Source organism: Pistacia vera, unplaced genomic scaffold (assembly GCF_008641045.1).
Source record: "Pistacia vera cultivar Batoury unplaced genomic scaffold, PisVer_v2 Contig1223, whole genome shotgun sequence".
NCBI classification, from domain to species: domain Eukaryota; kingdom Viridiplantae; phylum Streptophyta; class Magnoliopsida; order Sapindales; family Anacardiaceae; genus Pistacia; species Pistacia vera.
In genome coordinates, this window is record NW_022195275.1 from 11,599 (window position 1) to 155,777 (window position 144,179).

At 33.7% G+C, this 144,179-nt stretch overlaps 7 protein-coding genes and 1 pseudogene across 8 annotated transcripts; 2 read left to right on the top strand and 6 right to left on the bottom strand.

Moving 5' to 3' along the window:
• Positions 1–6,400: 6,400 nt before the first annotated feature.
• On the bottom strand, positions 6,401–9,012 carry LOC116115755 (cytokinin hydroxylase-like). The gene is made up of 5 exons (XM_031401889.1): positions 8,653–9,012; positions 8,345–8,571; positions 8,001–8,242; positions 7,388–7,769; positions 6,401–6,850 (listed from the first exon to the last, which is right to left on the bottom strand). The coding sequence occupies exons 1-5, from the start codon at positions 8,930–8,932 to the stop codon at positions 6,434–6,436; spliced, it is 1,548 nt and encodes a 515-aa protein (XP_031257749.1). The 5' UTR covers positions 8,933–9,012; the 3' UTR covers positions 6,401–6,433.
• A 22,535-nt stretch (positions 9,013–31,547) lies between these two features.
• Positions 31,548–35,847, bottom strand: LOC116115653 (annotated as a pseudogene).
• A 20,111-nt stretch (positions 35,848–55,958) lies between these two features.
• LOC116115671 (protein FAR-RED IMPAIRED RESPONSE 1-like) lies at positions 55,959–58,271 on the bottom strand. The gene is given in 4 exon segments (XM_031401803.1): positions 55,959–56,030; positions 56,211–57,392; positions 57,394–57,800; positions 57,803–58,271. Coding segments are annotated over 4 exon segments (2,130 nt in total).
• Positions 58,272–70,964: 12,693 nt separating this feature from the next.
• On the top strand, positions 70,965–72,945 carry LOC116115764. The gene is made up of 4 exons (XM_031401900.1): positions 70,965–71,321; positions 71,824–71,968; positions 72,509–72,579; positions 72,688–72,945. Exons 1-4 carry the CDS (start codon positions 71,115–71,117, stop codon positions 72,907–72,909), a joined length of 645 nt encoding a protein of 214 aa, XP_031257760.1. The 5' UTR covers positions 70,965–71,114; the 3' UTR covers positions 72,910–72,945.
• Positions 72,946–76,831: 3,886 nt separating this feature from the next.
• Positions 76,832–82,863, bottom strand: LOC116115738 (adenylyl-sulfate kinase 3-like). Of its 2 annotated transcripts, XM_031401876.1 has the most exons (8): positions 82,850–82,863; positions 82,311–82,569; positions 80,623–80,736; positions 78,832–78,981; positions 78,619–78,737; positions 78,396–78,480; positions 78,233–78,279; positions 76,832–77,406 (listed from the first exon to the last, which is right to left on the bottom strand). In XM_031401876.1, exons 2-8 carry the CDS (start codon positions 82,531–82,533, stop codon positions 77,308–77,310), a joined length of 837 nt encoding a protein of 278 aa, XP_031257736.1. In that variant the 5' UTR covers positions 82,534–82,569; positions 82,850–82,863; the 3' UTR covers positions 76,832–77,307. The 2 variants fall into 2 exon arrangements, with proteins under 2 accessions (XP_031257736.1, XP_031257739.1); XM_031401879.1 differs by lacking the exons at positions 80,623–80,736; positions 82,850–82,863 and having other exon boundaries at positions 82,311–82,713.
• A 10,565-nt stretch (positions 82,864–93,428) lies between these two features.
• Positions 93,429–97,188, top strand: LOC116115678. Its single transcript, XM_031401808.1, has 4 exons — positions 93,429–93,487; positions 94,782–95,157; positions 95,248–95,430; positions 96,472–97,188. Exons 1-4 carry the CDS (start codon positions 93,429–93,431, stop codon positions 96,490–96,492), a joined length of 639 nt encoding a protein of 212 aa, XP_031257668.1. The 3' UTR covers positions 96,493–97,188.
• A 928-nt stretch (positions 97,189–98,116) lies between these two features.
• On the bottom strand, positions 98,117–98,662 carry LOC116115687 (pectinesterase inhibitor-like). The gene has a single exon (XM_031401815.1). It carries the CDS (start codon positions 98,660–98,662, stop codon positions 98,117–98,119), a length of 546 nt encoding a protein of 181 aa, XP_031257675.1.
• A 16,531-nt stretch (positions 98,663–115,193) lies between these two features.
• On the bottom strand, positions 115,194–117,138 carry LOC116115697. The gene is made up of 8 exons (XM_031401822.1): positions 117,081–117,138; positions 116,969–116,981; positions 116,763–116,844; positions 116,399–116,672; positions 116,041–116,163; positions 115,893–115,974; positions 115,520–115,810; positions 115,194–115,419 (listed from the first exon to the last, which is right to left on the bottom strand). The coding sequence occupies exons 1-8, from the start codon at positions 117,136–117,138 to the stop codon at positions 115,194–115,196; spliced, it is 1,149 nt and encodes a 382-aa protein (XP_031257682.1).
• Positions 117,139–144,179: the final 27,041 nt, after the last annotated feature.

Genomic DNA, 144,179 nt, shown 5'->3' on the forward strand with positions numbered 1-144,179 from the left:
TGGGTACAAATTTATGTATTTAAGTACATATAAAAATACAAGGACTGTACGTGTCCGTATTTCGGCAAAACTTTTGAAGAAATTTTAGTCAATAGTAATGTCAAATACTAACTATACTAATTGCTCTAAGAGGTCATAAACCACTCAGGCACTCAGCCGTCTATTATGGCAATATCTTATCGTCTTTTGGTAATAGTTTGTCCAACCAAAACACAATATACTAACAAGATTTAGTGAAAATTTTAATATAATTTAATTTGGTTTTATTCATATAAAGATGATCATGTGTTGGATACGTCATATATACATTTGTTTGACGATATCTTACAACATTTATGATATTTTAATGAGTAAAATATATCATCGTTGTCGATAAGCATGTTTGATCAAATGCACCATTTTTATCAAACCATTACAAGTATTGATGATTTTAACTGAATGTATATAAGGCGAAATTTAATTTGGTGACTCCTTCCTACCAATTTTTTTCCCACAAAAAGTACTCAAAATGATAGAGTTTATGTGTTTTATGATACAGGAAACTTACAGTTGCTTCCAATATGAGAGTGGTTCCTCCTGTGTTCATCGAAATAGAAAAGCTACATCTCACTAATGTTGCAAATTAAATTTGTTATAATTATAACAAGTTTAATATTTAATTTTCATTTGATAGGTTTCATATTATTATTCATTAATTAGGCGTCACGCTTGTGTTTTGGTTTTCTAGTATCTTCCACTAATTTGAATTATAATTAAATGGTTTTTGTTTTTATAGTAAAACCTTTTTGTTAGGCATTTTTAATGAGCACCTGTTAGTTTTGGAAATGCACTTTAACTCCATTGTGTTTGACCATTTTTTGAAGGTGTTTGGCCTTTTTTTGAAGTAAGCGTCCACTAGTTTAAAACATGCAACTCTAACCCCTGCGTGTTTGGCCTTTTTTGGTGATGAACACATGCTAGTTTAAAAACTGTGACTCTAACCTCTGTGTATTTGACCTTTTTGGTAGTTAGTACCCACTAGTTTAAAAAATAAGACTCTAACCTCTGTGTTTGACCCTTTTTATAGTGAGTACCCGCTGGTTTCGAAAATATCATCAATTCACCCTTCAAATTTATTAACAATTTCATCAATTTAACTTTTAAAATATATATTAACCTCTCAACATTATTGATAGATTAAATTGATTGAATTTGGATAAACAGTAAAAATGTCATTTCTTTTAAATTTAAACAAAATAATCTAATGGCCCTAAAAAAATGAGGGTTAAAATCGCATTTCCAAAACTGAGTGTTCACTATGGGAAAGGTCAAACATATAGGTTAGAGTCGCATTCTGATATTTACTACAAAAAGGCCAAACACACTTGTTTATTATAGAAAAAACCCTAATTAATAATCTTCATCCCAAGGATCTTCCATAGTCCAAAAATATAATCTGAGACCATTTCAAGTAAAATCCTCCGAATCTAGGAGATTGGTTTATCTGATACTGCTAGGATCTTCTCTTACACAATGAGTCAAAACATAATAATTATTAGATTTTGTTAAATAATGATTGAACACAATCTTTTCATCATTATCTAAAACTTTATCAAGATTCAGTACAAGATCTTCCCATGATTCACATGCTCATAAATCACTCAATTTTAACTATAAGTTCCATTTTGTCCATTAACCAAAATTAGTGGTGTGGTGGCTTCCAATTAATTTCGATCATGGCACTTCGATCTGTCCTGTTCATAAAAAACGAATTGATATTGGGTTTCTTCTTTTGCACATTTGACTACTACATCATAAGCATTAATGACTTAGGTATGGTTTCAGAATTTTATAATTTGCTAATTAACTTTTGAATAAAATATGGTGGGAAACTCTATTCATTATTTGTTATCTATAATTTGATGCCTTTGAATTTCAATATTGGGTATAAAAATTAAAAAAGTACAAAACAAACAAACATAAATTGATTAGTTAATGAGAAAATGTTACGACTAATCCCCGGGGCTCTGAACTGTCAGTCAGGTAAGAGCTTCAGTGGTTACCTTTATGGTTGTCAAATTGCGTATCGTATAATGTATTGAAAGCCTAATTTTTTGAATTGTGTATCGCGTATCGTAAGATACGCCTTTTTCAAAAAAATTAATAAAATAATCAAAATTTTCTAAAAATTAATATCATCCTCAAGATTAATTAAAGAATTTTATGGTATTATTGGCTTTAAATTATGATATTACATAATCAAAATTAATCACAAAATTAAGAATCTATATTATTTTCTCTCAACCATTCATATCATTTCCAAGATTAATGTCAATATCTATATCTCCACTTGTATTATAATTATCATGAAAAATGGTCAACACATGTTCCTCTTTATTTTCTCCATGCAAAATGAGTAAATTTAAGCAGGTTTTAGTGAACTGGGTTGGGTGACCCGGTTCCAATCCGAAGTTTTTTTTGGGTCTTTGGCCAAAATTAATAAAGTCATATCAATTTGTATCGATATTTTTAAAGATACGAATGGATACGTATCATATCGTAGGATACATATCAACATATTGAAAGGTTTATGATACACTTTCTGATACGTATCGTTGGCGACCTGTATCGAATCGTATCGTATGATACGTATCGAGTATCATATGATACTAATAACCATGGTTGCCTCTATTACTATTTAGGGCAACTTAAACTTAAGAATTCATGGAACTTCCTTTTGCTCTTTTACCATCAGACCACACGATGATGATTAGTTTTCATAATGTTATTTATCAAAAGTAGAGTAAACGACATTTTCCCACCCAAGGTTTGGCTAATCTGCAAGTTCCCACCCCTGCTTTCATAAATTGCAGATTATCACCCTTAAATTAACACAGTTACTTTTCTCTCAAAATAACCCCCACATCTCAAATTTCTCTCAAATAACCCCAAGAGGAGATCCCAACCAAGCCAAAAATCTGACCTGATTTCGACACCATTGGACCTCCCCAACATCCTCTTATCCTCCTCATCAAAACCCCTAACTTTTCCACCCGATTGCACCTCGGTGATGTGCCTTAATTTGGTTGGAAAGCGGTGACAAAACGCGAAAACCTAAGAGAGAGGCGACGACGATCGGCGGGCGATTGCCGTTGGCGATGTTGGGGGTTTTGGTGGGGGGAAGCCGTTGATGCTATTGATGGTTTTCGGTGTCAGGACTTGCCGGAATTTGAATGAAACATCGATTGACACTAAAAGCGACGACCGATGATTGGGGGGTTCAATCAGATAGGGAGGTTAGAGGTTTTGATGTGGGGGTTAAGGGGATTGTAATGGTAATGTCGGGAGGGGTCAATTATGCCGGAAACAGGCCTGAAATTGCCGGTGTGGTGAATTTGAGAAATGAAGGGTTATTTTGAAATGATCATTTTACTTTTTTTACTATTAGATTAAGCAGTTTTCTGTTAATTTAAGGGTGAAAATCTATAATTTATGAAACCAAAGATGCAAACTTATAGATTCGCCAAACCTTGGGTGGGAAAATGTCGTTTACTCTTAAAAGCATTTTGAAACATTATTAATCATGAAAGTTTATTGTATAACATTTCGAGTTTTAAAGTACCCGATATAAACAATTGAGTTTGATATGATTGATATCATAATCAAACTAACATTGAGTGAAATGTCAACCAACTCGATCACATCAGGTTGAGTGTCGTGTTATTTAGATTAACATTAGAAGAAAACTTATAAGTTGAATTGAATGAGTGATTCAAGTAGGTCAACCTATGTCCAACTTAGTGTTGATTAATTCCCAGTAGTTTCTTGGTAAAATGATGAAAAACTTTAGCCCATGAAGGGATAATTACTTGAAAGAAATCTAAAGAGTTTTAAATAATAAAAAAAGGGGGTAAGGTTAGGAGGTTCTTGATTTTTATTATTTTAATAGAAAGGGATGTCTTATCAAGCATCACTTAAAAGGAAGTAATAATAGTCAGCCACTTGAGCTGTAATGTAATCTAACAATTAATTAAAGGGAGAATTAATTAATAGATTAAATATTTGATAACCTTAATTAGTCACAGCTTTTAAGAAGAAAAAGCAGCTTCTCTAGGCATGTACCAAATTTTAAATTGTGATAAGAACAAAAATAAAAATAATAATTAATTAGGGGTTTTGCCTGTTAAAGAGAGTGGAGAAAAGAAGAGAAGTTGATGGTGGTGGACCTGGTGGTGAGAGTGAGAGTCATGGTGGCGCATAAATTCTATATCTAATTAACACAAAATAAATAATATTTAATTACCTTATTTTATTGTTGATTGAGTTTTCATTATCATCTTGCTTTGACTCAGTTTTAGTCTTAAGCGACAATTAGAGACATTGAAAGAGAAAGAGAAAGAGATTTGTGTTGTTAATTAATTATATTATTATTTATAATATGACCCACAAATCTCTTTTCAGCCACTGATTATATTTATAAATACCCACCCGTGCAAGTGAGAAAATTTGGATTTTAATTTAATTACGTCTAATCATAATCATAGGATAATCTCTTTTATAAGTGTGTGTGTGTTGCCCACCAAAAAGTGTTTGATTACATGACGTAATTTTCAATTAAAGATTTTATACACAAGGCTCCCGACTTCTTACATTATAGATTGTGTTTCTCAATCCCAATTCTCAACCATTAATTTTATATGTTAACAAGGGATTCTTATTTAAAGATGATATAAAGCTCAATTACATGGATTTCTTTTTTTTTTTTTTTTTTTTTTATGACCAAAGATGTTCGACTATTCGGACCGGTTTACACGTACTTCAACTAATCATTCAAGATCCTGAAACTACGGACAAAATAAGAGCTCTAATAACCATCCTTATTAGTAACTAAGAAAAGACTCAAACTTAAGATTTCTTATGTAATACATCCAAGAGTACCTATCAAACTATTCTACCATTCAGAACTAGTTATATGGAATTTTTGGTTAATTAATTATTGAACATGCGAATTACCAGTAATATAAAAATATTATATTACATTAACTAACTGTAAGCATGCCTCTGCCAGTTTCTTCCTAACTCTGCCTACCTCCATCTCCACGGTGCTGTCAAAATATTTTAACGTTTTTGTTGTAGGTATGTTCAATTTTGCACCCTTAGAATAAATCAATCTTCGAAATAAACAGTTCGAAGCAGATGGAATTTATGAAAAAATCTAATTAGAATTCAACAATATTAGGAATTATCATTTATAATAATAATATCCAGAAATTGCGAATGGATAAGCGAATGCCGTAGAAAGAAGAGGTTTTTTGTCAACGATAAAGTGAAGATCTAAACAAGTAAAAAATGACGCAATGTGGTAGAGATAAATCCACTTCCTCGTAATTTCAACTTCTGGATTTTCTCTTTCATCCATTTTGTTATCTATTTTTCTACAGAAAACTGTACATATATTTTCAAAAAAATCGCTGCCATTGTGGAATAAATAATAATCACAGAAATTTCATCTTTCTCTTCTCGATGGCACAGTTTCTCCACAGGTATATCACATCAATTCCCCCCTCTAGCTTTTGTTTGTGCCGACAATTTGGCAACTCAAATGAGCAAATGAATAAATAAATAAACGAATGATTTATATAATTTTTTATTTTCTCTCTTGATTTCATCTCTCTAAATGAAATGAAACCAATTAAAGGGCATGCAAATGCTATTGCAGGCAGGTCCCATATATAAAAGAGAGAGAGTGACAGGGAGAAGGGAAATAAATTAACGGTGGTTGAATGAAAAAAGAATGAGAGAAAATTAAGTAGTGGGAGGAGCAGAAGAATAACAGAGACTGGTGTAAACATATGATGGGGTGGCTTAGGATTTTCATTTTTAATATTGATCCTGATGACCCTACAACTTGGCTTTATTTTTTCTTTTTTAATCTTAAAGCTATAGCACTTAGATAAAAATCAATTGATTTGGTGGAAAAGGAGAGAATAAAAATATCATTAAAAAATAAGCGTTATAAAGCATCAAGCTAAAGAAGAAACACTTTTTTTTAGGAGCATCTAAAGCTTATCTAAACAGACCTAAAAATTAACCTCATTAATTTCATCCCTATCCATCACTGAAATTCAGAATTTTCTCCTAATTTGAATTTCGTTAGTAGCAGAAAATAAAAGGAAAAATTGTTATTAATAATCGTAAAGTTAATATTAGGGCGTGACAATTACTGTAAATTCTTTAAAAGAGGTATTCTATTTTCGATTTAGGAAAGGATCTTCAAATTTTGTAATAGAGAATCCTTATCAATCACTTATTATAAAAGATTAAAAAAAAAAAAAAAAAAAAAAAGCAATCCATAAAAAAAATATAAGATAAATATTAAAGGTTTCCCCACCACTAAAAAAATTATTATTATTATTTTTTTCTGAACTACAAAATTAAATTTAATCTTCAGGACTCATGCATCTATGCGCTTCAAGTATACTTGAACTCCATACTTAGGTTTTATTGTTAACACAATGACTGGAGCATGGCGGTAATTATCAGAAATGTTGAAGCTGAACTTGGAAATCAACATGGCTAATATCAGTTTTGCCTCCATTATCGCAAACGACTGCCCAACACAGTTTCGCGGGCCTGCTGCAAAAGGAATGAAATGGCGGCCTGGTGTTCTTGTAGCAAACCTCTCTGGTTTGAACTCATTTGCGTCTTTTCCCCATAACTCTTCACTGTGATGAATTGCTAGCACCGGAATCCATATCGATAAACCCTTCGGGATCAAGAGATCTCCAAGTTTTATATCTTCAAAAGCCATTCTTGGTAAAACTGTTGCTGGTGGATAAAGCCTCAGTGACTCGTTAATTACCATGTTCAACTGAAAAAAAAAAAAAAAAAAAACAAAGATATTATAAGTTATTTGCAGCCAAATAAAAAAATATATATATATCCAGGCTGCCAAAAGATTTAATCATTTGGGGATGTTTAGTTTATTTTGATCTTTTGACTTGTAATTAGATTATTACAAGAACTTTATCAGGAAGTGGGGATCCATGAACTAAATGTGCAGTAAATTTAATTGCATAGTTATCTTAAAGGAGCTGGAATGTGCTTTAGAAATGAGTCATTATAGTGATTATCATAATCAAAAAGGAAAAAAAAAACTGCGCACGAGCACCAAGGGAAAGAAAAAAAAAAATTAAGATTACGAATTGCAACTTGCTTATAAGAAAAGTGTGTTAAATATTGTTTTAGTGTTCAATTCAAGACTGAATATGCTTTGAGAATTGAACTAAAGGACACAGTTATTGCCTAACAGTGTTGGGCCAAATAAAATCACCTAAAAAACCAAAAACAGAGCAAAAAGAAAAAGAAAAAGAAAAGAAAAGAATTTTTTGAATTTTGATTAGCTTACCAAAGTGAGTTTGGGGAGGTGATCGACACAGGGAGTTTCTCCATTACAGACTTGTTTAACTTCTGCACGAATTTTTTCTTGCCAGGAAGGGTTACTGGCGAGTAACATAACAGTCCATGTGAGTAAAAGAGCAGTTGTTTCATGTCCCGCAAAGAAGAAAGTTTTGCATTCATCCATAATCAATTGCAGGTTCAAAGAAAATCCATTTCCCGATCTCTTGTTTTGCATCTCATTAAGCAACATACCCAACAGATCATTTCCATAAGAACTACTCCTACCGATTTCTACACAATCTTTTCGGCTCTGAATTATCTCCATTAGAAGCCTCTCCACCTCCATCTTCTTAGACTTTATTTCCCTGTTGTACTCACTCGGAAAAAACCTGTAAAAAAAATAGAAAATGAATCTCTGTTAAGAGAAAACTATACCTGGAAAAGGAATCGGCACTACAAATAATGAAGCTTACAGTAAAAGATGGAATCTTATAAAGGAAACACAGAAATGAAAGCCTCTTTTTCATCATACAAGTAGAACAAAAAACTTTACAAAAAAAGGGAAAGAAAAAATCTCATCAAAGCTCAATATGAAAATTAATATAGCGTGAAAAAATCACCTGCTTCCTGGAAAGCATAGGTGACGGCTAGCTTGAGAACACAGGTGTTGAAGACCTGTTAGAAGATGGAATATTTGTTTTCCTTTCTCATAACTGCTGTCGAATTCGGTTCTTGAAATTATGTCAGCTGTGAGTTTCGTCATGTACTCTCCAATTTCGAACTCGGTTTGGCCTGATTCGACTGCATTTTGCAGTGATTGGAGCATCTGGTCAGTGCATTCCACCATGTGCCCGGCATAGCTCTACACATTAAATTAAAAATTCTAAATCCAAACCAATCAAGGAAACTGAAATAAAAGGTTGATCAAAAGTGAATGCAGAGGCAACAATATATTTTTATATACCTTGAGTCTATCTCCCATGAATGCAGGCGCAACAATATGGCGTTGATGGTGCCAATCATCGCCGTTCGCCATTAACAAACCTCGCCCAATAAAATGTTTTGATCCTTGTTGTTGCAGCCATGATTTTCCGGCTTTCATGCTGTACTTCGACAGAAGTTCTTTGATCAACTCGGTTTCTGATAGACACATCCTTGGCTCGATTCCATTCCAAAATATGAATCTTTTCCCTGCAAACAACAACAGAAATTAATTATAAGTTTGAATATTTATATGATTTTGAGATTAAGATTGTGAAGAGATGTGCTTACCGTATTGTTGAGACCAAGTAACGTAATGCGGCAAGAGACGGCCGACGATGTCATGGTCGATATGATTCATGTCTTTGGCGGTGGATTTGGAGACCAAGGATGTCATTTCCATTATATTTCCGGTTAAAGGGCGGGGTTTCGGGCCACGCACGCCTTGCTTTTCCATGACTTTCTTGATGCGTCTCGGCGTTAACCAGTAACATGAGATTGTATCGTATGCAACTCTAAACAATAAAGAAATAAATACAACCAACAGAGTTGCCAACACCACCATCGCCATGGTGGTGATCAAATATCAAAACGAAACTTAGAAGAAAAATTCTGCAAACACTTATTGAAATATACAGAGCAAAAGAGTGTTGAGTTTTATAAAATTGGTGATTACTGAACCTGAGGTTGTCAGTTATTTATAAGTGACAAAAAATGTTTTTATTTTTTATTTTTTATTTTTTATTTTATTTTATTTTATTTTTTTATATTATGGTTCAATAACAGGGTAAATACACTCAACTCACCAGACGGTAATTAATAAATGGAAGATTTTATTTTAGAGATTCCTTATTCAAATATATGAAAAATAAAATTAGTGGGAATTGAATTTAACGGCTCCGAGTAGAGAACGTGTATAAGCTTTAGTGGGTTCTGCATTTATAGGAAAATTAACCTGAGTTTACCATTTATTATATAATATCTATATGTGGCAATTCAATTTAAGAGAATCCTAACAAGGAAAATACCAGATATTTTGGGTGGAGTTTACTTTTAAATTATAATAATTTCGGAATTAATTCGATTGATGTTAATCCCATACTATTTAAAGTTTTAATTACTTTTTAATATTATGGAAATTACATTTTGAAAAACCTTCAATCCTGGAATGGTTTTGGAGTTGAATATTCATTTCCGTTTTGTCTAAACTTGGTAAATATAAATGGGGCATTTAATGTTTTGATATAAATGCACTAATTAAAATATTATTTCTGGTTTTGATCCCGAGAAGAAGAAAAATTTAGAAGGCTCTTTTTGTTTTATAAAACAAGAACGTAAACAACTCTCTCTGGAGAATAGAATCCTGCCGTCTTTGCGGCCAATGAATGTTATCTCTCTCCATCGATCCTCCCATATCTGCCTGGCTTCTGTTCTTCTCTAGCTGGACTGCCAGACCTTTGTTGCTTCCATTCATCATTCAAATAATAATAGAGAATTCTAAGTGTATAAACTTTTCTTACAATTTATGTATTGAACATTTTTAGGAGCGGATGTATTTAAATTTTTTAATGTACGGACTAATAATAAGTTCTCAGTTCTCAGTTACTAGTTTTTGTTTTTAGGGTTGAAGTTAGCAATACAAAGCTCATCTTTGATTTGTACATTAAAAATCGATTCCGTAAAAGATAAGATCAATAAATGAAAATTCACTTAATTTCAATCTTTGTGAGATCGTCAATATAGTATCAAAGATATTTTTAGAATACAACGAATCAATATAGTTATCATTTTTCTGACATAGCAACCAAACCTCAATCAGTATCAAAATGCGGGGCTAGATATTTGTTTTCTTTATTTCTTCTTGCTGGTCAATGTATAATTGTGTACCATTTAATAGAAAATTTTATCCCCACTAAAGATTGAGTAAGATCGTTTAATTATCAATTTAATTCAATATGTATACGTTTATCTGTTCAGTATTTTTCGTTCCTTCAATCATACATGTTACATCATATTTTGTATAATAATATTTGTATCTATAATATTATTGATCGATGATTTGTTTCTTCATTTTTCAGTTTCTTATGTATAATATTATTCATCAATGATTTGTTCATTCGCTTGTCAGGTTGTATTCATAATATTATTTATCGATGATTTGTTCATTTCAGTTGTCAGTTTGATGAGTTTGTGTTTTGAACAATAAAAAGTTGGAAGAGACTGGCCTGATCAGTTACCACCACTGAAAGAATACAATTCGAACATGATTTAGTCATAGATTTTCATATTGACCCAGAAATAATCACTGTCAAATAAAAAAACAAAAACTTTCCATATGAATTTAATTTTGACTACCCTGAAAGGATATGAAATCATAAAAAATACATTGAATTATCCTGAATTTTTCTAAAAATGGAATGGCTATCATTACCAAATGATTTTGAAGGCATTTTTGTTGGTTTCCTAATTATTTAGGTGACTGCAGAAGTTTTCTGCTCCATGCAATAATCTAAACTCTGCATAAATGGTTCCAAGTGTTGATCAATATATCAGAGTTGTTGCCTTCACTCGCATGCTTCCAATTTACTTATGAATTTTGGTCCCACTGAACATTCTTGATTGAATTTTGTTTTTTGTTTCAATCAATTTGTGGAAGGAATTTTCTGAAGTTTGAAGATCAGATTTTTTAAAAATTTCAGTAAGCTTTGTTTAAGCATATAACATATTGTAAATCATCCCTTATAAATAATTAAATATGAAATATATCATTGGATGTGGTTTGGATAATTTCTAAAAATGAATCATTCTTAGAATCATAAGATGGTCATTTTTCAGAGGGTAATACATTTGCTTCAGAAACCCAAATTAAGAAATTATATTATACATATCATTTATGTAGAATCTAAGATCTTAATCGATAATGATATGGTTATTCTATTAGACATTGTTTATCATTTACTTTATCGTCACTTTATTTTACATATACAATAAATCTCTCTATAGTGATACTTTATATAGGAATAATCTTCATGTAGTCATAAAAAAATCAAGTCCCAAGTTGGACCAGTTATAAATAAGAATAACTCCACATTATAATAAGTTATAATTTTTTTAGGTCATATCTTAAGGAATTTACCTTTACATAGTAATAATTATCTGTATATTGCAAAAAATATATTATATGTTATATTAAAAGTTTAAAATGAGATAAAATATTTATTTAAAGTTGTTTAAGACAATGATTTATGCTTTAGAGTTATTATCATATCTTTAAACTTGCGGATACATAATAACTCGCTAGACCTTCTTGTTGAAGCCAAAATATTTTTAAGTTCTTAAACATGTTTAGATTTTCTTGGCACGAAACTATGTCTGTCACTTTTATCAATGTCTATGGCTTTGTTTGATTCACTATTTTGGGAGTTTTTACAACAGTCTTTTCCAAAAAGTTGAGTTTAGTATTCTGTGAATTTTTGTGTACATTTTATAATAGTATTTTCTGAAAATATTTAGATTATTTTTAATCCCCTAGGTTTGTTAATTTAACTAAACACCCCTAACGAAAAAAGTTTAGAAATTGACAAAAACACCCCCACCCACCCACATTTGTCAGATTCCGGCCACCACCCTCGGAAAGTGGTAGAAATCTAGCTTAATGGGACACTATCGGCTGGATCTGACCGATAGTGCGTCGATCTAACCTTTTTCGGCTAGATCCACAGTGGATCTGGCCGAAAAAGGCCAGATCTGTCGTCAACGACGGCCAAACAATAACCAAGATATGGCTGTTGTCAACGGCCAGATCTGGTGGCCTTAGATCTAGGGCAGATCGGCGCACTATTGACCATATCCAACCGGTAGTATGCCATTACAATAGATTTTGGTAACCTTCTAACGGTGGTGGCTATAATTTGGCAAATGTGGGTGAGTGGGGGTGTTTTTGTCAATTTATAAACTTTTATTGTTAGGGGTGTTTAGTTAAATTAACAAATCTAGGGGGTTAAAAAAATATAAATATTAGAATAGTATTGCATTTTAAAGATAATTTTGAATATTGAAACAAATATGTATTTGGATAGGATAGGGAAAAAAGTGAACCAAAGGGGTCCTATACCTTGGATTTGACATAAGCCATTAATTAATTATTAATGTAGAGTATATTTTACTTCACTATATACATTAAGGATAACTAAGTCAAAACAATAATTTTTGTAACTATATTTCTATTAGGTTATAACCTCCTCATAATAATAAAATTAGTTTAGTCATATCATTATGACTATAGAGAGGATCTACTGTATATGTATATATAAACTCTTGTATATAAACTGATTGTAGTATAATGAATAAATGGGTGTAATCCAAAAACTTTTAACTTAATAAATATTGATGAATGATATACGATATGTGTATCCAATAGTTTGTATATTTAATTTATATTGTAACGTTTTTGTATCAAACTATTTATATTGTAACGTTTTTGTATCAAACTATCAACCCATCCCATTAAATTGTAGAGAAATTATCTTTTTTTAATGACCGAGATGTCTAAGTCAGTTTGCGCGTATCTTGACTAATCTTCTAAGACCCTGAAGTCAACGATCGGATAAATCATTCAATGACTATCCTTATTAGCAACTGAGAAGAATCAAACTTAAGACACCCAAGAGCGCCCATAGTTTCACCCGTGTAGAGAAATTCTTTGTTTGGCCTTAGTGGCAATTGCATTCTTCGAACTTCAAAGGGTCAATTACTTGAAAAGGCAATATGCCTTTGACTTTCTTAAGATAATCGCTGCTAATGACTATACTTTGTATAGTCAAAACCTCCATAGTTATTACCACTAATTGAATAGAGAGAATCTAAATCAATTAATGCTTGCTTATAAATAATAAATAATTATATTGGAAATGCAACTTGCATATTAATGGGAGACAATATCTGATGTTTCAATGTATTTTTGTCTGTGTATTTATATTTATATTTGTATTTCTGTATTTGTATAAATAAAGATACATGAACTTCATTCAAAATTCATGCCATTACATTAGTTTATCATATCACCACCTTTCCCATTCTTTCTTGTCTCCTTCTTTCTTTATTTGCCCATGCATGCTACCACCACCTCTGTACGGAAACATCACCTATTTTCTTTATTTTTTTTCAAAAATCTTTTGACTACTATATCTCATTTATTGATAGAAGTTAAGTCAGCACTAAGGAATTGAAAGATATGATACCAAACCCATTATAAACTATTAATGCGATCCAATATCATACAAGAAAAGATTTATTATAATCTGCATAATTTATATACCTTGAAAATAATACAATTTATATGCAATACTAATTATTCAAATACATTAATATAACAAGGGGTTTAAAAATTGTGTAAAAAAAAAGGGATTCTTATATAATATATATATATATATTATATATATATATATATATATATATATATATATTAATATATATATATATATATATAATATATATATAATTTAATATTGTAATAGAGTTCAAAAACTCATAAAACCTCATTTTCCTCTTTTACATCATAGATCATCTACTAGTGGTTTATCATCGGAATATTGATATTGCTATTATTTTATTAATTCTTCTTTTTCATAAAAGTTTCTCCATTTTTTTTTTTTTTTTAAATTTACCTATAGCTATTACAATTCTAAAAGTCAAGTCTCTCTTGTGAACCTCGATTTTAATTGTCAAATTGCTCAAGCTTAGAGAATATGTTTTACTTTTACCGAAAGAAAGTGAGAAGCTTCTACGAAAATTCCGGGGATTTAGCGGCATTCCACGGCTTAATGTAAGACTCTAGAGACAGAATTCTTCCGAATTAAGCAACAACGGTTATGCTTTCAGACAAAGTTTGAATAAAAAAAATTTCACTTTCAATTGCTTTTTATTAACTTGACAATCAAAAGTTCAGATAAAGGTCAGATTTACCGAATAATTGAGATGCCAAAAACGAAGGTACATGCATTCAAAATCAAAGTTCAACGAATTCCCCATAAATATTAGCATTAACTCTAGTGCATGAATTGAATTTTGGAGATGAATTATTGAGACCATGAATTACAATTTTAAGTAATAAATCCGATAATTTCACTATCTTAATTAATATTTATTTTCCTTTTTCTCTTCGTTTTTGCCTAACTATATATATTTATATATATAGGCATGACAATTACTAATTTATAATAATAGGCAGAAAATCCTGGATATATACTTCCATAAGATTCATAAGTTTCGAATAATAAAGAAAGTAATCTTGACCCCCGACTTAATTTGCAAGTATCACATGTTATAGACTTATAATTAAGTATGTTAATAATTTAATTTCCCAAATGTTATATTTTACTGTAATAATTCAAACATATACATTTTTAGAGCAACATATTGTTAGGGCCAAAAATATCCTTAGCCCAAATAGACCCAAAGACAAAGACTCCTTCAACAAAGCTCAGAGCCACGACCCAATTCCGATTGGGTTCACAACAGAGTTCACACATTAGGCCCGCCCATTACACCTGCCATGTTGCTTACTGCTCGAGCCCAATCAATAAAAGGTCCCGATTCATTTGGACCTCATCATCAGCTTGCCTGGTTTCGGGCCCATTGATCCTAGACCACCTACTGGACTTAGAGTCTACTTCGAGCCCAGGGTTGTCTACTCATTCCGACGCTATCCGAACTCTATCAAAGAGATCCATTGTTATCCTAATTCGTCTAAGATCCGTATCTTAGACCCATTGGGACTTCCTTTCCCACTAAGGTAAGGGAGTCAAATGCTCTCATTTTTTACAAAACCTCAATTCCTAAGGATTCACAATCCTACTAGGACTCGAAGATCCTACAGTTGCTATTTAAACAAGAGGCCAGCCCTCCCATTGGAAAAAAAAAAAAAAAAAAATTACACCTTCTGACCCCGTAGCTCTCACTCTTGAGAACTTGGCATCACAGCCGTAGTTATAGTCTTCGATTAGACTTTGGTAACTTTCTCTTTCTCTAACCCTCACTACATTAGCCTCATTCAGCCTTGCTAACCCGAGCGTTAGAGTGCCTATGACAAATACCACCTCGGTGTTTTTTGTGGATTATTGGTGGCCTCAACCTCACGGGATCAGACCCTATTTCTGTAGTGGTAGATTTTTTGCATCTACAGTTTGGCGCCCATTGTGGGGCCTCTGGCAATCATTCGTATTTCAAACCCTGCTTCACAAGGAAACTCCCTATGGCTGAAAATTCAGATAACACCAATCCTGGTCTCAAGTACAAACTCGAAGCCCTGGCTACCCTTATGCAATAGCACTCAGACAAGGTGGCAACACTGGAAGCTAAGAACGCCGTCATCTAGACTGAAAACGCTTCCATTCAGGCTGAAAACTAGTCCTTGAAAAGAAAATGTGAGTCAATTTTATGACCTTGAGCTTCAGCCTTGTCAGGTACAACCCAATCGTTTCTGTGCATCGGTTCCGTCCATACAGCCTCTCCAAATCCCATATCACAGACTGATCACCACAGATACTAGATCGCGTCGACTCTATTCAACACTAGTGGACGATTCAACCTAGAATCCAATTGAGCGAGGACTGCCAATAGAGCCACTTTTGGTCGACCCACTCCAAGCGCGAGATTAAGACATCTAAATAACAGAAAGCCCACCGCGACAAGAGCCACCCATCCTTGCCATCACGCCTCATCTCTAATCAACCATTCCTACCCAAACCCCACTCGACTTTACTCACCCTAGCGAGTTGAGTGGGCTCCCTCACCTTCAATCCACCCCGCTCGAGTCCATCCATCCCTATAGACCGAATGACTCCCAAATAACCCCTCTCACCATCCATGCAGGCCAAAACAGCTGATCAGTCACTGTGGGAACCACCCAACCTGAGGGAATGAATGGAGATCTAAATTACCAATTGGCACACAATGGGACGATTTGCCAAACTACCCCACGTGACTTGACCTAATGAAACATGCCGAGTGCGAGTCATATGACGAACTGAGCCAACCAAACCAAACTAGTGGCCTCTGCCTCGCCCATGGAGCAAATATTGGCCAAAAGATTAACCGACATAGAGGCAATGATGAGGCGTATACCTGGAGTGTCAATCCCAACCAAAAAGAGTCAACCTCACAGCTATGCCGATTCACCCTTTGTGGACGCAATTACGCTAGCTGAGATACCACACAAATTCACCATCCCAAACATGAAGCCTTATGATGGCACAACCAACTTGGATGACCACATAACCTCATACAAGCAGCGGATGTTCGCCGCCTCAATACCCTAAACGTTGAAGGAAGCTTGCATTTGTAAAAGCTCCGGCTCCAACCTCTCTGGACCAGCCCTTCAATGGTACACTAACCTTCCAAACAACTCAATCAACTCATTTGCCTAACTCACTGACACCTTCGTTGAACAATTCACTAGTAGCAAGAAACTCGAGAAGCTGTCAGCTGACCTATACAAAGTCTACTAGAAGAGGGGGGAGCCGCTGAGAGAGTACGTTAGCAAATTCAATAAAGAAAAAGTCTCCATCATATCCTGTAATCCAGAGACAGTGATAGATGCTTTCAGAAAGGGTCTCCTCCCAGATGGAGAACTATACAAAGACCTGACAAAACTTGGTTGCACTATAATGGAAGACGCCTTAGCCAAAGCAGTGATCCAGATCAGATGGGAGGAAGACGAGGCAAACCGAATGAGGCATGCTAGATATGATGACCGCCACCAAAGGCGGAGTGAAAGAAGGCCAGAGTCCAGATCGTTTGAGCCCCGTTATCAACCCCTTCCTCGCAATCCAAGCAGAATAAAAAAACCGTATGATCGTCAGCCGACCAAAGCCACAGATAGGCCATCCGGATCAAACCAACTCAAGATTCCAAAGTACAACCTCAACATTGAACCAGCTTAGGTCGTGGTAATCATGAAAGCGATGAGACCTACCGTAAAGTGGCTAGCCAAGCTTAATCCTAATGTAAAGAAGGACACGACCAAATGGTGCAAATTTCACGGCGATCATGGTCATAACACCGTCAATTGCATCGCCCTAAGATTGGAACTTGCAGCATTATTGAAGAGGGGACATCTCCCGGACCTATTGACGGATAAAAGGAAGAATACAGTTGGCCAGAGAAGCTCGAAAGAAACATCTCCCTATCCACGGGAATCGACACCGAAGGGGTTCTACTCTATTATCTATAGAGGGTTAGGAATCAGTGAGGTGAGTTATTCCGCTGCCAAGCACTAAGTTTGAGCTAGCCATCACCTAGAAGTCTGGTTCATCCATCCATCCTCTCGGGTGCATACCAACCAGATCATTCAGCTTGAAGATGATGAGCTAATCCCTTACCCACCCCTCATCACGAAGCTCTGGTCATCTCCCTCCAGATCGCCAACATTTTGGTCAAGAAAGTATTCGTAAATAGGGGATCCTCGGCAAACATCTTCTTCCTTGAAGCAGTGAAAGCCATCGGACTGGATGAATCAAACATCAGCAGATGCCCAACCATCCTAGTCGGGTTCAGTTCTGAGCAGAAATACACCATCAGTGAAATCGCCTTGCCTGTCTATGCCAGCGGAATCAAAAAGCAAACCATCTTCCTAGTACTTGATTGCCCCTCACCATACAAGGTCATCTTGGGTCGACCTTGGATCCACGACATGCGAGCTGTCCCATCCACCTTTCATCAAACTATCAAGTTTCCAACAAAGTGGGGAGTAAGACAAATCAAGGGCGATCCTAAGGCCTCCAGAGACTGCTACAAGAACGCATTCAAAGGCAAAGGTCATGCTTCATAGCAACTACAATCCCATCCAACCCTTCTGACCGAGCCAGATCAACCATCCATGGAAGAGTTGGATGAAGTGTAGATACATTCGGACCACCCCGATCGAAAGACCCTGATAGGTTCTCGCCTCAAACCCTAAGATAAGAGAACGACTTATAGACTTCCTCAAACAAAATCAGGATTGCTTCGCCTGGTCCTACGCGGACATGACGGGCGTCGGCCTCGAGGCAATTGTCCACCACTTTCACGTAGATCCGGATCACCCTCCAGTGAAGCAGAGGCAAAGGAAGTTTGCTCCAAAACGTAACCAGGTCATCAATGAAGAAATTGATAAGCTGCTGAGTAACAGACTAATTAGAGAAGTCCATTATCCTGACTGGCTAACAAACGTGGTGGTCGTGAAGAAAAAGAACAGAAAATAGAGGGTCTGCATAGACTTCATAGATCTGAACAAGACATGTCCCAAGGACTCCTTCCCACTCCCGCATATCGACATGATGGTCGATGCGATAGCAGGTCATGAACTCTTAAGTTTCATGGATGCCTTCTCAAGGTACAACCAGATTTCGATGCACCCGGACGACTAGGAAAAGACAGCTTTCATCATAGAGAGGGGAACCTATTCCTACAAAGTAATGTCTTTTGGTCTTAAGAACGCCGAGGCCACCTACCAGCAGCTGGTCAACAGAATGTTTGCCGAACACCTTGGAGACACCATGGAAGTATACATTGACGACATGCTCGTCAAGTCTCTTATGACCGAGCAACACCTTGACCACCTCAGCCAAGCATTCGCCGTCCTAAGGAAATACAATATGAAGCTAAACCCAGCCAAGTGTTTGTTCGGGGTCTCGTCAGGGAAATTCTTAGGGTCCATGGTGACTCGGCATGGGATAGAAGCCAACTTTGACCAAATCCAAGAGATCCTCAATATTCCATCACCAACTTGCATTAAAGACGTCCAGCGCCTTGCGGGGTGAGTAGCTGCCTTGAGCCATTTCATCTCCAGATCCGTTGACAAGTGCCACCTCTTCTTCACCACACTCAAGAAATCCAAGAAGTTTGAGTGGACCCCTACCTACGAGGAGGCCCTGCAACAGCTAAAGAGGTACCTAACCTCTCCCTCACTTCTTTCCAAGCCTGTGGTTGGGGAAAAGCTCTATACATATCTGGCGATCTTGGAGACAGTCATCTCAGCAGTGTTAGTCCGAGAAGACAACGCAAAGCAGCTACCAGTTTACTATGTAAGTAAATCACTCCTTGATGTTGAGACACGATACAACCAACTGGTGAAATTGGCGCTCGCCCTCGTCCATGCATCCAGGAAGCTCAAACCATATTTTCAATGCCACTCCATAGTCATCCTCACCTCCTTCCCACTCAAGAAGATACTTTATAAGCCAGAGTTATCAAACCGACTCACCTAATAGACAGTAGAGCTTAGTGAGTTTGATATATCCTTCCAACCACGCACCGCCGTCAAATCCCAAGCGTTGGTAAACTTCATTGTTGATTTCACTCCTAACACTACCATCCAGGCAAAAAAAAAAAAAAAAAAAAACTATTGTGCATGAATAACGGGTCATCTTCAAAGTAGACTCTCTCAGTGGATGACTCAAGCAATGCGAATGGAAGCGACCTTGGCAATGTACTTATTACACTAGAAGGGGATATCATCCAATAGGTCATAAGGTGTGGGTTCAAGTGCACAAACAACGAAGCCAAATATGAAGCCCTTATCGTCGGACTCTCTCTGGCCAAAGAGATTGGAGTAAGAAAGCTGGAGGTAAAGTCTGATTCTCAACTCGTAGTCAACCAGCTACAAGACATTTACTAAGCCCGAGACTCAAAGATGACAACTTACTTGAACTTGGTCGAAGAAATCCAGTCTGCCTTCGAAGAATTCTCTATCACCCTAGTCCCAAGAGTAGAGAACACCTATGATGATGCCCTTGCCAACCTTGGCTTAGCCCTCCAAGGCTCCTCCTAGTCATCAATCCTACTACTATTCCTCCAATGGCTAGCCGACTGGAAGGAACATCCAACAAGCAAGTTGCCTAACCCGAATGAACCTAAAAAAGTAATAGATGTCGAACCAGCCGACTCCTGGATGACCCCCATATTCAGATACTTGGAACATGATAAACTTCCAGCCAACAAGAACGAAGCACGCCACCTGAGAACAAAAGCTACAAGATTCACCATATACGAAGGTCAACTCCTCATGAGGTCGTTCTCTGGCCCCTACCTCAAATGCATAAGCCCAGAGGAAGCCAAGTATATTCTCGCCGAACTCTATGAAGGCGAATGCGGGAACCATGCAGGAGGACGCAGCCTTGCCTGCCGGGTGATCAACGCTAGTTACTATTGGCTAACTCTATATACATTGACTCAATATCCTATGTGAAGAAATGCAATAGCTATCAAAGGTTCGCCCACGTCTCACACCTCCTACTTGAACGACTCAAATCCACCTTCACACCTTGGCCATTCATGAAGTGGGGGATGAACATAGTTGGAAAACTCCTGACCGCAACCGAGTAATTGTTAGTGTATGCCCTAGGAACCAATCGTGTCATCGGTTCCGAGGCATTATGTTTTGTATATATATGTGAATGTGTATAGTTTGTATATACATTTTATCTTATCAATAGAAGAAAGTGTTCTTATTTCACATGTGGTTTATTGCTTCATTTATATATATGTATTACATGTGAAATGTCCGGATGATACAAATCTTTAGAAGATCAAAATCATCAAAGTATTCCCTACATAGGTAATATTAATTGGGCAATAATATTACATAGTAGGCATGTTGAATGCCTCCGTAGAATATCATGTGATGGTATTGGTGTGGGTGATTATAAAAGTTATATCACTAGGGCATTAGCATGGATACGCGGTTAGTGAACTGTTTATCGAATATGGCCATTTATGATGAATCACATGGACATTTAAAATGTAGTCAATGATTTATCATAAGATCATACTAGGGTATTATTAATCCTTAGACCTGAGATATCACGGTTGGATTCTGCATAAACGCATATGGTTCATATGGTGTATAAACATGAGGCTAATCATGCCATGTGTTAATAAGCCGATTTGGCCATGTGTTGTTTATGTGTGAGGACAAGTGATAGTCAAGATGGGATCCGTTGACTTGGTATAGATTGATATCAAGTTCCTAGACAAATGTCAAGATACATTAGAAAAGGGAAATCTCCGGCCGAGGTATATAAAATGTTACATGAAAGGTTGTTTCATGGTGACACGTTCCATATGTATTGAATTAAAATTAAGATAAGGATTTTGACATACCATGAATCCATTCTTAATTGGGATTAGACAACGGAAGGATTTGATTATACAACATGTATGATTGTAAAAGGTTCGTTGGAGTATATCTTCATTGTGACTTAGGGGTTATGGAGCATTGCTAGATGCCTACCATAATCAGTGGGAGTTTTGTTCATAAAGAGTTATGACAAAACATATCGAAATAGTCTGTGATATTGGGCCCACGGCTAGGCCACAGTGAACCTAAGAGGTCACACATAAAAACTAAGGAGAATGAAGAAATAGCCAAAGAGAGTTGATTATCCAAGGTTGGCTAGCACCTACCAAAGGTAATAAAGTTATTTATATTAATCATTTTCTTTATATTAAATTGGATTTTACAAGGGGTTGTAATTGTAAACAATTTAAGGGTTAAATTGTTATGTAAACAATTTAAGAGTTAAATTGTTAATTGTGATTAAATGTTAATCCAATGTTATAATTTAAAGAAGTTTAACAACTTCATAACAATTATGGAATTGTTTAAGGAAGTCCAAAACAATTATTGAATTGTTTACAAGGATTCCTATATAAAGAAAATGATATATCAATTTTTGTGTAGAGAAAAAAAAAAAAAAAAATCTCTAAGAACCCTAAATCTCCCTCTTGGTCAAATCTCTTCTTCCCTTGGTGTGGATACTCGTTTGCTTAATTTCTCTTGAAATTAAGATTCTCCAAGTTTGCTAAGGACTTAAGGTAACATGTTCTACCTTACTTATTTCAATTTGATTGAATTTTTTTTTTAAACTATGACTATACTTGTTATAGCATGATATGCTTGATTCTCCAAGCATCCATCTTTCAGTAATGAGTTTTCATGTTGGTAGTCACCAACTATTTTACTAAGTGGATCGAAGCCAAAGCACTCGCCCAAGTCAGAGACCTAGAGGTAAAAGCTTTCATTTGGAAACAGGTCATTTGCAGATTCGGAATACCGAAGGAAATAGTCACCGATAATGGATCCCAATTCTTCAGTTTAGGCTTCAGAGACTTCTGTGACATGTGGGGGATCAAGCTTAGCTTCTCTACCCCTTGCAACCCCCAATCAAATGGCCAGGTTGAATAATCAAATAAAACAATCATGCAGACCTTAAAGAAGCGCCTCCACAAAACTAAGGGCGCATGGGCAGACGAACTACTAGGGGTCCTCTGGTCCTATCGAATAACAACTCGTTCGTCCACTGTCGAAACCTATTTCTCCCTCACATATGGATCTAAGGCAGTCATCTCAACCGAAGTATTGGTCCCCTCGACCAGACTCCAATGGTCAAACGAAAAAGCCAATAGTCAGAACCTTTGTCACAACTTGGACATAGTTGATGAACTACGTGAGCTAGCAAACATCTGCAATGCCATCTACCAGTAGTAGGCTACTTGACACTACAATCGTAATGTCAGAGTAAGAACTTTCAAAGAAGGCGACTGGGTCCTTCGCAAAGTCTTTCAAAACACTAAGGAAATCAACTCTGGCAAGCTCGGCCCTACTTGGGAGGGACCTTACAAGATCACCAAGGAAGTAGGAAAAGGCACTTACAGACTTCAAACCCCTGAGGGCAAGGACATTAGCAATAGTTAAATGCAATCCACCTTAAACGCTACTATTTTTAGTTAGATTCGTCTCAGCGTCAATTCTTTATTCTTATTTATGTTTTAAAAAGGATAAATGGATATGTCCACCTCCCTCACCTTCAGTTGGCCTCGTGGCTTGAATTCAATAAAAGAACTATTCAGTGATATACTGGCATTCACCTTCAGTTTACAGCGACTCGGTCGCATCACTGACTAATTCACATTCATTCGGCCTCACAGCCTGAACCAATAAATTATGAACAGCAAAATTACATTGTCAATTGGCTCAGATTGACACAACAATTCATTGACTTACACCTTCAGTCGGCCCAGACTAACTTAACAATTCACGCAAACTCACACCTTCAATTGGCTCAGACCGATTCCTCGACTTACACCTTCAGTCGACTAAGACTGACTTAACAATTCACGTAAACTCACACCTTAAGTCGGCTCAAACCAATTCATCGACTTATACATCCAGTCGGCCAAGACTGACTTAACAATTCACGCAAATTTACACCTTCCGTCGACCTAGCCCACCAAAAATAACTTAATGGCTTACAACTCTAGTTAGCCGTATCGACATGGTCCTATAAAATCACCTTTAAGTGACACTAGTGACTTAGCCACTTGGCTTTGTCCACATCACAAACACAATCAATCCGCTCAAACTGGCTGCATTGGTTCGCACACTCGAACCGGACCATGCTGACTTGATTACAACATTTTGCCTAGACAAGATATATCTACGAGGCGATTACCTAGGAAAAATGGCTGAACCCCCATGCATCTACAAATAATCAATCAATCCATCCACAAAGAAAGCAGTAAAATGAAAACACAAGCTGAAACATAAAAGCCCCAAACGACTAAGTATTAATACAAAAAGGCACATATGCCATGAAAAGGCAATGCAGGCCTCAAAAACACATGAGGAAAAAATAAACATAAGCCTAAAAGGCATCATGCCCCCACATCATCAGTACGAGTCGTCTCACCCATCTCCAACTCAGTCACCCTGTCACTGGCCCCAGCAGTCGTCACTGCAGCATGGTCACCGGCATCCTCTGTAACTAATCTTCCCGATTGACTAGCAAGGTCGAATACCTAGTCATCGACCTGCTCCTCCATATAATCCGCACGACCAGCAGCCTCCTCCTCCTCTATCTCTCGCAAGAACTAGATGTCCTTATCCGGGTTCCAGTGGGCAGTGTTCCCGACCTTGTATTCCAGCATCAGCTCTCCCCTAGCCCTGATGATGGTGTCGTTAGCAATGCTGAAGCATTGCTCCCTCAACTACTCAACCTCTGCGTTCTTATCAGCTAGCTCCTCTTTCAATCGTTCCAGTTTGGTCTCAACCTCCCTCACTCGCTGCTGGCTTTCTTGCTCAGCCTTTTGGGTCGTCGCCTATCTGTGCCGCAGATTGGCGTTGGACTTAGAAACGTCCTGTATTTTCTTCTCCTGCGACACGATGGATTTCCTAAGGTGTAGGCTACTTGTGAAAGCCTGTATAATACAACCACTCGATCAGTGTTCAGTTACTACAAGTACAGTAAAATCAAAACTCGGCTCATACTTGGAAAGCACGAGTAACCCCCTAGTCAACAACCACAACCGTGCCCATCTGATTCGGTCGACTCTCATCCGTTGGGAACAGGAACGAATCGGCCAACTTGCTCATGGAAGCGGCATCCAAATAAGTCGACCTAGAGGCTAGGATACTAAAAGTAAGCATCTCAGTCTCTTCATCCAAGACCACCAACTTGGATGAACTAGCCCCGGGCACAGGCGGCTATTTGGGTGGAATCGCAACCATATCCTCCACCTTCCTTTACTCTCTAGTCAAAGAGTCCCTCTTTTGCTTCTCGCGACGTCTCACGATGGACTCACTCATGCTCAAGACGGTTAACTTCTTCATAAGCCTCTCTATAATCGTAAATTCCTCAACAGTTAATGGGTTCAATCTCGACTTACTAGACAAAATATGATTGTAGTAGCGGATGAGCAGCACACTCCAAGTCTGTTTCAGTGAAGGGAAGGGGATACCTTGCTGAATCGCACCAACTCCAGCCCATAAGTGACTCGTCCTCAAATTCGCCTCCTTCAACACTACTCACCAATCCCTCTGCGCCCTAGGAATGGTAAGAACCTTTCTAGTTTGCACGTCCAAGCCGTCCCTACTCTTCCCAGCATGATTGAAATCAAGATCTGCAAAGGAAAAACAAAATAAGACTTTAGTAATCAAAGCACGAATAAAGACTAAGTTCCTTACCAGTTGCTCGCTAGGTATACAGGATCTCGCCCTAGCCTCTCTCTCCAAAGACTGCTTCACTCATCATGAAGAAGTAGCGTTCCTTACAGTTTTTGTCACTCGACCGGAGGCCGGTCACGAGATGAGCCCAATCGTGCCTGAGAGTGATCGTGTACCAACCCTTGTCCTTATCATTCTCTTTCAGGAAATATGAGTATAGCAACTTGTGCAACCCAAACATCACCTGATTTTGCACACAGAGGTCCTCTAGAGCCATCAACAATCTCCATCCATTCGGCATAACCTGAGTTGGCACAATCATAAAATGGTTCAAGACCTCCCAAACAAGACGGGGAATAGGAAGCCTTAGCCCGTCATGGAACCACTTCTTGTAGCCACTCACCCAACCTTTTGCCTCCTAATCGACCCTCTCGTACGACTTAGGCACCCTAATCTCGACAAACACCAGAATGTGGTACATTGTCCTGATCCGCCACATATCACTCTCTTTGAGCATGGGCGGATAGTCTTTACTCAATATCCCGCTACCGGGCCGACTCAGCTAATCCTCAGAGCCGCTACTGATAGAGGACAAACTTTCAGAACTGTCAGCTTCATCGGAGTCTTCCCACTCGTCCCTTGCCCGTCTAAATCATAGTCATCTGGAGTAACACCGCTCAGCCTAGGAGCAGGCACATTCACCCCCTTCAGTATGCCGACCGGAACATCTCCACCCTTGAGCATCATTACCATAGTTGGGGTGTCCTTGTATTCATTCCCAACTTCCATCTCCGCCCCACTCTAATCGCCCGACTCTGACTGCAACATTCAACTCCTTATCTACTCGACCCAAGCGACCGATTGGTTTTTCAATACTGAATCTTATCTTCAGTTGCAAAAGCTCCACTTGCCTAGAGTGGCTGACTGACAGGCTCTAAAACCAATCTAACTTTTTGCCTCTAAGAAACTTTCGGCTCGGTCAGGATGATCAAGTACCTACTACCTCAAAACCTCCCGTTCAGACCCCTCTCCACTCGACCTGGGAGATCAAGCGACCTACATGACTTAGCCTTTACCAAAAAACCAAACTTCTTCACTCAAACCACCTCCATCGACCTGGTCAAGCAGAACGAGACAAGTCAAATAAGAAGCCTATATAAATTGATTCCATCTTCTGACCTCCCTAAACCCAGAACCGTCAAACGCAGACCACACCAAATCGATCCTAAACACACGAAATCTCCTAAACTCCAAACCAAAGAATCAAAATCACCAGCAAGCCTACCCCATTTAGGAAAAACAAATGTAGCACCTCATCTTTTTCAAACTACCCAAAAAAATCTACCAAACCTCACCCAAATCCCTTCAAAAATACCGCAAACACAAAAAAAAGGACGAAAGGAAACGAAAAACAACACAAGGAAGCAAGTATTTATCGTGAAAATGGCCAAAGTCCCCGAAATCTTTTCGCTGCTGCAGAGAAAAACTGAAACAAGGAGAAAACACAAAGAAAGAAGAGAGAAATGGAGAATGAAATGAAACGAACAGTCACTTCAACACTTTTATTGACAAAAGCTGTCAAAATTTACACGTGGCAACCTCCGATTGGTCATCGAACAGTGTGACTCCATTTTCCCACCCAAACTCAGAAGAGAGATCTCGGTCGTACATGTGTCGAAAGATGAATTATTCAGCTTCACGTTACCTATCCAGGGTTCGCAACCGCCATGCCGTACATATACCCATGGAGATGCTAACCACTCACTCGGTTTGCCCAACCGAGTAGGGTTATTATAAGACGTAATGACTATTCAACCTCGGCTATCCAGCCTTGTGACAAACGCAGCCAAAGCAAAACACAACCTCCACCATCTCGGTCAGCCCAACCGAGTGAACTAGCTACTTGCTTGTGAGTACGCATACATTGACTCGCTCGGATTCAACCGATTAGCCGAAAAGCACCTTCACCAGAGTGATCCTAATGCATCTCCACTCGGTTCGATATACCGATTGGGAAACCTTCAGGAGATCACATCATTTCACTCGGTCCGATGTGCTGAGTGAGCACACCTTCAAAGGATATGCTTCACATCGTTCTACTCGGTTCGATGCACCGAGTAGGGACACCTTCATGAATATTCGCCACTCCCAATCACTCGGTTCGATGCATCGAGTAAAGTCTCTATGATTAGTCCTATTTTCTCACTCAGTTAGGTATGCCGAGTGAGGGCAAGTTTGTGTTTCACCTCCATTTATCCATTCGGTCTGGTATACCGAGTGCGTCACCTACAATGAAATTTATACTATTCAGCTCCGTGAACCGATGAGCGGCACCTTCACATGTTCAACCATTCGGCCATGAAGGACGACTGAGCACACCTTCACGCAACATCTACTCTCTAAGCTAAACACTCCTTAACTTAGAGAGTGGGGGCCAAACTGTTAAGACCAAAAATATCCTCGGCCCAAATAGGCCCAATGATGAAGACTCCTTCAACAAAGCTCAGAGCCACGACCCAATTCCAATTGGGCTAGCAACAGAGTTTGCACATTAGGCCCGCCCATTACACCGATCATGTTGCTCATCGCTTGAGCCCAATCAATAAAAGGTTCCGATTCGTTTGGACCTCATCAGCAGCTTACCTAGGTCCGGGCCCATTGATCCTAAACCACCTACTGGACTTAAGGTCTACTTGGAGCCTAGGGTTGCCTACTCATTTCGGCGCTATTCGAACTCTATTGAAGAGATCCATTATTATCCTAATTCTTCTAAGATCCATATCTTAGACCCGCTGGGACTCCCTTTCCCACTAAGGTAAGGGAGTCAAAGGCTCTCATTTTTTACAAAACCTCAATTCCTAAGGATTCATGGTCATACTAAGACTCGAAGATCCTACAGTTGCTATTTAAACAAGAGGCCAGCCCTCCCTCTAAAAAAAACATTACACCTTCTAATCCCGTAGCTCTCACTCTTGAGAACTTGGCATCACAACCATAGTTATAGTCTCCCACTAGACTTTTGGTAACCTTCTCTTTCCCTAACTCTCACTAAATTAGCCTCATTTAGTCTTGCTGACTTGAGCGTCGGAGTGCCTACGGCAAACACCACCCCGGTATTTTTCGTTCGCTTCACGTTTGTTTTCTTATGTGTTACAGCGGATTGCTGGTGGCCTCAACCTCACGGGATCAAACCCTATTTCCGTAGCGGTAGATTTTTTGCATCTACACATATGAAGAGAATAATCGATATCAGAGCCAATAAAATGCTTAAAATTTGTCCAAAATTTATAAGAGTCAACCTGTTTATACATATTGCATTTCATGATTGGGAGAAAAAGATATGAATTTCCCAAGGATATTTCCTTATTAATAGTATGCATGGCACATGCACATACGATAATGAATAAAGGGGTCCAAGATTCTTTGTTTAAATAAACTAAACAAAAATACTTCAACAACTAATTAAAGTGGTCATGTATTTTCTAAAGAGCGTTGGCCCTCAAGTTTATCAAGAATCGTGCATGGAACCTGACCGAAAGTTCAAAAAAAGACAGTTAATTTAGCTAATCTTTCTAAACCTTCACATTTAGAAAGATTACTAAGTATAATAAAGATTAATTAAAGAGGCAGTTAATTAGAATCTGAACTATATAAAGAGGATATCATCTTTGGATATGTTCTATACATATCAAAATGGCTGGGATTGGTGAGTCGGTGCGTGAAACATTTCTCACATTATAGTAAATCGGTTGGTCCTAAAAGTTCCTTAAATTAAATTAATTTAATTTCTTCTCCAAGATAATATATATGTATCAGTTTATGATTAAATTAAAGACTATATAACAATGTCATCAATGGCGGAAAGGTTATAAAGAATCATAATCTTGTGTTAATGATTAAAGCACCAATTGAGATTGCTTTGGGTATCCGGAAAATGAAAAAAAATGACTTCAATATATTTATTAACTTACAAATTTAAACCAATTAACCACCCAAACTGAAGTGTGAGCGGAATTCAACCTCGAATTTCTTAAACAATCTTATCAATCAAGCTAGAAGGTATCGGTTTACAGTCAACACTTTTAATTTAAGTTTACAAGAAGGGAAAGGGGAAGGGAATTGTTGACCCCTCAGTCAAAAAGGATGGGAAGGGGACATATGCAATGTTAACACTAATTCTAACATGATCTTTCAAGAGGAAGATCTAATATGGTCTCTCAAGTTTAAATCCCCTTAAGGATAAAAAAGCAGAAAAAAGATCTAACATGGTCTCTCGAGTTCGAGTTTTCACGATTTCTAATAGGAGTGGCCACTGGAGCTCTTGCCCCATCGGTAATTTCAATGTCTCGGGAAATTAGTTGAGGTGTGGACAAACTAGTTCGGATATCCGTGGCCATAAAAAAAAATGTTAACTCTAATTTATAGGGAAACATGCGTTTCATGAAATTAGAGGAATATATTCTTATGGGGTTGACTGCCCTTACGAAGGGCAGTGTGGCAAATACAGATAGGCCTATCAATTGGAGAACAAATTTAGAAAATAGTTCGGTCCTTAGTATAGATGCCTGTAGGCCCTGTACGGTTTAATTAGTTTATACCAATGGCAGAAACCAAACGCGAATTCGAATTTGGGGAAGAATTTTATGTTTCCGTTTACATTGTTGCGAAAAAACAATTCGGTGTTTGTTTATAGACAAAGCTTCTTCTTTTGTTGTAATGGAAGGGGCAATTCTAGTCGTACACGATTTTCTTGGAAGCCAAACATTTGCGAATGAAAGGAAAGCATCTTTGAATACTTGAGAGGATTTGAAGAGGTTGATATATGAGATGGAATTCATTAAGCAAACTTATGAAGCAAGGCATCTTTGAATGCTACAGATGATTTGAGGAAAGTTGATAATATATTTTGTAACATAAAAAAAAAAAAAAATTTAAAAAAGATAAAAATTTTGAAATAAAAAAAGAAAATGAAAAGGGAAGGGACAAGGAACCCTTTCCCCGGTCCCATCCCCATTACGAGGACGGCAAAAAATGCTAAATAATGATTTATACATCAATCCAAAGTCACGTTCATACCACTAACTCATTCTAAAATTAAACAAATCTATAAACTCTCCTCGCTTGACCCACTCATTTGAAATAGGCTAAATATAACCATACTTCTATATGGATTTGATTATTTGTTATTATAATTAATAGTATTGCGCTGTGAAATTTATATATATACAAGAAATTTGTCATAGTTAAACAAATTCAAAATAACACTTTTTAACATTTTTTTTTAAATCATATAAAAATTCATTCTCTATAATTTGTATCTGGATAAAAGAATTATTAAATAAAATTCTTAACAATCACAAAACTAATGACACGTCATAACCAACCACTTTATATCAAAATTTATCTTTGGGCCTCAAGATCTGCCACAACAAAACGCTTGGCCCAAATAAAACAATATAATTTTAAATATAAAAATGGGTAAGCGGCGGGGGGGCGGGCTGTCCAAGGGGCCCGGGATTAAAAAAGTCGCCAGGCCCGTCTCCATCCCCCCCAAAAAAGTGGAAGCCCCAGCCCATACGGGACGGGTCCCCAGAGAACCGCGGACCTTGCAATCTCTATTGGACCTGAAAGGCTAAATGGTTTTCTTTCTTTATTTGGGATATGAGCAATTCATCAGTACGTAAACTTTTTTTTTTTTTCCCTTCGTGGAGGGCATTGCCAAATTGGAATGGATTCTCTGTCAATAAGCCCAGATAACTGTGTTTTAAACTTTAATTATTCATCTATGAAGAAATATCAAATTTCGGGAGCACTACGTATTGTCATGTGTTTTGCTGGCCTGACTCAACTATCCCTCAAGCTAGTTCAAAAGAGTCAAGAAACCCAGAAAAGCAACCATGGGTACATAAGTTCGTATGCAAGCTTAAATCCTACTTCAAATAAAAGAGTGTAAATTATAATAGAACGTTTGAATTGAAAAAGAAAAATACAAAAGGAACAGCAAATTAGGCGTATTCTCCAAAAAGCATGTAAATATGAAATTGGCTCAAACGGCCAAGAAACTTCTCACAGTGAGATGAGTCAATCCAAAACTAGTCACCCGCACATGCCTATGGGCATTTGCTGCTATGGATTTGAGATTCTGAGAGGAACAAAAGTTAGATAAAATGCTATGAAGTGTGAGCTAATTTCAGAAACATGACAATCAAAAAAGTTTCTTTTCCTTATCTACTGTAGAATGTTTTGATAACAACCATTGTTGCATTGGAGTAAAATGCGCACAACGCGAATTGGGGGAAGCACATAAGCATAATCATTGCTTCAAAGAGGTAAGGAAACTCTCAGGAGGACGGATGGTTAGTAAACAATATGAAGGATAGATGAGCACAGATAAAGAAAGCGATCATAATTGATGCAATAGAAGAGGATGATCGGTTTTCTTCAAACGGGATCTTCCACAGGTGTAAGATATAGAAGAGTAAGAGAGCATACATCGCCATGTACGGAAGAATCAGTTTGTCACGAAAGGAGAGGAAACATAGAAAATAAGGCATGATGTGTCAACCATCGAAAAGGACGAGGCTCTTCTAGGGCTAATAGGCTTGCAGGCAGAAGCGGCAGCCGAATAGACTTCTCATGTACTGCAGAGATGTAAGTGATGATTTAAAAAAATTTTCACATGGGACAAAATGAACAAGTAAAGAAATTGTACTTACCTTGGAATGAAAATAGTAGAATGGAAACGAAATATTCATAAGCCCATAAAGGAAACCTTGCCACTGGGAGCCAGACTTGCTGAACCATTGAAGGTAGACAAATCAAAACAGTTGCAGTAAAGCTAACTAACTTCAATGATTGTACTGTAAACAATCGCTTCCACTTTATAAGAATGATGTGGTGCACCAAAAATTTGCAACATAGTCCTCGTATAACCCTCTCTCAAAAGGGGCAAGACGGGAAAAAACCTGCAAAGGGCACCAATTACCAATATTAAAGTAGAGAAAAAACTAATGAACAGCAGTTTAGCAGTAGTTTGATATTCTAACACACTCAATATTTTACTTAGTTTTTCCTAGTTTATAAATCAATCTAATTCATTGCCAAAAAGCCTTTACATGTCCAGAGAAAAACAGGTGACATGATTACTTCAAGATTCAATGTACATGATATACTGGTCAATTGTAATGTACAGATATGACAAATTTAGCATAAAGCACATCCGACTAAATCATCAGATGGTCAACCTGTTTCATAAGTCTATTCGTAGTGCAGAATCCTCACTGGATAATAGTCTTTTTAGAGCACTATATTCTAAATAAAACCAAATCTTATCATTTTTTTTTTCCGTAAGAGTCTCATTAAGAATGCTAGATCTTGAAACATGAGAAGTTATATATCTAAGCCAGAAAGACAAAAACCTATGTTAGTAGCCACAAATATTACTATCAGACCAACAAATTCATTTGTAAACAGAAGAGAAATTCTTAATGTTGTTTACCCCAAAAAGTCATTGCTGAATGAAGATATGGCCACCAAACAACAGCAAATGTTCCATGAACACAGGCCCATTTTATCACCTTCAAGAAGAGGACTTTTACACCTTAAGCATTTACCCAAGAGATGGCTGGAAAAAGCAGGAGCAAAATATGCACTCATCTGCGCAACAATGAAAATAATAAAACAATCAAAATACAAATTTGACAGAAACATAACACAAAACACCCACTTCAAAATAATCCTAAATAAATAAATGTAAAACAGCTTAAAATGGATTAGCTAGAGAAATGAATTAATCAGAGATGATCTGTGACACATATAAGATAACTAGTAGATTGCCTTTTTCTCCTAATCCTCACATTAGCCTCTACCTGCTCAAAATGGCTGGGACATAAGTACCCCTAAAGAAGTTCAAAAGTGTAACTAGTCAAAGCCCTACAATCAAATAACTATGAAAAACTAGAGCTATCCATAGCATCTGAAAAGGATCATCAACTTCTCCATTATAATAGATTAAATTATGCCAAAATTCATTTGTTATGCTCAAAAGCCACAAGTTTCTCCAGAAATCTAAGATACTGAGAAAAGCTAGGTTTCCAGGACACAATTTCTTTTCCCATTTGCTAATCTCGTTATTTCCTGAGTATTTCAAACACTCAAAATAGTAGTCACATTGCTGGTTTGTTCATGTATGGATTCTTTTTCATTCATTGATGATACATCATCATTCTTCACCTTTGTTTCAAAACTAATAGATTTGTTCCACAGGAACCACATGTGACTACCTTTTCAGGATATGTTAATGAACATAGACATCTATTGCAAAATTTTATAAATTCTGAACTTGCGATGAGAGGGCAACTATTAAGCTCAAAAATTGGTGAGCTAAAATGTCCAATTGGCAGGTAAAAAGATAAAATAAGAAAATTAATTTGACGGACATAGATAATGAAAGACTGAACATGCAATGACATAAAGTGAGTTTAAGTTTGATTGTAGTTGTGCTTGCATGTGTCATGAGATGGCACTCTCAAGTATGGCCTGTTGTACAAAGCTCCTATTTGGAGATCCAATCATGAACAACAAAAAGTTATAAGGAAGCATATATTTTGCCAGTTCAACAGTGGCAAACAATGCCTCAACCAATTTTAAGCTGAAACTGAGTATCACCCAGTTAGAGGGACGTCAATGTTCAAATTCAATCAGTTGTCAGAGCATTATTTATTTAAATATAAATTTTAAGTATTGATAAGTTTTTTCTTTTAATACCCAGAAATTCCTCAAACTTTCCTATGTGTTCACTAAGTTTAGACTGAGAGCAACTTCTAGACCCTACCATCTCAGCTGCCAGGAAACTTGTAGATTAAAATATTCCAAGTATGTTTTCACAAGGGGATTTGGATCCTTGACCTTTGGTTGAATCAAGAGCTTTTACCACTTAATCCAACCCTTAAGGTTAAGTATGAATAATATTTGAACATAAGACTTAACTGAAGGTAACCCCAGAAATTCACCACTAGCACTAGAGCTATTTCATCAAGGTTCTCTTGGGATCAATCATCAAATCTGTAATAACAGGGATACAACTGGATTTGATCCACCTTACCGCATCACTAGAATCTCCCAACTCTTTATATATCCCTATTTTTATATCTCTTTACTGCTATAGCTGCACTGTAATCAATAATCTTCTTGCAAATATTGAAACACATACATTGGAATTTACTCATTGGAAGAGTAGAAAGACCATGGGCTCTTAACTTCTGGTGGTTACATATATATGTACCAACTTGTCACTCCAAGCTTCTGAGTGAACAAATAATATAATTTACCCTTGCTAAGATTAAAACACACACTATTGAAAGCTTCAAGAAGCTTCTTTTTGTTTAGTAGAATCTGATCGTTGGATGCTACCTCAAGTAAATTTCAGCAGATTCAACACAAGCCCATAATAAAACTCCAGTTCCCTTTTGTTCAGCCTAGTTAATAATTAAGCATACCAAGGTCTTAACTCATAGGTTTTTAACACATTGAACTACATATGGTAAACTAGGTACAGCTACAACTATGTGAGATAACTGCAAAAGATAATTTAAAATTAATGCAAACCAGCTGTAGAAAAGAGGAAGCACCTGTTTATGGTTCAGAGCAAGAGTGAATAAGAAACTAGCTACAAGGTCCTTCTGAGAAAGGACGGCAGCAATAGCACCCACAGTAAGGCCCAAGCTGATGCAATTGTACTGATGGACAATCATATATGATGAGAATTAGTATAAAAGGTACAGAACAGGAGCTGGCAGCCAAGAAAGCAAAAGATCTTTGATACCTGAAAATGACCATGGTCAATTAATATCAGACATGGATTAAGTAGAAGCATTGAAATGTGCCACACTATATCATTTCTACGGCTGCTGTTGTGAGAAGTATAGTAAACACAAACAAAATACAAAACTGCAGGAAAGAATATGAGAGCATCGGAGGATAAAACTGTCCACCTCATCAGTAGCTTTCTGCAATGAAAAGCAGATATAATAACTGGTATTATATATAAAAAGAGTGCTATAAAAGTGTCATTATATTAAAAAGTGTAATGATACCCACCCAAGATAGCTTTCATAACCACGAGATGTAAAAAGAGAAACCGACTCTAGGTCAAAAAATCTAAGAAAAAGGCCGTGAACATAACTCTGATAGGCAGTGAGGGGAGGATAGTCAAGACCCCAGTAGCTAAGATCATTGGTGGTGCTATTACGGTACCACTCTGTAACTGGAAGATTGAGAGTGATCTCCATCCAGTGCCTCTGCGCCTCATAGTCACCAAACTTTGGAGGATTACCAGCTCCTGAGTAAGGATGGAGTGACACTGCAACTCGTACTAGTAATGCAAACAAAGCAATACAAATAAATGAAGCTCCAATGCCTTTTTGAACCAACCACCAAGATGCACCATCATCTCTATCAACGTCTACTTTGTCATCCCTCACCTTCTCTTCTTTCTTCTTTCCCATTTCTCAATTCTCTCAAAAATACATCACGATTCCATCTTTGCTACCATTTTAAATTATGATAACCAAAAAATAGCACCAAAATCTAGCAAAAAAAAATAATAATAATAAAATAAAATAAATAAATAATAACAAAAGTAAGACTCTACTCAAACCCACCAATGTCTGGACCACTTAAGTTATAGACGATTAAGCAGTAACGCATACCCAATATTAAAAATCAAAGAATTGTATCGAAATGAAACAACCCGCAAAGTTCCAACATTGGATTCAAATAAATTTTTTTATCAAAGATTAGTGATTTAACGATCAATTGACTTGTAAGCAAAAGACAGATCTTCAGTTTGGTAACTGGAAGAATAACGAAATTTCGAATCCAAAACTCTACTTAAGTTTGACCCCCAGTCTTTCTCAGCAAGGAATCACAGAGCATAGAAGAATCGGAAAATCTATATAACAGAGAAAGTGAATGCCTACCTGAATAATTAATTCAAACCATTCAAAATCCGATTAATTGGAATAAACTTTTAAGCTCATTTTACAAATTTATTTATTGTAGATAATTTAAATTATACAGAGTATCCATTGTAGATAAAGATCAAATGAACTTCCAGAACTTTAAAACATAAAGATCAGGCTTCACATGTACCAAATTTCAGATTGGAAAATCATGGGGCTTGGTTGCATCAGCGGCTGAGGCTCCGCTGTCTGAGGTTGGTGGCAGCGGATTCCAGAGGATTCTAGAATTTGAGGTGTTTCGTCGCCGGTCACCGGTGTCGAGAAGACTGACGATTGACGAGTACTAAGGTTCGCTCGGAAGCAGCCGGTGCTGTCGTGATCTGCGTGTTGCGAAATTAATTTTGTTATTTCATATTCTTTGAATGTTAATTTTCGGGTTAATTTTATTGAACCCTTGAGTTTTGAAAATATTTATAAAACCCACAGGTTTAAAAGGTTATCGTAAAACCCCATTTGTTTAGTCTTTTTATTATGAGTACCCGCTGATTTTAGAAATGTAACTCTAATCCCCATGTGTTTGGCTTTTTCATAGTGACATCCATTAGTTTCGGAAATGTGATCCTAACCTCTATTTTTGAAGAAAATGACATTTTTCCTAAATTCAACCAATCTAACATCCAAAATTTGTCAATAATGTTGAGAGGGTAATAATTTTTCGAGATTAAATTGACGAAATTGGTGATAAATTTGAAGATTGAATGGATGACATTTATGAAATTAGCGAATACTCAATATAAAAAAGGCCAAAATAGTTGCATTTTTTAAATTAGTAAATACTTGTTATAAAAAAGACCAAACACACAGGGTTAAGGAAACATTTTACGAAACTAGCAAGGTGTTTATTAAAAAATCCATACACATTAGATTTAATTATAAAAACTCTGGTTTCACAACAATACACTCTCGTACTCCAAACATTTAGGGTGCGTTTAGTTCAAGGGTATTCAACATTACTCCAATAATGTCATCTTATATTACTCACATTACCATGTTTGATTGTCAAGTTTTAAAAGATTTAAATAATCTTCCAAAACTAATAGTAATTATTATTGATTATATAGATGTTAATCTGAATATCACCTTTTTCTTGGTGCCTTTGTTCTTAACACAATTTACAAGAATATTCATGGACTACTTTATCCTAATACACAAGATTTTTAGGACATTATTACCCTTGAACTTGAACCAAATTACCCAAGACAGATGGCCGGATCTGACCACCACCGCCTGTGTCACAGGGCCTAAACTCCCTTCTAGGCACTACTTGGAACAAGCATGCTAAGAGCTTGTCAACCTTCCCCAAATGTGGGTATCCCTGCCACAGATTACATCAACAATATACAAGAGAGGCTACTGAAACGTAATGCACATAATATACAGGAAAACCCAACCTTATATTATGTATAACGAATATAAGGATAACTAGAATGCACCCACAGTGTTTCCCACTGTTACAACCTGATCTGCACTCACAAATACAACACTCGAGTTACAATAAAGGAATACACACCCATATCCCCTCTCTCTCTCAAACAATATAGCATGCTCGCCTTATATACATATTGGCAAAGCAGTTACATGATGGATACAACAACAGTTACAACCTACACAACAGTTACTAAGCAGTTGGCCACATACAGGTCTTATCTAAACACACATAACCATCCCACAGCCTTGTCTAAGCAACCATGCATGCAGCTTTGTCTGAGCATCCCATCAGTCTAGCGCATGCCCACATGCACCCCACGCACACTATTGTCTGCCTTGTGCATGTACTCAACAACTTGTTGCTTACATCACCTATTTGCGCATGTCCCACCCTGTGCACTGCTTGACCTGCTCATGGGCGCCCAATGCCCATGCTAACACATGCATGCGCGCGCATGTTTAAGCTTGCAAGTGCCCACTCCTGCCAGCCTATGTGATTGTCGCATCAGTGTGTGCTTGGCGTCCCAATGCTCAGACACCCCATGATTGATATCATTCATCCTTGTTTAGCATCACCTGTGTACTGTCTTGGCAAGGCTATGGCCAAGGATGAAAGCCACATGCTTGCCCATGCCCATGACACTTCTTAAGGGTCTAACAAACCACCCCCACCGGAATAACCCGACGACCTCGTCGGAACGATGGAAATGTACTCCTGCACAATCTCCTCAAACTGCCACAAATCGATATCTCTATCCACGAAACCTCGCTGTCTTTACGCCTCTTCCATTTCACCAAATACTCAATTTGGTGATTCTTCTTATGTTATCCCATCCTTTGGTGATCTAAAATCTTCTCAATTTTATCATCGAACTGTTTTCTAATCATATAAGGAGCTCTCTTAGCTTAGGTCTTTGAAGAATCCTTTTTGCCTTCATGGAATGGTTTCAAGAAACTCACATGGAATGTGGGATGCACCTTGATCCGTTCAAGTAGCTTCAACCTATAAGCAATATCACCCACTTTGCTTACAACCTCAAATGGCTTATCATATTTTGGGGCCAACGCCCTGTGCACCCGTTTACTATTGATTTTCTTCCAAATATGAGGAGTGAGTTTGAGTAGCACTTGGTCACCTATATCAAATTCTAAAGGTCTCCTTAGCATCAGCATACTTCTTCATCCATTTACTCGTCTTGCACAAACTATCTAAAGTTTGATCTATAAGCTCTAGCCTGTATCAGTAGCAAGAAATTTTCCCCCTGTAGGCTGTTTTGCAATCTCTATAGATGTCAAGGGTTGTTGCCCCAAAACCAACCCAAAAGGACTTAACTCTGTCGAAGATGATTTATGAAGATTATAGCAAAACTACGCAGAGTTTAACAACTCTAGCCAATTATGTTGGCTAGCAGTCACATAATGCGAAGATATTCCTCCAGCAATGCATTCACCTGTTCAGTCTGACCATCCATTTGTGGATGATTACTTATAGAAAACTTCAATTTGGTTCCCATCGTATTGAAAAGAGTAGTCCAAAATCGTCCAGTAAACCTTTCATCTCGGTCACTAACCAAATCTACTAGCATTCCAAAATACTTCACCACATTTTTTTAAAACAAGTTAGTAACTATTTCTGTTGTACAAGCATCTAGGGCTGTGATGAAAACTGCATATTTTGAAAACGTGTCCACCATAACAAAGACAGAAGACATGTCTTCCACCTTTGGGAACCCACTAATAAAGTCAAAAGAGGCTAACACCCAAGGCTTCTCAAGAATGGGCAGGGGTTGTAACACTCCTGCTATCTTCCTCTTTTTCGTCTTGTCTAATTGACATACAAGACAAGTCTTCACATACAATTCAATATCAGCTTCCATCTTAGGCCAATAATAATCCCTTGTCAACAAAGTCGAAGTTCTTTCTCTATCGGGATGACCTGTCCATGGTGAATCATGAACTTCTTTAAGCAATAGTTGCCTCAATCCACTCTTGTTTGGAACATACAATCTATCCCCTTTGGCATACAACAACTCATCCTCTAACCAATATCGTCGTACAGTTCCATCATAGACCTATGCCAACAAGTCCTTGTACTCGACATCATGTTAAACAGCCACTCGTAACCTATCCAACATGTCAAATTCCACATGGGTTATTGCATATATAACAATGATAATCCTAGGATTATATTGTTTTATCTATGCTTTTTGGTTGGATTTTGGATACTTCTTCTTAAGTTTGTGCCTGAATTGCAACTTAATTTCATATATTTTACATTTCAGGCCAAAACATGCAGTTAGAGCAAAAACTGAGCGGAATTGAGTTTCTGGACCCAGAATCAAGCGAATTTCAGGAATCGAGAAAGTTCTGATACGGATTCAAAGCACTATAAACCTTGTTCCTATTGGGGATCACTAAGATTGAAGATTCAAGCAAAGAAGCAAGCAGAGGGTAACTTCATAATTTCAAAAAAGTTCAAAAAATTTCGCTGCAGCGAGAAAGTCTTGCGTCAGATAGTGAAATAAAATCCAACTCAATGCCGCGGCACAGTTTATTCTTCGTCGCTGCGAAAACTGCAATTTTTAGTTTATTAAAACTATGCGTTTTAATTGTATGGGATTAGTCTTAGGGTTTTGGGGTCAACTATTTAAAAGGGACTTGGTTATTTTAGAAGGGGTTCGACACCTTTTGGAAGGAGAGGAGAAAATTAGAGATTGGAAGCCTTTGAGTTCATCAAATATGGAAGAATTTATTCTATTTTCGTTATTCCAGCATGTTGAGCTCTATTTTTACAGCTTTTCTTTTGATTTGCTTTATTTTTAGGATGAACTAACTCACTTTTGGGTTAGGGTTTTGATGTAATTGGGATTTTAATGTCTAATCAATAAATTGATGTTGCTTTCACATTCTATTGCTTGGATTATGTATTTATTCTTGTTCTAATTGAAATTAATTGTTGAGCATGATAAGGCTGAGAAGTGAATCATGTATTAGCCTCTTAGAGTAAATACCATTGATTGATTAAATGCTAGAGATAGGTTCGAAGATCCATGAAATCAATTTAGGATTCCACTTAGCTTAACGAACTTAGAACTACTAACCTTTATTTTGTTGGGTGCGGAAGCTAAATAGGAATAAGTAGGAAAACATAGCCTGAGAAGGTATGTTTTACAGGTTAGGGTGTCTGATTTATAATCTTTGCATGTGAACTTAGAAGCAACAGAAATCGTAGATTAAATCATAAAATCCTAGTGAAGTCAAAACCCAAACCGCTTTGTCTTAATTGATATTTTTCTTGAATTGATATTGCTTTTATTAGTTAGCTTTTAAATTACGTTGTGGATTTTGTTTTAACTTCAGCTTGATTTTTCTCCCACAAATCCAAACATTTTTCGTTTACTCCAACTTGATACAAAACTAGGAGAATCAGTGCTTAACACGCAATCCTCGTGGGAACGATACTCTATTCATCATTTTATTACTTTTTGCGACTAGTGCACTTGCTACACTTTGCATGTTGTGAAAACAAAGCATCAAACAACAATCACTTCTTTCCTGCTCAAAGCATCGACAACCTGATTGTGCTTCCCAGGCTTATGTTGGTATGTAAAATCATATTCAACCAAAAGTCCCTGCCACTAGGCCTGTTTTGGGGACAGCTTCTTCTGTGTTTTAAAGAAAGTATTGGCCACATTATCCGTTATCAACACAAACTTTGTGCCCAGCAAATACACTCGCCATACCTGCAAACTATGCACAACAGTCACCATTTCTTTCTCATGCACAGAATACCGCTGCTCTACCCCATTCAACTTTCAACTCTCAAAAGCTATAGGATGTCCCTCTTGTACTAACACCCCACTTATAGCTTTTTCCGAAGCATCTATATGCAATTCGAATGATAACTCAAAATTAGGTAACCTCAACACTGGTTTTGAGGCAATGGCTTCCTTCAACTTATTGAAAGCCATGGCACATGATTTTGTCTACTCCCACCATTGCCTTTTCTTCAACAAATCTATTAACGGTGCTGCATTCTTTGAGTAACCTGCAATGAACTTACGGTAATAATTTGCCAAACCCAAGAAAGATCTCAACTCGGGTACCTTTGTAGGAGCCGACCATTCTATAATCACCTGCACCTTCTTCGGATTCATTCTCACTTGGCCTTTACTCACCGAGTGCCCTAAGAACATGATCTCTTATCTAGCAAATTCACATGTATCCATCTTTACATACAATTTATGCTCTCTCAATCGCATCAATACCCTTCTCAAATGAACCAAATGTTCATCCAAATTTCAACTATAGATAACAATATCATCCAGATATACAACCACAAAATCATCTAAGAACTCATATAGCACATCATTCATCAAATTACATAATGTAGTTGGTGTATTTGTCAAGCCAAATGGCATGACTAGAAATTCATATGAACCATACCTGGTCACACAAGTGGTCATAGGCTCATCTCCTGCAGTAATTTTGACTTGCCAATACCTTGACCGCAAGTCCAATTTAGTGAAAACCGAAGCTCTACTCAACCTGTCTATGAGATCTTGAACAAAGGGAACAGGATACTTATTTCAAATTGTAATCTTGTTCAAAGCCTTATAGTCAACACATATCCAAAAGGGATCCATCTTGCTTCTTTTGAAACAACACAAGAGCACCAAAATGAGCCTTTGAAGGTCTCACAGTACCTGCGTCAAGTAGCTGTTTTCGGAGTTCTTTCAACTTCATAGGAGACATCCTATATAGTGGACGAGCAAGTGGAAACGTCTCTGGTTCCAACTTGATTTTGTGATCAATAGCCCACCTTAGAGGAAGTTCTTTGGGCAACTCTCGTGGCATCACATCAACAAACTCATGTAATAACTCTGCCATTACATCCAATACCTCAACCTTTTTATCAAGCTTCAACTTTATCATTGTTGCCAGATAAGTTTCCTACCCCTTTTTCAACCCATGCTTCACTGTCGTGGCTGAAAGAGTAGTAAGCTTTGACTGTCCCAGTTTGTTACTATCTTCTGATGAATAACATGACACTAAACAAGGGCCTGATTCATGATTAATCATCATGCCGTTCAGGCAGGGCATCATTGACACCTTTGTTGCCTTAAAAAACTCTACCCTCAAAATGATATCAAAGTCATCCAATGGAACAACAGTCAAGTTGCTCTTACTCATCCAACAACCCACACATACAGGCACATTGTAGGCTATTCTAGTCATCTCGCGTGTACTAGAATAAACAGCCTTCACTGTTATGGGACTCTTGGAGAGTGTTAGCCCCAACTTTGAAACAACCATGTCTGCCACGAAATTATGAGTTGCTCTCGTATCTAACAAGGCTTTAACCTGACTGTCCCTAACTTTCATATCAACAAATTTGAGCAATACCCTTGCTCACAACTCCGAGGTAAGTAACACCCTTTCCCATCTCTGAACCCGTCTCTACCCTCATAGCATTCATCAATTGCATCGAATTCATTGCAATCTGCTCACCACTAGACTCTCCCTCCTCACTAATCAAAGCATTAAGCTTCTTTCTATTTGAGCAATCCCTTGCCTGATGTGGTCCTCCACAAATAAAACAGCCAGACATTACTTTGCCCTCTTTGTTATCCTTAGAATAATTGCTTCCACCAATTGCCCTTCCTTTATCAATGGTAAATTTTTTCTTCTGAAATTGGAAGTCTTTCTTCTTGCTTCTTTTAAACTCTCGGTGAATCTTTTTCTTTGCTTTTGCTCCAGCAGTAGGCTCTCTCTCCTTATTATTTTTGAAGTCTACTAACCCATCAACAACAACAATCGCACTAGGCAAATCCTGCACATTTTTGCCTTCTCAATTCAACTTGCACCCAACCTTGTAAGCCTGCCATGAAGTTAAACAATTTGTCCTCCTCAGACATTGATAAGAGCTTAAAAATACACATTTACTTAGTGTTTATGGAGATTATTTGTGAGAAATTAGGCATAATTTGGTAAAGTTGCTTTATATTTTCATAATTGTCTTTTATGGGATCACGGGTGTGTTTGAGTGTTTTTCAAGTTTTTAGTGCTAAATGTTATGCTCGAATGAAGAATCATGTTAGCAACAGAATGATTGATGAGTAGAAACAAACGGATCGAGAATCGGAGTTGAATTAAAGAAGTTATGGAGCTTTGAAGTAAAGAGGAGATCCTAGATTACACTCTACTTTGAGCATGCATCGGTGTTTTAACAATATCTTGAGCTGTAGACCTTGGATTAAGATGATTATTTGACTGTTGAAAATCTGATTCAAAGGGATACATTTCATATGTTTACCACTTCTCCAAATTCCATCATTATCATGCTAAAAAATCACCATATCTGGAGTGTTAAGGAATGATGCGAGATTTGAACTAAAGAAGAAAAAGTTATCACTATGCCGAAGCACACTTTGTCTAGAATCAACCGTGCCATAGCACAATGCCGGGGCACAATCATGACAGTTAGGAATTTTTCTTTCGTTTTTTATTAGGAAAACAGGGTTAAGAGTCCTAAACTAAATAGAATTAAAGAAAATAAAACCCTAACCCTTGGGGGATATAAATAGAAGTCTTTTAGCATTATTTTAGGGGATTCTTTGGAGAGAATAAAAGAAGAAAAAATTGTAGAGAAGAAGAGTGATAGAATTCCTAGACCTTTGATTCGTAATATAGAGAAATTTTCTTGTTCGATTCTTATAGACTCATGATGATTGTTTTAATAAAGATGATTATTTATTTCATGTTTATTATGAACTAACTTTATTTTCCTAGGGCTAAGATGTAGCCCAATCTCTTGATTATGTGTTGATTTTATGTATGTTGATTTTCATTAAGATTTCTTCCTAAGTTTTATTATTATGCCTAATGCTTTTGATTCTTAAGGGCTCAAGAATTGAATGAATTAATAGACTAAGTTAAAATCGAGAGATGATACTTAGTTGGTCTACGGTAGTAAAACCATAGATTGAACGAACGATAGAGATCAGTTATCGTGATTTGTGAGGTTTTGGTAAACTTCATAGAGCGTAATGATCTTCAATTGCTTAAATTTGATTAGAAATAATTCGGGTTAGTAATTAGGAGTTAATTTGATAATTGTTCGAGAAAAAATTACTGGAAATTTAGGGAGTTTGACCTTTAGGAAGAACTTAATGAAATTAGCATAAGTTATCAATACATAGGAATAAGAGTTGGTATGAAATCTTTGTCCTAGGTCTAGTCATCTTGCATTAAAACCAAAGATTTGTTTAGTTGTTTTTTTTTCAGTTTTTTTTTTTTTTTTAATTTCAATTGTTTACTTTAATTTAGATTTTTCTTGATAAAAATTGTGATTTATCAGATAGTAATGAGATAGTAAATTTTGGGAATTGACAGTAGTAATTCCCTTGGGTTCGACATCCATATTTGTATACTTTATTACTTGCACAATTTCGTACACTTGCAAAAATCCACAACAGACATATTCTGAATGTCTAACAACAAGGAACTAAATTCCTTTACATACTCCCTCATAGTACCCTTTTGCTAAGCTTTTTCATCTGATCCCTAGCATTCCATGATGCATTTCCCGGCAAGAACTGATCCTTCAATTTCTTTTTGAGTATGTCCCAAGTATCAACCTTGGGTCTACCTGCACTCATATTATCAGCCAACTTGGTGCGCCACCACAACTTCGTATCACCAGCCAAATACATACTGGTTATCATCACCTTCTCGACATCAGGGACTTTTACGACCAAAAAATACTACTCCACATCCCATAAGAAATTTTATAACTCTTTAGCGTTTCTAGCACCCTGAAAAGCCTTAGGTTCGAGTACCCTAATATTGGTTGTACTTCTCCCATCAAAACTATGGGGAACAACATGCTTCAACAAGACATTACCATCTTCTAGGGCATCAAGTCTCTTATTAGCCAAATCCAACAATTCCATAAATTGCTTATAGAGAATTTTGAAACTCTGATAAGTTTGATCAAGTCTCTCATTGATGGTCATAGTCTGGCCATCTTGATTTTCACCCATCAGTTCTTCCAACCGAGTCACTCTCTCCCTTAATGCTTCCATCTCAAACCTTCTTGACATGAAACAACAAGAAGGAAAATTAAGAAACAAACCTGGTTAAACCTGGCTCTGATACCAATGTCGCAAGGCCTAAATTCCCTTCTAGGCACCGCTCGGCACAAGCACGCCAAGCGCTTGTCAACCTTCCCTAAATGTGCATATCCTTGCCATAGATTACAACAACAATATACAAGAGAGGCTACTGAAACGTAATGCACATAGTATACAGGAAAACCCAACCTTATATTATGTATAACGAATACAAGGATAACTAAAATGCACCCACAATGTTTTTCCTTGTTGCAATCTGATCCCCATTCATAGATGCAACACTCAAGTTATAATAAATAATATACACCCATATCCCCTCTCTCTCTCTCTCTCTCTCTCTCTCTCTCTCTCTCTCTCTCTCTCCTAAACAATACTGCCTGCTCACCTTATATACACATTGGCAAAGCAATTACATGATGGTTACAACAACAGTTACAACCTACACAATAGTTACCAAGCAGTTGGCCACATACAGGTATTATTTAAACACACATAACCGTCCCACAGCCTTGTCTAAGCAACCATGCAGCTTTGCCTGAGCATCCCATCAGTCCAGCGCATGCCCACATGCACCCTACGCACACTGTTGGTTGCCTTGTACATGTACTCAGCAGCTTGCTGCTTGCATCACCTCTTTGACACGTCCTAGCTCGTGCATTGCTTGACCTGCTCATGGGCGCCCAACGCCCATGCTAACACATGCTTGCAAGTGCCCACACTCGCTAGCCTATGTAATTGTCACATTAGTGTGTGCCTAGCATCCCAATGCTCAAACACCGCATAACTGATATCACCTATCCTTGTTTAGCCTACACCCATGCACTGTCTTGGCAAGGCTGTGGCCAAGGATGAAAGCCACACGCTTACCCATGCCTGTGACACTTCTTAAGGGTCTAATCGTTGGTCGACGTTCCTGAAACGGTGCATGATTAACCAGATTTGGCTCGTCATACGCCGATCTGGCCGTTAAACAACCATAGATCTGGTTGTTTTCGACCAGATCCACGACCATCTAGCCGAAAATGGCCAAATCGGCGCACGGAAGACCGCGGCCAGCCGGTTGTGCGTTGTTTAGGCCACAGTCAGCCGCAACTGGTGATGGTGATCGACGGCTGGTAATGGCTTGGGTGGATAAGGGTGTTTTTGTTAAAATTTAAACTTTTATTGTGGCTAGAATGTTTTTGCAAAATCTCAAATATAGCGGGTTAAAAAAAATCCAAATAATAATGATATTTATATATTATTATTATTAAAAAATAAGGGCAATTCAGTAATCTATAAAACATTCCCAATAACTTTCAAAGTAATATATCTTTCTATTAATTTAACATTTCCTGTAGTCTTCAAGGCAATCTATCTTCCCATTAATATAACATTTTCAATAATAAAATATTCTCTGAACCAAACGTACCCTTCAAATAATATCCTTTCACATTTCCCTTATTAGGCAATTTGGGTTAATTTCATTCCCAACCAAGGGATAGCTAAATAAATCTAGGGATGGCAATGAGGCGGTTCAAGGCAAGAAGGCCTCTCCTGTTCCCTTCTCCACTTTGGATTTTAGTCCTCATTCATCACCTGATTCCTCAAATTATTTAAGTGGCAATACAAAATCCCTACATCATAAGTGCTTTCCCTAACTCCATGATTTTCATATGATTCTATTTTACATATATGATATCAAAATGAGGATTTTCACCAATGTTACAATCAAATAACATGATGCGGGCTTTTTCTATACTTAAATAAGTTAATTTACTCATAACATTGACATTTAATTTAACAAATGTAAAAAAAGAACGAAAAACTAAAACAAAGACGAAAAGAAAAGAAGGGAAAGTAAACTACCTTTATGTGTATTACTCAAGAGGTTTAAAGTTCAAATCCCTCATCAGTTGCTGATAGAGGTAGTCACTAGAGCTCTTACCTGACCGATAATTCTAGGGTCTTAAGAGATTAGCTGAGGTGCGCGTAAGCTCGTCCAAACACCCTTGATCATAAAAAAATAAAAAAATAAATAACAGAAAGAAGAGAAAGTCAGAATTATTCAAACCTAACAACATTTTTATCCTTCCAATAATATGGTTAACTTGATTCATGCTTGGGTGGGATGTATTTACACACATAATTCATTAATTTTATATATACAATTCCAGGGTCCTAGAAAATTAGTTGAATTGAGCATAAGTTAGCCCAGACACGTCTGATCATAAAAAATTAAATTAAAAAAAAAAAAAGGAAAAAGGGAAAGTTCGAATGATTCAAACCGAACGGCATTTTTATCCTTCCAATTATATGGTTAACTTGATTCATGTTTGGGTGGGATGTTTTTACACTCATGATTCATTAATATTATATGTACAAAGTTAGGTTTTTAACTTTAGATCCTAGCTTATGTGTCAAACACTATATTAATTGTAAGATTTGTAATGTAATATTGTGTTTCTGATAATTGATGAAATATTGAAACATAAGCAAACACATCAAATAGGATCTAAAGTTGGAATCCGAATTTTATATACTCATATGTTCCCATCATTTTATGTCAATAATATGAATAATACTATATACACAACATTTCTCATACGATATGACGTGAAAAAAGATGATTGGTTGATTTTAAATTAAAAATAAACTTTCACCTAATCATCTTTTGTCACATCATGTTATATGAAAAATGTTGTATGTGTAGTATTACTCCAATGATATATGTGCTTAACAAATTAACTGTGTAAAATCATCAATAATACTACACATCTCAAAAGTTATTCTAAAATTTAGATAATATATCATCTTATTTGACATTATTCTATCAGAATCATCATTTTAATACAGTCATGTTCCAAACTTAAATATATAAAGAGACACCACTTGTTCTTAATGCAAGATTTGGAAAGATACTTTTGAACATATAATAATATTAAAAAACAAAAGGCCCAATGAGATTTTAATAAGTCTGGATTATGTTTCCTTTTTACCGTCACTTAGATAAGATCCAATTCCATCCAACAACTTATCTTTCATTATAATCATTCATTTATTTTGGTCAAAACTTATTAACTTACTATGATAAGAAAATAAAATAACATAATTAAAAAAATTAGTATTTATATATATATAAATGTAAGATTTCAACTCTCTATTTTAAGCGACACTATATTAATTATAAGAATGTGTGAAATAATGTTTCTTTAGTTATCAATATCCGGTATGTTTGATATGTATTTCTTTTAGTTATTTAATTTAAAATTATTAAATCATCTTAAAACACATCAATTTATATTGGAGAGTACATATAAAAAGCCACTATTGTTACCCCCTTGATTCGACAACAAGAGTCAGTTATGGAATAGTCTTTTGGTCGGCTTTCCCGTTCTTGAGGACTTTTTGGCCTGTAGGCATTATAGCCGAACTGCCTTGCTAACATGGAGGATATGAAATAGATAATTCTAGTTTTTGTTTTTTCTTGCCTTCACTTGGAAACTCTATGCCCCCTATTATAGTTATATAACGGTATGCTCTTTTAATTATTTAATTTGAAATCTTTAAATCATCTTAAATCACACCAGTTTATACAAGAGAGTAGATATAAAAAGTTATTGTTGTTATGAAATAGGCTTGCTCTTTTAATTATTTAATTTAAAATCATTAAATTATCTTAAAACACATTAGTGTATATGGGAGAGCACATATAAAAAGTTATTATTATTATGAAATAGATTATTGACATATGGTAGGTGAATTCTTAGAGGTATTGTTCACTTTGGGTCTTAGGGCTCGCACGATTTTGTCCTAAGAATGTCTTTGGGTGGTGAGGGTGTCTTTGTGATATATAAAAGACCAAGGTTTTGTTCTAAAAAAGCATATCTGGGTGGTGAGGGTGTCCTTGTGCTATCACTACAAAAAAAATGATCTACGATAACATTGGATAGTAGCACTTTTCCTTAAAGTGTTACTGTAGACTATCTATGATAACACTTAGGTTGTGTTTGGTTGGGAGTTATATGAGATTACAGAGGTAATATAATCTTATATTACATGATTACTACGTTTGGTTGTCAAGTAATATAAGATTCCGGTAATCTTTTGATATTAATTGTAGTTACTGTTGGTAATATTGGAGGTATTCTGATTACCTCCATTTTCTTAGATTTTGTAAGATTACTTGGTAATCTTATTTTTGTTAAAATTTTACCCCTTATTAATAAAATTTTAGGACAATAATGCCCTTATTTCAAAAACAGTTTAAAAAAATACCAATTGACTATTTTATCCTTATATACAAAGTTTTTATGACATAAATACCCTTGAAATTTAAAAAAATTACCCAAGGGTGGTGGATGGATTTGGCCACCAACGCCAACCGTCGGAAACCACTACCGGTGACGATGAAATAGCGCACGACAAGCCATATTTGGCTGGTCATGTGCCGCTAAGGCTGTTTTCGGCTGTGGATCACAGATCCATGGCCAAAAACAGCCAAATTTGGCCATGAAACGACGGCCGTTTCATGGCCAGATCTCCATTTTTGCCGCGACCGGCGGTGGTTGCAAGCTGCTAGCAATGGCTTGGGGTGGGTAGGGGTGTTTTGTTAAGTTTTAAACTTTTTTTGTGGTTTGGGTGTTTTAGCTAAATCTAAAATGTAGGGGGTTACATTAAATTATTCAAAAAATAATAATATATTAATATTTAAAAAGGAGGACAATTTAGTAAATAATATAACATACCTACCAATTTATTCCTCTCAACCAAACATATTAATATAACATACCCACCAATTTATTCCAATCAACCAAACACATTTTTATAAACATTCCCAATAATCTTCAAGGTAATCTATCTTTCCATTAATATAACATTCTCAGTAATACAACATTCCATGAACCAAACGCACCCTTGAAGATTACTGAGAATGTTTAGAAAATGTATTTAGTTGGTTCGAATAAATTGGTGAATAATATGTTTGGTTAGGAGGATAAATGAGTGGGTATGTTATATTGATGACTAAATTGCCCTCCTTTTTAAATATTAATATAACAGTATTTGTAATTATTATTTTTTGAATAATTCTTTTAACCCCCTACTTTTTAGATTTAGCAAAAACACCATAGCAACCAAAAAACATTTTAAACTTAACAAAAACACCCCTACCGACGCCAAGCCACTACCGACAGCTAGCCATCACTGTTGGCGGCCGCTAGCAGTGCCACAAATTTGGTTGTGAAACAGCCATAGATCTGCCCGTGAAATAGCCAAATCTGACTTTTTTCGACCTTGGATCTGTGATCCATGGTCGGAAAAAGCCTCATTGACGCACAACCAGACATATACGGCTAATCGTACGCCATTATGATGACTTTTGACAGCCTCCGGCGACGGTTGACGATGGCTGGAGGTGGTGGCTAGTTTTGGGTATAATGACATTTCTGTAAATAATGACAATAACAAGGGTAATGTCGTCTTAAAAATTTAAAAAGTAAGGACAAAAGTGTCTACATGAGTGAATTGGGTGTATTGTAAATGTTAACAAATATAAGGTTAATTTGGACCAAATGCTCAACTGTTTAAGGGCAACATGAGAAACAAAATTGTATTACCAAGGTTAAGTTTTAATAACACCACCCCTCCAGGTATTAAGATTCCTGGCAATATGCCCCCCAAATGCTACTGTTTGTCATAAAATATTCTGGGAATAATTTTTTACAAATAAACCAAACATTGTCATCTGCTCAATTTAAAAAATATTACCCCAGTTATCTAATATTAACCACATCCAAACAGCCCCTTAATGTTAAAATGTTATGATAACAGTTTTCTTTAACTTTTTATAACATATTTTATATCAATGATAACTTTTTTTTTGAAAATGTTATTAATATATATCTACAGTAACATTTTTAAAGTGTTACAATAGACCTAAAATATCTGTAGTAGTTTTTTTTATGATGTTTTCATATAATCAAAATACAATAACATTTTAAAAGTGTTACCATAAACCCAATTATTGATCGGGAAAAAAATTATGATGTTATCATATAATCAAAATACAATAACATTTTTAAAATGTTACCATAAACCCAATTATTAGCCGAGAAATAAAATATTATTCCCACCAACATGAAATGAGGTTGATTTTGTCTCATTTTTTATTGTTTAAAGGTCAAATTATCATATCATTTGGGGTTTACTTTGTCACTTTTCATTCATGTTGGGATGAAACATATTTTTTTTTACAAATAGTAATAACATGCAAATAGTGTTACCAATGTCTATCTTTTAGTAAAATGCTACCGTTTACCTACGGTAACACTTTTTGTATGTTACCGTAGGCCATTTTTATTATAGTATATATAAGCGACCAAAACCATCATTTTTTAACTGATATAAGATTGTGGCACCAATAGTTATAAGAACAAAAAACCTATCAATATGTAACAAATCCTAGCTTAACTAGTAAACTTTTAACAAAACACAAATTCTAACTCTAATGAAAATTTTAAAAAATAAAATAAAGCAAATTATAATTGAAATATATAACAAATAATTAATCCTATTCAACTCATTAAACTAATCTCTTAAAAATCAATAATGCTACATTTACCGACTATTGTCCCCACTGGTACATCCTGACTGACGTGGCAGATGACATGGTATATGCCATCTCATCTGCCACATCATCTTATCACCACGTCATAACACCTAAAAAAAAAAAAAAAAATCAATTGAAATTGATTTGCATTTTGCATGATTGGAAGACACCCAAATTCAAAATTGCCTCCCAAAATTCATTTTTCACAAATTTTCTCCTAAATCAAATTTCACTCATTCCCCTAAATCAAATCTCTCCCATAATTGAAATTGCTCTCCCACCACCACCACCCTACCACCAGCACCGCGGGCTATCGTCTTCCACCACCACTTGTAGTAGTCATTCGCGCGATGCCCAGGTATCAGCAACTAATTTTTAAAGACAATCGCATGGCACCACCCAATTTCGTCTAAGCAATTCCAAAATTACTCCAATCAAAATCCCAATCGCAATTATCGCGCAAAAACCCTAGGTGATGCCGCAGTGATCGAAGAACAATCTCGGTCGAGGGTATTGGGGGTTTTGTAGAGGGGAGGCCGGTGAAGCTTGGAGTGGCGGCAGGTTGGATTCTGAAGGTCGGGATATGCCGAAATCCGGCTTGAGAGGGGCGATCGCATGAAGAGCAGATGCCCATGTAATATTTTGTACTGTTATTAAATTTTAGTACATCTTGATATGTTTCAGTATGTTTAGGCACATAAAGTTACATTATGCAATGCTTTAGGTTGTAGGTTGGTAAAAGGATCAAGGGGTGATGTAACCATCACAATATTGAGGTCTGTATGTGATTTTATGTTTTGTAGATAAAAATGTGAAGTTTTTCCCTTTACTGAAGTATGTGCTGCTTCTTGCAGTAAAGTAGGAGAAAGGTGTTGTCCTGAGGGCCATTTGTGCTGGTTTTGAGGAACCTACTGAGCCAGCTTTTTGTTTGAGTGGTGGAAAGCTTTAATTTAGTCTGATACTAATTAGGGAAAATGTGTGCAGATTATTTCTATATTCTAACTTGAGATCTGAGTAATCAATTAGCATTCCTATATATATACCCAAGAATAATATTGGACAGAACAATATAAATGTTCTTATATATGTTCACCAAGAGTTATTGTACAAATTGCATTTTTTCTTCTCTAAACCATTTTAATTAAGGATGGTCCTATTAATTATTCCAACCTTTTTTTTTTTTTTGAATGTGATATTTGGTTATCTAAACTAATAACAATTAGACAACTCTTAATCATTAATTTCAGGGATTTTTATATGGAAAGATATCTGTTTAGACACATTAAAATAAGTACCAATAAATCCTACCAGGGTGTTTGATGAAAGCGCAAATGAAACAATGGTGATTTTGTTTTCATTGAATAGAATTGAATACAATAATAATAATAGTCCTGCACAGCTTGATTGGATGTATATATATTGTATAATAGAGATGAGAGAAAGAAGGTAAGAAGTTTCACTAACATTGCAGGACTTGGCTGTCTAATGGGCAGAGTTCCTGGCAAAGACAATTGCTACAACTCATCTCTAAGATCTCATCGTCATCATCATCGTCATCATCATCGTCATCGTCATCATCACCATCAAGATGCTCTGAATTAAGAGTTTGCTTCTACAGCAATACAATGTCTCTTCCTGCTTCCTTCTCACTTCCTACACATGCAAGTTTTTGTTTACATTTTGTCATTATTAATTCAAACACAGTCCAAGAAGTTGTGCTAAACAGTCAACAAAAGTCATGCCCCATCACAAACTATTATCATATTCACCATTAAACTACTGAAGCAGCACAGCAGCAACAACTGATAACACATATGCATGCAGTGTGGCTGTACGTATTTGATCACGTGTGCTTCTGAATGTGTCAATTTTAATGATTTAAAGTTTTAAACCAATACTTTAGTGTACTTCTGGTATTACATATAGACTACTACGTTGCTACAGTTATCTTACAGTACCAGTCAGACTCAGATCTTCTTGCAGATTGAGAAAACTTGAAAGGCCATAGTGGAAATTGAGAAAATTTGTTTTGGCACTGTGCAGATTGAGTAGGTGTGCAGATTGCAGTTTGTTTTTGCAGTTTCCAGGAGTCTTGGGCAGTATGTGCAGGGTGGTGTGTGCTAGAATTGAAGTAGTGATCTGGCAGTTTGTTTGTACAGTTTCCAGGAGTCTTGGGCAGTATGTGTAGGGTGGTGTGTGCTGGAATTGAAGAAGTGATCTGGCAGTTTGTTTCTGCAGTTTCTAGGAGTCTTGGGCAGTATGTGCATAGTGGTGTGTGCTGGAATTTAAGTAGTGATCTACATGGTGGTGTGTATAGAGCTACAACATGATTGCTGCATTTTCTGCAGTTTCTGGGTGAAGTCTTTAGTTTGGTTGTCTTGTGTTTGTGTTTGTGTTACTTTTATGTTGCTCATATTTCTTTTTGTGTAGTTCAGTCCCTTGGGCATGTCCAAGGTTCACGGTTCTAAAAGGCAGTCCCCTTTTTAGGTTGTAATTCGTTTATTTTCTAATAAAATTATCGAGTTTACCCAATAAAAAAACTGCATCTTTAATGTTTATAATTAACTAAAAGCAGATTACACATGATTTCTACCATATTGATTCACATAAAAGAAAATAAATAAAAATTCATGAAAGATATCATCATAGCTGGTTTTTTTCCCCAGTTTCATCCTAAACAGTAAGTTCGATCCTAAACATCTTTGAGTTCCATCCTAAACATCTTCGAGTTCCATCCTAACATCCTCAATATATCTTTAAAGCTGATTTTTTCAAATTCTATAGCTTCTTAAATTCTGCACAAACTGGAGAAAGACTGCATCTCAAATTTTGCAGCTTCTCAACTTCTGCAGCTGCAGTAGAAACTTGTCCAAGCTTCCCATCCAACAAACTAGAGAAAGACTGCAAGGTTGATGGTTCCAACAAGATTTTTTTTTTTTTTTNTTTTTTTTTTTTTTTTTGGTAATCTGGAAATTTTATAAAAGAATAAAAAATTATGACAACCTAACAAGGGGACTCCCCTTTAAAACTAAATCCTTTGGATAGGCCCAAAGGACTAAGCAAAAAACAAAATAAGAGCAAACAAAAGGATATACACCCTTTTACAATAAAAGCAAACAAAAAGATATACACCCTTGTACAAAAAGGACCAACCAAAAGCTATACATTTATCTCTAGTATAAGCATCACTAAGTGGCAATTTGTACAATCTGGCAAGTCAAAATCAGTCCGAGAGAGCTCCAAAATATCAGCTTCCTGCTGCTGATTGCTTCTACACAAGGTACATGTACAATTGGACTCTGTCCACCAGTCCTGCAAAATGTCTCCAAATCAATGAACTATGCATAAAAAAATGGCAACATAAAAAAAACTATTAAGCAATCTAATTACTCCAGTTTTAATTTTGAACACATAAGTCAAACAGTATCCAGACGGTATCCAAATCAATGGAGTTGATGCCCTTCAGCTGATGAAAATGAACATCCAACTTCCTGATCTTTATGTTCTTTTGATCCCTGTGCAATATACAACAAGAACTCAACAACATTAGTAGACTGGGAAATTTACACACACACACACACATATATATAGTACATGTGATTCTAAAATAACAATCTTCAGCTCCATACATTTCTACGATTCACATACATGTTGAAACATCAACTTAAACAAAGAAACATAAATAAATTACATACCTGAGATGCTTCATTAAATCCAAGTATGAGATTAGGATTAGAACTCATAGCAATTTCCAACTTTCGCAATTTCTTATTTTTGGCTTTACGAACAATTTGTTCAACCTTCGACTGTTTTCTTTTGAATGGCGGACGCCCTTTGCTACGAACAACCCGTGGAGTAAGAATATTACTGCTACCCTCTTTGGAAGTACCGCCAACAGCTTCACAATTTGTTGTACTATTAGATGACTTGTTTAGTCCTTTATCAATCTCACCAACACTTTGATGCGACATCAATTTGTTCTCCATATCATTGATCATTTGCATCACCATATTACAATCATCCTCATTACTTGATGCCAAATCTGCTACCTTAGTGAACGAATTACACAAATGATCAAATCGTTTTCCTTCAACATTAGTGCTCCAACTATTATAACTTATCTTAACCTTGGTATGCCATCTGATTATATTTTTCCTCCACTGCCTTAAAATGTATTTTTTTGGTACTTGGGAAATTTGCTTACGCGTCAACACTACAATTGCATGTCGACACAAAATTCCTCTAAACTCAAACAATCGACAGTTGCAACGAATATCGCAAGATGCTTCATCAAAGCAAACAACAAAAGGATCACGACGGCGAGTCTCTCCAACCACAACATCTTCTTCTACTATAAATTCCGTATAAGAATCAATCTCTTTGGAAGAACATAAATCACAATAGAGCTTACCAGCAACCTCTTGTTGAAACTCTTTAAATTTCCCAATGGTATATGCATCTTGAAATTGTTTCTCAATAGCATAAGTGCTTATGCAAGGGATCCATGATGTGAAAGATTTAAAATCAGCCTCCCTTTCTTTTTCCACTTTATCACGCAATGCATTTTCATATTGTTTCACAAACTGTTTTAAAGTGGTTTTTGAATTAACATATCCATCAAAGAATGCATGCATGCTTTCACTACGTTGAGTAGTAGACATACCTGCCCAGAAAGTATCTTTTACAAAAGCCGGCACCCAAAGTCGTCTTTCATTATACAATCCAAGTAACCAACCATTATCGTGAAGGTTGTATTTATCAATGAATCTATTCCAGCATTCATCAAACACCTCACGTGTCAATGAATCATACACGACATTCTGCAAAGAAAACTTAATATGTTCATATTGGCCATAACCTCTTAACTTTTCAAGCAAATTTCTTCATTATATGCCACAAACACCATCTATGTCGTATATTAGGGAACACAATCTCGATTGCATTTTGCATTGCCTTATCTTGATCAGTGATTATTGCCTTAGGGGCACAATTCAACATACATGCGAGCCAAGATTGAAAAAGTCATACAAATGTTTGTGTGTCCTCGTTGAAGACTAACCCACAACCTAACAATATTGAGTGGCCATGATGATCAACACCAACAAAACAAGCAAACGGCATATCATACTTATTGGTCAAATATGTCGTGTCGAATGTTACAACATCACCAAATTCTTTAAATGCGGCCCTACTTCTTGCATCCACCCATAAAACATTTTTTAATCGACCTTCTTCATCTAAATCCATGGTGTAGAAGAAATTTGAATTCTCATTTTGCATTTTCAAAAATATGTTTGGATTGCAGAAGCATCTCCAACACCAAGTCGGAGCCTCCTAACTTTTTCAATGTAGTTTCTACAATCTTTCTGTAGGAAAGGCAAATTCTCAGCACCGCCTGCTTCAACTAATAAGGAATGAAAGTTTTTATTTGGCCTAATCCCAGCCCTATCATTCACCTCCAGCTTCCTTTTCACATGCGGTTGTATTACGCGATTGCTCTTGAAAAATCTAGTTTTGGCAGGACTACTGAGTTCATGGTTATGATCAAAGACTACTGAACATATCTGCCATTTTCCGTCAGAACGTACCGATGCACCAATCCGAGCCTTACAATCAGTTTTTGTCACGAGATGCATTTTAAAGGCATTTCTAGAGTTATTGCTCGACTTCCCACTACGAGAACAAGTCACTGTCGCAAATCTTACCTCTCCATCATCTCCTTTCTTTGAAGTTCTTACAATTACTTCAAAGCCCATTTTATTCCCATAGTTTGAAGTGTTGGAAAAGCTTATCAAATGAATCAAAAGCCATTCCAGGCTTAGGCTTCCATTCCTCTTCTGCACTTCTTGTATCTACTGTTTCTTGTTTATTATCATCCTAATTTGTTGATATAATAATAGCCAAAATTAGAATATAATGATACTTAAAAAAGGTAGAAATAATACCATAGAATAATTAAAATCATATTACTGAATAAAAAGAAATTACAAAGAGATTACCTCAACAACGTTCAATTGAGAAAAAGAGCTCTCTGATTTCTTTTGACTACTCTCTTCCATCTTTGGTACTATGATGTAAATAGATTACCCTAAATAAAATACAAAAAATATTTTCATGTTATATAATATGATTCAATAATTTAAATGAAAAATAATATTTTTAATTAAACAATTGTTGCACCAGAAAAACTATATATGACCCAATAAGTGTAACACATTTTGCCTAATTAGTATCAGACTAAAATTAAAACTTACCACCACTCAAACAAACAGCTAGCTCACTTGGTTCCTCAAAAGCAGCACAAATGGCCCTCATAACAAAACCTTTCTCCAATTTTCCTGCAAGAAGCAGTACACCATCATTCGAAATCCTGCTTCTACAGCCGAACAAATTGGACAACACATACAAAATAACAAGTCATGAGCAAAATCACAAAACAACCATATATCAATGGCACAATTGGCAATCCTACTCTATTGTCAAAAGCTGTTTTTTCATAAGTAATAAATAATAGAGCCCAAGTTATAAAAAAAACCAAGTGATAACATCACATGCAATACAACATGTGCCCTCCTTAATATAACAAATAACACTAACAATCCAAATATCATATACAACAATTTCACTCATTGATTTTAATTGCATACCATTCAAGAGACATACATATAAAATAACCAAATAGAATCCATTGCTTCAGAACAATAACTTAATCACAATTCTACAGCAAAATTTCTTAATTTTTTTTGGATGAAAGATCAAATCTTTAAGGCCATGGCTACTAATCCAAGGTACTTGGTAAAGGGGAAGAGATGGGTGACACAAGTCTGATCCAAAAACTTGGAATTGATTTGAAGAGTGTGCATGGAGTACGACAATAGTTGTTTTCCTTACTTTCTTGCTTACACTTAATCCAATCAATAGTCAAAGAAAAGAGAAGGGCTTGCAGCAATTATCCCACATTCAACTTCATGAAAAGAAAGTGACATAAGTTACTGGACAAGGAACTGATTGCCCATAAACCCGTATCGAAATAGAAGGAGCTACTCTCAAATCCCATTTTTTCTGTTACAGTTAATCCTTGAAGGGGACATGCATAATACGCCAACAAGAGGACAAAAGTTGCTATCGAATAGGCTTTTATCTTAGGACGAAGGTGCGTAGCATTTAGGTCAAAAATCCCAAGGAAAGAATCAAAGAGGATTAGGAGACACAAAATTTCTTTTTAAAAATGTCTAGCGGATATCCCAGTTTGAGCCCAGGAGGATTTCTGAAAATGGAATTGATTTGAAGAGTGTGTTAAATCGTTCCCAGGTAGATCATTCAAGTAAAACTGAAACTCCGGAGTTTGCAAATTTCCAATTTTTCACATTTGCTTTTAACACTTTCTATAACATTTTCCATTACCGTATATGTGTTTGGACCTGCAAAACAACCCAAATCATTCCCAAACCCAAATCGTTCCCATCTCCTTTGCTCATGTGAAGTACATCCTTCGTAATAGGTGCTTCAGGAACTCAACCGCGAAATGGCGCAGAGAGGCAATAGCGAGTAAGGTCGGCGAAGTTGGAGTGCGGTGGTGGTGCGTTTGTGGAGTGAGATTGAAACATGGAGTGCGTTCAGTTGTGAGTTTTCTGTGCGGGAAAATTTGTGAAAAATGAATTTTGGGAGGCAATTTTGAATTTGGGCGTCTTCCAATCGTGCAAATCACTTTCAATTGATTTTTTTTTTTTTTAGGTGTTGTGATGTGGTGATAAGCTGACGTGGCAGATGAGATGGCATATACCATGTCATCTGCCACGTCAGTCAGGATGTATCAGTCGGGACAATAATCAGTAAATGTAGCATTATTGTTACCAAAAAAGATCATCATTTGAGATGAGTAAATGCACTTCCTATCTTTAACAAAATTTTGAAAACCAATTGTTACATTTTGATTTAATACAATTGAATAATTAGAATTTATACAATTAATACTTTTTATTTATTTTTTAAGTACATAATATATTGATTACTAGTTATGGTAGCTTAATCCTTTACATATACACCAAACTATCCTTAACATTTTCAATAATATTACATCCACAACCTTTTTATACAAACTTTCTTTCATAATCTCATGTGGCAAAAGATGATCAGGTGATTTTAAATTTAAAATAAATTTTCACCCAATCATCTTTTATCACATCAGTTTGTGAGAGAAAGTTTATATAAAAAGGTTATAAGTATAATATTACTCTTGCACTTACAAACTTTTTATACAAACTTTTTCATACAAACTAGTATGACAAAAGATGATTAGTTGATTTATAAATTTTCACTCGATCATCTTTTGCCACATCAATTTGTAGGAGAAAGTTTGTATAAAAAGTTGAATAAAGATAGGTTGGCAAACACTTCTCACAAACGCTGACGTGGTAAATCACATTTGGATAGGTGAGACCTATTGTTGGACAGACATAACCCATTGCAAGCTGACCAATTACTAGCTGATACATCGCGTTTGTAAAAATAGTTATTGAGTGTAATATTATTGAAAAAAGTTTGTAAATGTAGTATTACTGTACTTTTTTTTTTTTAATTATTAATAAAGTTCAACCTATCAAATAAAATAAGGGAGAATAACAACTTTTCACCCAAGGTTTGGCGTAAGTAATTTTTTCCACCAAAAGGTTTGAAAAAAACAATTTCCCACTCATCATTAAAATTCGTCAGTTAACTTAACTGAAAAAGGACAAGATGGTCAATTTTCATGAAGCCGAAAAATCAACATTTAAAATTTGAAATCTTGGTGCATTTGCCTGAATGGTTGTTGTGTGTCCCACTAAAGTTGACTTAGAGAAAAAAAAAAAAATAAAGGAACAAAAAGTCATTTCCCTTTTCTCCATTGTTCTATGTAACGGAAGGTTAAGCAGTTAAGCGAGAAGCAATGACTAACGATGGCTTACAACGATGACTGGCAACTGCTGGCGACGATTGGCAACTGCTTACAACGACGACTGAGCAAAAAAAATACCTGGGAAATGACAACAGTAGATGACGACTGAAAGAATACTGACAAGAATTGGGTTGCAATCGAGTCGAGGTATTGAAAAGCTCGAGCTCGACTCAGTTGGAATAGTTAAAGCTTGAGCTCAACTGAGCTTTAATTGTCAGAATACGATCAGCTCAGCTCGTCTTGATTACAACCAAGTCAAAATCGAGCTCGAGCTTGAATCACTTGGCTCAATGTCGAATCACCTGTAATGCATGAGATTGGTTTACTTTTAATGACTATGAACTAAAGTAATTATGCTCATGGTAAAAAAAAAACCACACAAACAAACAAAACAAAGCCAAAGAGAAATCAAAATTGTAAAGCCAAATATTGGGCATATTATTCAATCAAACTTTAACCAAATACTGGGCATATTTGGCTTATTGTTAACAACAACCAACTACATATTGAGAGAAGACCAGAAAATTGCAGAGATCACATCAAACTAAACCATAGGCTCGAAAATACAAAGAAAATCAAGCTTATGAGAATGACGAGAAGTCCTTGGCTCTCGACTTGCCTAACTAATTCATCAATAAGTACCATAAAGCCTTTGTTGCGTGAGAACAATGAAGAGTTGGGAGTAAATGACATGTTCCCACCCGAGGATTAGCGAAATTCAAGGATAGTATCCTTGGTTTCATTTATTCCAGACTCCCACCCTTAAAATAACACTCTTTTGTTTATTTAACAGTTAAAAAGCTAAAACAGATTTTACAATAATTTGTAATAAAAAAGTCAAATAATCCCACATCTCAAACCCCTCAATCGTGTGTGAACAACTCTCACTCTCGATCTTGCCATTTTTTACCAGAATTGGACTTCACCGGCACCACCATCGCTTTAGCACCCTCAGATTACCAAGACCCCTCTGTTTTCTAACTCATTAACCTCTTGGATCGCCGGCGCCATTAGGGTTAGGATTCGGTTGTTCTTCATCAGATTTTGGCCATTTCTGGCAACCAAAATGGAATTGTTCACAACCACTACAATCAGCGACTACACCTCTTCAAAACCCCCATATCCCTTTCAACCGTTCAGTCGTCATTCACTAGCAACATTATGGTTAGGATTTAGTCATTCTTCATCAGATTCTGGTCGTTTTCAACGAACAAAATCAAATTGGTCACCACCACTGCAACTAGCTCCAACTCTTCAAAACCCCCATATCCCTTTCAACCGTTCAGTCCTTGTTCGCTGGTGGTGAGGTTTGTCTTATGCTTCATGATTTTCGGTGAATTAGGTATTTTTTATGATTGATTCAAAGAATTGATTGGTTTTTTATAGTTATGGTGGAGTGTTTGTTCGATTTGGTCTGGTTTTCGACATTTCTTATGTTGGGTTGATTTGTTTCATGGTGGGTGAGGGCTTGTGGGTAGGGGTGATCGGTTCCGGGTACCTTGCATTTTTTGAAGGAACCAAAATCAACGAGTCCTAAAATTTGGAACCAAAATCGAAAATTGACTATTTCGGTTCCTAGGTATTCAGAACCAAAACCTGTAGGAATGATTCCGGGTACCCTAAAAAATTACATTTACCCCCCAAAAGTTTATAAAATGAGCAAAAATCCCTTAAAAACTCAACAAATACCCCCAAAAAAGCACTTGTTAACAAAGAATAAAATTACAAATACATTATAAAAACTTTAGGCATTCCAACCATTGTTTTAAAAACCGGACTGTTCCTTGACCCGGTCAAAAGGTCTATTTTCGGGTTGATTGGTATACAACAGACAGATCTTTGAATAACTTTTCAGTCCTTATAAGTTTTAAAACCCGCAAATACACTCCTAAAATTTACACATGAGTCCATATATATTTGAAATAACTTACAACTTTTATTATTAACAATTTTTTTCTCTCTCCCTATCACTTTCATCTTTCTCATTTTTTCTCTTTCTCCTCGTCACTTTCTTCTTTCTTCTATCCCTTTCCCCTTTTTCAATAACTTTTTTCTCTTTTCTCTTTCGTCTTCGTCTCCTTCCTCTATTCTTCTTCGTCTCCTCCTCTTTCTTCTAATCTTCTTCTCTTCTTTTTCTTCTTCCTTACCCTCCCCTTATTTCTTCTTCTTTACACAGTAGCTTTTAGAGTAAGTGAAGAAGAATAGAAGATGAAAATGGAAGATGCAATTTAGTCTTTGGAGATGAAAATGGTGTTGAAATGAAATGAAGGATGCTTGCTGGCTCAATAAAATGGAGAATAAAACATGCTGCAAATCTGGAATTAGGGATCAGATTAACCCAAAACAATGAACCATTTTAATCTCCAAACCAGTCAGACCAGCGGTTTTCACTGTTCAGCCAGCCTATTACCGGTCCAAAGCGAATTTATGTTATTTCCGGTTTTTATGTTAACTCGGATCAGAGTTAAGGCCGAGTCCCGGTCTAACCGGTCGGACCGACCGATCCAGTCTGGGTTTTAAAACAGAGATTCCAACTCCAATTCAACTTTATGGAAACTAAGAATTTCACATTACAAATTACAAAAATCTGTTGAAAAATCACAAAATCAACTTGAAAAGAATTTAAAGTACATATAATGTTTATATACGTAATGTTTATGTGATATTATGCTATCAATAAATAAAACTATTATTTACATGCTTCTTTTTCCTGGCTTAATGATCAAAACAAAGAGATTGTTGCTACTAACAACACGTACAGAAGAATTAAGTATTCAACGGCGTAATCTATACAAATTAACAAAGATGGTTATGGTTCCCGGTTCCAGTTCGTGACTACAAGAACCAAAATCGCATAGTATCTGTTCTAAATTTTGGGAACCGAAACCTACCCGTTGATGGTCGATATCAAGTAGGAATCGAAACCAAACCCCGGGTACCTGTTGGTTCCAGTTCTGATCGATTCTTTTGAACACCCCTACTTGTGGGTGTTGCTTTGTAAGCTAGGCTAGCTGTGGTGGTAGTTTGGAATAGGGTGGTTTGGTTAGCTGTGGTAGTGGTTTGGAATGACTAATGAGCGATGGTGGTTGTTTGGTCGGCTGTTGGTGCTGCTTTGTAAGGTGGGCCAACTATGGTGGTGGTTTGGAATGGGGTGGTTTGGCCGGTTGTGGTGGCGGTTTGGGATGGGGTGGTTTAGCTGATTGTGGTGGCAGTTTAGGATGGGGTGTGGACCTATAATGGTGGTTTGGAATGGGTGAATGGTAGTTTGGTAATATCACATCTTAGAACCCAACCATGACTGACGACATTCATCTAAGGGTGGAAATCTAGAATTTATGAAACCAGGGATACTAACCTTGGATTTCACTAAACCTTGGGTGAGAACATGCTGTTTACTCAAGAGTTGGTGATTAAATTTTGTTATGTGCTTCTGCTTTCTTTGTATCTTTTGAATGTTAACACTTTATGCTATATTGAATTCTCTATTTTTATTGGGTTTCAATTGTCAAAATTTCTTAAATAAGATACATTGTAATTTTACAATCTAAATTACGATTTATAGATGTTAGTAAATGCTAATCCTTAGTTTAGGGTTGAGATACTTCACTTAGTTTAGGGTTGAAGAAACTAGAGGGACAAAATGGTAATTTTAAATGTTTCAAATTTAAAAATCTCAACGATAACTTCGTTGTTTTAAAACATTATTTTAATAAAAAGAAACTAGAGGGACAAACTGGTAATTCACATTCCCATATATAGTTGAAGGCATATTGATAATTTCATATTTAAAGAGTGTGTATATAATTAATTGACTCTGTTGACATTGTACACAGAGGTGAAGAAATTTGCAAAGAGAGAAAATGGAAAGAACAGAATCAGAACAAGAATTATATTATTTTTTATGATATTACATAGATGCAGCAAACCATTATATAGAACTGAAGTTTAACAACACCCCTTATTTTAAGCAACTACTTCCTACATAAATGCTACTACTAACAACCAAGAACAACCATGCTAAACTATCTGAGATGCTCAAATATACTCTCTAACTGACAGAGCATTTAGGGCCTTATTGAATGGAACTATTAACCAATCTAAGCAATATCAGTAACATCTCCATTTATTGCTTAGTTGGTGCCAGCATTCTTTATTCCTAAGCTTGCTTTAAACTTGATAAACTTCTCCAGACTTAAGGATTTAGTGAAGATAACAACGATTTCATCATCTGTTGAAACATATACCATCTCTATCTCCTTGTTAAGAACTTTTCCCGTATGAAATGATAATGAATCTCTATATGCTTTGTACGAGCTGGAATATGTCGGATTGGCTACCAATATTATAGAGCTGATATTATCACTCTTGATTTGAACACTGTAGTCAACCTTTTCGCCCAAGTCTTTAAGTAGTTGAGTTAGCCAAATACTATCACAAGTGGCTAGCATTGCAGCTCTGTATTAAGCTTTAGTAAAAGACAATGCTACTATACGTTGTTTCTTACTTGCCCAAGATACAACTCCTGTACCCAAACTGAAGCAGAACCCAGATGTTGAGTGACATGTGGATGAATCTTTGACCCAATTTGCATCACAATAACCTAAAAGTTTGATTGAAATTCTGCATCTATAGAAAACTCTCTCATTGATTGTTGCCTTTACATATCTCAAGATACATTTGATAGCCTTCATATGAGGTTTCCTTGGACTTTGCATGAATTGACTCACAACTCCTACCACATATGCTAAATTTGGATGGGAAATCGTTAGGTAAATGAGACTACCAACAATCTCTCAGTAAATATGCAGTTCATGTATAAGTTCACCTTAATGTTTGGACAATTTGTGATTCACTTCTAGTGGTATTGGCATTGGATTGGAGTCCAATATCCCAAACGTCACTAGCAGATCTAGTGCAAATTTCTTCTGCATGATAAAATTTCCATGATCATCTCGTACTACTTCAATTCCAATGAAGAATTGAAGTTCTCCGAAGTCTTTTATCTCAAACCTTTGGAACAAATCAATCATTCTTTGTCCTTCTAACATCTTCATAATTACTCCCCAAAATAATGAGATCATCAACATATACAACATATATTGTTAATGATTCATGACAATTTCTTATAAACAAGCAAGAATCAACATGTGAAGCAGCGAACCCTAAGAGTAAAAAAATTCTCTAACTTTAGCAAACCAAGCTCTCGGAGCTTGTTTGAGCTCATACAATGCCTTTTTGAGTTTGCAAACATAATCTAGTTTTCCTTTATCTTCGAATCCTTCCACTTGATCCGTATAGATTTCTTTGTCAATTTCTCCATTCAAAAATGTGTTCTTTACGTCCATTTGATATAGTTTTCATCATTTTGTAGTTGCAATTGATATGATAACTCGAATGCTTGTGACCTTGGCTACGGGGCTGAAAGTCTCATCGTGGTCATTACCATAGGTTTGAGATAACCCTCTTGCCACCAATCAAGCTTTGTAGTGCTTAATTTCACCATTGGATTTACGCTTAATCTTGTAAATCCACTTGCAATTGATGGTCTTCTTTCCCTCATGCAATGGGACAAGATCCCACGTATCATTCTTAGTTAATGCTTCCATTTCCTCTTCCATAGCATGTCGCAATCTTGGATCATTTAATGCCTCTGCATAACTATTTGGCTCATATATGTGAGTTTATCACTTGCATCATATAAACATAATGAAGATTGGTGACATAATGATCAGTTAGCCTTTTTGAAGGATATTTTTCACGTGCTAAGTAGCGACATATTTCAGCAAGGACATTGATTGGAGTGGAAGAACTGGGGTTTTTTGGAGGATTTTGCGGGTCTGAATCAGATTTTTCTTCCTTATGATGTGGAATGAAGGGAAGTAAATTTTCTTGATTTCCTTGAGATTGGTAGTACCATTGTGATTCTTCATCAAGTTAAACATCCCTACTTTCATATATATGCTTGTTGAGAGAATCAAAGCATATATATGCTTTCCTTTCCAATGAGTAGCCAACGAAAACACATTTTATAGCTTTCTTGTCAAGTTTGTCTCTTCCTTCATCAATGCTCTTCACATACGCAATACAACTAAATATACGTAGATGTGTTAGATCTAGTGTCCTTTAGAATAGAAGCTAATAAGGAACTTCCATTTTAGCTCGAAGTGACATTCGATTGACCAAATACACAACAGTATTCATGGCTTCAGCCTAGTAGACCTTCGGCTAGTGTTTCTCATTAAGCATTGCTCTAGCAACTTCAACGATATGGCAATTCTTCCTTTCAGCTATATCGTTCTATTGAGGAGCTCTAACACGTGTTAGTTTCCTTTTTATGGCATTCTCTTTGAGAAAATCGCAAAACTTGTGATACAAACTCTCCACCATTGTCTGTCCGGAGATTCTTTTGTCTTCCTGTTAAGTTGATTCTCAACAAGAATCTTAAAGCTTTTAAAATGTTCGACTACCTCAGGTTTATGATGAAGAAAATATAGCCATGTATACCGCGAATATTCATCAATAAACGAAACAAAGTACTTCTTTCGACTATGCGACTCAACTAGGCTTGGTCCCCAAACATCACTATGGACAACTTGAAGAGGATAGTCTACTAAAACATTAGAGAGGACGAAGGGATGCCTTGTTGCCTTAGCGAATGCACATGCTTCACAAGTATATCTTTTGTAGTGTTGAATTAAGGGAATTCCAGTCCTAGTTAGTAAATTTGCGTATAAAACGCAAATTCCTGTATTCTATAAGTACAACCGAATTATACGCGAATTATATGCCTTAGCCGTATAATTCGCGTATAATTCGACCGTATTTTTAAAAATAAAATTTTGTTATTTACTAAGCCAAAACGACATCATTTTAGGTGAAATTTGATCAAAACGACGTCATTTTATGCTCAGTCTCTTTTTACCCAGAGCGATGTCAGTCTCTTTTTGGCGCCTCTCCTTCTGTTTTCTACGCATGCTTCCTCTCTCCTTCTGTTTTTGGCGCCCTCTTCTTTCTTTTTCTCTTTTTTTGTGCCCTCTTTCTCTCTTCTTCTCTTTTTTGGTGTCTCTACCTCTCTTCCTCTTCAGCTATTCGTCAACAAACACCACTCTTCGTCTTATCTTCTTCTTCTTCAACTTAAAGACAAATAAAATTGTTTGTTTTATTTAATAATTGATCGCTTATATAATATTTGTAATAATAAACTAAAATATTATAATTAAAAAAGATATAAATCATACACCTATAAGGAAAAATAAAGAATAATTAATTTAATGATCATAAAAAGTACTAAAATCAGGATTAATATTGTCGTATTTTTCAAAACGTATTATTGACAATATACCATATTAAACCCGTATATACCCGTACCATATTTTTCCCGTATCCGAATTTTAAGGTCGAATTTTTATAAACGTATTTTTTACTGTTTGCCATATTATTCCCGTAAAATTCCCGTACCATTTTTTTACCGTACCCGTATTTACTAACTATGATTCCAGTAACTGACTGCTTCTTTGACATAACTATGACATGTGCAAGATTGCAATGTCCTAACCTCTTGTGTCAAAGATGAGCAAGAGCAAAATTATTCTTGGATGTAGATGACTCTTCCGTTGTTAGAGCAAATAGTCTTCCCACTTTCTTGCCTTGAGCTACCAAATCACCAGTTTCTTGATTGAAAATTTCACAACTCATGTCACTGAAATGTACATCATAGCCTCGGTCTATGAGTTGTCCTACAGACATGAGATTCTTGCACAGTTTAGGAACATGAAGGAAATTAAACAACTTTTTCATATCTTCATTTGGCTCTGGTATTTCAACACGACCTCGTGCTTTGATTGCAAGAGTTGTGTGTCTCCGGTTGTGACCCCTGGGCTATTTGTCCATGGTTCTTTGGTAACAAAAAGATCATCCCTTGGAGTCATGTGATTTGAACATGCTGAATCAATATACCATAGATCTTCTGCACGATCTAATTTTTCCATAACACATAGAGCTTCTTCATTCCTATTGTCATCAGAGTTCTCCTCTAACTGTTCTGCATTATCTTATATTGCACTATAATTCCCTTCCTTATGCCAGCAATCCCTAGTACAGTGACATTTCTTGCCGTAGTTGTAACAGTTGAAGTTCCTTGAATAATTGCCTAATGATCGAGGTTGTCACATCCTTGAGCTTCCTTGATCATTGTTGTTAGATGGCAACCGATTGTTTCTAGAATCATCATCATGGGAATTTGTTCATAGTTGTCGCTGGTTCTGTTGCAACCTTGTTGATCCTTGAAATAATCCCTTTCCTCGAAATTTTCCATGAGCATCAGTAAATAAAGCTTCATTTGAAGTTTCATATCTTGTGGTTTTGCTCTCTAACTTGCTTCATTCAAGTAGCGTTTCTTCTTGTGGGAAGAGACTAATTGCCTCATTCATTGGAGGTTAATCTTTCTGAACCAACACTCTCATTGCATCAAATTCAATTCTGAATTTTTTTTATATGATGGCAACTCGAGTGTTGTTCTCCATCTTAACACCTATTCCTTCCAACTAAGCACAAAGATCTTTAACCTTGCGAGAAAATGCAGCAACAAAATCATTACCTTGTTTGCAAGCTCGCAATTTAGCCTCCAAAAATGCCTTTCGAGCTCCGCTTGCCTACTCTTGCACTGTGGCCAAACTATCCCAGGCTTCATTTGCAAAATCTAGCTCTCTCATTAGGAGAGCATGTTAGACCCACAAGAAATTTGAATTATGTGCAGCGCCTTGCTGTTATTCTTTTTTCATGCATTCGAGCCGACCTAATTTCCTGTGGACTAAGCTTCAGATCCATCAACAATGTCCTCGCAAGTAGCTCTTCATCCGTACTTTCCAATCAGCATAGTTCTTTTCTGTAAGAACTTCAAGTACAATTGCACTAGATGTTGCATTGTGAGACTCCAACTTTGCAACGTGAGAACACCTCTGAAAATTTTTATTTTCTCTCTCTCTTTTCAACAAACCGAGCTCTGATACCATATAAATAGAGGTGAAGAAATTTGCAGAGAGAGAAAATAGAAAGAACATAAACATAACAAGAATTATATTATTTATGATGATATTACATAGATGCAGCAAACCATCATATAAAACTGAAGTTTAACAACACCCCTTATTTTAAGCAACTACTTCCTACATAACTGCCACTACTAACAACTAAGAACAACCATGTTAAACTATCTGAGATGCTCCAATATACTCTCTAACCGACAAAGTATCTGGGGCCTTATTGAATGGAACTACTAACCAATCTAAGTAATATCAGTAACAGACATGACATAAAATAATAAAAAAACTATTAAGTCAAATAGTAAGAGGTATTTTCATCTTTACCATGGCTATATCATGTCAGCTAATGGATTTCACTAATAGATCTCGATGGTGGGAAAACAAACTTACCCCAAACCTTGGGTGGGAAATTGTCATTCTCCCATAAAATAATTCATGAATAAGGACTTGACCACCAAACACTATTCCTTGATTTTTATTTCGGCAACCTTTCGCGGGCTTAATGGGCCAAGCCCTTATCGTTCCTCTTAACAAATATTTGCATTTTGAATCGGGCACGGACGCTGTCGTATTTCACAGATTGAGAAGAAATTTGTCGAACAGGTGGTGGAAGCTAGCTATTGATGGGAAGTCCGAGCAGCAGTAGCAGTGGAGAAGAAGATGGGACGGCCGAGTGGAGGAAAGCCATTGAATCGGTTGTATCCACCACTACTTTTGGTTTCACCAATGGCTCAACCAAATCCATCACCCATTCGAATTCAAACACAGACTGTAGTTATGAAGAGGACCACCAACATAAACCCCAAAAACTCAAGCACTACCAAGTCAAGGTCATTTTGCATCATCTTCAATCTTATTTTTCATCATCTTCAATCTTATTTTTTCTCTCTTTAGAATTTTTTTGTTCTTTTAAAAGAATATATACATTAAAGCTGAAGGGCTCTCTTATATATTTGTACAAATAGTTCTCTTTTCTTCATAGTTTATATGTTGGTATTTTTAATAGTTCATGTGTTATCTTTCTTTTGCATTTGTGATATTGGCCTTTTTTATTTGTGCATGAATGGTAGTGGTTTATCTTTCTGATGAAGAGTTAACTTGAGTTGATAACTCATGGATACTGTTTTTTTAAAGAAAGAAATGGCTTGTTAGTGTTTCAACTAGGTGAGTATTCCAACATCTCAAATATATATATTAATAAGGTAGAAGTTGCATCAAATTGGAAGTCATCTTTATCTTTTTTTTTTTCTTACTTTTTTTCTTTCTTTCGCTCTTCCTTTTTTTTTTTTGTTATGTTACAGAGTCTGCATTAACTAATAAACTTCATGACAGGCACAAAAAGCTTTGGATGATATCTTAGAGAAGAATTTAGAGATAGTGAGAGATCCTGTTCATTTCCTGGAAAAAGATCAAGTGATCGATGGAGGAGTTCGATTATTTAAAAATTCTGCCCCTGGGATAGTATTTGATCATAAGGGTAAATCAATATTCTTCACATATTCTGATTGTGACTTAATGCAATTAAGATTACTTGGATTCTGCAACATGAAGAGCATCTATGTTGGCATGTTGATTTGGCAAAAAAAATTTAAAAAAAAAATGGTGATGCTGGGCTCCTTAGACTGGTTTACTTATTGATTGTTTTGCGCTACTCAAACTGCATTCTTAATTTTAAGCCACAGCTGTTAATCATTTGACTTACTCTTGAGTTCTTAAGTTCTGTGGCAAGTAGTTACTATTATATGGAACCAATTCAAGATGTAGATTTACGCGTTAAGCAAAGAGCAACATACTAAAGTGCAAAATCACTTTTGGAGTTTTGAGTGCTGATGCATTTGGGATACAACTTCAGTGGAGCTGAATTTGTGGCATTGCCTAAATTTATCGGACCTTGACCTTTTCGCTATGGGATTTTGATAGTTTGAAGTTTTCCCATTCTCTAATCTTGACCTTTTGATGCATTTCTTCATTTCTACAATTCACATATGTGAAGACTGAATGTTTTGTATGTCTCCAGATCAATTTAAGGGACCCTGTAAAAAACCTAACATCCTTCCAGGAAAAGAGATTGATATGAAATCAAAGAAGGTTTGCTCTCTTTCTCCATATATACAATATATTGTTTACTGTTGTCACTTCATGACACTTTGTTCTATTCATTTGTAGTCATATATGAATTGTCTAATCTGCTTGCAGTTCAAACGACAACTCCAAGCTGTTGTTGTGGATGGTGTGGATATATTGGCTGCAGCAAGAGATGCCAGCCAGAAATCATTAGCAAGACTAGAAGCTAAAGATGCAGCTGCAAAAGCAAAAGCAAAAAGAGAAGAGGAAAGAGTTGCTGAATTGAAACGTGTTAGAGGGGAGCGATGGCTTCCTTCTATTGCCAGAGAAATGCATGTAAAGTTTCGATGTTAAAAATAGTTGCTTTTAGTTCTGAACTTATATCCTATCTCATGTGTATCCAACCGAAAGCCCCTTTATGTTTGTGGACAGTTTACCCCATTCAACTTATTGTTTATTGCTCTTTCCTCTTTCTGTTTAGTTAAAAAGAAAAGGAGGGCAACGGCTATAGACAAGACAATGATTGAGAACGGTTCTAGGATTTATTCATGTATGATCTGACGATTGGAAGTCGGCCAATACTTCATTCTGACTTGCCGTTGCTCCTGCAAACATGCAAGTATTAGATAAAAAATTCTATGTATGGAAGCAACTTCTGAAAATGCAATATCAGATATCAAATTCTGTATGGAAGCAATTTCTGAAAAGGCTTTGGAAGGGGTTATTGCTAAGTTTTATGATCAAAGATCCAATCCTCAAGCTATTTTTTCTTTCTTGTGTGTGTTTATAGTCTTCATCAAACAGTATCCCAACAAACAAAAAATAAGGGCAGTATGATACTTGACTTTGCTTGTAAGTGTAATAATGGCACAAGCATTGGGCTATTCTTGAAAAAGGAGATTCCAGATTCATCAAATCCTAATGATGTATCAATGAAGTGAAATAATAAATTTGTAATAAAAGGAAAAGAAAAACAGTTTAGAAGGCAGCATAAATTGACACTTTATGAAAAATAATGACGCTCGCAGAGATATTATAATCTAAGATTTAAAAGGATTGCAATTGATCATAAATCATAACACTTACCAATGCTCTTTTCATCAATTGTTCATGACACTGCCACATGACATCGTGATCCCTCGGATATCCTTAACCAATTTCTAATTATTAATTGCTTTGGCAAAAATCTAATGGAATCTCCATCACATATCACATCTTTTATATTTTAAGTGGTAATATGCCTAACTGAATTATTATGGAAGCTTTTTGTTTCTGTATAAAATTAGTATATTTTTAATATTGAAAAATTCTCAACCATCCCAATAAGATTGTATTCGATAGTTGTCAAAAACATTATATCAATAAAAATACTTCATTACATAAATCATATGGTATACCAGTTTCAGGGGAAATTTGTTTTGTCTTCTATTTGTTGTGCAAGATTTCAAAGATGGCTACCATATCGCCAACTAAAATATTCTTCTAGATATATTTGATTTATGAATTGAATAGAGTTATTCTAAATACTGTTTTTGGATGACAAAATCAGTTAGTTGAACTATCTCTAGATAGTTTGACGATTCGTTTGGAATTCTTAGGTGTATTACTTTAAAGGTTCTGAATTCGAATCCTAACGAATAATAATAAGAGAAAACCATTAGAAGTTAATCTGACCGTTAACTTCAAAGTCTCGAAAGAATAGTTGAGACGCCAGCAAGTTGGCATTGGCACCCCCTGGATAACCCAAAAAAATAAAAAATTCCAGTAGTTGGTTTTTATCCCTTTCTGTGAAAAGTAGTAGTAAGTAAAACTCAACCCACCCATAAATTCTATACTCTTACAAGAAATTAGTATGTCACTTTTGAAAGCAACCGTAAACCTTTATGTGTCGTTTATCTTGTGCGAATAGTGATAGTTAAGTAGTTAACCAGTCCTTTCGAATTCTTGAAAACATATATGTGTATATGTATAGATGCGCTCGTGAGTGACATGACAATCAAATGTTAACATCTTTCAATCTTTTCACACCCCTTGAAAAAAATGGGAACCAACGCACAAGCAACCTTCTTCTCTTTTTATCTACAAATATCTATCTATCTGATAGGTGAATTACGAGCCCAGCTTTTGTTATGAAAAAGTAAAACATACAACACCTCAATTACCCTTTTGTTTTCTACTGCTGCCGGTCATTTAAAAGAGTGAAGAGAGAGATTTTCTGAGTTCATTTAATTAACAGTTTTCTCCTTGAAGGGAAGGTAAGTATGGCGCTGCTGCTGGGGAGTGTGGTGAACGGTCTGGGTTTGTTCTTTAGGACATTATGGGGTCTGCAAGAGCGGCGATTCTCTTCTACTTTCCGAGTTGTGAGCTCTGTGGCTGTCTCCATGACTATGGCGCTCGTGGTCTGCTTCATGTCCGTACATCAACACGGACGAAGTAGCCGAGGAGGAGAAATGGTTATTGCCTTCATTTGATCCGAATGTATGCCTTTCTTAATTACATTAAGCAGTTTCTTTTTCTTCTTCTTTTTAGATTTTCTTGTATGTAGATTCAGGACAGGATTATGTTATTTGGATAAACAATTCAGCGATCCCTTCTGCGCTGTCCTTGCCTGAGAAATATTACTTCTTTGTAAGGAAAGGAATGATCAGGATGGTGATTAAATGTCAACTGGGAAGGTTTCTTGATATTATAATGAATGGTATATTTGAAGTTGGTTTTGAGAAATCTGCTTACACTTTTTGGTATGTATATCGGCTGTGTGAACATTGTTTTTTTTCTGGAAGTTGGAAGACCTTTCCCTTCAAGATATTGTTCTTTTCCCTTGAAAATATTTTCTTAATCTTTAATGTAAATAAAATGTATTGTTTATAATAATTTTTTTTAGTGATTTTAACATCATTGATCTTTATATTATTAATGATGAATTGCATGAGAGTCTTGCCTAACGAGATGGAGCCATCAATTAATGGTTTTAATAATAATGGGTATATAATAAGTGGGAAGTAGGATAAGAATGATTCAATATTGTGGGTTCATCTATTTGGTTATACTGAACTTAGTTTGTTGAATACTCAAATCAAATGTCGATTAAAAGAAAATGATGTCATGAATTCAATATATGAGTCCACTTTTAATAGTTTCCATCTTTATTTGCTCTTTGTATCTGGTTGACAGCTAGAGTTAAACACAAATAGAAAAGGTAAGACTAATAAAGTAATGATCATTTTCATTTACACCCACATAAAATAATTTAGTGGGTGCACTGTACACATTTACCACTCATTTGTGATTGCACATTCAACTTACCCACTAATAATAATCTGACCTTCATTTTCTCCATGGAATTCTCAAATCAATGCTCTTTTATCATCCTTCAAATTACCTCTTTACATCACAAATATGATTGTCTTCCCTCTCTTGACCGAAAAAAATGTATAATATTGATTTAATATAGTTTTCAATAACCGATAAAGCAATGACTTCTTATGTTCAACTATGAAAACTACAACCGACCTAATAGTAAAAGAGTAAAAAAAATATTTCATGACCTTCTGAATTCGAGTTTCCCCAGACACTAATAAGGGTGACCATTGGGGTTCTTACCTGGTCGATAATTTCAAATCTCTAGGTGATTAGTTGAAGTACGCATAAACTAGTTCAAACATCCCTAGTGATCAAAAAAGAAAAAACTACAAAAACTTGAATGATCGAATCTTCAAGGCATTGAAGCTCACCTTAGATGCACAGAAAGAAGCTTTATTTTTCGGTAAATAAGGGATGTTGGGACTTCATCTATAAATGATGAATGCGAGTAAACAAAATCTTTCACCAATGTGGTATGGCAATAAACTTGGATGCAAATGGGGAGCTCTTTACTCTTTTTTTGGGAATTAGTGAGAGACATGTGGGCCCGAGCACATGCCATTTGTTTATGGGCAATTCAAGGACAATTTCTTTTCCCTCCCTGGTTGGCATACAGCATAGATCCTAAATTTCAGAAACTATGATCAGCACTTCACTCGATGTCAAATTTCAAATGTTAAAATTAACAGTCAAAGGGCATTTATGTCTTCTCTCCATCCTATATAATTTCAAAGAAAACTAAAAAACTCTAACCTTCCTTAAAAAATTGTATACAAAAACTTTAAAAAAAAAAATACCATGGGCAGCCATGGCTGCCACTTGACCCACAAACGCTAAATACAATGGAAAAAAAAAAAAAAAAATAGAAAAGATCATCAAAAGCACAAGCACCATATCCCCATTTAAACAAATATGAAATGAAAGCTCTTGATTATTGAATTAATCGGGCTTTACATAATATTGATAGCAACAATTTTCTATTCCTGAACAAGAAACACCAAAATGGAAGGATTTGACCGTTTGGGCCAATTCCTGCTGAGTCCACGTAGTGTCAATGTACAAGCACTAGTATTCTGATAAAGCTATACAAATCCAAAGGCTGCTTTATGTACAAGCATTGAGTGCAAACCTGTGACGTGAGACAAATCTTATACTGGAATGGATATCACACGGCTAAGTGACACAAATTTATTACCTATCCCGTGGATCATCCTTATTAATTGGAGGCTGAATTACAAAATACACTTTTGCAGCTTTAAGGAGACATAAATGGTTGAGCTACAAATGCAGGTACGATTTCGTTACTGTAGGAAAGAATCAATTTCTATCATCTCAGGCTTCCATCGAATCATGTTACAAACTTACAGTTACTGATACCTTTTCAGCAAATTAGGCTTGAAGGTAACCTTTCTCATCCAAGTAAGCTATCACAGTTTCAGCCATTTCACATGGAGAAGCACAGTTGTCTTCCTTCTGTCGTAGTACTATCTGCAAATTGATAACGCTTTAATGTCAATTACTTGACTATGAGAAAAGGAAGGCATGACTGGTAGAAGTAGGAGTAATTTATTATAATAACACTAGGCTGAAAAGGTGCTTCAGATTTTGCCTAGATGAATGAAAGGTAGCCAACATCAGACACTTCTAACATGATCAAACTATTCCAAACAAGATAAACAAAATCGTTCATCGACTTTTACGCAAAAGATTCTTGCAGCTTCTTCAATACTTAATTGTTGTAAATGACTAAATGAATTGTGACTGTTAGATCATAGCAGATTCATTCTGTTCATAGGTACATGCCAGCATGGTGCAATATTAAGTCACTATAAATATGGATGATTCCCTCTAAAGTTATTCATATTATTGTTTTGTTACTGGGTTCATACCTAATGCTTATAAAATTAGTTTAAACTCTTCAAGGGAGGCTTCACTGTAATTTGCGAGGATGCTTTTTGTAAAATATGTAAAATTGTACCGTCTAAGTTCTTCTAAACAATATTTGTGAGAACTTTGAGCAGATTTAGTTATTGACAAGAAAATTAAGAATAATACTTCTCAGGGATTTTAGTGTTTATATTTAGAGAGGTGTGCAAAAGTATTGAAACCTAGTGTTGTTTTTAAACTTAAATGATGAATCTTAGACTAGAGTTCTTGATTAGTCTATTTTAATAATCACGTCTCACGGATGTAAATAAATGAGCAAACCACATCAATTCTAGTATTATTGTGCGTGATTGTTTTTATTAAATTTTTCTTGTTAATTGATTGCAGCTAACCAATTAATTTAGCATAGATTTTTCTTAACACAAACCTCACAGTTCAATGGCGGTTCATATGGATCATCAATCCCAGTAAAACCTATAAATTGCAAAACAATTACATCATCACTGATTTTACAGTTGAGAACCAATACAACTCAAAAGAAGATGAGCAATGTAAATAATTCCTCAATTCATATACAAATTAGAAGGTACCTTTGATCTTCCCAGCTCGTGCAAGCTTGTAAAGGCCCTTGGGGTCTCTCGACTCACACAGTTGGAGTGGGACGTCCAAGAACACCTATCAAATGAAGAGATTGTGAATCGTTCAATAAGAAAAGGTGCATCTTTTCTTTATCTCAATATCCATTTACTACCTGCCAGTGCAAAGCATAAATTAACCCAATGCCATAAAATTTAAGATTACAGTATCACATACCTCAACAAATTCTCCTTCTGGTAATAGTGCACGACAGGTATCTCGATCTTTTCTGTAAGGAGAGATCAAACTGGCAATGCAAATAACACCAGCATCTGCAAAGAGTTTTGCTACCTCCCCTGAAATATTACAATACAAAATAACATACTGTAAGAAAAGAATAAAGAAAACAAATATAAGGACAATAATGTAAGAAATGAACAGTAACATTACCAATCCTTCGTATATTTTCAATACGATCTTCTGCTTTAAAACTAAGGTCACGGTTCAGTCCATGCCGACAGTTGTCACCATCAAGAATGTAGGTTAGCTTTCCTCTAGAGTGCAAGCCACGACTCAGAGCACATGCCAAAGTGCTTTTTCCTGAAATCCGCATTCAAGATATTTGAGAGAGAGCAATATATGAAATTAAGATGAATAAACATCAAAGGAAGTTGCAACAATAAAGTTGAAGCAAAGGGATGGGAAGAAGAAGATTTTATCTTGGTAACTAAGAGTGTGATGCCATTCCATATTTAACTTCCATCTTTCATTGGTTACCGGTAAAGATTACATCACAGAACTGAGTAAGAAAACAAAAGAAATAATCTCAAAATGACAAGGAGTATATTTATCATTAATTTGCATGATAAAGGTGATAACAGCGTAGGAATGGGACACAGGGCTGAAATACTCGATTAGGCCATTCAACATATTAATCTAGTTTCATGAATGCCACAAAAGAGTAAAAATGAATGAACTATGCTTGACCAAGAAACCTTGATCTGAGTACAAGGAAGACAAGCTTAAATGGCTGAATAAATACAGCTCAGGCCAACTAACTTGCAAAGCCAACCACTTTACTGAAGAACTGAATTAAAACAAAACTCTAGTTTACTTTGCATACTCTAACTAAACAGAACACAAACTCAATATAACATTAATAAAGAAATTTCATTCATCCATCTTATGTTTCATTCAGACTGACTTTTTCTTAATGTTATGTTCGATGACTAAAAGAACTGATCCATTACCTTAGTTTAGTTAATGGAGGAGGCTGATTTGTATGCATATTGAACATATAACTCATAAACAATTCTTTGAGCATGAATAAAATTTGAGTTTGACTATAATGGCATACAATTTAAAACTCTCTGTTTTCGATAAGAAGCTAACAGAAAAGCATATAAAACTTCTTATTCAGCATTGTGAGAAATCTAACCATATGAATTTGATAGGATCAGTTAATCATTTCTCATTAAATACCCTAAGACTTTCATGAGGATCGTCTTTTAATTTTTCAGAAGTTATCCACTTCCTTTTTCACGATCTGCTGCAAACAATTACAAATAACACCTTAACAAGCATCTGAATATTTCGTAAGCATGATCAATCTGCAGTTAATGTTTTTCTAGGATACTTGCTCAAAAATGCATCTTATAAAAAATATAACAGATGAATATTCATCGTTAGTTGAAAACTTAGCATATGAATGATCATGAATTCTGCCACTGCCAGAGGCATGGCAAGTGAAGCTGATATGCATGGTTATTCAGTTACAACTCTCTCCAAGTTGCTAAAGAAAAACAACACAACACCAATATACATATAAAAATTGATTTACAAAAGAAAATAATAAGACCAAAGAAATAAAACTAATGTCAAGTGAGGAAATTTCTTAAAGAATTCCCATTGTTCATATCAAGAAGCAAGATCTGGATCATCATAAATGCAAAATTGACTAATCCAATACTAACGGTAAATCATTTTTACACAATCAAATTCTTCAGAGTATCAAGAAACTTCTTAACATAGTTTTCTGGAGAAAGTCCTCTTTATTATAGAACTTCAGATTGAAAAGAATGAGATAAAAATGTAATCATGAGAATAATCAATGCATCATATGTATCTATTGAGGCTAAAGAGCCAAAATAAAGAATTATTTCTAGCGTCCAGTAGGACCAGTACAAATGCCAACAATTAATTCATACACATAAAACATAATGGAAGTAACATCTAACAAACCTGAACCACTAAGACCAGTAATCCATATGACACAGCCCTTCTGCTGAAGTAACTCTTGCCTATCAATTTTATCCACCGAACTTTTGTGCCACAAGATGTTTGTCGACTTTCCAACTGTAGATATATGTTTTAGACTGTTACCTAGTTAGATATAATTAAAGTTGGAACTCTAAATAGGCACATGAGGGCAAAAATTACATATTGCTGAACCAGAATTTACAACCATGGTTTACAAAGAATATCTTTTTCATATAAATAGTAATTAACATTTATGCAAGTCTGTGAATTGTAAAAGCTAAAAATACAAGACACATTTCATCAAAGATATTGGTTACATTTACATTTTCAATCAATTATCAAGAAAAATAAGCAATTTAACAGCAAAATATCCAGATACAGCTTATAAAACCAAAAAATCCAATGCAAAACAGTCCCGACAGCTATCCTGAGGCACATAATTGCTCAAAAACATTTCTACACATACCACTTTAATATGTATATTTTTGCAGGTTCTAGAAGTATAAACCTTTAATTTGAAATCCCTAATTATATTAGCATACTCCTCCTCTAAATGCAGAGGTTGCATAAATGTCACAAGAGTTAATTCAAGAATTAACTGAAGTGCCCTCTTCTAGCTTTATTTCAACAATAATTCAAAGGACAAAACAAAGTATATCTTCCTACAACACGGGTGCTTCTCTTAAATATAGGACACAACGATAACAAAATATACAGCCCTAAGAGCACACGATACTGTGAATCCCATCTAGCAAGCGAAAAAAATAATTCCATGTTGCTAGTACTTCACAGTTGTTATAATTGACTGATTGAATGGGAAGCATATGCACATGATTCCTTAAGAATGCTTTGCAGGAATAAAAATGATGTTGACTGTTCTATAAGACTATGTTGGCCTATATCTTTGCGACTGTCAAATGACTGATGAGACTACATTAATCCGTCTGCGGCGAACTTTAAAAAGTTGCTATAAAATTACAATTCAAATAGTATCGATAAAATAATTTTGAATAATAATATGGAAAAAAAAAAACGTTATAATACATAAAAATATATATAATATTTAATAATTATTCAAACAAAAATAAAATTATTTAAATAAATAATTCATTATAGTTGGATAACGAATCAAAAGTCAAAACAGTTGGGCCGGACTACATGTATAGTCCATTCCTATTTACTCTTTACCAATTATTCAGTCAAGCCCAATGCTGCCTAAATAACCGTCAAATAAATGGTCCAAAAGCAGGCTATTAGTATTCCTTTTACAGGGTCAAATGAAATGACTTGCCAGATGCAGTCTTACAGGATTACAAAAGTTACTGTCAACAACCATTCCAACAAAATATCCTCTACCCCACCAAGTGCCAACCTAATCTCCTACCACTAAAATCCAAATAATTAAGAAAACACAAGCCACAGAGTTTAAAATCATTCAAGTAGAAATTCCGAGTATTTATTTTGCTTCTTAAGAATCTTAACAAAATAACTGCATTAATGATCTGGTCTTAAATTTCGTCAATCGTCACGCAACCATCACCGAAGCCAGTCAACATCCACGACATTAAAAGATAAACATATATTCCTCATTTTAATTGCATCCAACACTGAAAACAAAAAAGAAAAAAATAATAAAGAAATTAAAAAGAAAAAAAAACTGAAAGCAGCACCAGATGTGGCCGTGGATTCATTGATCACCGACGCCGTTGACTCCTCCGTTGCCTTGACCGGCTTCAAAGACCATGACCCCGCTCTAACACCACGAACACGATCAAACCTAGTAGCCTTAACAAACCCTAACTTCTTCGACGCCGGTCCAGACACAAGGTCCGCCGGCCAAGGTCCACCAATCGACGGCCGAGCTCGCACTCCTTGAACCGCAGCGATATCCATAGACTCTATTTACGTACGGAAGCGACGAGACCACGCCTATTACAAAAGATTCAATAGAAAGATGAGAAAATTTAGAGAGTAGAAAATCAGCATAATGTGGGCGCCTTTGGTGGAGAAAGTGAGAAGTTCATTCATTCTGTTAAAAATGGAACGGTTGAATACTTGAATGTGTTAACAAACTAAAAGTCAAGTTTAAATAATTAAACAACTTAACAGAAAGAAAGAAAAACATTAATGGAAGAGATTTATTTCCCAAAAATCATGGTCAAATGAAAATTATCAGAAGTGCTTTTAAGAAAAGTATTTGGGAGGTCACCTGTGGTCTGTGGAAGGAATGATTTTTATTCTGTGTACAGAAAAGTAGGTAGATTTGAGAAGATGAAGTTGTGCTGGGTGGTGTTTGGAATTGGCCGGAAGCTGAGTATGAGAGAGGAAGGTTTTACTTCATGATTGAATGGACAAGCAGAGCGGGGATGATTTTTCTATATGGAAGTGGTTGTCAAGTCGAGTGGTGACGTGGAGGCAGTTGTTGATCCACAACTATAAGTGCGTGATGGGTCCGCGAGATGAGAAGCGTCTTCAATTATTAATTATTGAATGCATTACTCCCTTGTCGTGATGATTTTTATCAGATTCTAACAACAAACTTTAACATTAAATTATTAAATTTTTTATTTCTTATAATTCAGTAATTAAAAATTTTATAAGTTCATGTAAAAAATAATTATTTGTGTTTATGCATGATTTTAATACTAACGATCTTGCACGTGCAAAGTGTTAAAAAAGTCTTACAAATTAAATGTGATAATTTAAGGATTTTGTTAAAGGTCACAGTAGCATATAAAGACTTAAAAATAAAGGAGACAATGAGAATTTTTATAATGGTTTGGATGCTTAAACGATTCATACATCCATTATTTTCTTTTATATGAATGTTCTTAGTAATTAACTAGTTTACAAGAGGTTGCGAACAACGAACTGAATTACAAGTGTTTGGTATTCAAAGAGAATATTAAGTCAGTCTCTTTCCTGTGGATTGTCTTTGCTATTTACTTTGTTGAATTTTGAGAGTTTGATCCTGAGTTCAAGGTAATGATTATAAGTCTGCAAATACGTGCAAGTCTTTCTAGCGTCAAACTGTTGATGCGTGATTTTGACACCAACGACCTCGAACGTGCAAAGTGCTAAAAAGGTCTTAAAAGTTATATGTGATTAATTAGGGGATTTGGTTAAAGGTCACAATAGCATGCAAAGACTTAAAAATAAAAGAGACAGTGATAATTTTTATAGTGGTTCAGATGCTTAAAGCAATTCATACATCTACTGTTTTATTTTATATGAGTGTTCTTTGTGATTAGCCAAGTTTGCAAGAGGTCGCAAACAACATACTGAATTATTCATAGAGAATATTAAGTCAGTCTTTTTCTCATGGATTGTCTTTGTTATTTGTTTTGTTAAATTTTAAGAGTATTTTATGAGGGGGAAGCCTCTATTTATACACTGAACTTAATGTAATAAGTGTTTTTACAAATTATTTTAACACGTGATGACTACTCTTTAATTTTTATCTTAAAATGGGATAGAATTGATATAAATGCTCTTAGGTTGGTTTGGTATTGACAACTAAGGTTATGTTATCCTTTAGCTTTTGCTAAACTTTAATTGATAGGACTAACAGCTCATTATGATTGGTGGTGTTGTAATTTTACCCATATCAATTTGAAATCTATTAAATTGTTTCAAATTAATAAATAAGATATTTGCAATGAAATTGTGTTAAAATTTTGTATTGTAATATCCTTAGATTTATCATCATCATCATCATCATTATCATCGTTTGACATCATTTAAATCAAAGTGAATTCATATATTTAAAACATTTATGTTTTAGTATATTCATGTTTAAATTTTAAAAAAGAGGGAATATAAAGATCCTCGACCAAAGGGGGAGGAGTTTTTTTAATTTAGCTGTAGATTAACCTCTGTTTGGATAACTAAAAAGGAAAGAAGAAAAATCAATGCTATGTTTAATGATGTTCCATTTAGAAAATTTCGCTACTTTATCTCGTATTAGAATTTAGATAAGCACTACTTATAAAATCAACAATAAATTTAATTTATAAATAAAATATCCAATAACTTTAATTATGAAGTTACAGTACTGATATCATCACTAGATATTCTCTTAGTAAAAAAAGTAATATCATTCAAAAATCCAACGAGGTAACTTTACCTCAATACTTTAATAATTTTAATCCATTTTCAAATATATTTATATGTTTTATGACAAATTCAATATTAAAAGGAGGAACATTATACTTATAATTGAGTCATACAATTAAGTAAAAAAATAAATGATAGAGTAATCATTTACATAAATTTTGTGTAATTTTTATCTGATTATATGACTTAATTATAAGCAAATCATTATTATAAATGGCGTTGTGATGAAAAATATCTCATTTTAGAAATCTTTGCGCTAACCAATCTCTGGGTGGTTGAATGGCCGATAGGAGTTTATTAGGGGGTGTTGTCTAAACTTATAAGCTAGTCAAACGCTTATAAGCTTAAAATTAAGCTGATCTGTTTTATATAATTTTTGGAGTATAAGCAAAAAAAAAATATAATAAGTTAGGAAGAATTACTTTTTTTTTTTTTTTTTTTTTTGCTTAAGCACTCTGCTTATAAGTTAGTTTGATAAGCATATTACCACATTATCCTTATTTAATTTTAAAATTCTATAGTATACCCTTATTTAATGTAGTATCTTTTTTAGTCATTTTATAATAAAATGTACTTATAAGCCATATTTTACCAAACACGTCAACTACTTATTAGTCACTTATAAATACTTTAATCAAACACGTAATTGCTTAAAATTTCAAATGCTTATAAGCTAATTTTAGTTTATAAGCACTTATTGCTTAAAAGCTAATTTTCATAAGCTCAGACAAACACCCCTTACTCAAGAGGTTTTGAGGTCGAGTCACTCCTTAATTGTTAATATGGGTAACTATTAGAGCTCTTATTTGGATGATTGTTCTAAGATCTTTAAGGGTTAATTAAGGTGCGTGTAAATTGATTTGAACACTCTTAATTACCAAAAAAAAAAAAAAAAAAAATCTTTATGCTCTATGACTCTTAACATAATTTTGGAGACACAAAAGTCCTTAATTATAAAAACAACAATACCATTTTTTCTCTCTTCTTACTTCTCTATCACAAACCTCAACTTCAAAATTTTCAAGACCATGCTTTTTATGTAACAAACATCTTTTATACAGAATTTTATTAATATGTAAAGAGCTTACTTTTATTAAAAATTACGTTATTTTTTTATAAAAACTTCTAAATCATAGTGCCAAATCTAAATCATAAAAAAGTCTAAAGAGGTTTACTGTCACTGATGCTAACCGTTAAATAAAATGAATATATCGTTTTTTTTTTTGTTTTTTTAACGTAACGTCCTTATTGATTTGTTCACATGTTTCAAAATAAATATAAAAACAAGAAAAAGACTGTGATTGGTTGGTTTCACGCGGAGCGGCACTTACTTTGAAAGTCCCAATCAACTAAGACAGCCTGGCAAATGCAATCTATATCATAGTCTCGAGGAGGTCAAACTCATAACAAGTAATATATATTCAAAAGCTACCATCCACTTATTCAATCATCTAATGATAATTATATCATGTTGTTATATTAAATTATTTTTTTTAAGCAAAAATATTGGGATCAATTTATATATACATAAATTAATTTCTAGGATATTGTAATTGATAATCAGATAAATTTTCTTAATACTCGCCCTTCTTAACAATCCAGATAAATCAAACTCATAACCTCTTAAATAATACACTAAAAAATTTTAATTAAGTGTTAGACCACCATAAGTGGTTTATTAGCTAAGTTGTTACTTGTTATTAGCATATAATTAAATTTATTTTGTTTATTATGGTAGATTATGAAAGATTTTGTACAATCATATAGGGATTCCGGAATACAATAAAAAAAACATTTGAGGATAATCAAATCATATCTTTTTCTTAACTATACAAATATTTTAATAAAAATCTTCAAGGTAATTAAAATAATTTGTTTTCTATATGCATGCCGTCAACTCGAATATCAAATTGCGAGATACTTGCGGAGGCAGATTGTATGGGAAGATTAAAATGAGAGATATATATTTGTTTTTAGTATTTTTAGCTGAAGAAATATTTAATTGAATAAATTATAATTTGAAAAAAATTTAATTTTATGACTAATTTTATTAATAAAAAAATGGAAACGATAACTTAAAATTTTATTGATTAAAAAATGAATATAAGATCAGGCTTGCTTTACTACTCTTTTTTTTTCCCGTATAATTGTTCTCTATAAATTATAGAATATTTATAAGTTCTTAAGTGACTAGGAATTTTCTTTAACATTTCAGGACAAATATTTTTATCTAACCCAACACTTTCTTTTTATGGAAAAATTTCTAATTAATTACTTTACTCAATTATCTATTATAATCTAATAAGAATAATTACAAAATTAATTTTCTCATGAACATGCAATTTTTTAAATATATAAATAAATAAATAAAAAGGTTGACCTTCTTCCATGAAGAAATAAATATTCGCTACAACCTATTTTTTGTTTGAAACAATAAAAATATGAAATAAATTCTTCTCTTTTTTATACATGATTAAAATGATGCAATTTTTATTTAGCAATGGCATTGGTAGTTAATAGATTTGTTAGCACTCTTTCATATTTTCTAAAATTACGTTTTAATTGATAAAATAATATAGTAAACAGACTTTTTTCCACAAAAGAAGTTTCAAAATATTACTTTCCCACCCAAAGTTTATATTTTATTAATACTCAAAATATACTTCATTTTCTCAATTGACATTTGACAAGTTATCGGGAGCTAGATTAAGAAGAGTTTTGTAGAGTGGAGGCTGATGAAATGAATAGTTATGACCGATTAAATATTCATCGCCAAAATAAGTTGGAAATCAGCTAAGAACAAAAAACCTTAGCTTTGTGGTGTCAAGCAAACAACGAAAAATCAGGTGTTGGAATAAGATAGGTTTTGTAGAGATATATCGGTTTCACTATCGAAATCGACTTTGAGTAGTAATGGAATATTAACTTTGGGTGAAAATGTGATATTTTAAAATTTTTTAGGTGAAAAAGGTCATTAAAACAAACCTTGAGTGAGAAAAAGCCGTCTACTCAAATAATATTCACATAAAATAAAATTATAATTTTATCATCGTCAAAAGAGATGATGGCACTGAACAATTAACGGAAGAGTGTTTATCATCAAAACCTTTTATAAATAGTATGACATCAACCATAAATTAACATATAAAGTACTCTAATCACAGTTCGAAATCAATGAAAAGAAGGTTAATGAATATTTAAATTAACGGATCCGCTAAAAACTTAATTAGCAGATTTAAGATATCACACAAATCAGATATTAGAAATTAAACACGAGAACGTAAGGCACACTCATTGGATTGTTATTAAGAGGTTGGAAGAGAAAGAGAGAGACAAAGATAGAGCGTGACAGAAAGATGAGATGAATTGAGTATTCTGAGTCGTTCTCCACCGTTAATAACATCGGTGTTCGTTCAGTCATCCTCCACCGTTGCCACTACCACATAAGACTTTTCGTTTATTATTGATTTTGGCAAAGTCAATTGGGACACGTGTTAAGCTCTTAAGCGAAGTTAGGATTTAAAAATTTGTGACCGTACATGAAATCCCAAACAGAATATGATGGAGAATATCTATTTGTCTTCTCCAAACCTTTTAGATAGCACTGAACGTTGTTCGGCCAATCGGAAAATGACAATGCAGAATTGGGGTGGTCTTGATTTATTTATTCAGAGACAAAATGGTTTTTGAATTGAGTGAGGATGTGGATAAAGTGTCAGCTTTACGTACAACACTGAATTTCATTTTAAACTACCAACTTTAATAAAGTCCGATTTGGGGAAACGAGAACAGATAATCCACTTTGCCAGTGGAGGATCCAAAGCAAGAATACTAGAATAGTTTATTTGAATCATAAAATTTGGATAGCTCCGATCAATTAAGAAAAAGAGAAGAAACATTATAAAGAATTATCACCTAAAACAATAGTAGATCTAACTATATTTCAAACTAAACATCGGCCCGCATTAAGCGGGTATGTTTATTTAACGTTTTTGAAATAGATTAATCGTAAATAAATTTATTCTAGCAAAATAAATTAATTAAATTAAGACATAATAATTGTTAAATTATACAAATTTTGAAATAAATATAAATTTATATATATATAAAGTTGTGTTAAGATAAAATTAATAATTATACTTATATAATTATTAATATCAATTATAGGTAGATGTCATTAAATCATTTATCTAACTTGAGAAGATCATCTGAATATTATATGGTCTAATTATATTTTTAGGATCATTACCTTGTACAATTGATATTATTTTTGTAGACATGTTTTTGATATTCGATGTCAGTATTTTGTAGTGAATTGTATATGATATTCAAGATCATCTAAATATTATCAAGATCAATTATTTAACCTTAAAATTCATATCGACCTTCCGCAATTTCTGTAACTTATATTTATTTTTAAGTTGCGTTGTGCGGGTAGGTTTATTATATATTTTTTACATTATTATTGTTTTTTTTGTCTTTTAAATATATATTTTTTATATTGAAGTTCATTTTATATTGAATTGATAATTAAAATATCAATAAATAAAATATCCACAAATTGAATTCAAAGTCCATATCATCGTGATTCTCCTCAAATATTTTACCATTTGAAATATGCAACCAAAGTTTAAAACTTTGTCAGGAAAAACAAAAAAATTTATAGGATAACCTATTGGGTATTATTCATAAGTCTGTAAATCAATCAAAGAAAGAGAAACTTTTTTGAAAAATATGAACTTTTAAGCAGAAGACTTGTAGAGCCAAAGTAAGAAACTGATTTTGATTATTGAGAAGAAAAAATGAATTATTATTATTATTATTATTTTAGAAATTAAAAAAAATTAAGAATGTTGAGAAGAGAACTCACATAGAAAGCAACAACAACTCCAACAGTATAATCTAAATACAACTTAATTTAAGCATTGAAGAAGCCATGAAGATAAATGTCTTGTGACAAATCTATTTGCTGCAATTAGAATTGACCACCACCTATAGCAAAAAAAATAAAAATAAAAAATAAACATTTGATGATAGCATCCTAAGGAAAGACGATAATTGTAAAACGCACAAATCAAATAACAAAATCAATCAAAAAATCAACAAAAAAAGATAGAACAAATACAATTAAAACTACATATCAATATTTGTTTTCCTTTGTCATCACTAAAATTAAATTTATTTTATGTGTGTGATGATAATTGAATGGTTCGGCAGCAGGTCTATAGTTATCCTAATTCATCATATAATATATCAAATTAAAACCCTATATTTCTAGTTTCCAAATATTCAAACTGCTCATCAATTGAATTTTTATTGACCAAGTTATGACTAATTTACTACTGACTATTCAGTGAAAATCAAGAAACAAGGAAAACCAAAATGTGTGTGATAATAAAAGGAATGGCTTGATAGCGGGGCTACAGTTATCTAAATTAAGTATATAATATATCCAATTAAAAGCCTATTTGTCTAGTTTCTAAAGATTTTAACTTCTCATCAATTGGTTTTTTATTAGCAAGTTATGGTCAATTTACTACTGACTGTTCAGTGAAAACTGAAATGTGTGTGATGATAAAATGAATGGTTCGACAGTGGGGCTACAATTATCCAAATTAAGCGTATAGTATATCAAATTAAATCCATATCTGTCTAGTTTCTAAAGATTCAAACCTCTCATCAATTGGATTTTTATTAGAAAGTTGTGGTCAATTTACTACTGACTATTCAGTGAAAACCAAAATATGTGTGATGATAAAATTAATTATTCGACAGTGGGGGCTAAAGTTATCAAAATTAAGTGTATTATATTTCAAATTAAAGTCTTGTCTGTCTACTTTCTAAAGACTCAAACCTCTCATCAATTAGAGTTTTATTGAGCAAGTTATGGTCAATTTACTATTGATTGTTCAGGAAATCTAAATGTATGTAATGATAAAATGAATGGTTTACTAAAACTACATGGTTCAACATCAAACATCAGTTAATATTTGTTAAATAAATGAAATTAGTTATATTCAGCAACAACCTCTTTTCATGATATATGTATGTAACATAAAAAAATATCAACAAAAAGAGATAAAAAAATTATAATTAAAACTACATATCAAAATTTGTTTTCCTTTAAGGATAATAATAATGGTTCGGCATATATAAATGGTTTACTAAAGCTACATGGCTTGGCAATAAACATCCGATGATATTTGTGATACAAATAAAATTTGTTATATTCAGCAACAACCTGTTTTCAATATATGTATGTAACATAAAAAAAATATCAACAAAAAGAGATAGAACAAATACAATTAAAACTGCATATCAATATTTGTTTTCCTTTGTTATCACTAAAATTGAATTGATTTTATGCGTGTGATGATAAGAAGAATGATTCAGCCGCAGGTCTATAGTTATTCAAATTCATCGTATAATATATTAAATTAAATTTCTATTGTTCTAGTTTCCAAAGATTTAAATCGCTCATCAATTAGATTTTTATTGAGTAAGTTATAGCCAATTTACTACTGATTGTTTAATAAAAATCGAGAAACAGGAGAAACAGAAATGTGTGTGATGATAAAAGGAATGGTTCGGAAGTGGGGTTACATTTATCCAAATTAAGAGTATAATATATCAACTTAAATACTTATTTGTCTAGTTTCTAAATATTCAAACCTCTCATCAATTGGAGTTTTATTGAGCAAGTTATGGTCAATTTATCACTGACTATTCAGTGGAAACCAAAATGCGTGATGATAAAAAGAATGGTTCAGTATTGGGGCTACAGTCATCCAAATTAAGCGTATAATATATCAAATTAAAGCTCTATATGTCTAGTTTCTAAATATTCAAGCCTCTTATCAATTAGAGTTTTATTTAGTAAGTTATGGTCAATTTAATACTAACTATTCTGTGGAAACCGAGATGTGTGTGATGATACAATGAATGGTTCAAAATTGAGACTACAGTTATCAAAATTATGTGTATAATATATCAAATTAAATTCTTATCTGTTGAGTTTTCAAATATTCAAACCACTCATTAATTGGATTTTTATTGAGCAAGTTATGGTTAATTTACTACTGACTGTGCAATAGAAATCGAGAAACAGGGGAAATCAAAATGTGTGTGATGATAAAATGAATGGTTCGGCAGTGGGGCTAAAGTTATCCAAATTAAGTGTATAATATATCAATTTAAAACCCTTTATGTTTAGTTTCTAAAAATTCAAGCCTCTCATCAATTAGATTTTTATTGAGCAAGTTATAGTCAATTTACTACTGACTGTTCAGTGGAAGTCGAAATGTATGTGATGATAAAATGAATGGTTCGAAAGTGGGGCTATGGTTATCCAAATTATGCATATAATATATTAAATTAAAGAACTTTCTGTCTAGTTTCTAAAAATTCAATCCTCTTATCAATTGGATTTTTATTGAGCAAGTTATAGTAAATTTACTACTAATTGTTCAATAGAAACCAAAATGTGTGTGTTAAATGAATGAAATTAGTTATATTCAGCAACAACCTCTTTTCATGATATATGTATGTAACATAAAAAAAAATCAACAAAAAGAGATAGAACAATTACAATTAAAACTACATATCAATATTTGTTTTTCTTTAAGGATAATAATAATGGTTCGGCATATTATAAATGGTTTACTAAAGCAACATGGTTCGGCAACAAACATCAGATGATATTTGTGATATAAATAAAATTTGTTATATCCAGTAATAACTTGTTTTCGATATATGTATTTAACATAAAAAATATCAACAAAAAGAGATAGAACAAATACAGTTAAAACTGCATATCAATATTTGCTTTCCTTTGTCATCACTCAAATTGAATTGGTTTTATGTGTGTGATGATAAAAAGAATGGTTCGGCCGTAAGTCTATAGTTATTCAAATTCATCATATAATATATCAAATTAAAGCTCTAACTTTCTAGTTTCCAAATATTCAAACCGCTCATCAATTGGATTTTTATTGAGTAATTTATGGCCAATTTATTACTGATTGTTCAGTGGAAATCGAGAAACAAGGGAAACCGAAATGTAGTGATGATAAAAGGAATGGTTCGGAAGTGGGGCTACAGTTATCCAAATTAAGCGTATAATATATCAATTTAAATCCCTATCTTTCTAGTTTCTAAAGATGCAAACCTCTCATCAATTAGATTTTTATTGAGTAAGTTATGATCAATTTACTACTGATTGTTCAGCGTAAGCCGAAATATGTGTAATGATGAAAGGAATGGTTTGGAAGTGGGGCTACAGTTATCCAAATTAAGCACATAATATATCAAATTAAAGAACCATCTATCTAGTTTCTAAAGATTCAATCCTCCCATCAATTGGATTTTTATTGATCAAGTTATGATCAATTTACTACTAATTGTTCAGTGGAAACCGAAATGCGTATGATGATACAATGAATGGTTTACTTGACCCAAATTTAAGGGATTATCATATTAGGACTGATAAGAATTTTTTCAAATAACACCTATTAATTGAAAAACAGAATCAGCCAAAATTAATTCATTTAACATATACACTCGCACATCAGCAGGATATAAACAATTGATCATTCATATAACAAATTAAAATACATGAATATTTTTACAAAAAACATATTCAACACAAATGAACTGTTTCTACTAATATAGATATGACATATACTCATAGTTCGACTGACAATAGGATCATCATTGATTTGATCTTAGTAAAGTACATTAACATTTCCTTGAAAACAAACATAACAAAATTTAATCGATCTTTATGTTAAGATGGTTAAGGAACAATTATTCATTCGTATAACAACTGTTACTTGAAAACGAAATCAACAAAAGTTAATTAATATTCATATTAAAATTGTTAAGGAATACACTTACTGTTCAGCAAGACTAACATAATTAATCATTCAAATAGATTGACCAAATAAAAACAATCATTTAACCAAATAATAACCGTTAAAATAGTTAGGAAATATACTTACAATTTCGTATTAAAATAGTTAGAAGATATACTTACAGTTCAAGAGAACAAATCAAAATAACAACTCATTTGACAATGTCAATCGGACATCCTTCCTTTATTCCATGCCAATTCATGAATCTTTGACCTATAAACAACAACAAAAACATAAATAAATAAAAAATCATCGATTAACAAAATCATGAAGAGCAGAAGTATTATTGACACAAAATAACATATTCTATAAACAATTAACAAAAGACTAGACGTATTGTTAACACCAACTAACATATTACGATAATACACAATTGAACATACGCCCCTTTTATAACCTCTTATTGAGACCTTCCGAATGCCAACATAATTAAATACGAATTGAATACGAAGAAAGGTTTACAATGTCAATACAATGCACCTATATAATTATTAATAAATAGGTATGCTTTTACTACCAATGCAAATGCACCTATGTAATCCAATCTTTATGTCTATTTATTTAGACATTAGAATGCTAATGTGACAATTAATATTGTCTACATCATCACCAATAAAATTCAACCACAAGGCAGTCACAAATCCAAGGTGTCATTATGGAGATCTTTAGAATGTCAACGCAATGCAACTATATAATTAATATTATTATTAATTATTAATATAACCAATGTAATGCGCTTATGTAATTCAATCTTTATGTCTATTTATTTAAACTTAGGAAAACCAATGCAACAATTAATATTGTATACATCATTACCAATAAAATTCAACCAATGAAAATCACAAATCCATTATTATTATTATTTATCTTATTTTATTATTTTTTTCATTTTTTTAATTAATTAATAATTATGGATGAAGCAATAAATACTGATTCAACTAGTTAAGATAGAGTAATTTAATTGATTTATCAATCTAATATATCAAAATGAAATAATTTTAAAGCTTCCAAAATGTGTCACATGACGATCAACCCATACCATTACATTAATTGAATATAATATTATTATATTATAAAAGTATTGCATGAAAGCTTTTGCTTTATATATTAAAGATATCTTGAGGAGAGGGAAACGGCTGCTTTTGCTCCGGACCCGACTGTGAAAGCTAGACAGGAAGAGGAGAGGATTGCCAGGCAACTTAAGGAAGAGATTGCGAGAATCAAACGCGCGCACGCAAGTAGAGGAGCGGCTGCAGCATCCGCTTTGTTTAAAGAGACTAAACAAAGTGAGACTGGTGCTGGGGTTGCTGGGGCAGGTTTGGACAAGGAAAAGATGCTTAAGATGTCGTGGGAGAAGGTTGGAGAGGATTATACTGCAGAGAGATTGAAAAAGATATTTTCAAAGTTTGGACAGGTTGAAGATGTTGTCATTAAGAGTTCCAAGAAGAAAGGTTCTGCACTAGTTGTAATGTCCACCAAAGATGCCATGGTGAGTTTGTTGAATAGTATTGATTCATTTTTACCTTATACAAGTTTGTAATACTGTGATTACTTATTAATTGATATTATTTTGTTATAGGTTGCTGCTACAGGAAGTGTTTGTGGTAGTCTTTCAAACCCTTTGCTGGTTTTGCCTCTTCAACCAGCTGTAGCAACCGAATTTACAAGTGCACAGAGTTGTGAGGAGACTGATGGCCTGAATAATTTGGTAGGAGCCGGCTATCAAGCATATGAAGACACTGTGTTGCAAAAGCTCCAAATGGTGTGATTTATAATCTTTTTAAATTTTCAATTGGTAGTTCAAATGCTCTTAGATTCAAAATAGAGTTTATCTTTGACTGCATGGATTTTAAGGTGAAATCACCACATCATAGCTTGAACTGTAGTTCTGGGTGATTAATTGTGGGGCTTACTTTATAACTAAGGGCTATACTTTTATTAGTTTCAGATGTGTATGATGTATGCTACACATGTTAATACACTGTTTCCACGTTCCCCTCCTCTCTCTCTGTCTCTCATTCACTTGCATGTACGTTAAATCGTATAAGCTTTTAGTAATTATAATTGGCAAGCATGATTTTAATATACATTTATTTAGTGTGAACTTGAGTGCAATTATCTCCTGTCAATGTTTCTCCAAGTGTTCGTTTGATATAATGTTAGAGATTTTCAATACTTTGGACTGTTTATAATCCACCTTAGATTTTCTAAATAGGCTTATATTTTCCTATTCACTGGAGTTATCATTTCAATAGAATCTATTTTATTGTTTCGGATCTAGAATTTACAGGTGCAACTTTCTAGTAGGTTTCTAAAGCATCAATGCTTTATGGATACTTAGTGTTTCTTTGAAGGGGGCTTGGATTAACTTTTTGTCAATGCATGGCTCCTCCACGAATCTTGTTATGTTTACATAACTACATTGCTGGAATTCTTTCCAAATTGTTAAAAGGTGCTGTAATATCAGTAGATTAATGGCATGGGTGGATATAATCATAGAATAACAGATCGTATTTTGGTAAAAAATTGGCATGTCGTTCACTAGTATTGGTATGTGATCTATTTACTACTGCTGATGCATGATTGAGGAGTTGGTACTAAAGCATGCTACATCTGCATGTAGTACTCTTTGTGAAGCCTGAAAGTGGGATTATTGTTACTGTTGAGCCAATCGATAGACTGATATGATGTGCCAGTGTGGACCATGTTAAAGCCATAACCTTTGTTACACTTTATTTTTAATTTATTCCTTTTTCGCTCCCATTTCTTGGTTTCGTAATGACTTGTCAATGCTTTTCAACAGGCTGCAAAAAGACAAAAGTGACGAGGAAGGGAATCTTGGATGGATCATGTGTCTTTGATCTTTTGGAACTCTTATTAAAGGCAAGGAATCACTTTCTCCCATTGTTGCCCATGTCCCCATTTCCCTTCTTGCTTGCTTGTTTATTTGTGATTTTGTTTTGTTATGATCTGTGGTATGTTACTTAATGTGTCAGAAATGCTCAACAAGTATGCTCCTATCAAAGCGCTTAGAATGCCCTATTAAGGGCGTGATTCATGGGGTTGCTGGGTGCTATCTATTTCCATGGTTGGAGCATAATTGTTGGGACTCAAAAGGGTTTTTGGATTTGTGTTTTACCAAGAGTCTAATATAAACGAATGGATTTATAAACATGCATTACCTCTGACATTTATGAATCTTGAAATGCAGGACTCCTAATCTCATTGTCTTTCAGATATTGCAGTGTATTTGAAGAGTGATTATCGTATTCTAATACGACCTTTTACAATCTTGATGGTTTAGTTGTACATTGAACTCGATGCCAGTGTAGGGAAATTCTCATTAGTAACCCTATCAGATTTCAACCGTAGAGTAAAACATTACAAGACTTTGATGATTTGGAACATTTTGAGCTCATCAATTGTTGCAAAAGTAGAGGGAAATAGGTTTTCGACTGTACAAATGATCTAATGTGATAAATTTCTGTACATTTTACATGTATATGAAAACTGGTTTCCTTCTACATTTGTATATTAAATTTCGTGAAATTTTAAAATAGTGATTTATATGATGATGTGCCCTCTTTTTTATTAGTTGGAATTTTGATCACTATATGAGTTGATCTTACTTTCTACATAATGAGAAGTTTAATTAATTATAAAGTGATAATTTATAGGACAATCTAATAAGGTGGATGACATGTCGTGCATTAGTCATTAAGTTAATTGACTTATCATACTCCATTAAATAGAGCATGATAAGGCTAGCTTCTTATACCTATATCTGAGAGTCAAAATGAATGCTATACATATGGTATTTATTAAATATAATAATACATAAATACTGGGCAATGAAATAAATTAGAAAAAATAAATAAATAATTTTTATAAAAAAAATACTAAAAAAGAAAACGTGAAAGGACAATTCTATTTACAGAACATTATTAATGGATTTAGCAAGGATGGAAGATTCTCCAGACTCGAATCCAATTATAGACCTTTACCCTCCAAGTCCTTTTGTTTTATTTTTTGATATTAATGGCGTATTCATAGTTGTAATAACATCCAGTATTCTATCAAAATCAAACCCAAAATAATATTTATTGTTATTAATATTTGTAATTAAATAATTATCTTTTATTTTAATAGCTTATTTTTTTTTTTTTAATGATCGAAGTGTTCGAACCCCTATCAAATCACTCAAAACGTATCCATGACCGTAATTAGTTTTAATAACGTATTCATGAGGTAATAATACCAAGTACTCCACCCAAATATGATTGACTAGGCAGAGTCTGCACATAATGTTAATAGAGAAAAAAATATTTGAAGTTATTGACTGCAAACTGCTTTTAAAACTTTATTAAATTAGAATCTGTGTTGAAATCCATTCTTGATGGATACATCTGTCACTGTGACTAAAGCAATTTGTTAGAAACAAACACGTTTCATCGGGGTATACGGTTAGCAATAACCAAAATAATACTACAAATGTTATTTAGATCCTGGTTGCCCTTCAGGACTGAAGGATCTGCTGGGAGCCCTTTTAATTCATCATTACAATCGCCGGCTTCATCCATGGAAGCTGAAGCTGATAAATTGACACCCATTGGATCACCAGTTTTCAAGTGTTGTCGAGCATCACCAAGGTCACCAATGGCATTATCATAATGCTCAGAGCAAGTTGCGTATCCCTCCTTAAGTTTAGTATTAGTTGTTTTCGGGACTAATGATTGGATTATTTGAAGAGTTTCTGTAGCATTAGAAGTTGCCAAGTCAATAGTGATTTTGGCTAGACCTGGAAGATCTGCAGTACTTGCTCCAGGAGCTTGATTAAGAACCCCCAAGCAGAAAGTAAGATTCTGTGTCTTGGAACAAATATCATTAATAACACCCTTTGTCACCTTCTCATTTAGCCTTGCTAATGAAGGTGCAACGAATAGCATCCCCAGTAGAATTGAAGCCCGAAAGAAGTAGCGTTTGAAAGAAGCCATTTTTGTGCTTTTTGGAGAATTATTGCTATAGGAAGACCTTTATGTAATAGATCAAGAGGGAGTCTTATTTGTGAAGATAAGCATCAAAATTTATTGACAGTGACATATTTGTATTTATGTCTTTTAGAGTATAGAATATCACAGTTTACAGTGAAAGTGTCAACTGTTTTTCTATTTTCAAATACAGGAGCATTAATGCTTAGTATATATTTATAGTAAAATTATTTGCTCTTCATGGTAGAATCTACACCAAAGTATGCACACACTCATCTTAGTTTCAGTTATACCAAAGACAAATGTAGAATAGTGCTACAAATACCAAGATAATATCAAATTTTATATGTTCCAAGTGTCACCACACATGGTGTAGTTATATTATTTAACACGTCATCATTATATATATATATAACACATGGTCACTTTATTTACATAATACATGTGAAATTTGTAATATATTTTAGGGTGATCCACTGATTCAATATTGCAACTTCTTCGATGATCAATTTCTCCGTAATAGCAGCAAATTTCAAGTTTGTTATGCCGTTGCTACATACATCATCATTTTATTTGCATGTAAATGATTTACGTGGCCTGGTTATCATTTTATTTACAAGTTTCAAGTGGTTTAATAAATAAAAAATAATAATGCAAACTAAAATTTATAATTATTTATAAAAGAATGGATAATAACTGTATCAAGTGAATTATATTTCGTGGGATAATAACTGGCCCAGCTCGGTCCATCCCACATAAAAATAAAACTTGCTTTGTCCGGCGCTGTTTCGTGTGCAAAGGAGCATCTTACATCTTCTCCTTGTTCGCAGGATCTATATAATTAGTTTAGTTTAGAATTACAGTTGATATTTTTTAGATTGAATACTTTAAAAGGTGGTTAAGGTCATGCAATATACTCCTGCTCGTATATTATATAAAAAAATTCTCTTTCTCATGCTAAACGTCACCTACCAAACAACTATCCACAAACTCTCTTCTTTCTCATGCAAACACTTTACCTACATCTTCATCTATATAAACATGATTTGATTTTATCACAGCGCAATGCAGCATATCAATGGAGCAGGAAGCTGCAATGGTTACTACAAGCAACATGGATGCTAATTTCTCATCACCAGTTAATAATGTGCATCAGAATGGACGGTCAGATTCAATCTCAGATTGCAGTGACCAGATTGATGATGAGGATGATACCAAGTATCGGAGGAGAACAGGGAAGGGACCTCAAGCTAAAAACCTTGTAGCTGAGAGGAAAAGAAGGAAGAAACTTAATGATAGGCTTTATGCTCTTCGAGCTTTGGTTCCGAAAATTTCAAAAGTAAACCATTCTTCCTTTTAATTTGATCTTTTATCTTCTAAAAATAAATTGTATCAAAATTATAGAATGATTTAATGTTTGATGTTTTAAAATGGATAAAGCTTCAATCCTTGGTGACGCAATAGACTTTATAAAGGATTTGCTAAAGGAAATAAAAGAGCTTCAAGATGAACTGGAGGAGAATTCAGATGATAAAGGGAGTGCCAAGAACAATAATGCAAGCATGAATGTTAACCACAACATCGTGAAGCCAGAGATTTTCAGTCAAAGTGGTGGGTTTCATGTGGGTACAACTGCTTCAGGTAATGGTAGTACTCTTCCTAAAGTTCAAAATCAAGACCTAGAAATCACTAATGACAAGACACAGCAAATGGAGGAAATGTACTCTAAAATCTAAATATAATATCTTCTTCCTCTCTTAAATTAGACTTTCAATATGTTAATTTTAATGTATGGAATAAATGTACATTTGAAGGTGCAAGTTGAAGTGGCTCCATTAGATGGAAACGAGTTCTTTGTTAAAGTGTTTTGCGAACATAAGCCTGTTGGATTTGTAAAATTGATGGAAGCTTTGAATTCATTGGGTCTGGAAGTGACAAATGCGAATATAACCCATTTTAGGGGACTTATCTCTAATGTGTTCAAAGTAAAGGTAAAATTATGAACACTTTAGATGGCAGAATTAAAACTACTCTTTTTATTTTAATTGTTCTAATTATTATGAACTTCTTGGTGGCGGAAAATAGATAGCGAGATGCTTCAAGTTGATCATGTGAGGGATTCGTTGCTGGAGCTAACAAGAAACCCGTCTACAGTATGGCCTCATGAGATGGCAGAAACTTCAGAATGCATCAATGGAGTGGAGTATAATCCTCCTCCTCCTCCTCGTCATCATCATCAAGAGCACCACCTTCACAATCACCATATGAGTTTCCACCACCTTCACAAATAAAAAGATTATGGTAATGGTTAGAATAAGAGGGGCTACAGTGGAAAATGCTTCTGTTCACGGGTTTAGATTTGGTGGTGGGGGCGGCCGGGGTGGTGGTGGTGGTGGAGGGAATGGTTTCACTGATTTTATAAATGGTTGTGGAGAATTTGGGATGAAGCCATTGGAAAATACTTACAATGTATGCAATTGATGCAATCTTTTTTAATGGATTTTCCTTTGATTAATTGGAGGGCGGATATAATGCCACTTCATTAATAAACTCAAGAAATCTCATTTTTAAAAAAAAAATTATCATCACAAATTTATTTATACTAGATGGCACCCCGCTCGTTGTGCAGGTATATTTATTATATTTTCTTGTATTATTATTGATTTTTTTTGTGTTTTAAATATATACTTTTTTATATTGAAGTTCATTTTATGTTTAACCTTAACATTCTAAACAATCCCAATAATTATAAAAATTGAAAAGGAAGATGAGATTTTTACTTATTAGTCCAAAATGAGATTTACACATCGAAGAATGAAATCCAACTTTCACTACATGCTTATCAACAAAATCAACCTAAACTATTCTTATAATCCATAAAACTCCTAAGAGACAGATCCGATCTCTCTCTTTTTGGTCCCAGTTTTCTTGAGCAGCGGATTCTGATGAATATTCGGCAAAACACCTCTATTTGCAATTGTCACAGACACCATCAACTTGCTCAACTCCTCATCGTTCCTAACGGCCATCTGAATGTGCCTTGGTATAATCCTGTTCTTCTTGTTGAGGGAACAAATTCATTACTTGTCAAGAATCTGTAAACTCACTCAATACCAAGGGATAATTACAAACAATGATTATCATCATGCAGTACAGAGAACACAATACATTTTATAGCACATAATGTTCACATTTATTTCTGTAAACTCACACAGGCATAATCGAGCAATACAAACTTGAAAATGAACAAATAGGCAGATCATATTGCAAAATTTTATTTTTCAGAAAAATGATTGTTGTATAGTAAACTCAAACTTCAATACTGCAATTTGCAGCAATCTCAGGATTAAAAATGCTTCACCGAGCCAGTGAGAGTTATCAACTGATTGAGCTAAGAAAAGCACTCCCTTTGAGGGTGACATTCCAAATTTCTCAGGATGCATGCTCCACCGGATATTGAACAGTCTTTATACCCAAATATGAATACATCAAAATTTTGACTGAACAGAAATGAATGAAAGCATGGCAAGTATGTAATCCATGAAGCAATTGCATTTACCTCTTGGAGTTCCCTCTTAATATTCTCAAGTCCTCCAATATCCTCCCAACTGACATTGGGCACTTCCAGCACATTTATCACAAAATTACTGATCAGATACTCAACCAATGAAAAAAAATATCCTAATAGTAAAGAAGGTCAAAGTAGAAATATCTTGATAATACTCACAGTTTCTCGTACAGCTGATGGGTTGCTTGTTCCAAGAGCAGTCTTGAAGTGTTCATTTGTCACTGCCGTAGAATTGAGTATCTCAGCATCTATTGTCTCATCTTCCAAGTCAATCACATCCATCTTCTCCAATCACATTACTTGAACATGGTTATGTTGGTGGTCTCAAGCAAAATCGTTCAGATCCTCATAAAACACAAACCACTAATATAGTATAAATCCATGAATATCTGATTATCTTCTCTTCCATGAATTTTGTTTTCATTTCAAAGGCTCAGAAGCAACAAAATTGGCAACTTCAGTATTTTTTCAATATGTCAACATGCACATTAGTATATTCCAATAGAATGAAATTTAAATCAAATAGAACTGCTGGCATTGACAGTGGCGGATCCAAAAATTTCACTTGATGGGGATGAACTTCAATAAAACGTAACAAAATACAAATAAATATCTTCAAAAAACACAATTTTTGTAAAAATAAAACAATTTTTCTACAATTGTCCTTGGCGAGTTTTCATATTCTGAAAACATTGGATAATCATCTCATTGTCAATTGTATCAAATAGATCTTTCTCAATGTAGGTGACCAAGCAATCATTCATATTGATCTCTCATTCGATTGTGTAATCGACATTTCACAAGATTCATTGCAGAAAAAACTCTTTCAACAGTTGCAGTCGCAACTGGTAAAACTAATGCAAGTTTTACAAGTTTATACACCAACGGAGAAAAAATGTCTTTTTTAAACCGAACAAAATTATTAGCCAAATCACCAATTCCTTGTAACTCAGCAAATTCATCACAAGAACGCATGTCAATTACATAAGTCTCAACCTGATTCTCAAGTACCATCAACTCAAGTGTAGAAAAATTAGATGGATAAAATTGGGCAAAACGGATCAACTTATGCTTATCAAAAGCAGAGAATGAATTACTTGAATCTAAACATGTCATACAAAGAAGCAGCTCAGTACTAACCTCAGTAAAACGAGTGTTAAGTTCTTCAAGTTTCATATCTATCACTTTATAAAACAATTCAACTCAATAGTGATGCAAATTTGTCATGTGCTCAACTCTCCGTTGTGGCTGCCTTCGAATTGCAAACATATCATTTATGTTCAAAATGACAACATCATGCTTTTGGCAAAATGAAGAAACTTCACTTAACAAAGATTCCCATCATTCATCTCTCAACAATTGGAACCGTTGTTTGGAGACTTTGACTAGGGCCATAGCATTTACAATGTCTTGATCTTTTCTTTGCAATGCTTGTGACAACTCATTAGTAATTACCAATATATTTTTCATCATATGCAAGTTAAATGCAAAATCAAAAGAATAGATTAAATTTAATAGATTTCATGCTTCACCTCTTTATTCAGGATTTAAACCATTTTCTTTCATAACCTCAAACACATCACTCACAGAGGAGAATAAAAGGATTAAATTGATCAGCTCTCTATTGTAAAAATGCCCAAATTTCTCCCCTCAGTTACATGCGAACCTATCAGCTTTTATTCATTTCATTTTTACTCTCAATAAAACTTTTAAAAACTAACAAATCCCCTTGCACAAAAAAACAAATCACAAACAACATGTAATAAATATATTAGGATTAAAAATGGGGTTTTACAAAAACAAAATCCAAACTTACCGTGAGGGTCGGGCCGTTTTATTCTTAAAATTTCAAAGTTTTATAGGGACAAAATTTAAATAAATATAAATATAAATATAAAATTTGAAATTTTTAAAAAAATTTGAGGGGGGGGGGGGGGGGGGGGGGGGGTGGGGGGCGGCGGCGTGGTCTCCGCTCGTCATTCATTAAATCCGCCCCTGGCATTGAACCCATTTATATTACATTTGAAAAATCATCGATCCAAACCTAGAACAAATTTCTTCAAATAACCAAGAAGTTTCCATTTATACATAGGACAGTCTAATAGTACAAAACACAATACACTTATGACATCGGCTCGGGTTTGTTGTTCAAGTTTAACATAAGCCTCTCAAATTGCTGCAGTTACAGATTAATCGATAGGAACGATGCTCCCTCTCTGTACATGAGTCAAGAAATTCTAGTTGCAAAGTAATGTGTCACGTGTTGCATTGCCGGTTGTTGAATTTACGCTAATCACGAAAGGTTGGCTTAATCAGAAATTATTACACATTAGAAGAAAATAGTGCAACAAATTAAAGTCGACTTACCCATCTGCAACTTTGCAAAGGTATTCCCGTTGATCATCTCTCAAAGGCACATCTGTAAAGTCTGTTACCGGACAAAGGAAATCAGCCAAAACAAACCACTGCAGGATTTAACAAAGCTCATATTTAAATTGTCCAAGACAAACAATATATTACCGGTTGTTTTCTGGAACAGATAGAAGCTCAATTACAATATAAAAATGGAGAAGCAAACTTTAAAGCAGCTAACCTCAACTTTAACAAATGAGTGTGAACGTGTGTAAGTGGGTGATCGAGCGCATTTACAATCCCTACCCAAATAAAATGTCCTTTGCTGGAGAAATATAAAATGTAAAATTCCTGTTCACAATACATAGGACATGAAAAACAATATTGTCCTTTCAGTTGATATTTAATTAATTTATTCAAAGAAGTTGTCTGTTTATGAATCAAAATATGCAGGTCAATGTTTCAAACAAAACAATATCTCATTAAAAAACTCCACGGTATCTTATATAAGTAAATCAGTCACAATAATTGAATTGAAAGAGCCAAATGTTTTATAGGTTCACTGACATAACATCTTTGCTAGTGAGTTTCACTCTTTATATATTATTTGTTCATATTGTTTTCTTAAACATGTTGTTCTCTTTGCCAGCAGCTTATTGCTAAAGTAACATAATTTAGTAGATTGGGCAAATTGGCTATGTTGAATACAATGAGTATGACCCCTAACTGATTGACTCAAGAAATGTAATGAACTATTAACAGTTTAGCTATTTAAAAAAAAAAAAAAAAAAAAAAAAATCACCACAAATGGTTTCTACAGCACCAGTTATGTTTGATCCCTCGAAAGATGTGTTCCCAGTAGCAAGTGCCCCATCCAAGTTAGCATTGCTTAGATTTACCTGCAGAAATTAGCAAGGACATGCATCACAACGTCACACAAAGCTTCAATATTACGTAGTGCTACTTAGTTGTATCACTGCTCCCCAAACGCAGGAAACTTGGAGAGATCAGAGATGTCGACAGAATTCAATAAACAGTACTCATATTAATATAATTAATATCAAACAAATTTACATGTCATCACAAAACCTGCTCCCTTCAAACATGTGCATATACGTCAGAAGGAAACTGGGAAAACCTTTTTATGAATGATCTGAAAAGCATAAATAGATATATTAACCTTTGTCACATTTGCCAATGAAAAGTCTGCCCCTCTTAGATCAGCATCCGAAAGATCAGCCCCTGATAAACGAAAAAGGAAAAGCAATAGATAATAGACACTACTAAATTAGCCCCCCAAAAAAGCCCCTGCTGCCGTACTCATGTGAATTTAATTTATTGCTTGATGATGAGGAATAATGCAAGGATCAAATATAAAACAAAACCTCATTATTTTATTCCTTGAGAAAAAATTTACCTGTTAAATCTGCATCGAAGAAGCTAGCACCTAGTAACTTCGCACCCTTAAAATTGGCTTGTCTCAATATAGGCTGAGCAGATGAAACAAACCCGTTTCTCAATTATCACTCCATTCCAAATATCACAACCACCACCCCTCAAATCTGGCATAGCAGCCATCCACCACCTAAAATCGCACCATTTCAATAATAATAATAATAAAACAGAAAACAAAATACAAGACCAAAAAACAAAATAAAAAAATCAAACAAAAAAACACAAAAGAGGTCGATAGAGGGGTTTTGGTGTGGTGGCATCGGAAATCATCCCCAACGCGCGCAATGCGTTCTGTATTGGGCTGGGGATGCTGAGTGAGGCGTTTCTTCAAACAGGTGCTGGGTATGATCTGGAGATAAGAGGTTGTGTTGATGGAATTTTTCGATGACCATTGTACACACAACAAAAACAGTGAATGTGAAGGGACACCCACATCTGTACCCCCTGACATTCAATTCAACAAAAACAGTGAATCAAAAAATATTTAATGTGAATGAATGTGAATGTGAATCGTTTGGGTTGATTTGAAGAAGGGACATCCACATCTGTACCCGTTGACATTCAATTCAACAAAAACAATGAATCAAACTGAACCAATAATATATAGACACTTGAAACAATTATAGAGATTTTCTGAAATCCTACGTGAAATCTGATGTGTATCCTGCATTCATGCTGGAATCTAACATGACAATCATATACCAATTCTCAGCATTAGTGAGTAACAGTCCTGCATTATATATATACTAGATGGCACGTCCGTGCATTGCGTCGGTTTATTTATTAAATTTTTTTTATTTTATTATTAAATTTTTATATTTTAAGAAATCATAAACGATTATTGTTTTACAAAACAAAATGTTAAATATTAATTATAATAGAATTATTATTATTTTTTTATTTTTTTATCGGGTTTTTTATGTTTAAATAATTTTTCTTTGGAAAGTTTTCGGTTCGATTAAAGTAGAGTATCTTCTGACATAATGAGAGAGTTGTTATCTTTTATTCATAAGAAAAATACATAAAGTTTAGTTATAAATTAAAGACTGTAATAACAATTGTAACGGTGAGAGAAATTGTTTCAACATCAGATGGTCCGCCTGAACTGGAAGGTATTCTACAAAACCTTAAAGCCACGCCGGACAAACTCAACACTACCAGAGTGATGAACATAGATATTATGAATGCTTTGTTAGAAATAACAGGCTCAACCATGCATGTAATATTCGATTTACGGAAACGTGAATCCCTGATTATTGCCAAAGAAAAGGAACTTGGTATTCCTCAAGGAAAAAAATAGAACTATATTTGATGCTTGAACTACTAAAAATTAAACAATGGACATGTAAAAGTACATATGTAGAAGGAATATAAGAGTAATCAACTGATGTTATTTACCGCACGCTTCTGTTTGTTTGGATTTTGGATTGACAATAGTTGGACTTTCATCTTCCATTTGTTAATGATATCTGTGTGAAATGAAATAAATATTTGAAGGTGTATGGATTGCTGAATTGTCTATTCTTATATAGCTTTAGATGTCATTAAATGATGTTTCATATGAACGATTGCGAACATACATTAGTAATTTTTCAAATTAAAAGAGGAATGTGAAAGATCTGTATTGAATACATTAATTGAATGCATGTGAATAATCCCTATTATAGCAATCTCTTAATATTCATGGAAATCAATAATACACACGTGAATCATTAGTAATTTATCAAATTAAAAGAGGAATGTGCAAGATCTGTATTGAATACATTAATTGAATGAATGTCAATATTATAGCAATCTCTTAATATTCGTGGAAATAATAACACACACGTGAATCATTGGTAATTTATCAAATTAAAAGAGGAATGTGAAAGATCTCAAATTAAAAAATTGAAATACATACCGTCAGAATCAATATATTGAACAGTTGTATTAATATATTAATGGTTGTATGTAATATATTAATGGTGAGTTATTTTTTTTATGATGTTTGTAAATGTAAATACATTTTTATATTATTCATTCCATTGATAATAGGAAAAAAAAAAAAAAAAAAACTATGTACATAGTTGTTTTCTATTTTTTTGCTGCTGTTTTTGGTGATGAACTTCCTTATCAGCAATCACTAATTCACGATGTGTTAAATCAGAGATGATTCCCATGGTTGAACTCATTATTTCTAACAAATCATGGATAATATCTGTTATCTTTTCGCTAGCCTCGTCAATACTGTCTAAGCTAGTGTTAACATTTCTGAGATTCTCTTTGATCCCATTCTGTATGTTTGATGACGTTTTTGCGTCTGTAAATAACAGACAGATATTAGAATTGATATCTGACAGTATGTATAAAGATATTGTTTGATGTACATTACCGTTTGTGGTTGCTCTTGATTCTTTGGCCATTTGCGAATAAAAATTTAAAAAGTAGAACAATATTTGTGGTTTTGCGATGTTTTAGATGGTATTTTGTTATGCTTATATAGAAACAACTGAATGCAAAAACTAGAATATGAATAGATATTTGTGTTGTTTGGAGAGATTAGTTATGATAACTGAAAGGTTGAACGATATTATGAAAGGTGAATACAATTGAAGGACGGCAGTATTTGGATCGGTTCAGCCATGTCAAAAACTTCTTTGGGAAGATAAATTTACAAATTTCGAAGGTTTTGTAGAATATCTTCTAGTCCAGGCGGATCATTTGACGCTACTATTTGAACTGCAAAGCACCAAGCAATGAACGTGTAAAAGTAGATACGTAGAAGGAATATAAGAAAAATCAGTTGATGTTATTTATTGTATGTTTCTATTAGTTTGGATTTTGGATTGACAATAGTTGGTCTTTCGTCTTCCATTTGTTCATGATATCTGTGTGAAATAAAATAAATATTTGAAGTTGTATTCATTGTTAATATACAATTGATTCAATATTATTACAATTATTGATAAAAAATTAGAAGCATGTCTATTATTTCTGTTTTAGGTATTTAGTTTTTTAATTAGAATATTTAATATTTGTTATATGATGTTAATTATCGATTTAAAAGTATTTATATTAGTATTTGTTGTTATTATAATCATAAAAAGCAATATAATGCGAATTATCTATATCTATTATTCATAATAATAATGTGTACATAGATCATGTCAGATTATTCCATCATGGATATCAAGTGCTATTTCTTTCGCAATTATCAGAGATCAGTGTTGATTCAGATCTATGATTATATCCATGATTGAGTCTGTTATTTCTAGTAAGCCATTCATCATTTCTCTATTCTTCTCTCTAGCAGCGGATAATTTCTCCAAGTTGGCTTTTACGTTTTGCAAGATATCTTTCAGTTCGAGAGGCTTTTCTGACATTGTTGTTTCAACTGTATGAATGGAAAACAAACTTGTAAGTGTAGATGTATAGGAGAAATTGTTGGGGAAATATAAGAGATATTTTTTAATGTTATTTACTTATTTACTGATTGCTCTTGCTTTTTTGGCTTCTGGATTGACAGTTGTTGGTTTCCTGTCTGCCATTCGTTAACGATATGCAAATGAATTGAGAATAGAGATTTGAGGATGTTTGAGTTGTTGAACTGGCTATGTTTACATACATATAAATAATAGTGAATGGCATTTTACAAAGAAAGAATATAAATGGACATAATGCGAACAAGCAACTGTTCATTAAATAATATTATTTGTTAAGTTATGTTTAAAGCAACTGTCCATTCTTTCTACACTGTATTTGGAACGTGTTGGTTGGTTTTTCAGTTTTTGGGTTGACAATGGTTAGTCTTCTGTCTAGTATTTGTTAATGGTATGTCAGTGATATGATATAATTAAAGCAACTGTTCGTATTTTGTTCAATGTAATTGGAATATTTAATATTTCAACTTTTGGATTATCAGTAATATAGTTTCACCAAAGTCAACAATACATTTTATCAATCAGGTTATATTTATGTTTATCTATGCAGGAAAATATGTAATATATGTGTTGAATATATGTGAATCATCATGACTTAATCAAATTAAGATGGGCATGTGAAAGATATTAACAATCAATATTGTTTGTCCAATTGTTATTTTTTCTATTTTAGTTATTCAATTTATTGACAATTTTATTAACTAATAACAATAGATTTAATATGAATGTGGTATGATTATAAATAATTTTAAATCTATTTAGACTATTTTATTATTATTGCATATAATTTTTTTTTTTTTTTTGATACAATTACAATAGAAATATAATTTGTGTATTCTTATGTATAGCGTATGTTTGGAAATCGTTTCACTAAACAGATAACTCAGTTCTCCAAATAACATGGCAGTTGTAAATAATAGTAACAATCATTCGAATAAAGGTCACAGAAACTCAAATCTTCAACCTCCAAGTCTTCCTATATGGAAAAAAATATTCTGCTGGGAAGTCGGCTCAATACCATGCAAGAAGATTATAGAAGGCAAAATAAATACGAATAGTTTTGAGAAAGTAATTGAATGGAATGATTTAGCTTGTCAAGAGGCTTTTAAAACGGCCAACCTTTGATATTGGTTTTAGATGTGTTAGGAAAAACACAGATGAACATGTAATTATACAGAAATAGTATAAAATGCGAACAAAACATTGTTCGACAATTGTTCGTAATAATATGACACACATTGTTTGGTAATGTGTGATTCTATACAATAACATATGTGCTGGGAAAAACATGTATAAACAATATTTTCACTCATATCATTGAACTACTCTAGAGTGAATATATATGTCTCATTTTTATTACATATTGTATTTAAGATGTACTATTTCATAATCTACAGAGCATCTCTTGCAACTGATATCACTTGGCCTTGTTATTCTGTCCCAGCATACAACGCATTCATCTTCTTTATTGCAAGTTCCTAATATCCTTCGCTTGAGGAGAATGTTTGCTATTGGAGTCATGGATTTGAAAGTCTCTCGGCAATTCCTCATCCTTTGAAAAGAATCCGGTTGTTGTACCAATTTGAGAAGAAGTTGTATACCATTGTTATCATATATTTTTAGCAAAGCAACTACAAAAATATATAGTGCTTGCATATTTTGTCTTTTGCAGGCTGCACCCAGCATAGGTATACCTGTGTAAATATCATGGTTGATAAATACTAAATGTGTTCCGAGCAGTAATAAAGCATGTTCATTTTTTGCGTTTGCCAAGATTTGTAAAATTGAAAGTCCTTCTGTTGTAATTGTCGGTAGCTTGTGTCTTTGTTTGAAGATGTTTCTTTTACGCAACACTTGTTTTGCGTTGGATTGTATGTATAGAAATTTACATCTGCAATTGGATAGATAAGATATATATGAATTGTGTATAGCAATATATAATAATTGATATTGTAGATGTTAGTAATACTTACGTCAAGCGGATTGATTGTAGATTTTTATTGTTAGTTTTAGTTCCTCTGACAATGATTTGCTGTAGTATTTCTTGTGGTAGTTGTAAGAAATTTGTTTTCTGTACTGCTTAATTTTGGTTGATCATGATAATCTTCCTTTTTTTTTTTTTTCTTTTCTTTTGTTGTTGTAAATGTTTGCAATTCCTATCAAACACTGTTTACATAATTTTTTTAGAAGATTTGATAAACCGCACAAAAAATCATTACATAATAGACATATACATAGTTTCAATTTAATGAATTATGCTTTTAATACAAACTGCCTCTTCAAATTCATGAATGGTAATAAATATGTCACTTCACATTCATATATATCAAGTAAATATTAACATTAGCATTGAAATTAAAATTAAAATACTTGGTACAATTTTGAATATGAAGAGTGTATACAGAATACTAACATAATTGATAATCAGATTATGAATGCAACTCTAGAATTGCTATTTATTAGTATTAATAACACATATTGGGCATCCAAAGGTATAATTAAAGGATATATAGATTCATGTTAGTCCCTTCACATTCACCTAAATATTAATAACAATTAAATAGTGGCATCCCAAAGGTCTGAAAAAAACTTTGTTTATATGTAAATTACTATTTATTAGTATTAATAGCATATATTGGGCATCCAAAGGTCTAATTAAAATATATGTAGATTCATATTAGTCATTTCATATTCATTTAAATATTAATAACAATTAAATAGTGGCATCGCAAGGGTCTCAAAAAAACTTTGTTTATATGTAAATTGCTATTTATTACTATTAATAGCACATATTGGACATCCAAATGTCTAATTAAAAGATATATAGATTCATAAACAACTTTTTCAAAAAATAGTCATAAATCAAACGCGAAAATGTTAGAATTGTAGAAAATTGTACAGGAAAGACAGGGCAAACCTTACTCACCTTGGAAAGAAGAGAGATTCCTTCTCCAAAACAAAGCTGGAATTGATAACAACAATGAAGGGATTAAATGTTGGTAGAAGAATTAAGCAGAGCCAACATAAAATATAATAAAAACATATCAGATACCTGTGCTCATCACTAACCCAATAAGCAAAGGTAATATCTTGAAACTCTTCTAGAACAGTCACTGCACATGAATTCATAAGGTTCAGAGCTTTCTCATCGTTGGGCTTCTCAAATTCATGAACTTCGGAGAATCTATCAAGAACCATAAAAAGTCTTGACTACTGTTTGAGCATGTTAGGTGGTAACAAACAACAAAATACCATGTATTACAAGTTTGAGGCCAAAATGGTACATGCAATAGTAATCATTCACAGAGATAGGAATAAGTAGCAGATTTTATGCACTTAAATTTTACATTTATTACATGGTGACTTCTCTAGAATTTTAAGAGTAAATCTACACTCAAAATATGTTTACTTCATAATTTATAATCCAATTTGTCTTCATTTTTCAAAATATACTCAATGAATAAATTAACATAAAGTCTCATCTTATATATATATATTTTTTTTCTTTTTGTAAGTGAAACTCAATATATATGTCAAGAAGGAGATATTGCTTTGTCAACGAAGCTTTACCCGTGAAAATGGCAGCCATCAATTCTAATTACCATCCATAATCTGGTTTAATTTTCACAACATTCTCTTCAAAACACCCCAGCTCCTTAAGAAGACATGGATGCTCACTCCAAAAGTTTCTACCAGCTATATTCTCCAACTGAACTATCCTCGGCTTTCTCAGTAGTATTTTGACAGGAGTGCCATCCTCATGATATTTAACAATATTTTGCACCTGATGAAGAAAAAAGGAAATTAGAATTCATATGCAAGGCAATGTAATACTTATCTTTCTTGCTTTCTTGTCCACCCAACTAATTCACTTTGGAAAGTCAATCTAAAATTGCCTTATTTTCCTGAGTTGACCTTCAGTGAATTGCAGATTCATTTGTATTCCTCTCATGTTTGAATTAAAAAACAGCAAAATTTATTACCGTTAAATTGTGAGCACAAAAATATGCATTTAATAGTTTGTTATGTCATGATTTAATCAATACAATTAGATTATTATTTTGAATGGTTACTCATGGTAACTGAAAGGTTGAAGTTGAAAGCATTATAATATGAACAATTCAAAGTGTTTATGGGGTGCAGTTTGTTATGTTATTTTTGTTTGAAATTAATTCCGTTATTGCTATAATTAGTCAATATAGTTGTCCATTTTATAGTGCAACTCCTGGTTATTATATTGTTTAGTATATACATTTAATACCGTATTATAGTATATTTATTAACAGTTTGTAAATAATCAGACTTAATCAATATAATTGAAATATTAATAGTTCAAAGTGTTTTTAGGGATAGAGTCTGTTTTACTATTTTTATTTACAAGCTTTCGATTATTTACTTGTTTTGTGCACATCATATAATCTCTCTGTTCACTGGGTTTCTTAGACTTTTTAGTTTCTGAAAGTTGATGTTGAAAGCATAATGATATTAACAGTTCAAAGTGTTATGGATTGGAGTCGGTTATGTCATTTTTTATTTATAGGTTTCTAATTATTTACTTGTCTTCTAACTACAATATAATATTTATGTTGACAAGGTTTCTTAGGGTTCTTAGAAATAAAGCAACGATGGCTAGATTCACCCAATGTGATTGCACGATTAGAAAGAAATCAGAGGATTCTAGAACTTGAGAAGGAAAAGTGTACTGGGGACATAATTTAGTTACAAAAAAGAATCGAAGAAACTGTAAATGAATTAAAAGACAACTAGGAGATTGTAAAATTCGTTGGAAAATCTTGTGCAAGAGCCGAGGAATAGCTTGATGTCCTTAAGAAACAAGAAAAAGAATTTCTGGATGAAAACGCAGACTTACAATCTGCTCTTGCAAAAATAGAAAGGCAGAGAGATCAAGTTGCTGATATTGTGACAGACATGTTTATCAAAACCTGAATAGCTTGTGCTGAAGCATTTAAATCGAGTTTCCCAGAAGCCAGTGCAGATTTTTTATAAGAAGCCATGATGGAAGACAGTATCTCTGCTGATGTCAATAATCTTTGAAACATTAACTTATATAAAGTTCGCAGGAAAAACCTATTAATTGCTATGTATTTTTGAAACTGTTTGTAAATATTTATGTTGCATTAACAATTGAAATTTTGAATTATACAAAAAAACATGTAGCTAAAAATAGATACGAATATCTACTTTGTGTTAGTTAGTAATAAATATTACATGATAATATTTAAAAACACAAGAAAAAGAAGAAAAGAACAACAATTTTCTCAAAATCTCAATTTTTTCTTTCTAGAGCTTTGATATCTCTTACCAACAGTTGAAGGTTCATCAATAATATTTTCTACCTGTTCATTATATTCTGGCTCTTGGTGTTCTGTTCCTTCACCCTTTTCTTTTCTTATGTTTGAGGTACCTGAATTAGAAGATTGCATTGTTCTTGTTCTTCGACAGATGATCGGTAGTTGATGTTTTGTCAGTAATTTTTGGTGTTAAAGCCTGATGTTGAATCGCATCTGCTGTTGACGAATCCTTTCCATCTTCCTCTTGAACTGCCCGTGATTTTTGTATGAACTAATTATAGCATGTTAATGTCAAGCAACTATTGCTATCATTTAAATTTTAAAAAATGTGTTACTTAAAATAAAAAATAAAATATACTGACCTCTTCCAATTGTTTTAGCTTGTAATCATTTTCTAGTTCATCATTGACTGGAAATTTTTTTAATATAGTCTAAGACTCATATCCTTGTTTCAAATCAGTTTCTGACAACTTAATTTTGAAAACAAAAGTCTTTCCACAAAAAGCATTTACAACATCTGGAATTCTTTTATGATTGTTTTCTTGGGTTTTCAATAACTGGGAACATGACAATCCAACCAATTTCTGGCATACTAAATCAAACATTATAAAAGCCGATTCAACAGTGCCATTTGTGACTACAATATCAACTTTAAACCTGTTATAACAAAAAATATTCATTAATAAATATCAAATGTTAATGTTATAATGCATTGTCTTATAACAATTATTTAATTTTCAATAAAAAACTGATTCACCTCATTTGTGGAAATTTTATCTCCTTGTTGCATTTAACACAATAGAAATTGTTGCTATTCATATCAGGAATTTTCTTCTTATAAACACTACAAGATAAGTAACACCAACCAAATTTGCCATTGACTCCAACTATTTTTGCCTTTATTGTATATTCTGTAATCCGATCCCAGTTATACCACAAAAGGCTGGTAAGATATTTCAAAGATACTCTATTTTGAAACATCTCCTCCTCAACCGATATCTCATTTAGCTTTCTCTTTTGCAATTTAACAACTGGAATATTTTCATTACTGCAAATCGTACAGCAAATGAGACATAAATTGTATAATTATTTCTTAAAATATTTGCAGAAAAGGCTGCTCAAACACATACTTTCTCTGCAAAAGATGGACCTTGTCAATTTCCAAATTTATATAGATTCTTGATCCCGAAGTACTATTAAGATATATCTTGCCTGTACATTTAAAATCACGAATTATTAAACCATAAATTTCTATCCAATATCAAAAGCCTAAAATACCTTGAAACTCTTTAACGTTTGTTGATGTGATAATTATGACAATTGATTTGTCATCTCTCATTAGCAAGCTCTCGTCAATTTTTTTTTGAAATTTCTTCCCATAATGAAACTCTAAATGTCTCCCTGAAAATAACATCGATGTAAGATAATCAAATTGTACCACATTATTACGATATTCAGAAAAGAATTACTGTTCAATCTGCAAAATGATATCTCGTTTATAACTGTTTGTCGATACGATTTTTTCGATCTCACCTACTCCATTCAAAATATCTATAACATCTGCAAACCATTTACTGTATTTAGAATTACAGTAGATAATATAGATGTACAACATGAATAGTAATAAAAGCTTTACCTGATAACAAAGATGTGTCATGTTTTCTATTATGCAAATCATTGATACCAGCAAATTGAAATTTAAACTCTGGAATAGCAATTGTTACTTCCTTGATCTCCTCGATGGAAGTATTCATGAGAAATTCTAAACAATAAGCACCTTCAATCGGCTTGTAAGTAGCAGCACATGGTATTACCTTCACATTTTTAATCAGATATATTTGGCCTTCACGAATTTGGTTCTTAAATTTTACAACTCTATTTTTTGGTATAGTCCCATGCATCACATCATGCTATAAAATAATTACAAATAAAAAAGGTTAACAAACTTACACAATTTCAATGTTAGTAAAATTATATAATTTAACAAAAATATATAATACCTCTTCATCAATAAGAATCATATCAAGACTAATTAGCTCGTTGTCCTTTCTGAAATTAAAACATTCCCACAATCTAGAAACCCTGACAATCAAAATCCAATCATCTCACAATTGATTAATATCTTTAAACAAAATTAAAGATATTAATTGCCTAAATCAACATCACCATTAAATAAATATTTTTCAGTTCAAGAGGCTTATCTGACATTGTTGTTTCAACTGTATGAATGGAAAACAAACTTGTAAGTGTAGATGTATAGGAGAAATATTAGAGACATTGTTGGGGAAATATAAGAGATATTTTTCAATGTTATTTACCGCTTGCTCTTGCTTTTTTGGCTTCTGGATTGACAATTGTTGGTTTCCTGTCTGCCATTCGTTAACGATATGCAAATGAATTGAGAATAGAGATTTGAGGATGTTTGAGTTGTTGAACTGGTTATGTTTACATACATATAAATAATAGTGAATGGTGTTTTACAAAGAAAGAATATAAATGGACATAATGCAAACAGGCAACTGTTCATTAAATAATATTATCTGTTAAGTTATGTTTAAAGCAACTGTTCATTCTCTGTACACTGTATTTGGAATCATGTTATGGGTACCCCTAAAATTTACCCATGAAAATTTTACTTGTACCCGACCCTCCCGTGAAAAATGCAGGTGGGCCAAGTAATGCCTGCGGGTACCTGCATTTTATTAAAAAAAAAAACATTAAAAAATTAAAACCTTTAAAACATTTTCCCAATCTCTCTCACATAGAGACACCGACGCCACATTTCTCTCAATCTCTTCTCTGAATCAGTGAATCTCTCCTAAATCACGCCATTTCTCCTTCTCTTCTCTCAATTTGAAGTTTTTCATGCCATCTCTGATCTCTCTCATACTCTTACGCAGCCATCTCGGCATCTCTCTCACCATCTCATGCTCATTTGGCCATTTTTCCAGTTGCCATTTCTCCTTCACCTAGCCATCTCTCTAGTTACCATTTTTTTCTTCACACAGCCATCTCTATCACGTTCCCAGGATCCTCTTTAAAGCGCCGTTCATTTGGGCTCTCAAGTATACCTCCATTTTCTATTTCTTGTTTGCAGAAACTGGTTAATTATTTATTCTCTTGTGATAATGTTAGAAACTAAAATGTCAACTACACATTGAGCTTAATCTTTTGGTTGATAGTGTTGGAGTTCTAAGGGTTTATGATGTTGAATTTGAATGAGTTATTCCTTTTTTTTATTCATGTTTTCTCCCATATGGACTCCAAATTTTAGATACATAATCAGAATAGAAGATTTACAATGCATAGAATTTGATCCTTTGTTAGATTGTCGGTGAATGTGGCTCACATTTACTTATTAGTGTTGATTGGTGGTGTAAATGTGAACGTGTGAGAGAGTGAATGACCATTGCTGTTTGCTGATAATTATATTGCATGCTCGGATTGTAGAGTTGTTTTTTCTGTTATTTTTTTTTTCTTATTATTCAGAATATGCTATTAATTTGCCGAGGAAAATTTTGATTTGATATGCAAGTTATCAATTGGAGGATTTAACTCCGTGTTGAATCTGTTGATTGACAAGTTTACACTCTAGTGAGTACTGTTGAACCTAAACGTGACTCTGTGGTTTTTTGTGTTAAGTTGGAAAAATCCAGCCATTTGGTGGGGTTGGTTTGCCTGTGATATATTTGTGAGCGTTTTGTTTTTTATTATTTTGAATGAATTATGATGGTTTGTTGATTAAATGCCTTTTTTGTGTTGAGTTGAGGAGCGTTGAGTTGGAAAAATATAGCCATTTGGTGGGGCTGGTTTGCTTGTGATATATTTAGGAGTGTTTTGTTAATTAAATATAAACTAGATGGCACGCCCGCGCATTGCGCGGGTTTATTTATTAAATTATTTTCATTTTATTATTTTCATTTTTATATTTTAAGAAATCGTAAACGATTATTGTTTCACAAAAAAATGTCAAATATTAATTATAATAGAATATTTTGTTATTATTTTTTTTTATTGGGTTTTTTATGTTTAAAGAATTTTTCTTTGGAAAGTTTTCGGTTTGATTAAAGTATAGTATCTTCTAGTATAATGAGAGAGTTGTTATCTTCTATTCATAAGAAAAATACATAAAGTTTAGTTATAAATTGAAGACTGTAATAACAATTGTAATGGCGAGAGAAATTGTTTCAACATCAGATGGTCCGCCTGAACTGGAAGGTATTCTACAAAACCTTAAAGCCATGCTAGACAAACTCAACACTGCCAGAGTGATGAACAGAGATATTATGAATGCTTTGTTAGAAATAACAGGCTCAACCATGCATGTAATATTCGATTTACGAATCCCTGATTATTGCCAAAGAAAAGGAACTTGGTATTCCTCAAGGAAAAAAATAGAACTATATCTGATGTTGTTGCTTGAACTGCTAAAAATTAAACAATGGATATGTAAAAGTAGATATGTGGAAGGAATATAAGAGTAATCAGTTGATGCTATTTAACGCACGCTTCTGTTTGATTGGATTTTGGATTAACAATAGTTGGTCTTTCGCCTTCCATTTGTTAATGATATATGTGTGAAATGAAATAAATATTTGAAGGTGTATGGATTGTTGAATTGTCTATTCTTATATAGCTTTAGATGTCACTGAATGACGTTTCGTATGAACGATTGTGAACAGACATTAGTAATTTTTCAAATTAAAAGAGGAATGTGAAAGATCTGTATTGAATACATTAATTGACTGCATGTGAATAATCCCTATTATAGCAATCTCCTAATATTCATGGAAATCAATAACACACACGTGAATCATTAGTAATTTATCAAATTAAAAGAGGAATGTGAAAGATCTCAAATTAAAAGAGGAATGTGCAAGATCTGTATTGAATACATTTATTGAATGAATGTGAATAATCCTTATTATAGCAATCTCTTAATATTCGTGGAAATCAATAACACACACGTGAATAATTAGTAATTTATCAAATTAAAAAAGGAATGTGAAAGATCTCAAATTAAAAAATTGAAATACATATCGTCAGAATCAGTATATTGAATAGTTGTATGTAATATATTAATGGTGAGTTATTTTTTTTATGACGTTTGTAAATGTAAATACATTTTTATATTATTCATTCCATTGATAATAGAAAAAAAAAAAAAAAAAAAAAAAACACTGTGTAGATAGTTGTTTTCTATTTTTTTGCTGCTGTTTTTGGCAATGAACTTCCTTACCAGTAATCACTAATTCACATTGTGTTAAATCAGAGATGATTCCCATGGTTGAACTCATTATTTCTAACAAATCATGGATAATATCTCTTATCTTTTCGCTAGCCTCGTCAATATTGTATAAGCTAGTGTTAACATTTCTGAGAATCTCTTTGATCTCATTCTGTATGTTTGATGACGTTTCTGCATCTGTAAATAACATACAGATATTAGAATTGATATCTGACAGTATGTATAAAGATATTGTTTGATGTTCATTACTGTTTGTGGTTGCTCTTGATTCTTTGGCCATTTGCGAATAAAAATTTAAAAAGTAGAACAATATTTGTGGTTTTGCGATTTTTCAGATGGTATCTTGTTATGCTTATATAGAAACAATTGAATGCAAAAAGTAGAATATGAACAAATATTTGTGTCGTTTGGAGAGATTAGTTATGATAACTGAAAGGTTGAACGATATTATGAAAGGTGAATACAATTGAAGGATGGCGGTATTTGGATCGGTTCATCCATATCAAAAACTTTTTTGGGAAGATAAATTTACAAATTTCTAAGGTTTAGTAGAATATCTTCTAGTCCAGGCGAATCATCTAATGCTACTATTTGAACTGCAAAACACCAAGCAATGAATGTACAAAAGTAGATATGTAAAAGGAATATAAGAGAAATCAGTTGATGTTATTTACTGTATGTTTCTGTTAGTTTGGATTTCGGATTGACAATAGTTGGTCTTTCGTCTTCCATTTGTTCATGATATATGTGTGAAATAAAATAAATATTTGAAGGTGAATTCGTTGTTAATATACAATTGATTCAATATTATTACAATCATTGATAAAAAATTATAAGCATGTCTATTACTTCTATTTTAGGTATTTAGTTTTTTAATTAGAATATTTAATATTTATTATATGATGTTAACTATCGATTTAAAAGTATTTATATTAGTATGTGTTGTTATTATAATCATAAAAAGCAATATAATTCGAATTATCTATATCTTTTATTCATAATAATAATGTGTACATAGATCATGTCAGATTATTCCATCATGGATATCAAGTGCTATTTCTTTCGCAATTATCAGAGATCGGCATTGATTCAGATTCGAGATTATATCCATGATTGAGTCTGTTATTTCTAATAAGCCATTCATCATTTCTCTGTTCTTCTCTCTAGCAGCGGACAGTTTCTCCAAGTTGGCTTTTATGTTTTGCAGGATATCTTTCAGTTCGAGAGGCTTATCTAAGCCTCTAAATAAAAATAGTATAACAAACTCTATCCCCAGAACACTTTGAACTGTTAATATTTCAATTATATTGATTAAGTCTAATTATTTACAAACTGTTAATAAATATACTATAATACAATATTAAATGTATATACTAAACAATATCATAACCAGGAGTTGCACTATAAAATGGACAACTATATTGACTAATTACAGCAATAACGGAATTAATTTCAAACAAAAATAACATAACAAACTACACCCCATAAACACTTTGAACTGTTTATATTATAATGCTTTCAACTTCATTACAGTTACCATGAGTAACCATTCAAAATAATAATTTAATTGTATTGATTAAATCATGACATAACAAACTATTAAATGCATATTTTTGTGCTCACAATTTAACGGTCATAAATTTTGCTATTTTTTAATTCAAACATGAGAGGAATACAAATGAATCTGCAATTCACTGAGGGTCAACTTGGGAAAATGAGGCAATTTTAGATTGACTTTCCAAAGTGAATTAGTTGGGTGGACAAGAAAGCAAGGAAGACAAGTATTACACTGCCTTGCGTATGAATTCTAATTTCCTTTTTTCTTCATCAAGTGCAAAATATTGTTAAATATCATGAGGATGGCACTCCTGTCAAAATACTGCGGAGAAAGCTGAGGATAGTTCAGTCGGAGAATATAGCTGGTAGAAACTTTTGGAGTGAGCATCCATGTCTTCTTAAGGAGTTGGGGTGTTTTGAAGAGAATGTTGTGCAAATTAAACCAAATTATGTTAGGTCCTTTCTATTTGAAAACAAGTTGATGCCATTTGCATGGATGGTAATTAGAATTGATGGCTACCATTTTCACGGGTAAAGCTTTGTTGACAAAGCAATATCTCTTTCTTGATATATATATTGAGTTTCACTTACAAAAAGAAAAAAAATATATATATATAAGATGAGAGTTTATGTTAATTTATTCATCGAGTATATTTTGAAAAATGAAGACAAATTGGATTATAAATTATGAAGTAAACATATTTTGAGTGTAGATTTACTCTCAAAATTCTAGATAAGTCACCATGTAATAAATGTAAAATTTAAGTGCATAAAATCTGCTACTTATTCCTGTCTCTGTGAATGATTACTATTGCATGTACCATTTTGGTCTCAAACTTGTAATACATGGCATTTTGTTGTTTGTTTACCACCTAACATGCTCAAACAGTAGTCAAGACTTTTTATGGTTCTTGATAGATTCTTTGAAGTTCATGAACTTGAGAAGCCCAACGATGAGAAAGCTCTGAACCTTATGAATTCATGTGCAATGACTGTTCTAGAAGAGTTTCAAGATATTACCTTTGCTTATTGGGTTAGTGATGAGTATAGGTATCTGATATGTTTTTATTATATTTTATGTTGGCTTTGCTTAATGCCTCTACCAACATTTAATCCCTTCATTGTTGTTATCACTTCCAGCTTGTTTTGGAAAAGGAATCTCTCTTCTTTCCAAGGCGAGCAATGTTTGCCCTGTTTTTCCTGTACAATTTTCTGCAATTCCAACATTTTCACGTTTGATTTATGGCTATTTTTTGAAAAAGTTGTTTATGAATCTATATATCTTTTAATTAGACATTTGGATGTCCAATATGTGCTATTAATAGTAATAAATAGCAATTTACATATAAACAAAGTTTTTTTGAGACCTTTGCGATGCCAATATTTAATTGTCATTAATATTTAAATGAATATGAAAGGACTAATATGAATCTACATATATTTTAAATAGACCTTTGGATGTCCAATATGTGCTATTAATACTAATAAATAGTAATTTACATATAAACAAAATTTTCTTGAGACCTTTGGGATGCCACTATTTAATTGTTATTAATATTTAGGTGAATGTGAAGGGACTAACATGAATCTATATATCCTTTAATTATACCTTTGGATGCCTAATATGTGTTATTAATACTAATAAATAGCAATTCTAGAGTTGCATTTATAATCTGATTATCAATTCTGTTAGTATTTTGTATACACTCTTCATATTAAAAATTGTACCAAAACTTTAATTTCAATGCTAATGTTAATATTTACTTGATATATATGAATGTGAAGTGACATATTTATTACGATTCATGAATTCAAAGAGGTAGTTTGTATTAAAAGCAGAATTCATTAAATTGAAACTATGTATATGTCTATTATGTAATGATTTTTTGTGCGGTTTATCAAATCTTCTAAAAAAATTATATAAACAGTGTTTGACAGGAATTGCAGACATTTACAACAACAAAAGAAGAAAAAAAAAAAGGGAAGATTATCATGATTAACCAAAATTCAGCAATACAGAAAACAAGTTTCTTACAACTACCACAAGAATACTGCAACAAATCATTGTCAAAGCAACTAAAACTAGCAATAAAGTTCTACAATCAATCCGCTTGACGTAAGTATTACTAACATCTACAATATCAATTGTTATATATTGCTATACACAATTCATATCTATCTTATCTATCCAATTGCAGATGCAAATTTCTATACATACAATCCAACGCAAAACAAGTGTTGCGTAAAAGAAACATCTTCAAACAAAGACACAAGCTAGCGGCAATTACAACAGAAAGACTTTCAATTTTGCAAATCTTGGCAAACGCAAAAAATGAACATGCTTTATTATTGCTTGGAACACGTTTAGTATTTATCAAACATGATATTTACACAGGTATACCTATGCTGGGTGCAGCTTGCAAAAGACAAAATATGCAAGCACTATATATTTTTGCAGTTGCTTTGCTAAAAATATATGATAACAATGGTATACAACTTCTTCTCAAATTGGTACAACAACCGGATTCTTTTCAAAGGATGAGGAATTGTCGAGAGACTTTCCAATCCATGACTCCAACAGCAAACATTCTCCTCAAGCGAAGGATATTAGGAACTTGCAATAAAGAAGATGAATACGTTGTACACTGGGACAAAATAACAAGGTCAAGTGATATCAGTTGCAAGAGATGCTCTATAGATTATGAAATAGTATGTCTTAAATACAATATGTAATAAAAATGAGACATATATATTCACTCTAGAGTAATTCAATTATATGAGTGAAAATATTGTTTATACATGTTTTTCCCAGCACATATGTTATTGTATAAAATCACACATTACCAAACAATGTGTGTCATATTATTATGAACAATTGCTGAACAATGTTTTGTTCGCATTTTATACTGTTTCTGTACAATTACATGTTCATCTGTGTTTTTCCTAACACATCTTTAACCAATATCAAAGGTTGGCCGTTTTAAAAGCCTCTTGACAAGCTGAATCATTCCATTCAATTACTTTCTCAAAACTATTCGTATTTATTTTGGCTTCTATAATCTTCTTGCATGGTATTGAGCCGACTTCCCAGCAGAATATTTTCTCCCATATAGGAAGACTTGGAGGTTGAAGATTTGAGTTTCTGTGACCTGTATTCGAATGATTGTCACTATTATTTACAATTGTCATGTTATTTGTAGAACCGAGTTATCTGTTTAGTGAAACAATTTCACAGCATATGCTATACATAAGAAAACATAGATTATATTTCTATTGTAATTGTATCAAAGAAAAAAATTATATGCAATAATAATAAAATAGTCTAAATAGATTTAAAATTATTTATAATCATACCACATTCATATTAAATCTACAATTATTAGTTAATAAAATTGCAAATAAATTGAATAAGTAAAATGGAAAAAATAACAATTGGACAAACAATATTGATTGTTAATATCTTTCACATGCCCATCTTAATTTGATTAAGTCATGATGATTCGCATATATTCAACACATATATTACATATTTTCCTGCATAGATAAACATAAATATAATCCGATTGATAAAATGTATTGTTGACTTCGGTAAAACTATATTACTGATAATCCAAAAGTTGAAATATTAAATATTCCAATTACATTGAACAAAATACGAACAGTTGCTTTAATTATATCATATCACTGACATATCATTAACAAATACCAGTCAAAAGACGAACCATTTTCAACCCAGAAACTGAAAAACCAACAAAACACGATTCCAAATACAGTGTACAGAGAGTGAACAGTTGCTTTAAACATAACTTAACAGATAATATTATTTAATGAACAGTTGCATGTTCACATTATGTCCATTTATATTCTTTCTTTGTAAAACGCCATTCACTATTATTTATATGTAAGTAAACATAACCAGTTCAACAACTCAAACATCCTCAAATCTCTATTCTCAATTCATTTGCATATCGTTAACGAATGGCAGACAGGAAACCAACAATTGTCAATCCATAAGCCAAAAAAGTAAGAGCAAGTGGTAAATAACATTGAAAAATATCTCTTATATTTCCCCAGCAATTTCTCTAATATTTCTCTTATACATCTACACTTACAAGTTTGTTTTCCATTCATACAGTTGAAACAACAATGTCAGATAAGACTCTTGAACTAAAAGATATCATGCAAAACGTAAAAGCCAACTTGGAGAAATTGTCCGCTGCTAGAGAGAAGAACATAGAAATGATGAATGGCTTGTTAGAAATAACATACTCAATCATGGATATAATCTTGGATCTGAATCAACGATGATCTCTGATAATTGCGAAAGAAATAGCACTTGATATCCATGATGGAATAATCTGACACGATCTATGTACACATTTTATTATGAATAAAAGATATAGATAATTCGCATTATATTGCTTTTTATGATTATAATAACAACACATACTAATATAAATACTTTTAAATCGATAATTAACATCATATAATAAATATTAAATATGCTAATTAAAAAACTAAATACCTAAAACAAAAATAGTAGACATGCTTATAATTTTTTATCAATGATTGTAATAATATTGAATCAATTGTATATTAACAACGAATACACCTTCAAATATTTATTTTATTTCACACAGATATCATGAACAAATGGAAGACGAAAGACCAACTATTATTAATCCAAAATCCAAACTAACAGAAACATACAGTAAATGACATCAACTGATTTCTCTTATATTCCTTCTACATATCTACTTTTACACGTTCATTGCTTGGTGTTTTGCAGTTAAAATAGTAGTGTCAGATGATCCGCCTGGACTACTATACAAAACCTTAGAAATTTGTAAATTTATCTTCCCAAAAAAGTTTTTGATATGGATGAACCGATCCAAATACCGCCATTCTTCAATTGTATTCACCTTTCACAATATCGTTCAACCTTTCAGTTGTCATAACTAATCTCTCCAAACGACACAAATATCTGTTCATATTCTACTTTTTGCATTCAGTTGTTTCTATATAAGCATAACAAGATACCATCTGAAACATCACAGAACCACAAATATTGTTCTACTTTTTAAATTTTTATTCGCAAATGGCCAAAGAATCAAGAGCAACCACAAACGGTAATGAACATTAAACAATATTTTTATACATACTGTCAGATATCAATTCTAATATCTGTATGTTATTTACAGATGCAGAAACGTCATCAAACATACAGAATGAGATCAAAGAGATTCTCAGAAATGTTAACACTAGCTTATACAATATTGACGAGGCTAGCGAAAAGATAAGAGATATTATCCATGATTTGTTAGAAGTAATGAGTTTAACCATGGGAATCATCTCTGATTTAACACATCGTGAATTAGTGATTGCTGATAAGGAAGTTCATCGCCAAAAACAGCAGCAAAAAAAAAATAGAAAACAACTATGTACACAGTTTTTTTTTTTTTTTTTCTATTATCAATGGAATGAATAATATAAATATGTATTTACATTTACAAACATCATAAAAAAAAATAACTCACCATTAATATACTGCATACAACCATTAATATATTACATACAACTGTTCAATATATTGATTCTAACGATATGTATCTCAATTTTTTAATTTGAGATCTTTCACATTCCTCTTTTGATTTGATAAATTACTAATGATTCACGTTTGTGTTATTGATTTCCATGAATATTAAGAGATTGCTATAATATGGATTATTCACATTCATTCAATTAATGTATTCAATACAGATCTTGCACATTCCTCTTTTAATTTGAGATCTTTCACATTCCTCTTTTAATTTGAAAAATTACTAATATCTGTTCGCAATCGTTCATACGAAACATCATTCAATGACATCTAAAGCTATATAAGAATAGACAATTTAACAATCCATACAACTTCAAATATTTATTTCATTTCACACAGATATCATTAACAAATGGAAGACGAAAGACCAACTATTGTCAATCCAAAATCCAAACAAACAGAAGTGTGCGGTAAATAACATCAATTGATTACTCTTATATTCCTTCTACAGATGTACTTTTACATGTCCATTGTTTAATTTTTTGCAGTTCAAGCAACAACATCAGATATAGTTCTATTTTTTTCCTTGAGGAATACCAAGTTCCTTTTCTTTGGCAATAATCAAGGATTCATGTTTCCATAAATCGAATATTACATGCATGGTTGAGCCTATTATTTCTAACAAAGCATTCATAATATCTCTGTTCATCACTCTGGCAATGTTGCGTTTGTCCAGCGTGGCTTTAAGGTTTTGTAGAATACCTTCTAGTTCAGGCAGACCATCTGATGTTGAAACAATTTCTCTTGCCATTACAATTATTATTACAGTCTTCAATTTATAACTAAACTTTATGTATTTTTCCTATGAATAAAAGAAACAACTCTCTCATTATGCCAGAAGATACTCTACTTTAATCGAACCGAAAACTTTCCAAAGAAAACATAAAAAACCCGATAAAAAAATAAATAAAAAATAATTACAAAATATTCTATTATAATTAATATTTGACATTTTTTTTTGTGAAACAATAATCGTTTACGATTTCTTAAAATATAAAAATTCAATAATAAAATAAAAATAATTTAATAAATAAACCCGCGCAATGCTGTTTATTGGGCTTGCTATAATAGGGATTATTCACATGCATTCAATTAATGTATTCAATACAAATCTTTCACATTCCTCTTTTAATTTGATAAATTACTAATGATTCACGTGTGTGTTATTGATTTCCATGAATATTAAGAGATTGCTATAATAGAAATTATTCACATGCATTCAATTAATGTATTCAATACATATCTTTCACATTCCTCTTTCAATTTGAGATCTTTCACATTCCTTTTTTAATTTGATAAATTACTAATGAATATATGGCAGCTTGTGATTGGCCAGTGATGAAATCTCTTTAGATTCTCACTAATACAAAAAGTCAAACCTTTCAACTGTTAATATGAAATCTCTTCACATTCTCATTAATAAGTGATTCTTCACATTCTCACTAATACAAACTGTCAAACCCTTCAACTGTTAATGTGAAATCTTAATACAGAACCAGTTCTCAGTGCTACCAAGGTTTGCCTTTATCTGTCTTAACTGCATTTTTATTTTCTTTGCTTCTTTTGGGTTAATGCTCCAGTGTCCAAATGCGTTGATCTCCTTGGATATGGGCTCATTGGTTGCTGGTGCCAAGTTTCATGGAGATTTTGAGGAAACGTTGAAAGCTGTGTTGAAGGAGGTTACTTCTTCAAATGGGCAGATTATCTTATTCATTGATGAGATCCATCAGGCAATGGAGACGCCACATCAGTCTCTGATTGGATAAATTCTCACAGGTTTGCCCACTCTAAGTCAGTTTCGTGGTCGCTGCTCTCTAATGGAATAGACCCACCACAAAATCCGGAGGTATTAGTGCATGAATCTTGCTTTTCCTTATCGCATGTGACTGGTCATTATATAATATTTTGCCATAAGAGGAATATGAAAAATTTGTATTGAATACATTAATTGAATGCATGTGAATAATCCCTGTTATAGCAAGCCCAATAAATAGCAAACACGTGGACCAATTAACGACATCCTACATGGCGATCATATATCTATCCTACGTGGCGTCAAAGGAAGCAGTCTGCTTCTGCATTATATAGATATATAGGTATAGCTAAATACCCATCTTGGTTGATCGACACGTGGCACATTTTAAAAGCTCTAGAATTGTTCAATTTTGACATATTGGATTGACAATTAGGATTTGTGGGTTAATGAGCCCAATCAAATTGCTTCATCTTGGCACATTGGTTTTGTATTTATTACTCTATCTTGACATGTTAGATTTGTATTAATAATTAATAATTAATAAAATTGTATTAAAAATTAATAATAATACTAAATATATAGGTGCATTGCATTGGCATTCCAAAGGTCTAACCATAATAACACCTTGGATTTGTGATTGTCATGTAGTTGAATTTTATTGTTGATGATGTAGACAATATTAATTGCTACATCGGTATTCCAAAGTTAGATGTGTGGTTTAATGAAATACTAATGCACTGCATTGATATTCTAATAATAATAATATATGTGCATTGCATTGACATTCCAAAGCTGTAACTATTTTGACGTATTGGATGTGCATTAATAACAAGTATACAGATGCATTGGATTGCTATTAATAATTGTGGTTTAATGACATATGTCTAGGATTGCTTTTAATAATTATATAGGTGCATTGTATTGACATTGCAAACCTTTCTTCGTATTTAATTGTGTTGGCATTCGAAATATCTAAATAAGGGGTCATAAAAGGGGCGTATATTTAGTTGTGTATTATCGCAATATGTTAGTTGGTGTCAACAATACATCTGGTTTTTTGTTAATTGTTTATAGGACATGTTAGTTTGTGTCAATAATGCGTCTGTTCTTCATGATTTTGTTAATCGATGATTTTTTATTTATTTATGTTTCTGTTGTTATTTATAGGTCAAAGATTCATGAATTGGCATGGAAAAAAGGCAGGATGTCTGATTGACATTGTCAAATGAGTTATTATTTTGATTCTTTCTTCTGAACTGTAAGTATATCTTCTAACTATTTTAATACGAAATTGTAAGTACATCTTCTAACTATTTTAATAGTTATTAATTGATTGAATGATTGTTTTTGTTCGGTCAATCAATTTGAATGATTAATTGTGTTAATCCTGCTGAATAGTAAGTGTATTCCTTAACAATTTTAATATGAAGATTGATTAACTTATGTTCATTTCGTTTTTAGGTAATAGTTGTTATACGAATGAATAATTGTTCCTTAACAATCTTAACATGAAGATCAATTAAATTTTGTTATGTTTGTTTTCAAGGAATTGTTCATGTACTTCACTAAGATTAAATCGAGGATGATCTTATTGTCAACCGAACTGTGAGTATGTTTCATATCTATATTAGTAGAAACAGTTCATTTGTGTTGAATATGTGTTTTTTTTGTAAAAACATTTGTGTATTTTAATTTGTTATACGAATGATTAATTATTTATGTCTTGTTGATGTGCGAGTATATATGTTAAATAAATTAATTTTGGCTAATTCCATTTTCCAATTAATAGGTATTATTTAAAATATTTCTTATCAGTCCTAATATGATAATTCCTTAAATTTGGGTTAAGTAAACCATTCATTTTATCATCACTCACATTTCGGTTTCCACTAAACAATCAGTAATAAATTGACCATAAGTTGCCCAATAAAAATCCAATTGATAAGAGGATTGAATCTTTAGAAACTAGATAGACAGAGCTTTAATTTGATATATTATACACTTAATTTGGATAACTGTAGCCCCACTGCCCAACCATTCCTTTTATCATCACACACATTTTGATTTACCCTGTTTCTCGATTTCCACTGAACATTCAGTAGTAAATTAGTCATAACTTGCTCAATAAAAATCCAATTGATGAGCGGTTTGAATCTTTGAAAACTAGATAGATAGGGCTTTGATTTTTTATATTATACACTTAATTTGGATTACTGTAGCCTCATTGCCGAACCATTCCTTTTATCATCACACATATTTTGGTTTTCACTGAATAATCAGTAGTAAATTGATCATAACTTGCTCAATAAAACTCTAATATTTAGAAACTAGACAGAAAGGGTGTTGATTTGGTATATTATATGATTAATTTGGATGACTATAACCCCACTTCCAAACCATTCCTTTTATCATTACACATTTTAGTTTCCACTGAATATTCAGTAGTAAATTAACCATAACTTGCTCAATAAAACTCTAATTGATGAGAGATTTGAATATTTAGAAACTAGATAGATAGGGCATTAATTTGATATATTATATGCTTAATTTGGATAAATGTAGCCCTACTTTCGAACCATTCCTTTTATCATCACACACATTTTCGTTTCCCCTGTTTCTCAAATTTCGCTGAACAATTAGTAGTAAATTGACCATAACTTACTCAACAAAAATCTAATTGATAAGCGGTTTGAATCTTTGGAAAGTAGAAAGATGGAGCTTTAATTTGATATATTATATGATGAATTTGAATAACTATAGGCCTACAACCAAACCATTCTTCTTATCATCACATGCATAAAACCAATTCAATTTTAGTGATGACAAAGGAAAACAAATATTGATATGTAGTTTTATTTGTATTTGTTCTATCTCTTTTTGTTGATATTTTTTTATGTTACATACATATATCATGAAAAAAGGTTGTTGCTAAATATAACTAATTTCATTTATTTAACAAATATCAACTGATGTTTGATGCTGAACCATGTAGCTTTAGTAAACCATTCATTTTATCATCACACACATTTAGGTTTTCACTGCACAATCAGTAGTAAATTGACCATAAGTTGCTCAATGAAACTCCAATTGATGAGAGGTTTGAATATTTAGAAACTAGACAGATATGGCTTTAATTGGATATATTATATGCTTAATTTGGATAATTGTAGCCCCACTGTCGAACCATTCATTTTATCATCACACACATTTCAGTTTCCATTGAATAGTCAATAGTAAATTGACCATAACTTTCTCAATAAGAGGTTTAAATCTTTAGAGCCTAGACAAATATAGCTTTAATTTGATATATTATACGCTTAATTTGGATAACTGTAGCCCCATCTCCAAACCATTCCTTTTATCATCACACACATTTCGGTTTCCACTGAACAGTTAGTTAGTGATTACAAAGGAAAACAAATATTGATATGTAGTTTTAATTGTATTTGTTCTATCTCTTTTTGTTTATTTTTGGATTGATTTTGTTGTTTGATTAGTGGATTTTATGCGTTTTACAATTATCGTCTTTCTTGAGGATACTATCATCAAATGTTTTTTTTGCTATAGGTGATGGTCAATTCTATTTGCAGCAAATGGATTTGTGTCACAGGACCTTTATCTTCATAGCTTCTTCAATACTTCAATTAAGTTGCCTTTAGATTATACTATTGGAGTTGTTGTTGCTTTCTATGTGAGTTCTCTTTTCAACATTCTTAAATTTTTTTTATTTCTAAAATAATAATAATAAAAATAATTCATTTTCTCTACTCAACAACCAAAATTAGTTTTTTCCTTTGGCTCTGGAAGTCTCTTGCTTAAAAGTTCACATTTTTCAACAAGGTTTCTCTTTCTCTTATTGATTTATAGACTTATCAATAATACCCAGTGGGTTATCCTGCAAATTATTTTGCTTTTCTTGACAAAGTTTTAAACTTTGGTTGCAAATGTCAAATGGTGATATATTTGAGAAGAACCATGATGATATAGACTTTGAGTTCAATTTGAGGATATTTTATTTATTGATTTTTTAATTATCAGTTCAATATAAAATGAACTTCAATATAGAAAATATATATTTAAAACACAAAAAAACCAATAATAATGTAAAAAAAATATAATAAACATATCCGTGCAACGTAACTTGAAAATGAAAATAAGTTATATAAATTGTAGAAGGTCAATATAAATTTTAAGTTTAAATAGTTGATCTTGAATTCTTGATAATATTCAGGTGATATTAAATATCATACACGATTCACTACAAAATACTGACATCGAATATCAAAGACATGTCTGCAAAAATAATATCATTTGTACAAGGTAATGATCTTGAAAATATAATTAGACCATATAATATTCATGTGATATTCTCAAGTAGGATAAATGATATAATGACATTTACCTATAATTGATATTAATAATTATACAAGTACAATTATTAATTTTATCTTAACACAACTTTGTATATATACAATTTATATTTACTTTAAAATTTGTATAATTTAACAATTATTATGTCTTAATCTAATTAGTTTATTTTGTTAGAATAAATTTGTTTACAATCCATTTCAAGAACATTGAATAAACATACCCACGCAACGCGAGGGCCCCATGCCTAGTTAATAATATAATAAAATTAGTGGACAACCTAACTAACAGGCGAGCACCGCATGCCCGTTTTCATTTAAAATGTGGGTGTAATAAAAAAAATTTGGGTTAATTGACTTACCACTCCTAAGGTTTCAGAAATTGAACCTTAAATGCAGAGTTTGCGGTTGTTATACAAAAACCTCCCCTAAAATTTTGAAAAATATTGAGATACCACCCTTGATGCCGTTACAATGGCAAGTTCGTCTTTTCACTTTACCTAATTAGAAAAATTGAAAGTTGAAAGGAAAAACCTCAAACCACGACACCACTAAGCCACCACAGCTGCCTCTCCCATACTAACAAAGCTCCACAGCAGCTCCGGATCAACCCAACCCAACAAATCAATGCCACCCATGGCAACAAATACATCATTACAATTGCGATCATAATTTTCTTCTAAATATTAAATCCCTATTTTTTTTCTTCTATTTCTACAATCACGTTGCAAAACGATAAAAAATGTAATAATTTTGTTATTTTAGTGGTTCAAGTGTAATAGACTAGAAGGATGTATAAACATGAAGAAAATAAAGGTAAAAAAGGGGATGTATATTTCTTTGCTTTTCTCAATCCTATATAGTATAAATGAATAGGAGGGGGGTAGTATAGTCAACCGCAACCGACCACCACAACCCACCCCCCCCCCCCCCCCCCCCACCCCCCCCCCCCCCCCACCCCCACCCCCCCCCCCCCCCCCCCCCCCCCCCCACCCCCCCCCTTCACTACCCCAAAGCTAAGGCGATGGATGGACATTTTACAACAGTCCCCTTTGGACATCCACTACTTAAGATAATTGTATTTAACTTTACTGAAGAAAAACCCAATGGGAAAAACCTAATTAAAGAAATACAACTCTACAATGAATCTGTAACGTGACATGGACGTTCTTCATACTACCTCATTAAAAACCTTGTCAGGAAAACCAGTGGGACAAACTGATCAAGGAAAAAAGAGTATAGTTCACATAGTCCAGTACAACAAAACAGTACAATAAACTTTTCAAAACTCCCCCTAATTGATGCTCCCCCTCATAATGGTAGAATAATTAGTAAGTTATTGGCCACCGCTGAAAGATGGATGCATGAAGAATCAAGCATATCATGCTATAACAAGTATAGTCATAGTTAAAAAAAAATTCAATCAAATTGAAATAAGTAAGGTAGAAAATGGTACCTTAAGTCCTTAGCAACCTTGGAGACTCTTAATTTCAAGAGAAAATAAGCAAAAAGAGTATCCACACCAAGGGAGAAGAAGAGATTTGACAAGAGGAAAATTTAGGGTTCTTAGAGATTTTTCTCTACACAAAACTCATATATCATTTTTTATATAGGAATCCTTGTAAACAATTCAATAATTGTTTGGATCCTTAAACAATTCCATAATGTTATGAAGTTGTTAACTTCTTTAAATTAAACATTGGATTAACATTTAATCACAATTAACAATTTAACTCTAAAATGTTTACATAACAAATTTAACCTTAAATTGTTACAATTACAACCCTTTGTAAAATCCATTTAATAAAAGAAATGATTAATATAAATAACTTTATACCTTGGTAGGTGCTAGCCAACCTGGATAATCAACTCTCTTTGGCTATTTCTTCATTCTCCTTAGTTTTATGGTGGACTTTAGGTTCACGTGGGCCTAGCCGTGGGCCCAATATCACGACTATTCGTGATGTTTGTCATAACTTTTATGAACAAAACTCCACTGATTATGGTAGCACTAGCAATGCTCCATAACCCCTAAGTCCAAGAAGATATACTCCAACGAACCTTTTACAATAATACAGTTGTATAATCAAAACCTTTCGTTGTCTAATCCCAATTAAGAATGGATTCATGGTATGTCAAATCCTTATCTTAATTTTAATCAATACATATGGAACGTGCACACATGAAACAACCTTTCATGTAACATTATATACCCCGGCCGGAGATTTCCCTTTTCCAATGTATCTTGACATGGTCTAGGAACTTGAATCAATCTATACCAAGTCAACGGATCCCATCTTGACTATCACTTGTCCTCACACATAAAAAACACATGGCCAAATCGGCTTATTAACACATGGCATGATTAGCCTCATGTTTATACACCATATGAACCATATGCGTTTATGCAGAATTCAACCGTGATATCTCAGGTCTAAGGATTAAAAATACCTAGTATGATCTTATGATAAACATTGACTACATTTTTAATGTCCATGTGATTCATCATAAATGGCCATATTCAATAAATAGTTCACACCGCGTATCCATGCTAATGCCCTAGTGATATAACTTTATAATCACCCACACCAATACCATCACATGAATTCTACGGAGGCATTCAGCATGCCTACTATGTAATATATTGCCCAATTAATATTACCTATGTGGGGAATACTTTGATGATTTGATCTCTAAAGATTTGTATCATCCGGACATTTCACATGTAATACATATATAATGAAGACAATAAACCACATGTGAAATAAGAACACTTCTTCTATTGATAAGATAAAATGTATATACAAAATATAACATTCACATATATAATACAAAACTTAATGCCTTGGAACCGACGACACGATTGGTTCCTAGGCATACACTAACAAACTCCCACTTGCACTAGAGCCAATCGTTGTGGTATTAATACCATCTTTCAAGAGATGATCTAATTGCTTCTGTGTCATCGCTTAGTAAGTGGGACAGCTACGTTATCCGCTGAAGGTGTTTTTTGCACCAAAATTCTCCAGCTTCAACAAGCTCTCTCAAAATATGATTTACGCTGAATATGTTTTGATTTTTGGTGTGCTCTTGGTTCTTCGCTTGTGCAATAGCACATTATTGTCACAAAACAAGGTTATCGGATAACTCATGTTCGGAACACGTCAAGTTCAGCTACAAATTTGCGTATCACACACACTTCTTTGTGGCTTCTGAAGCAGCAATATATCAGCTTCTGTAGTGGAGCGGCTGTGGCCGACTGTTTGGAACTTTTCCAACTAACTGCTCCTCCATTACATGTAAAGATGAATCCGGATGTAGACTTTCTATCATCCACATCTGATTGAAAATCAGAATTGAGTATCCCTAGATTTTCAATTGAACCCCATAACTCAGTATTAAATCTTTAGTCCTTCTCAAGTACTTAAAGATTGTTTTAACTGCTGACCAATGTTTCTCTCGGATTTGATTGAGATCTGCTCGCAATACTTACAGCATAGGCTATATCGGTCTTGTACATAGCATTGCATACATAAGACTACCACGGCTGAAGCGTAAGGTATATTACGCATCCGCTGCGCTCCTGACAGTCTTAGGACTCATATCCTTAGAAAGATGTAGTCCATGACCGCAAGGCAAAAAACCTCTTTGGAGTCTTGCATGTTGAACTTTTCAACATTTTCTCTATATACATGCTCTGAGATAACCGATCAATCCTTCGCTCATTTCTATAGATGCGAATTCCTAAGATGTAATTTGCTTCTCCCAAATCTTTCATTGAGAAAGCTTTTGACAACCACATCTTAACTTCAGTCATCATGCCAATATCATTTCCCATTAAAAGTCATCTACATATAATATGAGGAAAATATGACATGATCTTTACCACTTGTATACACACGGTTCATCGGATTCTTATGAAACCAAAAGTTTTGATTGTTTCATCAAATCGGATATTCCAGCTTCTGGAAGCTTGCTTCATCCATAATAGATCATGCAATTTGCACACTTTATGTCTTCAGCATGGATACAAAACCTTCAGGTTGTTGCATATATATGTTTTCCTCAATAAATCCATGAGGAACGCGGTCTTGACATCCATTTGCCAAATTTCATAATCATAGTGTGCTGCTATGGCTAGTAAAATTCTGATGGATTTAATCATTGCAACTGGTGAGAAAGTTTCCTATAACCAACCCTGTTTTGAGTATAACCTTTCGTACCAGTTCGCTTTATAGGTTTCTACTTTCCATCTGGCCAACCTTTCTCTTGAAGACCATTACAACCAATAGGAACTATTCCTTTGGAGGATCAACAAGCGTCCAAACTTGATTAGTGTACATGGATTCTATTTCAGAAATCATCGCTTCTAGCATCTTCCAGAATCGATATCTAATATCGCCTCTTCATAAGTTTTAGGATCATCTCCATGATCAAATCTTCCACTGAAAAAGATTCAAAAGTTTTTTCATGTGAAAGCCAAATATCTCTCTGGAGGTCGAGATATTCTAGAAGATTTATGGGCTGGAACCATTGTGTCATGCGTGAAGGTTCTTGATCTGGTTCACCTATCTGAGTATGATCGATGAGACTCTTCAGAAAATTTTTGAGTTCAATTTTCTTCCTGCACTCCTTCTCTAAGAATTCTTTCTCAAGGAAATGTGCATTTCTATGATTGAAATTCTTTGATCAGCAGGGAAGTAAAATATCCTAAACTTTCTTTAGGATATCCTATAAATCGACTTTTTCGATTTACGTCCAACTTGTCTGTTTTAACAATCTTGACATAAGCTGGACAACCCCAGACCTTTAAATAGGTAAGAACTAGGTGGTTGCCATACCACACTTTATGGTGTTTTCTGGACTGATTTAGATGGTGCTTATTTAAAATATGCACTGCTGTTTGTAAGGCATACCCCCAAAAGAATCGGCAAGGCCGTAAAAGTCATCATAGATCGCACCATATCCAATAAAGTACGATTTCTCCTTTCAGATACCACCGTGTGGTGGTGTAAATGAGGAGTTAATGTGATATAATCATTTCTTTTAGAAATCTCAAAATTCTGGACTCAAGTATTCACCTCCACGATCTGATCGTAGAATTTAATACTCTTTCCAGTTTGTTTCTCTACTTCATTCTTGAATTCCTTGAACTTTTTAAAAGATTCTGATTGTATTTCATAAATAAAATACCCATACCTTGAATAATCATCAGTAAAGGTAATGAAGTAGTGAAAACCTCCTCTAGACCATTTCATTAAATGGTCCACATACATCTGTATGATTAATTCCAACAAACTTTGGCCCTTTCCCCTTTACTCTTAAAGGGGGACTGGTCATTTTTCCTGAAGACAAGATTCACAGGTCGGATAAGGTTTGAACCCAATGAACTTAAAAGTCCACTTTCTCCTAACTGGTTTATTCTTCTGTCTCCTATATGACCTAATCTAGATGCCAAAGTATTTAGGATTAATTCATTTCGAGTTCGTTTATTAGTAATGGAATTCTATGCTATGCCATAATTCTATCACATACAAACCTTTGTATGATAGCTTGCCAACAAGTTTATTTCCAAATAAAATAAACATTCATTTCTATTGAACTGTGATACTGTAACCATATTTACATAATACAGAAACAGAAATTATATTTCTAGTGGCTTTAGCAAATACAGGACATTGTACAAATACAAAATGTGTCTGATGGAAGCCTCAAACTACATGTTCCCATGGCTCTGGCAGCAACATTTGTTCCATCGCATTCTTAACATGACTTGATCTTTTACTAGAGCAGAACTATCTGCAGATCCTGCAAACAAACACAAATGTGTGAAGTAGCAGCTGAATCTAATATCCAGTGTGATATTTGAACTAACATTTAATTCAAATTCAATGACATAGCATTGGGACATACCTGATCAGTCTCGTAATGCGAAGAGTTTTAGCCTTCTTAAGACTGTCTAGATAGAGAGGACAATTCCTCTTCCAGTGCCACTTTCTTTACACCAAAAGCATTGGCCCTTTTCATTAGATTTATTGGCTTGAGGAGCAGCCTTGTTCTTAAATCCCTTTCCTTGGGTTTTGTTGCCAATTTTTTTGGGATTTCATTGGCTTTTTCTTCTTTGTCTTACTGGAAGAAGCCATACTACAACCTCTTGCCTTTTGCCTTTTCTTCCTGATCATAAAACTGTTGAATTATTCAACAAATCAGGAAGTTTTCTCTAATCCTATTGAGATGATAATTATTGATGAAAGGTGTGAAACTTGGAGGTAGGATTGGAGAACCAAATCTTCCTTGAGGGTATCCGGCATTACATCTCATGGCATGTAATTGCCCCAGAATGTAATCATTTTCATGACATGTTCTTCTGGTGACAACGCCTCTTTCAACTTCATTCGAATAAAGTTGAACTTAATTCATATTGCCTTATCCTCGAATTCTCACGATACAACTTGTAACGCGAGGTAAATCTCATTAGCACTTTTCTCTTTTCACACTTCTCTGAAGCTCGTCACTCATCGATCCAACATATAAGAGCGGGTTTAAGTTCATCTTCCTTCCATTTTTATATTTATTAGCTCATAGAAGGAGCATCAGAAGGAGGAGGTTCAGGAGGGGTGTTTCTAAAACATAGGCTGCGTTTTCTGAATTCAATATTATTGTCAGTTTCCTCAGCCAATCATTGAAATTACTACGGCCAACTAACTTGTTATCATCCAGGATTTTCAACAGTAGATTATTCATTTTCACTATTTTATATCTTATGGAGATGCTGCAAGAAAATTAAAAACAAATTTGAGTGTTTGTTATATATATATCTTTTCTAAGCAATCTAATTAGCTCCACTATTTATTTTCAAATCTATACTTCCCGGATAAAGATTCGGAAATTTTCTGGATTAAAATTTCTAGTGGGGAATCAAACTTATCAAATTCATAAACCTCACATAATAGAAATCTTGATCTATTAAATTCAATAAGTAGGAAACTATTCCTTTTATACACCATATAAGCTATGATTCATTTTCTTGCCTCTAGTTTCAGATAACCTCACATAATAGAAATCTTGGTAACCCTACACTAGTTAATCCGACCCATTATGCTTTCTTAAAAGAATTCCATTATACCCCAATAATAGAAATCTTGGGTACAATGTGAATTTCTATCAAGAAAATAAGACAATCAATTCTAAGTCATAAATTAGCATCTCTCACATAATAGAAATCTGGGATCTCTAATTTATGGCAAAGAATTAATTGACTCATAATGGAAGGCATAGACTTAATATTTTATTAGGGAAGATTAAAGTTTAGGTTTTAATTTGGTTAATGTTTAATATCTACCCTAACAATCCATAATATGTATCAACTAAATATAAAACATAAACCACAAACTACAAACCTAAAACTAAATGTCATGCCATAAAATTAAGTTTCAAACTTCATTTAAATATTAAAACTAACTATATACAATGACATATAATATGCATAAAACATACAAGCATATTGCATGCTTCAATATAGCATCACATGTTATCAAACATAACAAAAATGCATTATGTTGATAAACACACATATATCTAATATCAATATTCAACATTGCCCATCAATAAGCATAAATTAAAAAAAATTTATTAAACTTTTGGGTATAATGTAAACATTACATAAAAAAGCAATTATTCAACCCTTATTTATAAGACACATGGCATTGAATCTTATAAAAACATAAGCTAACAATTAAACATGCTTATCTTATAAGACACATGTCAATAAATACATTAATCTAATAATCTTATCAAACACATAATTAACAATAAATTGTGTTCACACTACTTTTCCATGTCTTGGCACAAGACAATTTTACCCTTAACTCTTAAGACAAATATCTAATACCCTTAATGTCCATTAAATCACATATTTAACAAACACAATATAACATAACAAATTATGCCAATCAAGATCAAACAACCCTTTTTGCCTTACTAAAAAATATGCAACTATTTCTCATATGAACAAAAACATCTCCATGTATCCATGAACATTTTAATCACTATTAAAACATTAATTTGAATTGTCTAAACAAGTATGCTAAATAATAAACATTAATATACAAACTTGTCATGGCCAAAATGTCACATAATCAAATCATGTGAACAACATCAATTTTCATCAAAATTGACATAGTAGCATCCATACAATGTCCTACCATCAAGAATCTTATTCTTCAAGCCATAAAATTGAACAAGCAACATTTAACCCAAAACTCATTTGGCCAACTTCAATCAAACACTAAAAGTTCCATTAAATATTGATGTTTGTGCCATAACCTTCATGTTCTTCAAACAAAAGTCATAAGAATTAATTGAAATAAAAAAATTTCAAACATAAGTCATGGCCGAATTTTGCTAGTCCACTAAAATGATTAAAACAATTTTTATGGCATATTAAGCATACATATGCATGGATCTACAATTCTTACAAAGCAAGTATCACAAACTTCACAAATCAAATTTTGAAAAATTAGAAATTATTCTTCATCATATGAACATGAAATTTTGGCCAAGTTTAGACAATAAGGATCAAATCCTTGCTCTTATACCATTTGAAAGATGGATGCATGAGAATCAAGCATACATGCTATAACAAGTATAGTCATAGTTTAAAAAAAAATTTCAATCAAATGTGAATAAGTAAGGTAGAACAGTGTACCTTAAGTCCTTAGCAACCTTGGAGACTCTTAATTTCAAGAGAAACTAAGCAAAAGAGTATCCACACCAAGGGAAGAAGAGATTTGACCAAGAGGAAAATTTAGGGTGTCTTAGAGATTTTTCTTACACAAAACTTCATATATTTCTTTATATAGGAATCCTTGTAAACCATTAATAATTGTTTTGGACTTCCTTAAACAATTCCATAGTGTATGAAGTTGTAAATTCTTTAAATTATAACATTGGATTAACATTTAATCACAATTAACCATTTAACTCTTAAATTGTTTACATAACAATTTAACCTTAAATTGTTACAATTACAAACCCTTTGTAAAATCCAATTTAATATAAGAAAATGATTAATATAAATAACTTTATTACCTTTGGTAGGTGCTAGCCAACCTTGGATAATCAACTCTCTTTGGCTATTTCTTCATTCTCCTTAGTTTTTATGTGTGACCTTTAGGTTCACTGTGGCTAGCCGTGGGCCCAATATCACAGACTATTTCGATATGTTTTGTCATAACTCTTTATGAACAAACCTCCACTGATTATGGTATGCATCTAGCAATGCTCCATAACCCTAAGTCACAATGAAGATATACTCCAACGAACCTTTTACAATTATACATGTTGTATAATCAAACCTTCCGTTGCAATCCCAATAAGAATGGATTCATGGTATGTCAAATCCTTATCTTAATTTTAATTCAATACATATGGAACGTGTCACCATGAAACACTTCATGTAACATTTATATACCCCGGCCGGAGATTTCCTTTTCCAATGTATCTTGACATTTGTCTAGGAACTTGATATCAATCTATACCAAGTCAACGGATCCCATCTTGAATCATTGTCCTCACACATAAAAAACACATGGCCAAACGGCTTATTAACACATGGCATGATTAGCCTCATGTTTATACACCATATGAACCATATGCGTTTATGCAGAATCAACCGTGATATCTCAGGTTAAGGATAAAATACCCTAGTATGATTATGATAATCATTGCTAATTTTAAATGTCCATGTGATTCATCATAAATGGCCATATTCAATAAACAGTTCACTAACCGCGTATCCATGCTAATGCCCTAGTGATATAACTTTATAATCACCCACACCAAACCACACATGATTTCTACGGAGGCATTCAGCATGCCTACTATGTAAATTATGGCCAATTAATATACCTTGTAGGGAATACTTTGATGATTTTGATCTTCTAAAGATTTGTATCATCCGGACTTCACATGTAATACATATTATAAATGAAGCAATAAACCACATGTGAAATAAGAACACTTTCTTCTATTGATAAGATAAAATGTATATACAAACTATATACATTCACATATATATATACAAACTAATGCAGGGAACGACGACACGATTGGTTCCTAGGGCATACACTAACAACCGCATACTAATGTTATACGCTAACTTTTCAAATGTTGATGTCGGTAAGGCTTTAGTGAATAAATTTGCAAGATTATCACTAGAGTGTATTTGTTTGACATCAATCTCTCGATTTTGCTAGGGTTTGTGTATGTAAAAGAACTTTGGTGAAATATGCTTGGTTCTGTCTCATTTGATATATCCTCCACTGACTTGAGCAATACATGCTGCATTGTCTTCGTTTATAATTATGGGGGCATCTGAGGTACATGGCAATTTGCATGTACTTTCAATATGATGGATGATAAATCTTAACCATACGCATTCTCGGCTGGCTCCATGAAGTTCAAGAATCTTGGAGTGGTTGGAGGAAGTGGCCACTAATGTTTCTTTTGTAGAGCGCCATGATATTGCAGTACCATTATAAGTGAAAACATATCCCGTCTGTGAGCGGGCTTTGTGAGGATAAGAAAGGTATCCAACATCTGTATAGCCAACTAATTTAGGATCATTACCAGACTTCCTTGGATAAAATAATCCAAAGTCTTTTGTTCCACTGAGGTAACGAAAGACATGTTTGATCTCATTCCAATGTCGGCGAGTTGGTGCAAAGTTAAATCTTGCCAATAGATTCACTGCAAATGCTATGTCTGGTCTCGTACTTTGTGCCAAATATAATAATGCACCTATTGCATTTAGATACGGTACTTCAGGACCAAGTATCTTTTCATCGTCTTCTTAGGATGAAATGGATCCTTTTTAGGATCAAAAGACTG

Excerpts from the sequence above, each read along its gene's own strand:
- LOC116115755 (XM_031401889.1), bottom strand. The coding sequence starts at position 8,932 with ATGGCGATGGTGGTGTTGGCAACTCTGTTGGTTGTATTTATTTCTTTA. Across the intron at positions 8,572-8,652 it reads TACTTGGTCTCAACAATACG|GGAAAAGATTCATATTTTGG; the intron begins GTAAGCACATCT and ends TGTTGTTTGCAG. Across the intron at positions 8,243-8,344 it reads TCATGGGAGATAGACTCAAG|AGCTATGCCGGGCACATGGT; the intron begins GTATATAAAAAT and ends TTTAATGTGTAG.
- LOC116115764 (XM_031401900.1), top strand. The coding sequence starts at position 71,115 with ATGGGAAGTCCGAGCAGCAGTAGCAGTGGAGAAGAAGATGGGACGGCC. Across the intron at positions 71,969-72,508 it reads GATAGTATTTGATCATAAGG|ATCAATTTAAGGGACCCTGT; the intron begins GTAAATCAATAT and ends GTATGTCTCCAG. Across the intron at positions 72,580-72,687 it reads TTGATATGAAATCAAAGAAG|TTCAAACGACAACTCCAAGC; the intron begins GTTTGCTCTCTT and ends ATCTGCTTGCAG.
- LOC116115738 (XM_031401876.1), bottom strand. The coding sequence starts at position 82,533 with ATGGATATCGCTGCGGTTCAAGGAGTGCGAGCTCGGCCGTCGATTGGT. Across the intron at positions 78,982-80,622 it reads TACTGGTCTTAGTGGTTCAG|GAAAAAGCACTTTGGCATGT; the intron begins GTTTGTTAGATG and ends TGCGGATTTCAG. Across the intron at positions 78,280-78,395 it reads ACGAGCTGGGAAGATCAAAG|GTTTTACTGGGATTGATGAT; the intron begins GTACCTTCTAAT and ends TGCAATTTATAG.
- LOC116115678 (XM_031401808.1), top strand. The coding sequence starts at position 93,429 with ATGACATATACTCATAGTTCGACTGACAATAGGATCATCATTGATTTG. Across the intron at positions 93,488-94,781 it reads ATTGATTTGATCTTAGTAAA|ATATCTTGAGGAGAGGGAAA; the intron begins GTACATTAACAT and ends TATATATTAAAG. Across the intron at positions 95,158-95,247 it reads TGTCCACCAAAGATGCCATG|GTTGCTGCTACAGGAAGTGT; the intron begins GTGAGTTTGTTG and ends ATTTTGTTATAG.
- LOC116115687 (XM_031401815.1), bottom strand. The coding sequence starts at position 98,662 with ATGGCTTCTTTCAAACGCTACTTCTTTCGGGCTTCAATTCTACTGGGG.
- LOC116115697 (XM_031401822.1), bottom strand. The coding sequence starts at position 117,138 with ATGGCAGACAGGAAACCAACAATTGTCAATCCAGAAGCCAAAAAAGCA. Across the intron at positions 116,673-116,762 it reads TGATTCTTATTGATGAAGAG|CATGATGTGATGCATGGGAC; the intron begins GTATTATATATT and ends ATTATTTTATAG. Across the intron at positions 115,420-115,519 it reads ATAAAATTTCCACAAATGAG|GTTTAAAGTTGATATTGTAG; the intron begins GTGAATCAGTTT and ends TTGTTATAACAG.